The sequence below is a fragment of the Seriola dumerili genome, unplaced genomic scaffold, assembly GCF_002260705.1.
Source record: "Seriola dumerili isolate Sdu_G_001 unplaced genomic scaffold, Sdu_1.0 BDQW01000674.1, whole genome shotgun sequence".
NCBI lineage: Eukaryota > Metazoa > Chordata > Actinopteri > Carangiformes > Carangidae > Seriola > Seriola dumerili.
Genome location: NW_019174929.1, coordinates 340,007 through 484,185, shown reverse-complemented (window position 1 = coordinate 484,185; position 144,179 = coordinate 340,007). Strand labels below are relative to the sequence as shown.

Genomic DNA, 144,179 nt, shown 5'->3' with positions numbered 1-144,179 from the left:
TGCACTTAACACAAAATAGCCTTCCCCTGCCAAACTGCAGTTTAGTTTGGAGGAGTTGCGTGTTTATTTGGAGCAGATTTTTGTGTAGCCTTTTTTTTTTTCCTTTTTTTCTTTTTTTTGATGTGTAACCCAGAGTTTGAGGATACTCCACAGACGCTGCAGTGCATGTGGCTCCTCTTTTTCTTTCCTCCTCTAAGTGCTTTTTGCGTCTGTGAAGTTCGCGAGGCAGCCTTTGACATCACCACGGGATGGGAGATGACAGCAGAGTGCTTTTAACTTGATTGCAAATTATGGATAGGGCCGTGCAACGTTCACTCACTTTCCATCCAAACAGGCCTACTTGCATTACTTATCTATTTCAATGTATTTAGGTTAATGGGTGAGGCAATCTAATTAATTTTAATTTAAATCAAACTCGCCTCTAATGAAGTCCCATTTTGGATTAAACTGATGTTGAGATGTGCCGAGCATTTATCACATTCAGGTCTAAATGGTGCTCAGTGTATATGCATTTAAATACATTTATACAACATTACCATAATACTCAAAGGGAGACTGTACACAGCACTAATCTCTTCATGTGACCTGAAACAAAGTTATTCCCATGTTTCCTCTCTTCTGACACTTCATTGATAGTATTTTGAGGGTTGTTTTGGTGACAATTTAGACCATCCGGTGACATGCACAATGACAACCTCCACTAACCATAAAACCCTTTTTTGTGTGTTACTTCTCAAAGTACTGTATATTCCTTTTGCACATTTGAGTTTATGCAGGGCTCCCCTCTGTCTAAAAGTGATGGATGCATCTGTAAGCCATTATTTATGTTTGAAAATGGATGTTTCATATCTCTTAGCAGAGCATCCTTTCACTTACACATCTAAAAACCAATAAAAGGATTGGGGCAGAGACATAAATTGGTCTGTCTGGCTGAATCCATGTTGTGCTGCTAATGTACCCAAATTAACTCAACTGTAAATTGTCTCCTTTGGATGTCTGTCTAGCTAAAAGTTCCCTATATGATTCATGATTCAGATTGCTTTTAACAGTTATTGGCTAAGCAATATGGTAAATGTACAAGGTGATGCAAATGGCATTAGTGGGAAAGGATGCACAGGAGCATGTAATGCAGTCAATACTACATTAACTACTGATGCCCAATTACAGAACCAGGGAGAGTGGCTTTTAGGAGCATTAGGACTTGCAGAAAAGCTGAGATCACCTGCTGCTCATTGCCTAAAAGCTTCACCCTTTATTTGCTGGGCCCGACCAGCAGCTCCAGCATTTTGGCCAGGTTGTCAACAGAGCTGCTTGAATCCGGTCTCTTTCACTGTGGTGCCTCTTAGCGTTTATTGGCTCTAAAGTTATAGGCTTGTCAATTCAACCTTCTTGTCTAATGTATCCACTTAGTGCCTGCACAAGTAAATGTGTGCGTATGTGGAGAGGGAGGTGTGGGCTGGTGTTTTGGGTGGCCACATGAGTGTATGTGTATGATTACTCTCTGTTTCTCTTGATTGATTCCCTATTATGCCTGTATGTGTTTGTGCGTGCTGCTTAAGTGTTCATATTTCAGTCCTTATGTGTCCTATAAAACATCATCAGTGTGTCTAGTCTTGCGTTCAAAGGCTGCGATGCTAGTTGGCAACAAAGTAATGCTGCTGCTCGTTTGGCAGACTGTTTTTGAACTCTGACTTCTCTTAGAGAAGTCTGAAACAATTTGTGCCACATAAGCAATAACCAGAAATGAATCTTTGTGCCCCCTTATCTTAGTTCCATTGAGAAAATCTGCCAGTTAATAATCATTTCCCACTGAATCAGCCTATTAAGAGTCAAACATTAGTCTTAGTAACTTTCATATTAACTTATTAGGCTCAAACTACAAATAATTCTGTTAGTTTCATGTTGTTTGTAGCTACCTTGTCCGTCAGAAGTTACATATTAATCGTAAGTTATCACCATTTCCTCAGATGATGCAGTCATTAACTCATAATATGCACTATCTGGTGAAGCACTGAGTCTGTTAGCACGGAGGAGGACTGTAAAAGGAATACAGCCACTGCTCTGTGAAATGACCTAATGTGCAGGTCATAGTAAGTAATGAATAGCAACACATGTACCAAAATATTCTGTGTCAACATTTTATTTCATCCTACGATATGAAGGTTCCAATTTGCGTCTAATTTGAGGGGAAAATGCAACTCAGCCATTTTCTCTCCTCCTTCGTACCAACTGCAGGAGAAGAAAGTGGCTCCACACTGAAGGCATATTTTTGCTGAACATTAACACAACTACAGTATACTCTTTAGAGACCCAAGCAGAAGAGAAATCCTCCAGCTACTGATAAATTTCTGGTTACCTTTGCTTGTTAATTTACGACCCTGTTATCATCCTGTCCAGTGAAATTTGTACATTCATAAAGCATGTGATTGAAAGGCAATGCTTCAGATGAAAACAGACTGGTGATCTGTCGGCTGCTGTAATAAAACTTGGGCTTCAGGCTCCGATTTTTATTTTGAAATAATAAGAATTGCTTCATTCTTTACCGGTGTTACCATGGTAATACTGTCTTGTAGCAATGTTATATTGATTTAGAAAGTGGACAGTAATATTTCTTTTCTGTTATTTGGTTTCTGAGGGTTGATTTCTAATTTCCAGTTGGAGATTACTTTTATATGTTCCTTAAGTCTTTTCACTTTTACAAGGGAATGCAATTTGCTCCCCTGTATTTGCTATTTTCTCAGCTTATTGGTTTGCTCTTACTTCAAAATTAAACTTGCCCATTTCAAATATTGAAATTACGTCTGGTTTTTGTGCTCTGGGCCCTGAACAATATTACAAACACATTGCTTCGTTTGATATTTCTTAAGTCACTTATCTTTTTTTTTTATTTTTTTATAAGGCTTTATTTCAGGCACCTGCATTGCCTGAGCTGTACTTTTCCAATTTTGTTTTAAACAATTGTCAGGAGACAGTTGTGTGATTTAAATTGCACCGCACCCAATTAATGCATAAAAAAGGTCCTTTTTCATTAGCATACACATGACAAAATGGTATCAAAACATGCAGCATGCGCCTGCCTGATATAGGTGTGATAATCACATTTATTCTGCGTTGACACATAATGTAATTTGCATCCTCAGTGTTTTGTCCATCCATATTATACCCAAGCTGATTTTTCATCTAAGTGAAAACTCAGGGAAAAAAATTAACACAAAATCACATTTATGCCATTTTCAGTTGAGTGTTTAATTCTGTCTAATCTCTTTCTGATCTTACAAATGCAGAATTCTCATTGGAGACAATTTCGTCTGTCACCACTAAACCTCTAGATCCCTATCAATCCTGATCATTTCACATCCACAAGTGCGGGAGATGTGTATCATTTTCCATAATCTAAGCGGAATTCAAAGGGACTGAACTGAGACTTAAGAGACACGTGTTAGTGAGCGCACCCACCTGCCTTCGATGTAGATGGCTGAACTCAGTGTGGCACACAAACTCAATTATGCACTCTTGAGCTGTAAGAGCATCCCTTTTATTATTGCCAGAGGCCACATGCTTGCCATGTTATCATACATATTTTTCACAACAAGATCCGGCTGCCACATGCATCACAGGGAACGGACGATCCCTGCTTGAACCTGTTGGAAGCAGGCCTCACTGCCACTTGTCACTGCAAAGCTGACTCTCTCAAGCTCCTGTTGACTACACTCTTGTTGATGTGAGGGGAAAAAAAAGTATCCATACACTGATGCTTCGACAAACACACGTGCACACTTCCCGCAACATCTCACCAGTTTTTTTCACACAAAGTTATTTATTCACCTGTTTACCTATTGTGCGCTCTCTGTTCTGACTTGCTTGGCATTCTCATGCACTGTGTAAAGCTTATTCTTTGCTTTTCTCCTTTATTCTGTCATCATAGGCTTAGTAAAGGAAGACAGGAGAGATGGGAAAGAGGAATGATATGCAGTAAAGTTCTTGAGAGGAGCAGATGTTAAAACTACAACGTCACCAACTGTGGTTCTTTAGCAGCCGAGTGAAAGTGCCAACGTGCACAAATGTCCATTTTAGCGAGGAAAAACTGTAATATTGTACCTGCAGGTCACCTGTTGGCAACATAATCACTTTGTCCAGACAATTCTCAGTGGACATCAAAACTAACACTGCCTGGGCTAATGTAATGCTCAAGATATTCAAAATACATGATTTTATGCAAAATAATGTGTATTATGAGAAAAGTGTTTCACAAATTCAGACTATGCTACACAGCACCCTCATGTTTTTCATTCATTTCAGTGGCAGAAGGATTTTATAGTAAACATGAATGTTTATATGTTTATTTGATTAGTATAGATTACTATGCTTTATTCGTGTCAACTGAATCTCAAATCATAATTGCACTAATGTATCTTAATGCATTAGTATCTTAAAAAAAAGAAACATCTACTATTTTTCATTCTGTGTTATAAACATAAAAGGCAATGCTCTATACATGTATGTATGTATGTATGTTTGTGTTATAGCCAGAGAAATACTGGACTTTTAAAGCCAATACCGATATCGATATTTTGGGAGCTTAGAAAAATATGATTTGATATATCGACGGATAGTAATTAAATAAAAAAACATTAACACCTAACATGATACGAATTGCCACGATTTTTTTTTTTTCAGAAATGTGACCAAGATGTACACTGAGTGGGACATTTTACAGTTGAAAAATAAACCTGTCAGCGCTCTCTGGTGGACAAGCTGTGTAACGGTGACAGTGGTTCTAAACAACCTCAAAACTACTTTGGCATGTTTGTACTGAAATTTCTTGTTACCCGTCAGCCGACATATACACCAATACCAGTACAATAATAAGCCATTTACCAGCCTTGTTCAAGTGTGTATGTCTCTGTGTGTGTCACATGCAAGTGTTGTTCTGGTAGTGAGTAGGAAACTGCTGGTAAAACGTGTGTCTTTGGGGGGGGGGGGGGTTGCGGTGTCTTGACTGGGGTAAAAGTACATACAGTAAAAATTACAGGATTTGATCAGCTTCTTGTGGAAATCCCTGTTGAGAGACTGACATGTGGACTGATGTTACTTTTCAAAGTCTGTACTTTTCACACATCTGAGAACAGTAGGTGACAATTTGCACATACATCCATGTGCGTGGAAGTTGTGAAGCAGGTGGTTGGTTTGAGTAGCACCTGCAGAAACACAATACTGTCTTATTGTACTAATATAGTTTTTGGAGAAGTCATTTATTTCTATTCTATTTCAACTGGCCTGTTGTATTCTCTCTATAACGTACACAACACAGCGCCAAAGGAACCCTTGTCGATGCCATGTTTCCCATCTGCCAAAGCCCTGATCATTCTTGGTGTATTTTCATTCGTTTTTGGCCCTGCCTGTGAGAGTGTGAGGCTCTGAGGATGGCAGTGCTGGTTGGTTAGTGAAAGACACTTTGTTCTTGTGGGGTGTAAGGAGAGGCACAGCCTCTAGGGGCTGCTAGTGGGGCTTTTACACATTCAGTCTTGTTTCACTCTATTGTACTCCCATTGCTCTGTTCAATTTTCTGCAGGTTGAGTGTAGCTTTGGCCTTAAGTGAGAACTTACTGATTCTTGTGTAATCTTAGGCCAAGACATGTTATGGGTTTTCTTTCTCACTTTTTGCCTTCCTCTTATCTGCCTTCACAGTAGGATGAAGATGCTCTTCAGTGTAACAACAGAAGTGCTCTTTACAGCAGTTAACCCATAAATTCTTTTGCGCTTACTGCAAAAGTAGTGTTTCATGAGCCTATAAGTTCCAATTTTTCTGTTTTCACACACATTTAAGTACAGTACGTATCTCTAATCCAACTTAAAATGATCTTTACTTTGGTGATTTTTGGCAAAAACAAAATGTCATGCGAATTTATTTAGGTTAAAAACAACTAAATTAAGTTTCCTCAGCTGCTTTTTAGTGCAAGAATCCAGAGAAAAGAAGGATGGAGGCTTCACCCTCTCTTAAGATATTACAGCTATCTTGTTGGTAAATAGAAAGGCCTGGGGTGCCTTCTCTTAAATAAGATCCATCTTGCTGAGAACTAATCTCTTATTGGATGACCTTCTCTAAATCAAATCGTAAATAGCTAATTAAAGTCTGTGATTGAAGGGGGTAGTTCTTTGCTTCTTAAAGCTGGTAGATTAGGTTTTGGATATTGAAGTCGTTGATTTAATCATTGCTTAACTATGATGTTTGCGACTGCAAACAGCCACACACATTCCCAGTGAACTCAGCGCTAACTTCAACTTGTTTCTCAGACCTTAGACCCTCACCCCACTCCACCCCCATTTCCAATCACATCTCTTTTCATTTCATTTTATTTCATGTCATTTGACCTGTCGTCTCTAGTTGAATTGCCATTTCATTTTAGCCAGTAGCAAGAATTACTCCTTGAGGAAATAGGGTCAGTCGTTATATTATGAGGTAACATAAAAGTATTAAAAGGAATTCATTAAAAGGAAAGCCATCTTCCTCATCAAACATCGGCCAGCGTCATCTCCGCTGTTCCTCTCTTGCGCGCTTTGGGATAGGCTATACTACATGAGGCAGCTTAGTTTACCGTCCCACATGACATCACACAATCTTCATGAAGACCTCTTCCCTAACTGTGCACCCATCCAACTTCCCTCATTATTTACCCCATCAGGTGTGGGAGTGGGTGTTTGAATGACATTAGAGGCCTGTGCTGCCAAATAACTGCCCCCTGTGGGGAATTTGCATTATTCAAGATTAAAGAGCCTCACACAGTGCACCGCAGTATGGTGTTCCTTCTTCCCCTCCATTTTTGACACATTGAGGACCCTGAATGGCACACCTGTCTCCTGGCATATCCTTTGAAATAATAAGTGTGCTGTAATTGCTGGGGAGTGGGGAGGATTTTGTACATCACGTCCTGACCTCATGAGTGACACAAACTTTAGAGGGCTACATTTATTCCTCTCCAAATGCATTTTTAATGTGGACTAAAAAGTGTTTGTGCATTATTCTGTTCCGGATGGCGGAAAGTGTCTGCGACAGGTCTAATGGTTTGATTTTTTTTTTTTCCTGCCAGGAATCCTGAAGTGGCAGATAAGATTGTCTCTTCTATCAAAGTTTAAAAGAATATGGTTTGAGAATAGACAGATTTTTCCTTTATTTAATGTCAAATGCAGACTCGAGAAAAAAATCTCTGATCTCATACTGACTGTATGAGCATTGAAGATGAGGATACATTACATAGACGTCAATGAAAAATGGTAAAATGGCAGGTTGCGGGAGCTCCAAACCTCAGACCAACAGACAAAGCCGGACAATACGTCCACATTTCATTGGCCAGTTGCAATACCAAATCCTCTCATTGCTCTGCCAACACTCTGACAGTCCTCCCTCTTAAATAGTCCTCATGGGTTTATTTGGGGTAACCCTGCATGATAAAAACCATGAATATTTGTGTCTTTTTCTCCTCTTCCTCATTCATCTTATTCCCTCACTCTCATTTTCTTGCACCATCTCTCACTCCTTTTCTGCTGTTGACAGTTTACCTAGCAGAGCTCTAATCTCACCCTACTACTGAGCAACCAAGTGTTGGAACAAGTCGCCTTCTGTAATAATTTGGAAACTCTGCCAGTTTCATGTCTTGAAAAAAAAAAGCAGCAATGAATTTAATTAGAAAGCTGTTGCATATCGCTGTGATACATTTCTTTTAATTAACCCCATGTGAATAAATTAAAAATAATAGGGGGCTGAAAAGTGTGGAAAAAACACCCTAATGAAGTTTTCCGTTAATTGGGATGGAGTCTGCAGCCAAACCACAGTGAGTAGTGAGCACCAGGAGTTAACAATGCCTTCTGTAAGCCTCAGAAAAGGGCCCAGGGCCTTCGTGCTGACTTCAAGTGTAAGAAATGCACCTCTGACGTGATGGAAATGACCGTGGGCTGGGAGAAAAGGCAGTCCTGTTCCAGGCTGCTCTGCTGAGACTCCCCATGCCGCGCTTGAAGCTGGGCCAGTGTTATTGCGGCCCTAATGCGGCTGACTCATTTGGAGCGGATCAGGAGTAATTATGGTAGGGAAAGTGGCTGCCGACCGTGGGGGTCAGGACACTTGTAACATGTGAAAAGAGCAATTATTCCAGGAGACAAAACCCTCCCTTATCCCGGGCAGTGCCAGGGTCAATGCAAGGGACGGCTGGGCTCCGTTTCACCGGGGCTTATTAGCCACAGCAAGCTGCAAAGTTTGAGAGAGTGCATCTTGTTAATGAACAGTCCCCTCCTCATTCGCACCACCCCTGTCTGCTCTCCCTCCCAAATACTGTGGGTGTTAATTATGTCATAATCATAGCATGCATACAGTCCCAGAAATCACCTCACAGACCCCAGCATTCATACACAACCATCTGGAAATGTCGTGCATGCCGTACAGTAACATAGAAGCCTCTTACAGCGAACTATAAGAAAAAAACACAGTCAGTATGAAATGTAATATTGACTTGGGCCTTGTAAGAAACTACCTAATTTGAGAAAGAGTGTGTCTGTGTGTTTCTCTCTGAGGGTGTGTTTGTGTCTTCATGCATATCTTTTCTTTCACTCCTTGCATATGCTCCAACGAAGGATAGGAACATGAATCAGTCAGTGAATCAGTGGCCTTTATTGTGCTTATCATTCAGAATACACTCATCAGTCTGCTTTCAACTGGCATGTGTATTCCAGCTGATATTATTACCAGATGTCTTGTATTTTGCCTTGGCAATAGAGAAACGTGTCTATGGGCTCAATTACAGCAATGACGGAAGCTGAATGAAAGGGGCTGATTCATGCACACAATGGCAGGACATCTGCATGAGATCCCTATTAACCCTGGTGGCAGACACCTTGGCCCGGGGTCAAATTTTATTTGGGATTGCCATGGCCACAGCATTTACAGTGCTGGCAAAAACATAAAAGAGTGGAGTTGAAATCAGCCCCTGTAGCTTCTAGAGTTTGTATAATTCAGTAGCAACACAGTCATTTTCAGTTTTTACTATTTTACACTATTTCTACTACTACTTCTTCTCACTGATTTTGTCTCATACCAGAAAGAGGAGGAATAATATAATATAATATAATATAATATAATAACGCAGCAGTTTATGGATTCATCGTAGGCCATTAACGCATTAACGTCTGGTTGATGTCTTGTGCAGGAGTGCTTTGCATAAACAGATGATGGTGGTGGCGATGATGACGATGACAAATGCACTTGTTCCAGCTAAATACAATCGTGTGGTAATGTAGTATCTAATTTCCCTCAGCATCCCAGTCTGTGTATTCACCACGCTGGTGGCTAACACTCTTATTTGTTGCAGCTGGGAGCTGGAATTATAGGGGCCCCTGAGAGGAGGCCCACCCAGGGTCAGCTTCCACCGCCTTGAAAGCCCACCTCCCTCCCCATGTGTCAGGAAGTGATTCTCATCAAGATCCTTTACCTCCCCATCAACCAGCAAAGTCTGCATCACACCATGGTGTCAGTGCTTTTATTGATCAAAATATGTTTGACAAAGCACAGAATCAGATGTAACTGTAAAGTTGAGTGTCTGCTCCATTGAGACCATGTGTGTAGTAGCATAGTGAAGGTTACCAGGAATCTTTGAGTCAATATACTTACAATTCTGTTGCACATGAAACTAGAACTGAAACAGTAAGTTGATAAATCAATTAGTTGATCAACATTAGAATTATTTGGGAACCATCTTGATAATCGATTAATCAGTTCAGTCATTGATAAAGCAAACAATTACTGGTTCCAATTTTGCAAATGTCAGCTTTTGCTTTTGCCGCTTTTTGTTTTACGTCATTGTAAACTGAATATCTTTGGTTGGCTTTTACTGTTGGCCACACACAAGCAATTTGAAGACGACACCTTAGACTCTCACCTTTGTGATGGGTAGAGCTGCAACGATTACTCGACTAATCAATTAGCAATCACCAGAAGAGTAATCAGCAACAATTTTGATAATCTAACAATCATTTTTGTCACTTTTCAACCAAAAGTTTGCTGGTAGAAGTAGACATAGTGTCAAATTTAGAAAAATGATGCCATTATAATTATTAGCATTTTTTCTCCGAAGGCATTAACCAATCGACTTTTTCGTCACCTGAAATGACACATAATGGCCAATGAAGGATTCAGAGGAAACCTGTATACATTACTGTACGCAGCTTAATATCAAAGCACCTGCACACTTGTTTTCATTTTTTCTTGTTAATCAAAGATTTTACTGATAATGGTGGGAAAATTGGGTTTGGTGCAAATCAGCTTTCTTTTCACACACTCCTGTCTGGTCTGCGGAAATGTGATGATTGTATTTTTATACTTTCAAACATTTCCTTGAGTGCCTCCAAACACTGTATTTTCTTTTAAAACCTTAAATATATCAAAAAGGTTAGCAGACTGATGTGATTTTTTTGATAGCTGTAAAACGGAAGTCTAAATGGGGTAACATAGAAATCGGATGCTATCTCTATAATGGAAAATACATGCTCTGACAGACTGCTTGGGCAGAGAAAAACTAACTGTACATATTCTTGAAAGATACAATCTTAAAGAAAGTAGATGGATGGAAGAAGGGAGAGATGACAGGCCTTTACACACAGTACTAATGGCAAATTAAATTCCCTCTCAGGAAGGATATTTGGCAGGGCAAGTGCTGTCTCTCCACTTTGAGGGGTAAAATGCATCCCTTGTTGGAGAATGAATTGTGATGTGGAGAGGCATGCTTTTGGTGACATCAAATGACACTGGAAGGTCAGTGGCACTTGTATCTGTTAAATGGATTGGATTAAGTGGAGGCTGCCTCCTAGTCTGCAGCTTCCTTTCATAATGCAGCTTTTCTTTCTGGGAGGTGGCAAGCATGGGAGGTTCTGTTGTACACCACAGTTTCACAGAGCGCCGGGAGTGGTGACAGGTGCAAGAAAATGTCTCATGGCATTATGGGAATTGAAAAGACATTTACTTTACACACTCATTTTTTTTTCTGTCACTGCTCTTTGTTTAGTAGGTTTGAGCTAGTGTTTGCTACACTACTATTAAAGCTGTTTTCCAGAGGCTGCTTTGGTACATGACATCAAACCCATGTTTGTTCCCTGCAATGGCTTCAAGAAAGAGGCATCAGTTGAATGTGAGTACTGGCAGACATTAGGCATTCCTCCATTGAGACATCTCTCTTACAGTCAGGCCTGAAGGACCAGGGCCTATGCATGAAGACATGAATGTCAGACTAAGTCGCACTAAGACACAGAGAGTGTTGTAGCTTTGATGATGCTGAGCAGGGTTTTTAACCAAACAGTGCAGCCAATAGAGAGGGTGAGCAGCATACAGTAATTCCAGGGTAGGTTAAGCATTGGCCTTCTCAAATGTGATGTAAAACACACACGTGATATGTTGTATGAGTGTGTGGCGGGTGGTGGTCTCAACCAATTAGGAGTAGTTCTCTGGAGGTGGAGGAACGACCTTTTTGTGTAATTAGTTCTCTTATTTAAAGCAAAGATTTTGAGTAGAATAACTAATTAGGTGTCATAAAAGGCAAATTAAAGATTTTTGTGATCCCCAAGGGAATTGCAGCAACTCTTTTCTTTTTCTTTGCACAAGAGCACACACTCACACACGTGTACACAGACACACACACACACACACACACACACACAGACACGCAGGCATTTTCCCTCTCCTCATTAAGACTGTTTTTAGTTCTGTAGAAACCTGTCAGGCGAGAACTGTTGGCATACCTGCAGAGAGCTCCCCTAACAAGCCATGAAATGCAGGTAGAAGAGTCCGCCCTTATCCAGTGTGGCTTGAATTTGAAGCTTTTTGGCTTCATTTACACTGAACATTGGTATTTATAGCAGGTTTTGTGATCCTAATGTGCCAGCTTCAAGGGGCCTGTTTTGAGGAGGGAGGGAGGGGAGGGAGCTGGAGGGCAGGCAGAACACTAATTGATGGCTCCCATCACCAGCACTGGACCAATTAGCCTCTCCTTTCCACTTCTGATAAAGAAATAAGACGGCTCAACACCACCGGAGCACTTACTGACATATAAACCAAAGCCATAAATTTGACTAACAAGCTCTCCTATTTCTTTCACCTCTTTTTTAAAAGGGGAAATGCTAATTATATTACATTCATAGCATTATTGATGTGTGGATGGCCAAAAATTGCAGAGCAAATCTGGATCCAATAAGGTACTTTGTGAGACCATTTATGTGTTAAGATGTGTGCAGATGTGTGTGTGTGTGTATGTGTATGTGTGTGTGTGTGTGTGTGTGTGTGTGTGTGTGTGTGTGTGTGTGTGTGTTCATGTGAGAGAGACAAAAAAAAATATGCTTTTCTATTCCAAAGAAGTCCTTTGAAAAGTGGTATAAGGTTTTTATGAAAGAGAACGAACTTGACAGGCTTAGCCGAGAAAAACAGTGCACAGAGTGAAGCAGTCCTTGTTACCAGCTGAGGTTGTGTTTATCACTGAGAAAACCACAGAAGTTACAGTTAAGCAGCAGATCTGACTACAGAATGACCCCATTCACACTTAACATTACAATTGTGCATACCTCTAAAGAAATGAACATAAAAACTTTCTTTGGTCTAGACAAAATGTACCCGTGCACATCTCTAAAGTACAACAGTAAAACTGTGACATTTCATACATAACTCAGTATACATATGTCAAAAAATGGGCCTTTAGAGATACCCACACATACAAATGCTGGCCTAACCCCCCATGATGCAGTGTCCAGTCTTTTTTTTTTTTTTTTTAAAGAGAGAGAGAGAAATGTGTTTTGAAAGTAGAGTGGCAAGTGGCGTCCACTGTGTGTTCTTTTAGACAGATCAATAGCTCAGTGTGTGAGAGAGTGTCTTAAGAGCTGTTGTCTTGTGCTTTCAGCTGTGGCAGACCTGTTAGTGCTACAGAGGGGAGCTGCACGCCCCTGCCTCTGTACCAGCAGTGGCCTGAGGGGGGCTTTTAGTCCAAACACAAATGTCAACCACACATAGACTATTAGTGTTTAGTGCAGTTATTAAATGGACTTTATTTGTCCTTTAGGAGGCTAAAAGGCGCACTTAAAGGGGACCTGCGTGACAGCAGGGCAATTTGCGAGTTTGGTAACTTAGGCTCGCTCGTTGCAGACACATGAGTACAGATAAGTGTAAAAGGAGGAAAGGCTGTAATGCTCTGAGTAGGGAACACTGGGTGTGTGTTTGTGGTTTGTGTGCGCAAGTGTGTGTGTGTGTGAACCTGTTTCTGTCCCTGTGTGTGTGTGTAGTGTATGTGTGTGTGTGTGTGTGTGTGTGTGTGTGTGTGTGTGTGTGTGTGTGTGTGTGTATGAAACACAGCGAGTGAGTGTATGCTAAAAGGCACTTAGGCCATAACATATCTCACTGGGGTCTGGTAGCAACGTTTTTGTGGTCAGAGGCTTTTTAAAAGGTTAATGTTAATCTATACCAAACAAAGCCCATGAGGAGCTTTTACAGCTGTGGACAGTTGAGTGAAATGGGCTTTGATGAAATGGTAGGTAACTAACATACGACACAGCTCGCTGTAAATACCGCAGAAAGCAAAATAAACATTGTCTTTTATCCTCAGAATATACAAGACATACCCCCTCCTCTGAAGCCTGCTGCAAGTGATCATGTAACTTTTGTATTACAGCATGTTCTTAGTGGAACAAGTAAGTCAGAGCTTTGTAGTCCAATGTGACCTGTGTGCCTATCTACATGGAAGAATGTTTTCTTTAATGCATATGAAGCAGGTAGGCAGTGCGCTGTGGCCGTGCGCAAGGCCAGGCTTAGACGCCTCGAGAAGCAGCCGGCTTATCAAAAAGAGAACATGAAAAGTCACTCGTGTTCCTGGGCCGTAAATCACGCATGGCTGTTTGTCTCCTTATCACTACAGGTGTGCCGATGCTCTCCGTCCAGCCCAAAGGGAAACAGAAGGGGTGTGCTGGCTGCAATCGCAAGATTAAAGACCGCTACCTGCTCAAGGCCCTGGACAAATACTGGCATGAGGACTGTCTCAAATGTGCCTGCTGTGACTGCCGCCTGGGGGAGGTGGGCTCCACCCTCTATACGAAAGCCAACCTCATCCTCTGTCGCAGGGACTACCTGAGGCAAGAAAGACACACAAAATCACCTTTCTCCACTCACAACAAACACAAAAGCCATGCCATTCCAAGAGCTGTGACATGATGGGATCACAAAAGGTGTTTGTATCCTCCTAATAGCGTTTGCTTTGGTTTCTCAGTGTGTGTTTCCTGTGACACAGAAATCTAAATCAATTTAAATCTCAAAGATTCCTCTATGTTGTAATTATATCTCAGCAAAAGCCAATGTGTAGTGGTTTGCTGTCATATTCTTTTTGAGCATGCATCCAGCAGAAGGTAATGTTGTTCTGGGATGCTTGAACGCAAACATTTTGCATAGGCAGAAAAAAAAAAAAAGATATTAGGGGCATTTTTGGAGCAGCACATCTCCTTATTTGTAAAAACAAAATTGATGATCAATACTGTATACTGTATAACTTACAAAAATTCCCACATCACTGCATCCACAAGACAAGATGCATTCAGACTTCAAAAGTAAGCAGTGGGTTACACTTGGTTGTCATCTCCAATAGAAAAAAATCTGTAATAGTAATGTGTTTCTAACTGGTGCTACTAATTGATTTCTACCAATCTTTTATAGAACTATCAATTTTATAGCATTAATAGACACATGCTGTCACAATGAGACAACTTAGAAAAGACTGTAAATTACACCTATAAAGTGGATTAATTTATCTCATCAATAGCATCTACAAAAATAGAAACCCATCATTAGAAACCCAGTCAAACAGCCACCACCACCATAATTGATTCATCTTATTAAATGTTACATGAACCACTATGTTTTTTATGTTTGTCACAGGGCGTAAAGCAAGGAAATCTTCTGTACTTGAAATGTGTTCAGGGGCTAGCTGTAGGCTACAAGCCAGATGGGTGACGGCTGTGGCGAATATCGCGACCTGTTTCAGAAAGACAAGAACACCAAATCTAATCGATTCTGAATGCGAATCCTCACGTTAACTTGAAAAGTCCAAATGGAAGAAAAATGCATTATCTACTCACCCATTCCTCAGTCGGAAACTATAGTCTGGTAATTGTATCCAAGTCCAAGCACAACTTTCAAAGCCATAAAGAATAGACGATCCAATACGCTTATCTTTCAAACTTTTAAACACTCGTTCCTCCGTGGGTCTCTAAACAGCATATGTGGCGTAATACTACTGTTGTCAAACAAATGCCGAATTAGTGCGGTCACGAGCATTATTGAGCTGACACTTCGCTGAGCCAAAGTGAAAAAAAAAAGTTTTTTATTAAAAAAGGCTGTATACTTATATATAAAAATATGCAAGAATATTTTCCATAGACACATAGTTATTTATTTTTTAATCTAAAACGGCCCCAGCCCCGCGCCGGAATTCTGGCACGGCATGTTGTCAATGTAGTATTTCTAGAGTGTAAGATGTTACTTGTTTGGTAGGTTTGTTTATACCGACAAGATGTATGTCCACTGAGCTACGTTAAGTTTAAACTACAACGTGTTTGTTGTTGCAGTGTTCTTTTTACATATTTTCATCCTTTTCTCTGTGTTTACATGAGCACAGGGGAATTCTGTCACGGAAGAGACTGGCTGTCAGTTGTACCAGAGCTGTAGGCTGTGAGAAACCTCCAGGCAGGCTTGTTGCTTCACCAGTGTTCACCAGTGTCTTTGGCTCTGCCGCCCCCTCCCCCCCCCTCCCCTTCAGATGCCCCTGCCATCTGCTTGTTAAATTAAACATGACCATTTCCTAGGCGTTAAGTCACATTCCCAATGAGGTCCTCCCATTTATCTGAGAGGGTATCCCTCTGGGGCCGACTTAGGGATGCCGCTGCCCAAGGCCCCTCCCTCCCAAAACTCCCTGTACTGCACTACCACCCCCCCACCCCTCCTTTCCCTTTCTCCATTCTCCTCCTGCCTACTTGTCTCTCAGCTCCCTCACTGATATCTCCAGCTTACTGCTACCCACTTAGGTTTGGATCAGTTTATTATTCTAATTTGAGATAGGAGATTAAAAGGAGCAGCATACTTTCAAACAAAAAATCTAAAGGAAAGAAAACCTTTACCAACTTGGATTTCATCCTACCTCACTCATGGATCTCCATGACATTTCACTTTCATCTCAGCTCTTCCTGTGACCTGGAAGAAGCCCACAGCCCACTTGAGAGGCGCTTAGGGACGTTACGTAGAGATAGGCCATTACCATCCATCAGTTCCCACCTACAGTTAATGCTTTTAAGATGCAGTGAGAGGTCCACTAAGACCTGATGTTGCCCCCAGAAGGGGCAGATGGTGCAGATGAGGTAATAATAAATGGGCAAATGACCAAGAGAAGGCAAAAATGATGAAGCTGAGAGTTTCACTTGGTAAAATACATCTGCTGAAAGGACAGCAACCCCAACCCCCAAGCCATAAGTGCCTAACTGGCACAGTGAAGGGAGAAGGAAAAGCTTTCTCGCACATTAGACCAGTAAGATGTAGAGGTCAAAAAAGGGATGAAAAATGGAGAATGACATATGAAATCAAGAGTTAGGAATACAAAAATAAGAATAAAAAGGAAAGAGGAGGAGAGAGCTTTCTGTGCTCCTCTGTTGCCCCGGATTGCCTAATGAAATCCATCCCACTCGCCTGCTCTTCAGCCTGCGACAAATGCAGAACACTTAATGGCTAGAGATGCTTGAGATGAATTCTATTATGGAACAAATTAAAAACCTTGCCTTGCTTATAGAGAAGAGGCAGTTTGAGAGACCAGAGTATTTGAAAGTAGGTGATGCAGTCTCCATCCGGTGCCAGTTTCCTTTTCATTCCTTCTTTTCTGTGTACTAAGACGAAGGCTCCTCTCACCTGCAGTAATGAAGTTAAATCTGTGCACTGAATTAGCCTCCTGCACTTCATTAAAGACAAGCGGGTGGATCAAACACACTTTGGTTATTTCCCAGGGTTTGGAACCCTGCCATGCTCATATTAATTATTATAGGAGCTCCATCTGTGATTGTCCTTCAGTGGCATTAGCAACTTATTGAATGCACTCACGCTTTCCTGAATCTTACACTTCAACACACACAAACACTAAAATGCACACACACCTCAGCCAATGTCCTCCCCTGCCCTCCAAAGCATTGCACCAACAAAAAGTTCAGTTTCTAATCTCTCTGACGTTCAGTTCACTGTATCAAGAGTGTTTTTTTTTTTTTTTTTAGCAACGTGGCCACACTTTCATTATAAACGGGAATAATAGATTAATTAGGCATTTCCTTTATGTCCAAGGCCCAGGATCATACGACTTCACCAGAGGGTTGACAATCTAGTCATGGTGTGATCATCAGGACTTGAAGCCTGAAATCATTTAATCTTCTATTTCATATATTAGAGAGGACATAATAGTCATCCACTTATCAAAATGGGGTATAATTAACTGTAAGAGGAAAACGTTTTAAAGATAATGAACATTATAAGTTATCCACAAACCGGCGAAATAGCAGGGGGAAGATGATAGCTCCATCTGGATGTGACTGTTTTTCAAATCTGTCTTCTCCTTACGACTTTAGTAAGTAAAACAACTGCTCTCCTCCCGTAACAGTTGCTCTTCCTCTCTGGGCAAGATAGATCTGAACAGAAAGGTTTACACTCTCAAAAAGACACAACTTTTGGGGAAGGTCAGAACATGCAATGCATGCATTAACAGCTTTCCCTTTTATGAAATCTGACAAACCCTGTGCAGGAAGGGATGTCTCAAAGAGCTCAGGGAACAGGTAGAAAAACTTCAAGAGCCACAGCCCAATCTGAGGGAAGCAATACAGAAAGGCAGATGATGCAGAGTAGGAGCTTTAAAGGTTTGAAGTTAGCAAAGCAGCAAGTTGAAAGAACTAAAGAAGGCCCTCTTTTCTCTAAAGACCCATTGTAATAACTCAATAACACAGGAAGGAGAGCTGAGCTTCTTTACACTCCTGCCATCCAACTCTGCTCCCAACAACCCGCATCAGCACACAAAGTTTTTAGCTACCAAATAAGAGCTCTTTTAAGGAGACCAGAGTACTGTGTGGGAGACTGTCGGAAAGAGAAAAAAGATACACGTTGTAAATATTATTTCTAGACTTCAGAATGAGCTACCACAAATTAATGATTGAAAACTGGAAAGGAAAGAAGTTGAACAAAAATAAAATGCAACTATTAACTGTTAACTGACTGTTGGTTGGATAAAATAAAAACATTACAAGTTGTCACCTTATACTCTGGGAAATTATTGGCTGACATTTTTTACTGTACCACTATGGTTCTATTATAGCTGCAGCCCTACTAACTATTATGTAGAATAAAAGGGGTCATATAATATCTGAACACAGATGATGAAATTTGAAAGTTCCTGAACACACATACTCATCCAGTAAATATCAAGCCTGCTTTCACTTTATACGACATTATCCCGTTCAGAAATCCATGCCAGAATGTCTTACAGGTTGTGGGGAGCAATCCAAATCAGCACTTCTAACCCTCTAATCCATTTAAATGAACCACAGAAGCGTCTATTCTAAAATAAGACTTTTTGTGTTTCGAACCTCGCTACAGTGCTGATGATTGATCGACAAACCCTGATGGACTGAAGCTATGAAGAATATTCTCATATTTTCCAGAAACTCACCATTCACACTCTATTTAAATAGAAATGCTGAAAAAAAAAACTGTGTTAGTGTTGAATTTTTTTTTTTCACTTTCCTTTTGAGAATATTGATTTATTTAATCCAAATGACCAGGGAAATTGAAGTGCATGAGCCACTGCACTCCTACAATACAGGACATGTGTCAGAACAATACGTGGAAATTCTGCAGAAAATAGTCTATTCAAACAAAAAAAAAAAATCTATTGTAAATGAAATGAATTCATGTTTTCAAAGGTAATCCTTTGAAGGCACTGTTTCAGTGCTATGAAGCGTGTCGAGTTTAAAGGGAAAAAAATTACTGCAGCAGCTCAGTTAACATAGTTTTCTCCTCTTTACATAAACTACGTACTGTACTGTATGCGTTTTGTTTTTTGTAGAATCTTTGTTTACAGTCAGGTAAACCAAAATCTTCCTCGGCTACTTGGCCGTCCCGATGCTTCTGCTTGAGAAGATGATGTCAGCTCTACTGATGTTCTAATCAGAGCGTTGTCAGTCCATTCATGTGCTGGCTCCTGCTTCGCTTTCAAAAGCTTGACTGGACAGAAATGTGCCAAATCTATTTCACTTTGCGTCGCATACGTCTTCATTTTTGTGGTATTATGTTGCATCCTCTCAGCTGACATCTAATCCCTTTTAATATGCTTCTTGATCATGTTTTGGTGTGAAACATTCGTTGCTTACTATATGCAGCGCCCTTCAGCTGTTACTCATGAGACTGCTGCAGCGGTGGTTCAACTCTGGTTGCTTTTAGCTTTGTAGGAGCAGGAAGAGAAGAGTGTAATGTGTTTGAACAGTTCTCTCAGGCTGTAATCTCCTCTTAGCACGAGGAGCTCAATTAAGCCGTATGTTGATGCCACGTTATAACCCAGACACATCAATTGATGGCTAAAGAACTGTGCGAGTGGAACATAGCCATATCCAATGCACTTTCTTACATTTCAGCTCTTCATGTTACGGTGAAGATAGAACTTTTCTTTTGATGTAGAAGTGGATCCTTTCATGATTTGAAGACTATCAGCATGATTTAGAGGGACCAGTGTCAGTTAACATGCAACAGTATGGTAGCTTCATTCAACTTACTGTACTTCCACCTAGAAGGAGCCTAGCTTATTCGTGCTATTAGCAGGACACTTCCATCGGTTGTTTGGGTAGGTAATCCAAAGTACTATCAAGTATCTCAAGATACTAAAACCTCAGCAAACATTAAGTGTTTTACCTCGGCCCTTGAGATAGATTTTACTCAGTTTGCGAGTAAAACTAGTATAGTGCCCCTTTACCAATTTTACTCAAAAACAAAGTAAAATTAATTTTCCCCAAAACAAGTCAGAAATTTTATGTAGGAAAATTTTGATCTGTTTTTAATTTTTTTTTTTTTTCTCAATTTATTTATTTGTATCCCCATTAGCCACTACCAAGGTAGAAACTACTCTTCCTGGGGCCCACTCAACTCAGCAACCGTAGAAAATATAGCAAAGCCTTTGGTATATTTTCTTTCTTTATTTAGTAGTACTGTGTTTATTCTCCCGGCTTTATAAAATAAATCTTTTAAGTCAATCAAAATACCCTGTACTCAAAATGCCCTGTATTTCTGCTGGGCTAGTAAAGTTAAAATGCTGCATACCTAGAGTAGTTGGGGCTGCATATGTAAACAGCTCTGCAGAGGTGAGACTCTCAAAAAAAAAAAAAAGTCTTTGTGTGTCACAGTAAGGCAGAGAAGAGGATATACCCACAATATCTGGATTGCCGGTTTGTAGAGAACATACATAGAGCTGAAAGGTAAAAAACTAGGCAGAGATGTCACACCTCTTTGAATGAAGGTAGAACTTAGTGTCGATAGCAAGCTGGGCTTCCCCACCAGGCGTTTTCACAACCTGTATGTATCAAGTGAGCACCATGTCCACAGCCCAGCAGGGTGTAATGGAGATGGGTTAGAATAATCCTACAAGCTGTTACAGGTCTGGGCATGTCAGTCTCTTTAAGTGACCAGGTCTCTGTATGCTTCTTTAAAGCCTCGGTTCCCTGAGGGAGAGAAAAAGACATCACCGTGTGACCCCTCGGTACAGGACAGCTCAGGTGTGTTGAAACCTGGAGCAGTCCCTGCCACTTGACTGTCATGATGACACATGAGGTGTGAGGCTGTGGGTTGTGTCCAATAGGAGAGAAGTTTTTGGTGAATAGTACACAAAAGGGAAGAGAATTAACTTTCATTTCATATAAACTTGCTTCCTAGAAACCCTGTGCTTTGTACACAGAAACTGAGCTCTTACAAATGAGAATGGTAACAGGGTCAGTTTGTGTAGCACTGATATTTGGTCCATTTTTGGATCAATACTGAGTGTGTGAGAAATGTTTAGATTTTTGGATAAGCAAAAAACAAACAAAAAACAACTTCTTTGTGTTACAGAGCTCTCTGTGGGTGGCAGATGTCTACTGTATGAGAACATGCAGTTTTCTTTTTTTTTTTTTTTTTTTTTTTTAACACTGAAACAGTAACCAGTTGTAACAATGTCTCTGTTTAACACCCTGTGAATCCCTCTCATGGAACATAACAGCCTTTCTCCCTCTGTTTCTGTCTCTCCTGCTCCTCTGGGGCAGTGGCCCCTAATTAGAAGCAGTGCTGCTGGATAGACGTTTTCTTTAACAAGGTGAAAGCAACTGAATGGGACTAGCATAAACGAGGCAGAATATCAACACGGTGATTCCTCTGTCTGAGCCCTACAAGTTTGGGGAAAAGTGTTTAACATACTGTTGGAATGGCAATCTGCTGTTGCTTTATCCCCTCTTGCAAAGCTGTGAAACGGTCCTTTTCCTGCTGCAGAATATATAAATCTATCTGTGCTTCAGAATCTCCAAATTAAACATAGGGGCAGGCGCTTGGAAAATGAAAATGTAAATCTGACTGGGAAAAGCATTTGAGTTTCCTTTGCTTTGAGGAGAGAGGAGATCTACACCAGTGCCTTCGTGCTCTGTTTGTGACCTTTATCATTTGGCTCTTATCTAATAAGCCTAAACAAGCAGCAGCGAGGTTTGAGCAGTGAATATGTTCAGCGTAAAACATTTAGTTAACTTTTCAAGGTTACATCTCCCATCATTGTCTCAGGCTCCTATTTGAATGAAAAAGGAAGATGGAGAAAGAGAGAGAAGGGATTGGAGCCTGAATCCATGTAACAGAAATCTTTTTGAACTCATGACTACATCATAGGATGTAGCCTCTTGTGTAAAAATCCAGCTGGCTTAGGTTGGAGATACAGTAGACTCATTAAGTATTTTAGTTTTGAAAGAAGAAAACTTTCAACTGCTCAAATGCTTTGCCTCAGACCTGTTTTCATTGCTTTTGCAATGGGCAAGGGAGAAATTCTTTGAAGAAGGAGATTAAAACCATGTGATCATTTTAATTAGATCATTAGTCAAGAATTAAGATCTATGTTTGTAACTCGCATTAACAAAAAATACCAAGTGGGTGCCAAGAAAGATTTGTGCACTGAATTCAACGTATTTCCATTTTGTCCTGTTTCCCTTTCCAATGCAGCATTTTTTTTTTTTTTACCATTGTTCTTGCTGTCAGTACATTTTTGTTTGCTCTTTTATTATATCAAGGTAAAGGGAAGGTGGGTTAATCTCTGTCTGTGCTCTCTGTCTTTCAGGCTCTTTGGTACAACGGGGAACTGTGCAGCCTGCAGTAAACTGATCCCAGCCTTTGAAATGGTGATGAGAGCCAGAGATAATGTTTACCATTTGGACTGTTTTGCCTGTCAGCTTTGTAACCAGAGGTAAGAATTGGGATCATAACTACACAACAACATTGCCTTTTAAAAAAATGTATGAATGGAGTGTTAAAATGGACAATGGCTTAAATATTAGGAGGTGTTAAAGAGCTCTCTGGGGCGACAGAATTTTTTGGTCTTATTACACCACTGCAGACCATAGTTTGTAAGACTGAGGAAAAAAAGTGGATTGTGGTTGTCTTCCTGTGGTAAGACTAAAGATTTCTGCACTGCATTTGTAATGCCCTGCTAATTATTTTCTATTGTGACACACTGCCAGCAGCTTGTCCTTGTTTGTGTTGAGATCTGTAAATCTTTTAAGCCAGAGGGGTGTAAAATTAGCTCTTATGAGGTATAGGAGCTACAAAAATAAAGTCCTCCAGGGGTGTGTTGCTGCATAAGGAAGAACGGACCTACACAGGTGTGAAATGGTGTTTCCGTAGTGATATAAACTATTATGAAATTGGGGTGAGCACAAAGCCTATGCTATGATGTGCATAGAATATGACATACCCAAATATTGCTTTTCCCCATTAATATACTGTCAGTAATGGCACCACTCTGGGAGCAGAACGTCCTTTGCATGCTTGTCAGGGGTGCTGTGACCCTGTTCTTCCACACAGCACAAGCCCATTAACCTTCTGCAGGCCAGATTCAGTTACCATAGTGAACACCTGCTGTAAGGGAATTATGACTGCAGTCTCTCTTCTCAGCTGGCAGACATGAAGCCAGGCCTCATCTGGCACAGTATTGCCATGGCCGTGACTGTTTTACCAGTCTGGCACATTACTAAAGCCGAGCTATGCTCGGCTATATTCTTATCTTCACTCCCCTTCAGTCACATTATGAAGCTGTCTGCACTGTGTCACACAAACAAACAGCAGCGTAGAGAAGAACATCAGTAGGGTAGGCTGCTATGTGTTATTTTCCCTCTTCAATTGACTCTGAGACTTTGGAGGAAAAATATTCTCGAGCACTGGAACCAAACTGGTGTGTGAAAAGCTAACCCTGTGGCAGGAGTTTCCTTGGAAACTCTTGTGGTGCCAGCGCTTTTTTGCCAGGCCGAGGAGAGTTGACCTGCCTTTCACTGGGCGCCAGTGCTCGTGTCTGCTTGCTTTGAAATGATAGGATTTTAATCAACATTTACTTGAAGCCACACATTTATGATGACCATCAAAACAGGCTTTGAATCTGACGAGGCACAGTGTCAGAGTGCGTTAGGTAAACCGTCTTGAGCCAAATGTGTGCAATCAAACAAAATCATCATTACCTTCTGATCTTAAATGCTACATTCTCACTGCCAGAGCAGAGTGGAGTCAGCCAGTCAACACAGGCACACACGCACACACGCGCGCACGCACACACACACACACACACACATACACCACTTAGTCCTAATGCCAACAGTGATCGTCTTTGTATTTTTAACAACAGTTTTGCCTTTGTTTGTATTTCTCTGCCAACAGGTTTTGCGTGGGGGACAAGTTTTTCCTTAAAAACAACATGATTTTGTGTCAAATGGACTATGAGGAGGGCCAGCTGAATGGGAGCTTTGAGACACAGGTTCAATAGTTGGAACCTCGTGGCAGCAACAATCGGCTCCACACTTTACACACGAGATGGATGTTCTGCTGCACTTGGAAAAAGACAAGCGTCTGTCTGCTTGCCTGCAATACTTTTTAAGACCCCTTTATCAGTCCCTAAGGACTCTATTGTAAATGTTCAACTTTTTGCCCCTCCCACACCCCAACACTGAGCAGTTACAAATTTTGATGTACAGTTGTGCCTGCTTAGCTGAGCACTGTATTGCTTGTATGTTTTGTGAAGTTTATTTCAGGTTTGTTTTCTTTTCCTTTTAGAAATGGTTCATTGGAGGGTATGTACAGTCTGTTTTCTCTGTATATATAAACTGGAACATTTATTTTATGAAATGTAATGCAATTTTATTACTAGTGTGAATTAAAGATTCTTAAATGTTCATAGTGAGTTTTTTCTCTTGTACCAAAACCAAAGTTGTTGGAGGAGGTTGGCCCATGTGTTGATATGTAATCATGTCTCCAAAAACTGCAATGCTATAAAAAGCCTTGCTGGAGAAACATATATTTGAACTCCTTCTTTAAAACATGATGCAACAAAACAAGTTTTATTACATTTTGCAGAGTTCTGATGGAATTAGAAATGCTGTTTAAAATGAACTAAATAAGATTTTATTTGGAATAAAAGAATGCTTCTCCAAACTGTGTTGTTGTGAACGTGCAGGTGTCATGAAAGGGAGTGAGTAGAGCTGAGCTGCTCTCTGTGATTCATGCTTCACTAATTGCCATCTGATTATGAGGGATTGAGAGGGTGAATTGGCCTGGAAATGAAATGCAACAGCAAATAAATTAGAGAGAAAATAAATGCTCATTGAGTTTGAACTCATTCAGACTCATCAGCGACAGAGGTGCAGAGCTGTATTAAAAAGTACTTTTCCCAGAAGACTCTGTTAATGGAGTTGTGTGACACTGTCTGTTTATCTGATGAGGTCCTAATCTGATACACACAGCAATAGCCAACAATATACCAAGTCTGGTGCTGTCAAATATTCAGCTGATTCTTCAAGTGATAATTCCTGTCAATGACTTTGCTTATTACATTTAGTTGTTTGAATTAATCAAGTAATCACTTTACTTTGACACTGGCTACTATTAATATATATATATATATATATATATACATAGATATATATTACTAAAACTATTAAAAAAAATAATACTGGGTAAAAATACTGTGAAGATTATTTGCTGCAAATAACATGATGTAGGTGATAAACAGCTATATGTGTACCTGTGATTTCTTGCTGAAACATTAAAATATTCAAAAGATCTGATTGATTTTTATAGACTAAGAAATGCAAGAAAGGTTTATGACTGCAGGGTGACACACCAATGCTGCAATCTTAACGACCAGTTTTGATTTTAATAATTCTGCTGGCAATTTATAGGTTTTTGGACGTAGGTCACGCAAACCTGAGCCATTTATACAATTAGCTTATTACATGGCTGAAACTAACAATCATTTTCATTATAGATTAATCTGCTGTTAATATCCTCAATTAACTGTTAAGTGTACAAAATGTCAAATTTTGTACATTGTCATATTGCTTCTCTTGTCTTACCAGTAGTCCAAAACCCAAAGAGATTCACGTTCAAAATATTTAAAAAGAAGAAAACATTAATCAATTAATCAATTCTAGTTTATCATATTAAGCATTTTAGATCCACTTTGGGTCAATTTAAATTAACAACACTGCTGTCGTTACTATTAGCAAAACTTTAAACAGTCATGTTTTTTGCAAGGTGAAACAACAGAACTAATTAGAGAGAACAAACATCATTCTTTGAGATAATTTTGTTTTTTTTGCAAGAACATAAGCAGAATGTAAATGGGTACAGCTTAGAAAAATTAAGAGCTCTTAGATCATATCATCCATTTTATTCAAGTTCGAGTCCAGTAGCAGGGTAATAGGCCATACATCAGTCTGGACAGGGGCCTGCAGCCTTTAATTTCACTCTGGTAGAATGACATCACATCTTACCAGACCTCTTATGTGACATGTTAGACCCTGAAAACCAAAAAGACATGTAGTTGGTCATCTTACATCACTACCTTTGATTTAGTGGGATGTTATAAAGCGCCTGGAAAACTGTATGATACCCTTACAATCTCCAGTGCACAGTGTACGTAATGCAGGCCTCAAAGATAGCATCACTGTGTTAAAAACAGGTTGCACGTCATGTCCACCTGTGTAAATGCTCAACACATCTGCCATACCTTACAGTTAGTGTATGATGTAAGGGCTCCAAATATAGCAGTACAATCGTAATAAGAGAGGCAAGGTAGGGGAGTTTATCCCAGGTGCACACAGTCATACAGCATGCTAAATGTGGCTCAGCTGATGTATGAATGTGCTGTCAGGGGCATTGAAAAGGGCCTACAACTATTACAGAATAATTATAAACATTTCATTTGTCCAACCTCCACTGCTGTATTATAAATTATTAGTCAGTATCCTTTCTTTTTGAAGGAAGCAAGCAAACTTCAGATTTCAACCCAGGTGTGACATTCTGTAGGCACTTTCCTACCAGCAGGACACAGAGCAGCAATATAATTTGCTAACACATAAATCAAGTGTGCAAAGAGCATTAATTAGAAATTCATTAAAAATTCAGACTCACCGGCAGGTGTGCAAATAAAGGATTAGGTAGACATCAATTATACCACATAAGAGAACATTTTAATTGCAATTCCTGGATTGATTTACAGAGGGAAACAATCAGGCTCCATGCAATATGGCTGATTGCTCATTTTCTGGAAAAATAATGAGGAAAACACCTCACCAGGTAACACTGTCCCCAGCTATAAATTCATACACACATACAGATTCAGAGTTGTGTGTGCTCTATCATGCGCACACAGACGCATTCTGGCTTTTACACATGTAGGCCCTATATATATATATATATATATATATAGACATTCATATTGAAAGTAGGAACAGCCTGTCAGCAGAGCATGGTCATAAAGGGTGCACATAAAATATATATATATAATATATATATATATATATAATATATTAAAAGTGACGAGCCATAATGCACATTTTAATACTAATATCATAAAAACACATGTACATGAGAAAACATGGCATGCACACACAGACACACTCACCCAGAATTACAACAAATGACACACACACGGGCATGCTCCCACACATAAATACACATGCACTGCAGCTTGGCATTCCCATCTGCTTGTACTGGTGGAGAAGTTCTTAAGCACCAAATGTTGCGCTGTTATGACTCAAGTTTGTGAATTCTCCAACCTCCTCTGTGTTCCTGATTACTGCATTATGGCATCTGCTTAATTAGCTTGGCTTGCGTCATATGTTGCACACACGGGGGTGTTAAAAAGTGCCCTTCCCTATTGCTCATTATCTGCCTCGATTCATGTGATGTATAATCTCTCTTGACAGACATTCATATTGACATAGGGACAGCTGTCTGCAGAGCATGGTCATAAAGGGTGCACATAGAATAGAAACCACAAGGAGGGCAGATATGTGGAAAGGCTGCCAAAATTCTAAGTGAAACTAGTGATTCTGTGTTTCATTTTGCATCTATCAACACTGCAACAGCTCTAATTATACTGAATTTAATTTTATGGATGAGAGTTTTTTGGGAAGGAAGTGATACTAGGTTATGCATTTTGATTACCACAGGTAATATTCAAAGTAACCTCCTGCCAGTGTATTTTCTAAATCGGTGTGGTGTCCAACTCTTGGCGAGGAATCAACCTCATTATTGCCATGTGGGAAATTGTAATTGTTATCTGCATAACAGTTCTGGACAATCATTTCCATCCCACAATACGCTACTTTCTTGACAGCACAGAGAGTCTGTAGATTGGAAATGTCTCTTCTTTACTAGTCAAAAGATCATATTCTGTCAAGTCCAAAAAGCATGATAATCATTCTGCAGTATTACAATAATGAAAGCACCCCAACAGGGCTGTTATGGGACCTTATCATCAAATACAACATTGATTCAATGATTCTACAAAACCCTGGATTATGTACAAGTTTTGTAACAATGCATTTTTATGTGTGTGCAACTACAGGATGGTTAAGGTAAGTAAAATATGGTTATGGCCTTTGCACTATGGTTAATATATGGTTAAGATTAGGTGACTAAAATACTTGTCTGACATTACAGAAAGATTGCTGTTACAATAAAAACAAACGTTAAATGCAGGTCTGCGATGGAACAAAAACTCTACCCAACACCCGCTCACTACACCAACCTCTACACTCTTCACTTTTCGCTTTGCTACAGTACATAAAGGACACACTGCTTCCTACACTGGCACTGAATGTTGGCAAAGAACAGAAATCGCAACCTGCACGAACATGATTCATAGGATACTGGGCTGCATGACAAGATGACCAAATGTCAAACTCATGGTTGCACTAGAGGAAAAGTCAGGGTTCACCAAAATCAGCAGGATTCACAATCTGCAGAAATTGACTGTGAAAAATTTCATAGCAGTCCATTTAATAGTTTGTCGTGATATTTCAGTGTGGCCCAAAGAGTTGATGGTCCATTGACCATTGCCAACCCTAGCCATGCCACTTGCAAAACTACACAGATGTTGAGTTAGAAAACAACTTCAACAGAAAAACAAACAAACAAACACAGACAGAGTTAAGAACAGAGTGGCAGTGTGCGAAAAGTTGAAAAAGTGCTCAAACATGCATGGATTAGAGGAATAGTAAGTCCTTGTTTATCATGTTAGTGGAAGCTGGAATTGATGACCTTTTAAATATATTGAATGCATATTTCCACTGAATAGAAAATAACTAGGTGGGGATTTCATTGTTTGGAATTATTCAGGACAATTTTGGATATGTCCATCATTAAGTAAACATAAGTAGAATCTGGCCTGTAACTGTTAATAAATAAACTGTTATTAAAAAAGACAACTGCTCATCTAAAAATAAGTGATTTATTTTTGTGTCTGCATGTGTAATGTTTAATGTAACAATCAGAATGGTTAATCTATATTCTCTACTCATGAACCATTTATGCTGTCCTTCAAACAGACAGCTGCGGCCTTACAGCCTCAGAGATAAAGATACAGCATTTGTTTTAAAATGTGGTGAATACACTTCAAAAAATAAGAACAGAGATGCTAACTGTAGTGAAGAGACCATTATTCCCCTTAAAAATAAACTGATTTTCACACCCAATCAAAAACCAACCAACATATGTTCCACTGATGCCTAATGGGCCTGCTTGTGCTATGTGCAAGAGACTGGAGAGGGCAATTAGCTGCATGTGGCTTTGATTAGCACTGATTCCACAACAGTGCTGGAAGGAATATAGAAAACAAAACACTAAATTACTGTTGAAGCTCTTTTTGACAGAATGCAATAAAATGCAAGAAACTATTTAACTTCATGGTAATAACAGGTAAATGTGAACACGTTAACTATAGCATGGTGCCCATGGCTAAGATTATGCATATTCTACCTACAAACAGCCTGTGCCAAGCAATGCATATAAAACTGAAATAAATGGCTACAGATGCATGAACTTGCCCTGAAAGAGGTTTGCTTACTCTGTGATCTCATTCTTAAATGAAACCAATTTGCCTAGAAATTGGTTCTAAGGCCTAATGCTGAACTCTGTACATCAGCTCCACCACACACACACGCACACACGCGAACACACACACACACACACACACACACACACACACACACACACACACACACACACAGAGTTGCCTTTTACAAACGCACTTTCACAGTCACACTGCTTCCACCCCTTCCCTCGCTGCAAATCATGTTTGACTTTGAAGTGCTAATTTTGGAAGTTTAGCCAATTTTTATTTGCTGCTTTGAAATGTATCCCCTAAGCTGCTGCACCAGCAATGAAATATACAGACCTTTACAATGAGGGATAAGTGACCAAAATGAGAAGCGCCTGGTTTTCTTCCTAACATTATATAACTGTGAATAATCCCCACATAGCATTTTCTCCTGTGCCATCACTGCCTCAATTTATATTCAAAAATATTATGCAGACTTTTTACTTTTTGCTCATTCCTCAATCCCGACCTAATGTTGGAGCTAATTTAAGATATCTACAATACAATGCTGCAGACAAAAACCCTTAAATATTTTTCACATGACTGCTGTGTTTCATCATTGTTTGTGAACAAAAACTCCATAGTAATAGTAATCTGAGTATATGGTTTTACTTTGGTAATGTATTTGGATTTCTTTCTTAGTACATTTCTCCGCAGGTGAAGACAGAGTGTAGGCCTTTATATACTGCAGTGATCCAATTTACTAAACCCTGACCACAGTTTTAACAAGGACCACGTGGCCCAATGGACAGGTGTGCTTGGTCATGAATAAAACATGCATAATTCAGATACATCAGCTCTATGGAAAGGTTAAAATGACAATACACTTGTGTCTGTTGAGTTTTGTTCCTCTGTTGTACCAAATACTCACACACTGACAAAAAGACCTTGGTAATATACGTAGCAGTGTTTGCCACCATGATGGATGCAAGGATGACCTCAATCACAATCCTTTTTTAACTGCTTTCAGCGGGAGCGAGAGCATTATATAGTAAAATAAGTTGATCAGATTGGCTCCTCACCAAGCAGCTCAGCTAATAACATGGCAAGCAAAGAGCTTGAGGGAGAGAAGATTTGGAATGTGGGCCCCTTCACTTTCCAGCGCTGCTCTGCTTTAACACAGTCCTGGACTTGGCAATAAATTGCTTTGGTAATCAGCTTTTTGAAAAGCTTATTTACTGCTTGTTTTGTGTTTATTGTAGTTCTCAGAATGAAATATAAAATTGGATTTTATTACATGTGCAATTTTCTCCTCTCGTAAAGAATAGAGAGAGAAAGAGAAGCGTGCATCACCTTGTTGAGTATGGATGATCCAGAGAGGATGTATACTGTATATTATTTTTGATGATGTCTTTGTTTTGTTGCAGTCTCCTTATGCTCCTAAGGATAGACACTATGGTATTATGTGGAAACATTTCATGTATGACATTTCCCCGCAAAAAAACTTAAAATCAGAAAAAAACTGAAATCAAAATTTAACATCTACACTTATGAACGAGTGTGAATGAGTGAAAAGGCAAGTGTGGAGTAGTTTGCACTGTATGTAAGCATTGAATGTATCGGTTTTGTATTCTGTATTCTGCAAGTAACTGCTCATTCACTGTGGAATATAATTAATTAATCAATTTATCCACAGCTCCACTTCACAAATGCACAAACCATGCATTCATGCTTGGAGAATCGTAGCCCCTCTGGTCCTTTTCACAGTTCCATCATTATGTCTACATCATTTGTAGATCATGTAACACTAGCATGATATAGACCTGCCTTCACCCCAGCGGTTCTTTCAATCTTTGTTGTCAGCACTCTGGTTTTGTGAATGCATTTAACTCCATATATGATAAAAAAACACAACAGTTTTAAATTTAACCAATCCATGCATCATTCATGAGAGATTGCAATTTTTTCCAATCCTCACAATATTGGCACAAAACGTCAAATTTCAAAGAAATCTTTTCAATATTTCATTAAACACCATCATTTTAATCATAAAATAATATAAATCCTGCCTTGAATAACATAGTATCTGGTAGCTAGTTATTGTACCATGACCATAATGCGTTATAGATATTTTGTAATTTTGTATTTTAACTAAATGTGTAGTAACTTTATTCAATTGTAGAGCGACAGATTCCATTATAATCAAATTTTTTGCAGGGATATATACCAAGTCATTTACTTTCCAGTCAAATTAAGACCCAATGCCACATTCTGGGCTTATTACTCTTTAGTCAGTGCATGATTCTTTTATTAGTCATTATCTGTTTTCACCGATGATCAACACCGGTTATGCAGGTGACACCCAAGTGTTTAAAACTATTTCACATCACACTTAAACTTTCACTGTTTAACCCAAGAGCAAACACAAACGGATCCATAGTTAATGAAACAGCTGTGACTCCAGGATAGAGTGAGTGGCAGCAAATTGTATTGAGTTTTCCTTCATTTAAAACATGCATATTGCCTAAAACTAAATATAACAAAATATGTCTAGTTGGTAAGGTGCTTAAATCATGTGTCTTTACTTAGTTATAAGAATAAATTACAATTATGTGAGGATGCTGTTGTGTCAGTTGGAAAGGTAGCTATTTCTTCAATCTCATTCAGGCTTGTTTTCATTTTTCATGAATTTAGCTAGCTAGCTAGGTATCTATGTAAATCCTCCCCCCAAAACTCAGATTGGTCCATTGTTTCTCTAACATATCATAAAACATGTCAATGACATCCATTTTGTATTATATGCTATACTTTAAATAAGTCAAAGCAGCATCACGGACAACAGAGAGTTAGTAATAACTGACATTTGCCCTGCTACAATAAAGTAAAAGTAAAAGATACAAAAGGAGAACAGTCGTTCAAATTCAGTACATTATGTCCAGCATAACTTCCAAAGCTAGTCCTATTCATATTCAGCAATTATTCTGGTGGCACATAGTTACAATGAAATCCAAATGAGATCTCTATAGCACTGACATACTTTCTGCTAGCAGGTACAGGATGCCTCATATATGATTAATTAATTGCGGCAGCCTGCCATCTGTGTTTTAACTGATTAAATAGCTCACAAAGTGGGATGCACCTTTTGATGTGAGCCTTTGGGGAACCGGCTCTGTCTTTGTATTTCTACCTTGATTAAGCACAATACTCCGGCACTTCCTCCAGCCCTCTATTTCAAAGTCTCTTTAATTTGGGAGGAAAGGACACAAAGGCATTTGGGGTGCTTTAAAATGTTGCCCATTTCCAGTAGTCAAGGGGCTGTCTCTCCCTTTCTCTCTTTTTGTTTTTTTATAAAGTGAATGTTTCACACAGGGCTGGGCCAGTGAGCAAGCATCGAGCTTTCAGATAAAAATTGATTCCAGTAAATTCTCACCTGAGATCCATCACGGTGAAAGGCTTTAAAAGGTCACACATGTAATAAGTTCCTATGGTCTCAGTCCCTCCAATAATAGGCCTTTAGTCTGCCATGGAAGGCTGGTATATAGAAATAATTGAGTAATCTGTGGACCATTCAATTCAATTGTGGGACTCAGTGACAGTGCAAGGCCTGCTGGGCTGCGAAGAGGTTGTCCTGGAGAGTCTTTCTGCTGGCAGGGAAATGGTTTGTCCCCTAAAGCCGTGCACCTCCATATTTGCAACGGCACAGTGGATCACTGACATTTTAGAGGCTCTTCCAGGCCTAACTTGTATAAGATCCTGTCAGCATTTCAACCCAGAAAGAGGAAAGAATATGACACGACAGAAATGTATGCCCGAGAGCACGAATTAAATTAAAAGCTCTCCTGGTATCCTAAATTACCATGTATCCCCTGCATAGATTTAAGTGCATCTGATGGAAAGAGTAACATTACTGAATGAGTTTGTGTCTGGACACATTTGAAGGAACAAAATCAAAACTATTTCAACCAGGGCTCTGTAGGATTTTTATGTTTTTCAAATACACTCCAAAAGCACACAGCATCAAACACTGATAACTGACCATTTGCTAAAAACCAAACCCATTGCTGTTGCTACACCTGTCAATCTTTCTGTTGTCACATGGCACAAATGCAGTCTACAGTGACGGTGAATGGCGGCAGATTTACCTCTGCAATTCTGTAGTCATTTTAGAAACACTCGGTCCTTGAATCCAGACAGAAGTCAACAAAAGCCTCATTTCTAGTGAACATCCAATGATTTTGCCACCTGAATTGACAATTATAGCAAATAGATTTTCTTGGCAGTACCTAGCTAATTAAGCTAGGTATATTTAGCCAACATCAACTCAAATAGTTTGTTGAAAACTCCTTTTTTGATTCGAGCTGCGTGACTAAAATAAAAGACTTGATGGAAACAAGCATGATATAGTTCTAACAAACTGAGAGCAAAGCTGCAAGTCCAAAGCAAAAAGTCAACTTTATTACCAGGACACAGAAAAACAGATAGGACAAGATATAGGTCTAGTTAGTTCTAGTGTTGCATGAATAATTGAGAAAAATCATGCTCATATTTGATTGTAAAATAACCCAGACAGGGATTAGATTTATGCTTTGTTGTTTGTATTTTCGAACAATCACTTTGAAGCTTACAAGAGAAAAAGCTTTTAGGATAAGGAATCAGACTGTTTACCGAATGCAGCCCTCTCTTGATAAAGGCAGGGGCTGCTCAAGTCTAAACTTCTTCAAATTTAACACAGTCACTAATGCTAACCTATATTCTGTATCAACTTCCATAACACATTCTATATTTAATTCCAAACTAATGCAGTATGAAATGCTACATTACTTACATTGGAAGTGACAGTTGGTTAGGTTATTACTGTAATTAGTATGCTATTTATATGGACATACTAACGTTAGCAGCTCACATTGAAGCAGACAAACACACAGTTTAATCATTTCCTTACGCTTTTACTCTTGTCTATTTTGGGTTTTGGGAGGGCTAAAATTAGGGCAGCACAATTAATCAAAATATTATCCAAATTGCAGGAGCTGTCACAACATACCTTTATAAATGTAATATATAAATGCATAGTGGTGCTACAGATATGCCCCGGCCTACAAATCATATCCTACAGATGTAAACGAACAATGACCATTCCAACCAAAATCATGGCTAATGTCGCAATCGCCATATCTGTCAAAATGACATTTTTTTGCATATTGTTCCGCCCTGGTTGAAATAAAATACCACACGCCAAGCTTTTAACACACAGCGAATCCTCCTCACTAGCACCTTATTCATCACCTCAACATGTTGAGAACTCCAAAGCTTGACAGGCCTGCTCTGACTCATTAGAGCTGTTAAGCTACGATTGGACAATCTGTGTTAGAGGGAGGGGTTTAGTGAACAGTTAGTTGCGTGCTAGCATGTTAACAGTATGTGTAGTGAGAACGCTGAAAGGCTTAATTAAAAATACGAAGTAATCCTCATAAATTGAGAAAATAAGTCATTGACTATGATGCAGATCTCTCAGCTCATTCTGACACCGTCTGGCCTTTGAATAATCTTTTCATATTGCAATTCAATATGAAGCTTCTTACACTACGGCCTTTGAGTGAACCACATCAGTCAGCACTCCATCTCTTTATCACAGTGCAGTCTCTTTCTTTCTTTCCTTCTTTATACAGTCTCTATGCCTCTGTATCCTTCATAATCTGAAAGAAAAAGGGGATAAACCTTCTTGTGTCTTGTGTTACATTGTGAAGTTCATTTAATGTGATGGGTGTCCTGTAATTAACTTTCTTCAGAGGGATCATTTGTTGACTACACGTAGTTGTCAATACAGCCATGTTACTATGCAGCTAATGGCAGACACTGTTAGACGGACCTCTGTCTTGTAAAGTCTGTAAACTGCGACAGCATTTCCATGCAAGTCACAGATGTCACAATAGTCTTTACACATAATTTTATTTTCAGCAAAAAACTGTTCCCACCCATCAAAGACGCGTCCTCCACACATACACACACACACGCACACACAACATGACAGATTTAGAAATATGACTTAAACCAGAACAGATGGCCCTTAAAAGTAAAACACAGTAATTCAATCTGGCTAATGGGAGGAAAGCCACAAACGGCTCCATTCTCATTTCTTTGACTGAGAAACTCAGCTGAATTGCTTCTCCAGCTTTGATGCTCAACCCCTCTATCATAGTGTGTTTCTGTGTTCCCCATGCATATTATAAGACATTTAAAAGGAAAACAGTGTATATTTACTAGACATGCCTCACCATGTGCACAGACAGGAGCTATTAGTGCCTAGACAGAGGGGGAAATGTATTGTAATTGATTGTTACAAAAGATTACCCTCTCAAGAAGCATCGAGCTATTTCAGAACTGCATTTGATGCCTTAAAGCGCTGTGCAAAGAAAGCTCTTTCAGCACCACACATCCAGGCTGACATGCAGTTTGCAAAACAATTACCATGCGCTGTTGTTTGATCTTTGTCCCCACTTTGGTTCTTTCTAAGTGTGAGTACAACTCACTTGCCAGCCACACAGGGAATGATGGCTTCTATCAAGGGATGTCAGTTGTAGGCAAACAGAATGCATATTCCTTACACATGTCTAAAAACCGTGGTAAGGAGTTGCTTTCACCACTAAAATGATGTCGTTAAAATGATGATGAATTGCTGTTGGAAAGTTGTTTCTGCATACGTAGCATCCAACTGCACGATACAAAGTCTGTGATGCTGAGTGAACTGTGGTCTTAACCTTATGACGACAAAACATTACACTGTGTCTTGAACTGATTTAATTTTACTCACCGTCACTCACTCTGAATGTTTATGAAAAAATCTCCAGTTACAGAGGGTTGTATTCCCACATGAGTTTTACCAAATTGCCCAGTGAATCTGAATGTAGATTTCAACTTTACAAATAGATCAACTTCACATTCTGTACAGAAATTATGACAGACTAAAATAGCCGATTTGATGGGAAACAAATCTGTGTCGATTAAGGATAAGTAATGTGTGTGAAGGGGGGATGGGTATTGAATCTAGAATTCCCAACAAGCAGCAAATTGGTTTCTGTATAGCAGCAATATAGCCTGGACACTTCTAGTCAGTGTTTGGAGGAAATATATTAACCTGCTGGGCCATGTGCACAAACTTTCCAACCTTATTGTTGACAGGTTTTATGAGCCTAATGCACTTTGTGATGTATAGCATAATAACCCAGTCTATGTCTGTAGGGCCTTACTCTTAATATCGGCTGCCGAGTGGATCAGGCAAAATTATTGTAATGAGACAAAATTTCCATACAACAGCAAAATGAGTTCATTACTCTAAGTTATATTGGTGAAGTAACCAAAAGAAATTGATGGTTTTATTAAGCTGGAATTGAATTTCAGTCATAAACAGAATTAGGCAAACATGCAGACAGCAAAATGTAATAATAATTACATTAGTGTTATCTAAAAGGTTATCAGAATGGCCCCTACTGCTTCTCATTTGCCATTTTCAAACAGGGGTACTGTTTTCAGCCCAAGGATAGCTGTAATTTCCTGGCCGTAGCAGGCCGATTGCCTGTACACAGCTGTAAAAGTGCAGGTGGAAATCTAAGACGTGCAGCTGGTTAATTCCTGTCTGCTGTTTTAAGCTTAACAAGAGAGGCATGACCACACAGCATGTGGGTGAGGGTAGCAGGAACCAGAGCACCTCAGCCCTGCTATTGCTCCACCTGGAGGATCCCAATGTATTTCAAAGATAGCTGGGAGATGTAGTCCATGCAGGACATTCTGGGTCTGTCCTAGGGTCACAATCATTTCCTGTACACATCCACAGTGATGAGCTTATATACATGCACTCCTCTCAAGATTTGGGATTATTTAATACTAAAAACATTCAAGATAACTTTGTGTGGAAATGGTGGGGTATAAAAAAAATACTAAACTGACCTTCTATAAAATGAATAAAATTTTTTTCATAAAACATCAAGTAGAATGGGTACACATTTTAAATACAATTACACAATTAAGAGCACCATCTCCTTTAAGTGGATCCTGAAGCTGCTGAAGTCCATATCTTATGTACCCATTAAACAAAGTATCAGTAGTCATTCCTCCCAAGGTTACTATCCCTCTCAGTAGCTGCCTGTACTCTCCAGCTGTCCACTGAGGACCGCTTCAGTGCATCCTCTACATCAACTGATTATGCTATCTATCAAGCTCAGCTGTCACTGCCCATTTAAACCTTTGTCAAGTCCTCCATGCAATGCACCCTGCAGTAAACCAAGTAATTGCACTTTTGTAATCCAACACCTGAACATCGCTTGCCCTGTATATTTCTAAAACAGATAAGAAAGATGGTGTGTTTAAAGAGTAATATTTTGGGGCTCGAGTTGATGGAGGTATGAGGAATAGTCCTGATGACAAATAGACTGGGATCGAAAAGAACATTGTTTTGTTTTTTGTTGTAGTTACAGCAAGCTGAAAGAAGGGAAAACAGATGCCAGACGTTTTTTTCTTGTTGCCAAGGCACAAACAGGATGCTGGCAGCTACAAAGATTCAATTATAAAAAGTACAGAAAATAATTAGAAAAAATAATAGCACTTGAAAAAAATTGCCCCTCCAGAAATTGCGCATAACAATAAATCCGTTAATTAGCTCATTAATATTCAATTGGGGTCAGTGGACTTAATGGAACCTTTTTCATGGGCCAAGGAAATGTTTAACACTCAGTTTTTCCTCTGCCTGTTCTCATTATCAACTATGCACAGGCAGGCCTTATCAGTCCTCCAGATGGTGAGGAACAATGCAGCACCATTATCGTCTTACAGCAGCATGTGTGCCTTGTAACCGGTGTGTGCCTGGGACAGTGAAGTATAGATACTGAGGCATTTAGTGTAATTGATATGTGGTATATATCGTATTGTTTAGGCCTGTTTGTTTGCTCTGCTGGTATTCAAGGCGAGAGGAGAGGCGAAGATTGATTTTCACTGCAGCCATTCCCGCTCTCACCACAGGTCACAGATAACTTGTCAACGCAGGTTTTTGGGCTGGTGTAAAATGCATCAAGGCTAAACTCTCTCGGGCATAGTGGAGGATAGAGAGTTTCATCTCTGCAAACACAAGCCCTCTCATTGCCACTACCTTGTGCACGAGACAGATGTTTTATTCAACAAGTACATAGGATGGAGAGATGTCCGAGCAAAGCCTTTTTGCATCTCTGCTCTGTTCGGTTCCCTTTGTAGACCATATTTCAGCGTTGCAAATACAAATAAACGTATTTTTCAACTGTAAAATATCTTGCGTAGTATTTTTATTCCAAATGTTTTACGGACCAAATTTAAGGGACTTTAGGCAAAAATATCAACCAATATATTGTTATCAGATTTTCTAACCTGTCAAAAATTACTAATACTCTATCAACCTCAAAAATCCAGACTATAGTAAAGACTACTCTTTCAAGTTCATGTACTACATGACAGTGCATGTATATGCAAATCCTAATATATTGTCTTTGTGATTGCTCTTATGTTTCATTTGATGAATACAGAAAAGCACTCCCTCTAAAGCAAACTTCATCATTCGTTTTATCAGTGCATCTTGTAGCCAGTCAATCTGATGCTCCTTACTTCATTATCACACCACGTCTGGTGGCACAGAGGATCCGTAAACTTGCTAGGTCCCTGCCTCTGCACTCTCCCTTTATAAGCTTCTCAGAGATTCAGATTACTTCAAGCTCTTTTCACCAACATTCAGCATCAGCCTATCATCAGAAAGCAGACCAGGACAAAACCACTCATGCATACACAATTGGCCTGAAAATGACTGTGTCAAAGTCTATATGGTAAAGCCAAGTTTAATTAATGTAGGTATGATGAAAGCTAAATTGTCACTATGGGGCATTTCAAACCTATGACATTTACATTGCCTTTGTTAAGATCTTTCCCAGAAATCAAGAACACCAAGAAATATGCTAGCAAGGATTTTACAGCTCTGTGATTTTCTAAGCAGAGTAAATAATGCAATCTGCTAAGAAATCTTCATTCACTGACAGTCAAAGGGGAAATTGATGCCACTTGTTACAAATATTCAGTGCATTTATTTTTTATCAGCATTTTCCATAACACTGTGGATTAATGTGCCTCAATTCGGAAGATGAACCGTGACATCGCCATTTTCCATTAACGTGCTCCATCTCTTGTATCCATCATTATATCTACAGTAGTTAAATGTCAACCTTTTGAAAGCCAACATTTTCAGTCTCATCTAGGGTTATCCCCTTTTAAAAAATAAGACAAAACATGAAAGCACACAGTTTGTTTTTGTCTCTGTCTGAAGCAAAGGCTGTGGATTTTTGCAGAGATAAAGGCTGTTCCATTTGTTCTTAACATGTCAGTTTATTGACACCATTCTCAAAGCAAAGTGAGATTATTAGAAATGATATATTATCGCTTGAAAAAAACATTTTTGTATCAATTCAGTGGTGCAGAAAAATACAGGGATGGACTGAATGACTTAGGAGATTTTCCCACGTCTTCTTGACAACTAAGTGAAACTAAAGAAGGTACACAATAAAATTGAATTTGCCTGGCTGAAACAATGTAGGTAGAAGGACTTAACAATGAAAGCATTTCTAAACAAATAACTGACAATGACTTTCAGCTGTGAGAGCTAACAGAGCACAATGGCTGGGACTGAATGTGCTGAATGTGCTATGGCTATCCCACAAATAGAGGTGATCCTAAATCATGTACTTAAAGGTTGCAGCTTGAGAGCCCAGGTGTCATGGATAATTCCTACTCAGATATCTATAGCCCTCACTATCTCACCCCATTCTCTCTCTCCTAGCTTAACTTCACCTCTGTCAAACAGGCAAGCTGCCATCCTATTGATCCCCCCCTCCAACCTCCAAACGCCCACCCTCCTCTCCGGGCCCAGGAGTTAAGGGCAGTCACTAAACCTGTGGGCAAAGGGAAAGAGGACACTCCCCACTGAGTGCAATTGGGATTTGAGAAAGTTAAACACTTCTCAAGCACAAAATTCCAGCCTGGGCAGCAGAGAGGGGATTCTGTCCTCAGGCCTCCTCACGCTCCCCTGATCAGGAGGTCAGGCCCATCATCATCGTCCTTCTTGCCCATCTTGCACTCTCGCCGCCTTTCAGAAGATCTGGAAGGGCTCAGCTCTCTCATTTACTTCAAACACTGCTGTCAACAGTTTTTGTTGCTGTCCTTGAGTCTAAAATGATGGAAGGTTCATATTTTGAGAATGACACACTGCGGGGGTGAAGGGCAAAAGTGCAGATGGCAAAACAAAGTCCAAAACTGGTCATTAAAGCAGCCCCCTCCGGCCATTAGGTTTTAAGAAAGGTAGCAGGCATAACATCTAAGCATTCAAATATATAAACAGAACTCAACCGAATTAGTCAATGCAGATATTGAACATGGAAGGTAGGACCTGTGTATATTCACTGCTGTTAACCACAGCATTTATAGTGATCTTCTCACTAGTACTATTTCACACTACTACACTACAATATGGAAACCATGCGGCCAGACCAGAATGCAAACATGACTCAGGGCTGAAGCTACATATGGCAATGCAGCCAAAATTGGGCCTTAATCTGAATTCATTTACTCCTTACATCTTTTGTCTTCAATTGTTTTGAGGCAATGATGGCACACTGGTCAAAATATAAATGAACATTGAACATTTTATCATTATATATAACTAATGATAGATAAAGGCTATAGTACGGTATACCTATTAAAATACCTAAGATAAGTAAATAGTGAAATACTACTGTCAAATATGTTCTAGTACAAACATACATGCAAAACTGAGGACAAAATAAAAACATCCACCTCCAGACGCCTCGGGCTTTGAAAAGATCATAGGAGGCACAGGAGGCACGCATTTATAGATAAACTGTTGTGTAAGTAGATTAGATAGTTCAACGTCTATAAAATATGAAATATACCAAATATAACATTTACATTTTTGCACATAAAATGATATGAAATCATGAGAGAGATTTCAATGGACTGTATTAATGTATAATCCCATTCATAAATTAAGATTAAATTAAGATAAAACAGATGTTGTATCGTTTCAAAACAATGTACCAACAACAATAAACATTACCTTTAGATAGCTTTGTTTACAGCCTTAGACGATTGTTACAAATGTGAGTTTGATTTATTTTGCACACATTGTTTTTCTGAATGTGTAAATAATGTCATGATTGTGAAAAAACTTTAATGGAGAGATGTGTACTGAAAACACTAAGAAATAATTAATAACGGATGGTGCCTCTCAAGTTACAGAGAATTGAGCAGGACCAGACACAGAGAACAGAGGACAGGAGAGGACACAGTAGCCATTCAATACTACAAAGCCGCCATTATACAGAATAAGAAACTAAAATACCCAGGACAAAGTACAGGACAGGGGACAAATTGGTCTAACCATCTGCTGACCAAAGAGTCTACCCAAATATACTTTCCCCTGTTCTTGGACTCAGTGGTTGTTTGTAACAAAACTGTTAAACAGATGAGACTAGACAGGTCAACAACAGGCTCCATGGATGTATACTCTAACCGACTACAAGTGATTTGTTGGTCCCCACAAACACTCCTGAACCTACAGATGAAAGGTTCCCGCTGGCCTTTGTCTTTTTTTCTTTTTCCTTTTTTTTTAGCGGACACCCATGTTACCCCCAGTGCTCCTTATCTATTCAGACCTGTGGGTCTCCTGTAACACAACCTGCGAGAGTGAAGGAGGGGTATTTAAGGCCGTATCACCACTACAAAAAGAGCTGCATGTTTACAAGAACAAGACAAGCACATTACGTTCAAACAATGCAGCACTGCCTCCAATCCTGTGCTCTCTTTCACTCACTACATCCCACCCCCTCGGGGTTAGCAGACCTTCCTTCATGTTCAAAGATTATCTGTTAATCCAAAATGTGCAGGAGCATGAGACGACAGGAAAGGGACCAATACTCTGGGGGGAGCGAGGGATGCATGGCTTTATTTGTTTGTTGGCTTTCATATTAATCCATTGGAACACAGTGCCTTTCCCCCTCTTTTCTGGGCATGTGTAAATGTTTTAGAGCCATTAAATGGAAGATGAAATTTTCAATGGATAGCATGTAAAAGTATTAATTGTAAAGACCATTATTTGGTGTCCATGAGGCTGAATCAGCTTAGCCACTCCATTCCCACATTTGCATACAAAATGCTTTATTTTGGCAATCAATGAAAGTGCTCCACTGTATGTGTGGCTTATCACATGCTTGCAGGAAATGGATTCCTTAGCCATCTCGTTAAATTCTGTTGATGCAGAACAATTTGAAACATGGCACAGGCAGCAATGACATTTAAAGATGCCTCGGCTTAATTATATTTTGCAAACATTTGGGCTGTTTGTCCTCGGGGATAAAGTGCCTCCACTACAAAGTTAACTTGTTAATAATTCAAAATGAATCTCTCTTTTTGTTGAGCACCAATCATTATCTCCTATTAGTGCTGGTTAAGGGCATTCAAGGTGCCTCCAACACACAGGGGAGACATGCTGCTATTTAATTCTTAAAATGAGGCACACACATGTAGCACAATGAACTTTGTAAAATTCAGCAGAAAAATCCAACCACTAAAATTCCTGGAAATTTTTCAATGTACCAACAGAGTAGAGATGCTGATGTGTACAAAAAATAACAAACTGAACAAATAATTCAAATAAATACGTACATATACCCACATAAAAAAATACAACCAGGAAACAGGAAAAGGGTGTTTTAGCAGAGCTTATGCATCTTTGGTGCTTGAAACGGACTAGTTTGTACAATGCGTCGCCAGAGGAGAAGCAAAAAGCGTGCCTTTATATCGAGAGGTAAGTATTGTTGAATTACGCAAATGCAGATAACAAACAATTTTTTGACTAATTAGTCAATCAAGAGAAAAAGAATTGGCAACTATTTTGATTGATTTTTCGATTTTTTTTCCTAGCAAAAATTCATCACCTTGTGAGCATCTGCTGCCTTTCTTTGACTTATGCTAACTGAATGTCTTTGGGTTTTATAGTTAAACAAAACATTTGAAAATGGCACCTTGGGTTTTAAGAAAGTGTGATGGGCATTTTTCACTATTTTATGTCTATTCTACACAATGTCTGTACTACTACTAATTCATTGATTCATTGAGAATATAATCTGAAGATTAATCAATGATGAAAATAATTGATACAGCTAACAGTCGACTATGTTTTTTTTCAGGGTCAATTCCAATACCGATTATTAGTAATCAAGGAGATCGATAACCGATATTTGGAACTGACATACCAACACAAAACTACTGCTACATAAAGCCAATGGAGACCTGCCATGGTGTTTCTATTATTTTGCTCACCGCAAATGAAGGTAGGCTAAATAATAGACACACCTCTCTGTATAATGTAATACAGCTCAACAGCACCACACACTACAACCTCCAAAACGATCAAACAATTGAATCAACACTGTAAGACTGTATTACTGTAAGACTGTTGTATTAGACTGCATTGGTTTTAGCTTGGGGTACCTACTAAACTGCCAACTGAGTGTGGATTTGTAATCATCAGTTATATGCACAGGCCACAAAGTGCCTGACTGGAATTTGCTGGTTACTCTCAGTGCAGTTCTCACTTGGGAACACTGTACATGCCTTGTATTCTAAAATGTTCTTTGATTCAATAGTTTTATCTTATATTATTATCTCCATAATATTTTTGCCCTTCCCCTTCCCCTTTTAAAAATGTAATGTAGTAATACGTTTACTCAGAGAACAATTTAACTGACTCACGTTGTGCTTTTATCTGAGTACATTTATACTCAAGTAATTTTACTTCTTCATGAGTAAAATTTCTTTAAGTAACAGTAGTGAGTGGCCATACAGGTGCTGTGGTAAGCGAACTGTTTTAATTCTGACTGCTGGTGTTACTGTGTTATTGGTAGCATTTTTTGCAGCTCTATCTCAACCCAGTTAATGTTGCTGTTTTCTTCATTACAGCGACTAACTAGATGTAGCCACTATACATTTAAACTATAACGCTAGTTCTGCACAAGCACTCATACCTTTCTCCTTCATTTAGCAACTTTCTCGCTAATTCCACACATGTTTACATGCTGTTTAGATCTGCTAGTAATGCTAGCTTAGCAGTTAGCGATGGTGTCTCTCTCTCTCCCTCTCCCTCTCCTGTTGGATCAACAAATGAACTTGATCATAAGATTGTGATGCTTGTTGGAACTTCTGGACTATCTGCTGCTTTACCTTCAACACAAAGCTCCTGTCTGTGCCCGTCTGTGCACACAGTAGCCTTAAACGTTAATAGGCTATTACTCGTGATGTTCAACCAATCATATTGTGCTGGGGGCGGGACATTGCTCCAGACCACAGACGCAGAGGCCCTGTATAAGAGCCAAGTAGCACATTTTTAAAAGAATGTATTTTATCGTCAATCAATTAAAAAAAAATAGTGATACAGATAATACAGATAATCGTAAACATGCTAAATATCGGATCCAATAATCGGACAGGTCGGTAATCGGTCGACCCCTACATCATACTGTGTATGCTTCGACTAAGACAGATAACAAATATTATAATACATATGTTGAGCAGTAATGTACACTTGTAAATGAATGCCTGTTTTTGCATATACAGTACATGCTGTATATGTGCATTCATGAGGAAGGGATCACATTCAAGCTTCCTACAGCAAGATGTCTGCATGTTTCGTTCATGATAGTCCATAAAGGCAACACAAATTCAAATTGCATCCCTTGGTGATAGTGTCTGTCCTTCTGATACTAATAAATTAAAGTGTGCAGACCAACAACCATACAACTAAAAGACAGTCAAGGTCTAGCCTATATTGTAAAGCCTGTTTCAACTCCATTAATCCACCTCAATCACTTTTCACAACTGTCTTTCTTCTATGAATATACAGGATTCCAATTTGTGACAGTGTGTCCTTCATGACACTCAAAGCCAGGTGCATCCCCATCAATATCAGCAAAAAGAGGAAAAAAATTAAACCTTCTCAAAATATATACTGTAGGAGTGCATTGATTTAATATACTGCCATAAGCCCTTGCTCCTACACTCGACATGCAATTTGGAAATAAATTGACTGATTTAGATAGAGGCACAGGGAGGAGTGGAAAAAAACCTGGCGTAAACCTGGCCCGCTACTATTGAGTAAGGTGACATTGCGCAACAAATCACTTGCATGAATAGAGAAAGAAAACGATTTCTATTTCTAAAAAGTAATTTTGTTTGGGGAAGGTGCGTTGATTGCCATGTATGTGAATCTATTCCTCACTCGACTCTAGGAGCATGAACATTTTATAAAAGTCAATGTTATATTTTGCTGTTAGCATAATAATCAGAAAGGCCAGACTTTCATCCAAAGAAAAACAGAATCTCATTTATTCCAAGTACATAATAGAGGGCCAACTGCAACAGCCTATCTCTCCCATGCTTTGTGTACTGCTGTGCAGGAGCAAAAATAGTTGACTTTTGCAGCAGCAGAGTCCATTGTGTTTTAATTGAGCCCAATGAAGAATAATTAAGTAATTAAAGGCTTGATAAGAGAGAGGCACAGTAAACAGATAAAAGACAAGTGCTGGTATTAACAATATGGTATACTGCAGAGAAAATTGGACATACCACCAGTATGGCATCACTAAAAGAAGACAAAGCATCAAAAGCACCACCCAAAATGGGCCTTCAGTCTGAATGTCATTTCTTAAAAGAGCTTGTGGCTGTGAATATTCACGTGGTCAGATTTAAAATTTAATACTTCCCAGCTGGATTTTAGGAATGGGAGTGCACTGTGATATTTTCACCACTCTGACATTAGCGGGTTTTATTTTTTGAGTAATTGCACAGCTTGATGTGTACTCAGGGGTTTCCATGAGAACGATGAAAGTCTTATTTCAACAATGCTGCAATTATGGGGAAATATGGAAATACATTTTGAGCCAGTTCACAGTTGAGTTGACTGGAATAATAGGAATAGAAAACAGAAACAGGGAGCAAGGGGTGAAAATGGCAATTCGAAACTCAACTGTCTTTAAAATACCAGCCTATTATGAAAAAGAATCCTTACAACAAAAATCTCTAATACCCTCTATGTGTCAAATACTGCAGCACATCCTTATTACTTTAAAGTAGTTCACGGTGCCAAAATTTCCCAAATAGTGGTATCAGCTTTATTCAACATACAGCAGTCATAATCTGTGTTGGCATCATATGCTGGCTGGCAGTGATAATCTATAATCCATTCATCCAAAGAGGGTACACAAATGCATATTTGTTTCCTAGGATTAAAAGCTTATAGAGGGAGTATGGCATGGCCAATAATGTTCATCCATGCCAGCTATGACAGAATTTTCAGCTGTATTGTGGATACATGTTTTTTTGTTTTTTTTTAAGTCACAAGGCAGTATCCCAAGTACTTGAACAGAACAAAGTACAGACTTTATTGTTACAATACGTTTTGATTGGAAAACCAAAATTAATTGATCACTATAAGTCTTTTAATGATAATTTTACTATTCAGCAGATTTGCTGAGTGATAAAAATTTTGAAATAGTCACTTAATACCCCAGCCTACCAACCAACCTTGTGCTCAGCAAACGAAGTTGTCACATGAAGGTCACCAGTTCATAGTGCAAGATTGAAAAGGTCGACAACCATTGTTTGACTGAAATGAAACCCTACATTGCTGCAGAAATAGGATGCCAGTCAGAACACTGAAGAAATCCTTCTTTAACCAAAATGCCAAATATCATTGTACTAAGTCCTCTTATTGTTTGAGCAATTCAATATCATGCATTGTTGCTGTCATACACATCAATTTAGTACTAGTAATTTAATTTGTCAGAAAAGTCTGACAAGTATAACAAGGTAAGAGACTTGCCAATTTCATTGTAGACAACTGCACACATTCATATAAAAAAGTGTTTCATTGAAAATATCCACCCTGGCACAATGACTTGATATGCTTTGACATTATTCACTCAGCTTAAATCTCCTTGGTGTCTGTCTATAAGCACTACTTAGACTAAGATTTTTGATGCACTTGAGAGGGATAAAATAAGACTTTGTCCCTGTGATGGCCGGCAGGTTACTATTGAGAAGGCCTTGATGGTCTGGCTTTGTCTACCTCATAATTTCTTGTCCTTCTGTCAGTAGAGTGGTCCTTACAGACTGTAAAGACACATCTTCCTCTGTAGTACATTTTGGCCTCTTTCAGTTTCCCTGCATTCAAGAAACCCAATGTTCATGGTAATGCTTTAATTAACTCATACTACCAGCATATCACATGTTAAAAAAAACTTAATTGTCAACAATATTTAATCAGGCCAATGCCCAATGTTATAAGAACAGTTTTATTGTCATCCTTTATGAGAAAAATGAAACTCTTTTATAGATCATTAGACCATGCTTGATTGTTGCTTTGTATAGTTAATCACAGTAAGTCCATGAAGGGTTGTTCACTCCCTTAACAAGGGTCACAATGTCTTTTGAACTGCTCAATGAGCAAAAGTAGCAGACTAGAATAGAATAGTAGTAAACCCACCTTGGGTGTAATTTGAGTTCTGTTTCACTATTAGTTTGTCCCCCGAGGCTCTGTTTCAGCTTCAATTTGTTGTGCCCACCACCCAATCAGATGGTGGTTTGTCCTACGTAAGAGCTCTACTTGACTTGTTGAATATGAAGAGAAAGAGACCAGTTGTGAATGCTGTTAAAAGGGCTACATGTGTACTCAGTTTGGAGTTACAGAGAAGAAACTACTATTCTATGTGGGTGCAGACCAAAGGCTGTTAGGAAATGAGTGTAAAACAGCCTCAAGACGCAACCACAAATTCCAGAGAAAATTATGTTTTGGTAGTACAGGACCAACCAACAGGGATTCACAACCCACAACATCTTAAAATAAAATCGACAGAGGTGCCCTGGGTACCCTTCCTCTGACCTTGCAGCGCATGCCAGCTACAGGCCAGTCAAGGCTCCCCGCTCTACAGCCTTAACTACTGGAAAAACAAAAGATCTGGAGGTCATAATCGTTTGATAGGACTGCACAAAAGTCATATTCAGACAGGTTATCCGGGGCAGCCTACTCTAGAGGTTCAGAGGTGCAGATTCCACTGGGGTACCAAGCGATAGACAGCAGGCTGCAGCCTCCAAAGCACCTCTTAATAACCATTTAATTAGCACATGGCTCCTCACTGTGAAGCGTTCATAGCCTTTGTGGCTGCAACTGCAATTGCTGCCACAAATACATCTAACATGGGGAAACAAAACCTTTCTAAAACACTTCCTCCAGATGCATGCTGGCTGTTTGGACTCTATAATGCTCTAAGAGCTTAAAATCAGTTACTCAAGATTTAACTGATGAATTTGCAAATCTGTTTTATTTGCATCTAACTGCAGAAAATATTCAACCACCCACTTCTGAATGCCTCAGAGATGATTATGATGACAGTGAAATCCCTGTGGGTTTTGAGAATTGCATAATGGGTGTAGCTGCATATCATCTGCATAATAGAGAACACTGATGGTATGTCTATGAGACGGCCTTACAAAGACATAACAGAACTGGACATAGCTACGACTCCTGGGAAACTCTACAGAGCATCCTAGATGTGAAGGACCTCAACAACATTTAAGTGTTACTCTCAACCCTTTTCAAAGTAATTGGCATGTACACCCAGTGCTTAAGAGGGATTGCATGCATTAGCAGTGCCAAATACAGTACTGAAGTCAACAAATCTGATTAAATGCTGCATCATAACCTATAAGTAATTAATTATTTTGAGTAAGTTAAGTTAGCCCTAAAGCCTGACTGAATTTAATGAAAGAATCATTTTTATTCATAGAAGCAATCTGCAATAAACATTCTCCAGAAATGTGACAAGAAAAGAGAGACTGGTCTATGACTGTTCAAGACATTTGCATCTCAGAGATGTTACAAGTGATGTCGGACATTGGCATTTTATTTATCACTGCCCAAAAGGGTAGCACTGGCACAAGCTAGTTTAAATTACCTTTTTGCAATTAATCAGTCATAAAACCCAGAAGGTAAGACCGATAAGACAGACAAAACAGCAAATACACATTATAATTTTGCAGTATCATAGGTCATAACTGTGTAGGACCAAAGATGGAAATTATGGCTGCTATGAATGGGGAGAGATGTGATACTATATATATATATATAGTATAAATACAAATAAACAAACATAGTACACATCAAAAACCAGTGACAATCCAAACAACTGGCAGTGATATGTACTTGAAAGTCAGTGTTCAGTGGATGTTGCATGAAACATTATGCATATCTGGGTCAACCCTACACTGTTATCAACAAAGCTAAAAACATATAGACGTATAGTTGAATTTTAAAGCAGAATTTATCAATCTAATCTAATTGCAAGGACTTCAAACAGACTTTCTGACAGGTTTGTAAAAATATTCTGACATGTCTCGTTCAGAAAACTTTTGGTGAGTTTCCCTTCATGTTGCTCCACTTCTCTTTGGCCTTCAGCAGTCTCTAGAAACATATCTAAATTCTCTCTGAATCTGTTTGTACAATAGGTTGTAGAACAAGCTCTTCACCATTTTAGCAGGGTTTTCAATGCTTTTTTTTGCCTTGTGAATGCACAATGGCAGATACCAATCGGTGCCTGCTTGCCATTCGCAGGGAGTGACCATGCTGACATCTGTGTGCGTAGATGAACACAGATGGATATGTAAGTTGAATTATACTCTTCTATTGAGGCAAAAGCCATTAAACCTAAATAACCTTTGATTACATGTAAATCATCAATTATTTATGTGACCCCTGCAGGGTTTAACACACTGATTACTGTTTCAAAAACCTTGAGTCTCATAACAAGTATTCTGTCAAAGATGTATGTGGGAGTTATCATCCCTGCTATGGTCTTTGCTAATAAGTCTCCTATGTCCCACCTACATGACCTTTGTGAGAAACAAAAACACAAACAAAAAAAAATCCTCCTTAGTTACTAGAGTCTAAAATTATTAGGACAAATGCATTCAACACCATAAACCATAAATTACACTGTAAGTTACTTGACTTGTTGGAGCTGAGAAGGTAATTTCCTGTGTTCCAAGTGCCTGCAGACTTCTGTACCTGAGCCTGCACTGCCATCTGCTGCTCCTTGATATGAAACACACACCAGGGAGCCAACAGAGCGGGTGGGTTGAGGGGTCATGTGCTGCATTCAAGTACTCATCGTGAATACCTAACTTTCAAATGCAAGTTGTGTATTCAAAGCCTTTCCTTGGAAATAATTAACAGATCCTGGCTTTTGTCTGTTTTTGAAATCAAACAAAACAAAGTTAGCTTGTCCCATGGCAAATTAATGTACAGAAAGACTTGCACATCAGGGGTGTAATGTCTCACTCTCATGGCACACCACAATATGACACTATGACAACTCGAATGAGAAATATTGGCTAGTAACAACAACAATACAGCCCAGATAATGTAACAAATCAATATCAAATCACCACACACACCTGTGAAACAACTCCAACCTTATGTCTGCTTTTGTCCTCTTTTTTTTTCTCTCTGACAAATCACAATGTGATGCACTTTCCATCCAAAGCCATCAATCTGCCACTTCTAACAAACCTATTACAACTGACTGGATGTGAGCTGTCATGAAGTCGCACACTGGAATCCTGCAGTACCTCACAGGTCAATCAGCAAAGCATTGATTAGCCTGACAAACACCTCTCACTGAATCAATCATAACACACAGTAACACAATGAGCTGCCTTACCTTAAACCGGTGTCTGTGTAATTTGGACCTCGACTCATTTTCCAGCTTGAGCTTGTTGTGCCATTGACCCTAGATCATGGTAAAACAACAAAAAAAGGTCAATCAATTTTGAGAGATAAACATTTTGATTTTCCCATAGAGGTAAAAACCACCCTCTGATTTTGCCAGGTCTGTGTGTGTAAACATGTGCACCATATTTGGGCACAATAACACAAAGCCAAACCACTTGGTCAATTATGTCATTAGACACATTTTAGGAAGATTGAATAAAAATTTAAGTCTGTTGTTATAATTTGTTTTTGGGACAAAATAAATAATGATGGAGAACCTTGTAAGATTCACTGAAATATACATCTTGACCAAAGGAATCCAGGGGAAAAGTAATATGAATGTTTGGCTCCCTTGTACAAAAAGTAAAGGTGGCAAGTTGATGCTGATTTGTTGTGCCTGAGTACTTGAGTACTTGAGTAGAAGGCAACCCCATCTATGTGCTACACTTGGTTGTTTGAGGTGTTCCCATCTCTGAAATCCAGACACTTTTGGGGAATAATGATAATAACTGTGCCAGTTGGGGATTTGTAGTTAATATTTCAGACAGCACTTGAATGCAGCTGGTCTAATCTGGTCTAATCTGGGCTTGAACGTCACCAGATGAGAGATGACATCTGTGGATACTGGCTTTAGTGTTCAAGTGAAATAAACGCATGGCTGTCATTTTCTGAGACAAAATGTCTATAACAACTTGCCAGAAGGTTACTCTTATATCATGCTCTGTTCTCTGTGTTTCTCTTTTCTTGCCCAGAATGCTTTTACCCAGAGGAAAAAAGGAGATGGAGCAGCCTGAGGGTAAGGCGGCTTATCAGATCATCATCCATCCATCTCCATCCTGCTCCATCTCCATGTCTTTTTTTTCTTCCTGATGTTGTTGCTATTGTTGTTGTTTCCAGCTGTTCCTCTAACTATGCAGAGTGCACCAGGCCTAGGGCCTCATCATAATGTTACACAATGGAAAAACATGCATTTCACACGTACTGAAGAGTACTGTATTTATATTATTGTATATACATGTTTGGGCATATTTATTTATCATTTCTAATGTCCACACTTAATTTTTTAGCTTACATAATAAACACTGTGAAACTGAAGTTATTGTAGGGTTGTGTGTTATTGTTGTTATTTGATACTTTTACAAATCATGTCCAGCATGGAAGTACCTCTTGATGTTTCCCTATACCTGATGAGAGGGTTTTATTTCTTCCTTGGGATTTAACCTGATAACATTTTAACATGGTTATCAGTCACCACTATAGGGACACCTCTTGTCACATATAAACTTGGACAGATTTGTCATTTAACCAAAGAATAAATAAACTGATATCTGAAGTCTCACAAAGAGTTGTCCTTTAGCTTGTAGGTAAAAATTACTCTGTAAAAACTTTGTTTTTAATTATACACCAAAGCGTTTCATGGAAAATGGTAATTCATATAATATTGTGAAAAACTATTTACTTCCTATGTAACACCACTGTGGTCTAATGTAAACAAACAAAACAACAATACTGCAGTCAAAAGATATTTTAGTTTTAAAGATATGGTCCTGAGGTGAAGCTTGCCATTTGCAGAGCAGTATAGTGTTATTTTGGAAATTATTATTTAGTTTTGATAAGATTTATTTCATCAAACATGTGCTGTTCATTGTGTGAAGGCTGACTCAGTTAAAAGGAACAAGATGGCTGTCACGCAAATCAAGCTAATTATCAATCATCAAACAAACCAAGACAAAATGTTACAAATGTCACATGCACCTAGAAAGTATTTCCCTCTGAAATTTAGTTCCTTCACAGATAATGTCAGTGTATGCTTTGTTTTTATGGTTTGCCCACAGGGAGTGTAAAAGTGAACAACTATCCTGACAGATGTCAAAATAAAGTGATAAATTGGTATTCATTGCAGTTTCCTACCTCGTGAACCACGCGTCTCTTCGGCTACGTCTTGTTGGTCCAAAGTAAAGGAGACTGTGGCTTTCCCTGTGCTTTTGGTTGCTCCTCAATAGTTGTGTATGTTGGTAGGTTTACATCCATTCTGGTAGCGGTAGTATGCTAACATCCTCTCAATGCGCCTGGCTACGAACAAATGTCGCATTTTGATTTACAATTTTGGAGTTATGAGCGATTGTTTGAGGCGTGTCTCCTCCTAGTGTAAGTAATAACGATGGCTGTGCTTTGATAATGGGACGTTTCAAACTTATAATCACCACATCATGCTCTTTTGCCAGCTGACCTCAGTGTGTACCGCCAGGTAACTTCCACTCTACACTTCCACTTGACCGCAGCGGCCTCCTGCTGCCGATTGTGCAGCTGTGTCTGCCTGTTTGGGCGGGCTCGATTGTGATTGGTGGAACAGGCTGTAGATCATCAACAACAGCGTATGAATGGTGCACAGAGGCGCTAAGGGCGGCGACGATGACTTTCCAGGAAATAATGTATCCAAGTATCCATGAGTATTATTTGTTTATGTAAATAATTCTTGAAATCTAGCATTACAAAAAATATTAAATTTCAAGGAAAAGTCCTGTATTAAAAATTCAACTTATGTAAAAGTGCAAAAGTATCATCAGCAAAATGCAATTAAAGTATCTGAAATAAAAGTACTAGTTTTGCAGTAAAATTACCCTCAAATTATATAATAATCTGACATAATCTTTGATATATGTTTTGCAGCATATTGGATAATTCAAGTTTAAAGATGAAATGTCTCTTTAGTGGAACTGATAACAACTCATAGACATGTGAAATGCACATGGAAAGGGCCCCCAGTTGCTTTTTTGTGAGTGGTCAAATATCAAAAAGGTTGGAACAATGAATTTTATAAGCTTATCATATTTGTTTTGTGTTTAAAATCTTATCTGAAAAGTATTTCGTTGGCTTAACTTGCTCTTAAAATAAATGTGGTGAAACTCTGAAATGTGATGTAATAAAAATGTAAAGTATCAGAAAATTGAAATAGTCAAGCAAAGTACTTACTTAGTTCTATTTGCATGGTTAACTTCTAAAAATGAGAAGCTATAGCATAGATGAACCAGATGAAGAGATAACTGTGAAATATTTGCAGGGAAGTTTTGCTCTAATTAGTGATATTGACTGACTGATTGTTTTTTGTCTCTACCAGTTGGACCCGGGTTCTACCCCTCTGTGATGCATCAGCTGTCAGTGCCAGAGGACTCAGAACGGTGGGGCGTGGACCCTTCATACACCATGACACACAGTGCAGAGGCCATGGCCAAAGTAAAAGTCATCGGGCGAGGCAAGAAATACAACCTGATGGCTCAAGTGATACCCATATATGGCTTCGGGATCCTTCTTTACATCCTCTATATCATCTACAAGGTGATTACTATTGCTGGCCTGCGTGATAGGCAGGGTGTATGATTATAAAATACTGTATATGAATATAAAGTGTTATGATATAGTTTTACACTATACTATATAATGTTGTGTCTACAGTATACTGCACTGTATAATGTTGTGTAAATACAGCAAATGAGAAATACCATTATGATCTCTGTGAAGGTAAGGATTATGAATTTACTTCCCATTTAAGTATTTTAATGTACGTTTGATAATAATTTGTTCACAGCTGACATGTAAGGGGAAGACTACTAAATCAGGAAACTACACTCCGGTAACCATGGCTAATATGGAGGATGAGATTAGTAAGTACCTTTAGCAATTTCAAGTATTTGTGACATAATTCCAAAAATTATCTGTATTAGTTCAAAGATTTTAACGGCCCTAGGTTTCTTATATAGTTGAATTTGATCTGATCATAGACAATATGGTAACATTTGGCTTTTCACTATATAGTGACATTAAGTTTTTCAGTGAAATAGGGTCAAAGCCAAAATACTTTTGTTATTGTAAAAAGAATGCAGTGTGTAAATTACATTTTTGCCAACAGTATTTGTTGGTACAAAGTAACCACACATCCCTTAACATATGCAGGTGTGTCAATGTACATATGAATTTACACACCAATATATAATTTGTACATATACTGTTTACAGAAAAGCGCATTATGTTTTGATATTAAAAAAATGATCTCTCTTGTAAATCTTGTAGCAACAGATAATGAGCTTGCCAGGCTTCAGGAGAGACTAGTGCAGACAGAAAGGATGATGGAGAGGATTGTCTCAGCAAAAGGCCGTGGTTCTGGGAGGTAGAAGATTTTTTTTCTCTCTCTCTTAACACACTACTATTAACTGCCCATAGGACATGAGAACCAGAGAGATTGCTTCATATTAGGATAAATCAGGGTAGACCTGGTATGGAAATTAAAACTCAAAATTAAAGAGAAAATTATTCAAAGGCGGAAAGGCCATTGGCACATTTTACTTAACAGCTACTGCTACTGCTTTATTCAAAATTCCTTAGGTCATACAATAGCATAAATTGTTTATGAAGTGAATTCATGTCTATGAAAATGGAAATAAGTTTTTTATAAAGCAAATAAAAACAGATCCTCACAGACTCAATAATGTAGTCGAAGTGTTTTTAATTGATATAAAAAACACCTCTAATCTGGCCCTCGTCTCACTCAATTCGGGCTTCAAAAAAAAAATCAAGAAACCAAGACCAATGAGAAAGTATGCAATTTAACTGAACTGGCATAGGGTTGTGTACCATTGCGCAGCCATCTTGCCTGACTTCCAAATCTGTGCTGCTCTCTAGTGGCAGAAGGAGGAAGAGTAAAACGTCGACATCAAAGAAGGAGGAAAAATTACTCAGGCAACTTCGACAGATCACACAATTGATGCAAGAGGGCCGGCTGGAGGCAGCCTCCCCAGAGATGGAGGCCGAGGAGGTCCCCTATGGTGCAGACTGGGAAGGTATATGCCTGAATCAGAATCCCCAAGCTCCTAACAAAATGTTATAAAATGTCATATCTGTTGCACTTATGGCAGAAGATTTTGGCCTCAGAGTAATCTTACACATATTTAATGATAAGAAGCTGTTTTATGCAACTAAACTGTCATACTGTATTTCAAATGATGTTTGTTTTTAAACACCAATGCAGGCTACCCAGAAGAGACCTACCCAGAATATGATGTTCCCTATGACAGCCGAGGATTTGACACCATTATGCTGGAGGAACACAGCAGCCAGCCCACTGCTGAGGCCCTGGCAGAGAGGATGTTGCAAGAGGAGGAAGAGATCATGGCAAGAAAGCTGTCTGTAGTGCAAGAGGAAGATGAGGATGAAGAGGAAGAGGAAGAGGAGGAGGATGGAGAGGAAGAGGAGGAGGAAGATGAGGACGAAGAGGAAGAAGTGGTGGAAGCAGGGCAAGACATAGAAGTGATGGAGGAGGAGGAGGAGGAGGAAGAAGAAGAGGAAGCAGAGAAAAAGCAGTTGCTCAGTCCTCGTTTTTCCCGGCTTGCGGCAGAGAGGGAGCAGGAGAGACTTGGACTGGAGGTGAGCAAAGAGCTACAGTGTCAGAATGGAGGGAAGAAGCAAATAAGCTTCAGTGACCGCAAAGATGTGTTCCACTACCCAAAAGAGGAAACTTACGAGGAGGAGGAGGGAGAGGAGAGGGAAGACGAGGTGGAGGAAGAGGACGAGGGGACAGAGGTAGAGGAAGAGGAGGAAGCTGATGAAGATGACCCAGTGATGGAGGCAGAGAGCCTGCTGTTCAGCTGCGAAGGTGGCTCAAACCCGGAGGAAGAAGCAGAGGAGGATAAGGGAGAATATTTGTTAATGTCAGCGATGGTGGAGGATGACGGTCGTCTGAACGCTGACATGCCTAAAGAAGTCGGGGTGAGTGGGCTGAGGATGCGGAACAGAAGGGAGACTTAAAGGACTTTTCCTTTACATAAAATGAGTTGTTAAACATACAGTGAACTCAATGTCCCTCACCTCGTACATTCTTAATTACTCCCTTATGTGTGAAAAATATTGAACACAAGCTAAATAGAGACACACCGTAGTAAGAACTTCTTCCAGGAGGGTTTTGATACAGTGTCCACAAACAGACAAACAGTGAAAAAGTTTCAGTTTCAGTTTCCAGAAACTCAGGCCTAAGGAGCTTTAAGCAGTTAAAATTCAGAGGACTCCCCACATGTCCTTTTTCTACCAAAACAGATTTGGAACATCAATTGTTATTTTACTTCACAGTCAGTGACATAGACTGTTCGGACTGTTCTTAGTTTAAAAGGTCCTGCACATAGACGCCCCGTTCCCCCACTTGTTCTCCTAAGACAAGTTAGAATGTAAGAAATGTCTATTGTAATTATTGTTTCTGACATTTGTAAGGAACATAACATTGCCGTTTCAAAATTATTTTTATTATACATACCTGTATATCCGATTACAAGTACACTGTAAATAGCACTTTAAATTTTAAGTTTACCGTGACAGCTGTTACAACATCCTTAACATCTGTCTTTTAACATGAGCTGGGTTTTGTGAATGTGTATTAGTGTGTGTTAGTGTTAAACACAATAAAATGTTTAAGGCTAGCACCTTTTCTGGTTGTGACTCACAAAGCAACAACTGAGTCTGAAGCTGAATCTCAGAGGAATAGAGATATTGATGAGTGGATATAATGGTCAGATCAAGCAGCAGCAATCCCCACGGTCAGAGCTCTCTCTCTGATCATACAAAAATGCAAAGCAGAAAACGGCACCAGCAAAAGACAGACAGGAAAGAAAAAAAGACAATCGATCATGAGAAACACAGCTTTAGTCAGTCACAACAGGTTTCAGTATCTGTCTCTATCCAAAGCTTGATTGTCCCAAATATCCCTGTAATGTTGGAACTGTTATTTAGGAAGGCTACTATAGCATTAAATAATGGCACCACTCCTTAACAGTTAGCTTGTATACACGGTTGTAGGCAAACCAGCAACTCCATAGTATTGTACTGTTATAGCCATGCAAACATTTTTGTTCATTGTTGTAAAAAAAAAAAAAAAAAATACCAGTTGGCATTGCTCCTCAACCTCTAATAAAGCATTACCATGTTCATCTTATGTTCTTCTACTTCTTTCATGCATCATTTAGGCGTTGACTCACCCCTGTAAAGACTATCAATACATCTTGCCAGTAGATTTCAGCTTTGCTGTAAATGTTGCATTTACTGGCCCAATAGGAAGCACAAGTACAGCATGGCTCAGAACAAGGCGACTAATAACAATTTTCTGGGACTGGAAGAGATGGTATCTTTACTGTTGCCTTGATTTAAAATAGGACTGCATTAAAGTCATAAACATGAGAATACAGGAGCTTTGGATTTGATTGTTTTTCTTTTGTTTTGTTTTTCTGAGAGTACAGGACACATGTTTTGACTTACTGAAGTTTTATTTTTTTTCCCATGATCAAAGGACTGTGTCTATACCACCACAGTAAATTGTACACCATTAACTGTACATTACAACGAGAGCACTAAAAACAGAAAGTGAGAAGACGTTTGGTGCCTGGACACATGTATGAAAAGCAGACTTTACAGCAAGAGTATCAACAATTTTAAAATAGAAATTTAAAATAGTTAGAACACAACTGAGTACAAGAATAGCACATTTGATAAAGATTTCCTCATAACCCACAGTAACAATAGCGGTATCAGAGATTGTTCTTTGCCTTCATTCAGCATTTTTTCAATGGTCATAAAATACAAAATACTATCATATATTTGAGAAAGGATACTGCCCCATAAAGAGCAAGAGGAATAATAGTTTTGAGTAAAAATGTGAACAGCAATAAACCATGTGACATAGAAACTTACTGCCAGTCAGATGAGGAATGTACCAAACTCCACATCAGTGGGGCGTAAAATTAATCAAACACGTAAAGAGCAAGAGATGAAATATGTGTTAGCTGTGGCAGATTCACACTTTCACTGTGTGTTTGTTGGCAGTAAGTCAATCTGTGTTGAGTTTGTTTCTTCCAGGTAAGAAAACGTCATAAGATATGAGCACAACAATAAGCCTGAGTGCCTTGGATATTATATCTGCTGCCTGATTTACAGTACAATGTAAATAATTATTCCCCTCTGTAGTGTAATGTGTGGAGGACCCTAAAGTTACTTAAATGTTCATGGACAATCACTAAAATGATGTCCAGTGATGTGCACTTTGGATTATTATCTTCTGGAGGTGTTGCAACCCCAGTTATTTAATCAATCTAAATTAACTTGCAATAGACAACTTAATTCAAAGTAGCTACAGAGAAATATTTCCAGTGCATGTGAGAACAGCAAGAACAGCAAAGACCAGTTCAAGCTCAGCTCATTTGACAGCCAAAGCGTAGCACTGGAATTAGTCTTCAAAGGCACAATAAAGTATGTACAGCTATATCTCATCCACTAACAGACTTCAAAGTAAAGTGCACCATCATCCTGTACATTCACATACATGACACTGTGACACAATATTGTATATGGTACACAGCACAGTGTAACATGCCTTTGCCCTGTTCGTGTCCAAGTCGCTAATTGTTTCGTGTGGATACAAGAGATTTTCCTTCTTGTGATGCTAATTTATGTGCTTGCAGCTCAATGGAGCCAGTACTGCTGAAACTGATGCAAATGATAACAGAAAACAAAATGAGCATGTAATAAATACATAAATAACAAAATAAATATATTGTGACGTGCATGTTATTAATTCAGTTACTATATAAGCAGTGCTCATGCTTGAGGAAGTGTGTGGTGTTGTGTTTTTTTTTTTTTTTATGTGGCAGACTACATAAAATCCAGTCAACTTTTAAAACTTACTGATGTGTAACTGTTAGTTATAATTTACAGATAAAGAAATGTTAAATTTCTCTAACTACTACATAAAGGAAAAAGTGTTTGTTTTTATAATGTCATTACGGTACAAAATGACTATAGTTATCAAAAACAAATGAATTTGATTTTGAAAGTGGATTACGCTTTGTGCTTGTTTTCTTCCACTGACCAAGACCATCCTGAGGTCCCACCCCCCAACACACACACATACACACACAAAACTTGAGGCCCATAGAGCATTTTGGGAAATGCAGGACTTCCAAGGTACTGGGGTGGTTTGAAGATCTCTAACCAGCCCCAGGGACACATTAACAGCCCTTTTTTAGAGGACAGATGGATCAGTTCTCTGCTGAACTTCAAGCTGGGATCTATTCACAGGCTAACTTGCTGTCAAAGCTGGAGAGGGCAATGGCAAAGGCTTGCAGGGCACACATTGGGTAGTTATAGTCCATGGTGAAGACATCTTCTGCCACACGGCCAAACTGCATCACAATATAGTCGGCTACAGGAGAGAAGAACCAAGGACACAAATGTTAGATATGCTTCTTTGAAACAATGTTTTCCCCTCCCTTTATATTAATTTATTTTATTAACTAGTTAGACCCAAAGTATTCATTATTAAATAAAAAAGAAGTCATTAAGAAACAATCAAATGAATATATGAACAACCTGAAACCTGAAGAAGTGTTTAGGACTTGAAATAAAAGATTCCATCTGAGTCATGGATGTATGGTTTCCCCCTTCTTGATTAAAATGCAGTATTTTATTCACCTTCAGTGTTTTCAGCTATCTTGTCATAACATTTGGTGAGTAAAGAATCGCACACATAATGTATATAATGTAACCATGACGTTGTTCAGAAATCAAATAAAAGCGCCGTCCGGGGAGCCAAACAGTCATATAACCAGAATGTCAAAGGTTTGATTCCAGCCAGACACCACCTTGTTGTGTATTATCACTTGTGTCATTTATTTCTTTATTACCTTCTCTCATTGTTTGCACTTTTAGTTACTACTCCAACCTCCGATGTATAATGGAAAGGACTGTATATTTCACAGGGGGGTGCTATACTAAAACCTACCACTGTGTGAGTCTTTTGCTCAGCACAATATGACTATAACATGGCAAGTGCACAAAACATGGATGTGTTCATTGTATTTAATATTAAACCCTTTAATAGATTATAGGTATGGAACTCACGGTCATTGTCGTGAATGATTTGGAAATTCTTGACGGACGCCTGAGTGACTCTGCCATGGAAGTTGAGTACATAGGATTGTGTGTCATCGTTCCACACAGGCGTCTTGTTGTGGAGTTCAATCACACTCTCTGTGTTCTTGTTCTGCCACCTGGCCAGCAGTGACTCATGGTCCTGTAATGGAGACAAAAACAACAGCTCTGGACATAGACATCACAGATATTCATTCCATCAACTAAGAAAATAGGAGAGGCTGAATTTATCAGCACAGATACGACTATTGAGAAATTAGGTAGCACATACATTTCGCGGGCGAATAGACACTCTCTCGTGATCCATGTTCATTCCAGGAATGATGACACTCATTTTGCGAGGTCCTTTGAATCCTAAGACATTGGTTTCCTAGATGGAAGAGATGATAAATGGTACTGTAAGCATGTTCATCCAACAAACTTACGAAGCTTTAATAACATATGATGACATAATATGACATTACGTATTTAATGTAATATGTCATATTAAACATATGTCACATTTCATCACAAAAAATACACAAGACAAATTAACATGTATTAATCTGAAGAATTATACATTTTACCTACTGCACCTGGTGCAACTTCTGAAAAACATTTGTGAAAATAATGCATGTTCTTTATTGAACTAATAGCCACAACCTAAATGTTAATGTTAATGTTTTCAGGCTACTGACAGTTATCTGTGAAAGTTAATGTCATTCTCCTTTATAGATAATTCGTTGGATTTATACTTGGATAGAGGATAACTTGATTTCAACCTGATAATGGCAATGCCCTGACTCCTGAGTTTGTTGCATGACTGACTTTATCTGATTATCTGAGTCAGAATCTCTAAATGAAACTGTGCATTTTAAAGGTCACCAGACACATTAACCTGGATGTTGTATTTTCAAAGCAAATACAATGACATGACGTGATATATAGCAGTTTTTTTTTTGTTGCTTAATAGACTGGTTACTTCAAACCAAGTAAGCAATAATTAAAATGCTGTTGTAAATCATACATATCTCTGTATATGTAATCACTTTGTATTGTAACGTATTGCAATCCCATGCCTCAACATTTGTCTTCAACAACACGAAAAACAGTGCAGCTTTGGGATAAGAAGCACTTTGACCAACTCACATAGCAAATGGCTGCTAGTTCTTGACGCAGATTGCTAGCTTCGAGGCTGGTGGTGCTCTTCATAGGGTTTAGACCACTGTCATACACCGTGAACTTGGTTCCCATGAGGTTAGACCTGCAAATAAGTGAGAACATACTTGAGACATCTGATTGTTGGTCCATGTCTGTGTGTGTGTGTGTGTGTGTGTGTGTGTGTGTGTGTGTGTGTGTGTGTGTGTGTGTGTGTGTGTGTGTGTGTGTGCGACTGTTGGCATGAGTGAGAGAAAAATTAACATGAGGAGCATAAGGAGCATTTCCCGGTTGGTCACTGAATAATGTGTGTTCAGATTTTGTAATGTGTTGGGAATGTACGCTGCAATATCATGTTCCAGGAAACATAAACAGCTATGTTGCAACTACAAATAAACAGTAATGGTACCAAACTTGTGATTAACTTGTGCGATGCCTGTTTTATTGAGAGCAGTACATTTTGCCAGCTAACTAATCGACTGATACAGTGGAGTAAACTGCTACAACTTGCCTTACTTCATGTAAGTGTGACATTTACAAAATAACAAAATATGCCTTCTCAGACTGATGAGAGCGTGTACATGTACAGCAAGCTGCATCTTCTCATAAAGCCTTTCGTTTTGCTACCAATTTATAATTTATAAAAAGGAAGAGCAGCCGTTTTAAATATTACATTTCAGGTCACTCTGACTGTTGAACATTAATGCAGTTTTTGTGCTTTGATGGCAGAGACTGTAGGCTCTGGCTTCCCAGCAACATCATGGTCAGATCCAGATCCTGACCACAGAGGGAGGAAAGTGGCCAGTGGCTAGTGCTTTCCCTTTGAATGACCTCTTACCCTAGATGAGGCTCAAAACAGCTTTCTGGTGAGAGCTTACTGTGTAAACTGGAAGTGTACCTGTGATGTGAAATGGCATTTGAGTATCTTCTGTATATAAAACAAATGTTATTCTGATCATGTAACCTGAAATCCCTGACTTAAGATTCCTAATACTGCCTCTAGTGGGGAAAACACTGCGCTGTAGCTCTGCAGCTCTACGCACACATGCTGCATTCATATCATCGCTATAAAATGGTGATTCCTAATTCTACCAAATATGGCAGTATCCATTTGCTTTATGCACAGGTGCCATTATCAATGTTTTGTATCTGTGTTATATTCTTATTAAGGCAGTGCCTATGCGAACTCCAACACTGTAGCTTTCATTCTCTAACATCCCAACACTGTCATAAAAACACACTCAGGAGTTGACTGCAGCAGTTTACATGTATGTGCGCATCATAGGTAGGTAGTATGGTCCCACAATGGTTTTTCAAAGACACAGCTTTGAGCTGCTGACTCTGTGTACCTCTTAAAGACCATACCTCTTTTAAGCCAGCCCCCTCAGGAACTTGAGAAGCACTAGATGAAAGGTCACTGTTGATTTAAATTTAGATCTCCATCATTCAAGTGGGATTGTGATTGCAAAGGTTTGAGCAGCGCATCGACCAATAGTCAGGCCAGCTCTGAAGATTAAAGGCTGCACAGAGCCATATTTGATTAAACTCCTGAGGAGTTTCCATGGAGCCACTAACGCAGCCTTAAAGCTGTCTCTACGGATTATGTCACTACTCACTTCCCACCGATCTTACCGTGGCCTTAAACATTAAATGAAATTACAGCTAATGTATATTTATGAGGAAGGCAGGAAAATACAGGGTTCATACAATAATGTAACAAATATGTTTTTATTTAAATGAAAAGTTTTCATTCGCGAAGCTCAGAGAGTACAAAACATTACATATGTGAGTATTAATATAAAGGCGCTGTTCAAGTACACACCGTTTTGTGAACCTTACTGTAAAGTCTTAATCATACAATTCTTTCACTGGGCTCGTGTAGCAAAGCCACTTAGGACTTACCTCAGTTTACCAATGAAGCTCTCTCCACCTCTGGACAGATCAGTGGGATCAATGGAGATGAGGTAATTAGATGTCTTACTCTTTTTCCTCTTCCTGCCAGCCAACAGAAACACCTGTGACGAGCCAAGTCAGAAAACAAATTAGAAAAACACAAGCTTCACCAATATGCTTACAGGCAATCTCTTTATTTGGACGCACACAGCTTGAAACTAGAAAACAATCTCTTTTCAATAACACTGTGTTCAGCAGATGGAAAACAGATATGTCTAATGAAACACTTTGCACCCTTTGCATTCAAATATATTGGCAGATATCCTACATGAATGTATATGCAGCTTGTAGAAACTGTGCCACTTATTGAAGGAAAATACTTGAATGTGCAGAGTTTGCAGAATGTTTAATACTCCACACTGTACAGCTATTTCAATTGTTAAATTCTGATGTTAACGGTAACAGTGCTTCCGCTCCCTGGACCCTTCTCACCTTCTTGCCATCTTCTCTCTCCAGATGAAGATAGTAGGTGGGATACATGCCTCTGTCCATGCCCTTCTTGTCTCTGGTGATTCTGCACTTCACTCTCACTCCCTGGGGTGCAGGTCGCAGAGAAAACTCTTCAAGGTCGTCTACATCGATGGCAGGTTCACTGACTGGCGGAGTGGGTGCTGAGGCCACCTCCTGTAGGAGAGAACAGCCCACACAGGCCAGGACCCCTGGTGAGATGGTGGACTGGTGAGTGATGCATTAGAGTTGACTTTCATTAGAACAGAATAATGAGTCTGAAGATCAAATTGTCCACTGGGACTGAGAATTAGCACACAGTGTCTAAAATAAGGACCCGGTGTAAAGATGGAAGATGGAGTTGAGTGGAGTGGAACGAGGGGCAAAGAGAAAGGATGGTTTCAGTACAATTTCATTCTGAACTGAGTGTAGAGGCTGGCTTTTTAAGGAGGGTTATCTGACCTGAGTCCTAATCATCACACCTGAAATGGATGAAAACAAAACCTACAGTACGTTAACTCTCTGTAACCTCAAACACTAGACCGGGCAATTCCACAGCTTACCGACTTCAGGTAAATCAGAAGTATGCAAAAATAACGGAACTTAAAAATAAACAGCAAGTTAAATAATAAAAATACTTAGTAGTATGTTTGATTTCATAAACTGCACATTAATGTTTACAATGGTTCACCTGAGCCTTTATGATTCAGGTGTGTATCTTCCAACCAAATCACATCTTTTCTTCCTTTCAGACTCTTAAAGGCAAATTCAGTGTCTGAACCAGATTATTGTTCCACCACCTGCATACAGTACCATCCGCACTGTAACATACCCAGCAAAATTACTATGAGACATCTGTGTGGCAAAAAAATAAATGACAGGTCTGGAGTAATTCCTGTATCATTTGCAGAAGATGAAAAAAAAAGGCAAAGGGCAACTGCACTTCATTTGTATCAGATTAAGGCGTAATGGTCTGTTACTGTACTTTCAGCCATGAAACTGTTTTAAATGCAGTCCAGCTGAGCAGCAAGACTGAATCTACAATTATTTTCCTGCTTGTTATTTAGAGGTAAAAGGCACTGGACAGAATAATGACACATCATGCATGTGTGAGTACAGATGTGTGAACTTCATTTGACCTTGCATGACTTCTTGCTAGTGGCGGAACCTGGTCTCGTGTTGCTGTTGAGCTGTGAGGAACTGGAGCTTATTTCATCTTCATCGTCCTCTTCTTCATCAAAATTCATACTGCTGGATATACCTTCATAGACAAAAAAAGAACATACAGAAAGAAAGAAAGAAAGAAAGAAAGAAAGAAAGAAAGAAAGAAAGAAAGAAAGAAAGAAAGAAAGATGTCACTGATTTTTCCCCTGCTGTTAACCGGTTACATGAAATGTTGCACATTATTTGTCTACTATTACATCTCATTGCTTTTAGCTGCTTTACACCTCTGTAAAAAAAAAGCATAAACATCTTCACAGTCTGAAGCTTAAATACAATAACTTGTGCACCATGTTTGTGTGTGCAACTAGGTCATGTGTCCATTAAATGAAACCAGGCGTCTGAACTGAGTGGAGACCCACTGGAATTTCTAATAGATTTGAGCTTAGCGGTCACTGTTATCTCTGATGTTACAGCAGGACTGTCTATTGTTTCCTGTTGTCGTCTAGAGTACGACTGATACTCAGCAGCATTTCATTGCATGAAGTCTACTGCCATTTAGTGTCTGACTTTCCATGCATACTGATATCCAGGTAAATGTAGGTGATAAAATATTAAATGTGAGTGCTAGCAGCTTTAGTAAATTAGTAAAGGCAACTGTTTCCAGAGGTGAGTGAGTCCAGTCATCCATACCATGCAGGTAAATGTTAACTATAGTGACTGAACAACAAATTTCTAGCTGGTACACATGAGGCTGTGTTTCAACCCCTTTGGAAATGTGGAAATAAAAAAAGCTTATCTGGTTTTAGAATTGCTAATTACAGTTGTGCATACTAAGGATTACAGTTGTTACAATGTAGTTATTTTAGCAAATAAATTATCACAAAATAAATTTTAACCATACTATGTAATGACGTGAAAGAGTAAACAATAGTGACAATTTGGCCATGTTAAAATCAGTCACTGTACCCGTCAGTAAAGTCACAAAAAATATGATTTGTAAGTGTCCAAAATCTCAATTTACTGCTATTGCAATAGAGTAAACTATAGAGTTTTTATTTTATAAGGAACATATAATGGGTATACTAGGAATCAGTGTTCACAGTGACTCTCAAATTTCTCAAAATTCAACTAAAATTATGTTACTAAAAAAAAATATGTCAGGATCATACATTAGTTGTCTGAACCATATCATTCAGACATTGTCTGTGGCATTTCTGTTTTGCAGTGTAAACTACTATCATGAGTCGGTGTGTTTGACCATCCTGTCAAACAGAAAGCTGGTTGTGCTGTTGCAGACGTAGTGACACTGACAGTACCTTTCTTGAGCATGGTGACGCGCAGATCCTGTTTACTCTGTGACTGGGTGCAGCTCATGACAGGCTCGCCCTCGCCCTCCTCTGTGGTGGGGTGACCCACTGTCAGGATCTGGATCTGACCATCATCCTGCTGGGAAGCCAGGCCATCGATTGCTGCTGCGCCACAATACCACAAGACTCCATCAGAACACAACTGCACTAATGTTCGACAACCGGTGCCTCATGTTAACATACAGTAAAAATAAACAACAACAACATAATCAGGTATGTCGTCAGCACTTTCCTCTGTACATGAGATAACAGTTCCGCTTAGCTGAATGTGTGGATGTTTTGTAAAGTATTTTTTTTTGTCTGTCTTTCTTTTTCAGTAAGCCACTAATGTATAAGAGGAAAGAATATTATGTCCTTGCTGCTACAGAGACCCCCCCCCCCCCCCACTCACAGTAGAAGTGCAAAAAATTGAATAAAGGTGATGGGAGAGTGAAATACTGCAAATTGACATTCTACAGTACTGTTTTAAATGGTTAATTTGTTTGTTTGTTTTTCTCTGCTCGTGTATTTTATTCCATGATTAAAAGAGCTGGAAGAGGAGGTGTGCATGTAAGAGGCCATACTGTATTTGTTTTTTGTTTTATTTGGATTTGGGTTTTGATTTGAATCCAATTTAATAGTATTTAACCAGTCTTTTGTTGGATATTTAATTTCAGATGGAGCAGCTTGAATTAATCCTTCTGAGTAAATTCACTATTTGAATCTATTCTGTTGCCTTGATATAGCTGATTTTTTTTTTGAGAGAGAGTATAGTATCTTAGTAAAATCACTCTCCTGAAACTGTGTTTCCTCGTGATTTAGAGAATCAGAGAGTGAGACAGACAGATGGGGAGACAGGTCCATCAGTGGTGAGTTCGGCACTACTGGCCTGATTAATCTTTTACCCCAGTGGAATCCCATTAACTCTTTTCCTTTTTTTTTTTCTGGGACAAAGTCATTCCAAAGATGAGCATCTACTCTACCACGACAGATAATCTCTAATGTCAGAAATGTGTGAGCAAACTATGGATTACAAAGATTAGTCAAATATGCTGTAATAAACCTTAGGTTGTTATAATATGACTGGGTGCTTTGTGTATCGCTTCATTATTGTTCTTTAATGATTCTTTTGTGTTTAAATTCCATGGCGAATATTATATCTGTTACACAGCGCAGTGTCAAGTCTGGAATAACACGCTGAATGTTGAAAAGCATAGAAGCAAAGAGGAACAATCACAGACTTGCAGACATAGTTGGAATTCACCAGTTCAACACTTTTTTCCTCTTCCATATTAAGATTAACTCATGTGTCCACTTACGGTGTGTGTCAGCAGGCTCACAGCACCCGTTAAAGACAGTTGAGCTCTGGCAAGCATGACACCACAGCGGCGGTTAAGAGGGCAGTTTCACTGGCTGTGTTTGTTTCCAGATGTGGCTTGAAAAATCAGCAGGCCAACCATTAACTGAGGATAGACAGCTGCAGCTGCTGGATAATGGATTGCGCCTCTTCTCTTTTTAAAACTGTGGACTGCTTCTAATGACTCAAATCTGCTTATCTGCTCTTTAATCAGAAATACATAAAAACCAATACCAATATGCTTAAAAACAATATTCTAATTAAGCAAGCAACACATACAAAAATGCATCTGGTGTGTTTATACCGTAGATATAGATTTAGCCAATAGATTAATGGCTCAAATATCTTCTGACTGCTGTGCCTTTTTTTGTTGTGTTTTACCTTTTCTGACCTCCTCCTCTCTAATTCACTCTGTCAGTCTTTCTTGTAGCGTGCCTGTCCATTCATCTCAGGTCTATCTATTCTTCACTCTGTCTGACTACCTGCTTGTCTTAATACTGGCAGGCTGACCTTTGTGCTTCCCCTTCCTCTCCCTCTTGTCGCTGCCTGTCTGCGGAGTGGAGCTGGCCGATGCCTTGCCCTTTTTGGCTGAGCGAGGCGGCTGCGTGTCCGCTGTCACCTTCACCTCCTCCTGTTCAGCTTCTTGCACTAAACACAGGGATGCAGGTGACCAGCAGCACATGCAGGATTAGCAGGGAGGATGGAGAGAAAAGGTGGGGAGAAAATGGAAAAGACGGTTCAGATCAATTGAATATACACTGACAAAGGAAAAAAATTAGGAATATTATGTGGAGCAGATAAGAAAATGAAATGTCAGTGTATCATGGTTTAAACTGGACAAAGCTGTTATTTTTCTTTCTGATAGGTCAGGCAATTTATAATGTCTTTTATCAAGTCTCTGGACTGGAATAATAAAAATTTCAATATAAATCTATAAATGTTAAGACCAAAAATTGTCAAAAAGTCAATAAAATAATCCCTCTCTCTAAAACGCAATCAAATGTTACAGTATGTATTCCTAGTGTAGTATTACACTGCAGATACGGTTTTCAAAATGTATTTTTATCACAAAAAAAATTTAATTAAGTATAACAGATACATTTTTATTTAAAACATACTGTGCATACGAGTAATATTAAACTGCTATTCAGCGCCATGACAACATTCACGCTGGTTCAGATTGACTAAAAATAAAAAGAGCAACCACTTCCTGCTTGTGAATAGAGCGATATAGTGCTAACCAGTGAATAGAGCTCAGAAGATTTATTTCTGAATGACAAGGTTTTTATTTCCCTTCTTTCCATCTGAATATTAGCCTAGTGCCGCGTAACACTATGTCAATATATTTTCTCTTCTCTCTGTAGAAATGTAACAGTTCAGGGCCCAGAAAGGGGCCCTCAGAAATAGGGATTAGATGCTCTGGTCTCGGGTCTCTGAGTGCAAATAAGAAGATCTCATCGATCCCAGTCCTAACACATAACACTGAGCGCCTGCAATAGAATAGTTTTGTAATTCTTTTTTTTTTTATCTTATTCTACAACGTGTAGTTGTTTAAGCTTTATGTGTTTGGTAATTGTGCCACTTGTAGTAAACAGTTAAACTGCATAAGAGTAAAATCTCTTTGGGCCCAAGAACAAATACCTCCTCTAAATCAGAGAAACTAATCAAACAAAGCAGTCTGACATCTTTATTTGTTCAATCCATACTGTTTCATAAATCATCTGTTTGAGCCTTCTGAATCAACAGAGCAGTGTCAGTCGTATGTACCATGGTAGATGGTGCTGCTGTTGCTGCTGAGGTAGGATTCCACCAGCGGAGCCTGCTCCTCGCTCTGTCTGGTGCGGCGAGTGCGAGATCTCCCGTCCACATTAGACTGGACCATCAGGGGCTCCTGCCTCTTCTTCTTCTGCTTCTGTTCGAGGAGCACTCGCTGTTGTGGAGGTTTTATATGTGTGTGTGTGAGTGTGTGTACATGCACACAAACATTCCCACAAAGAAAGATAATAACAGCACAGTTTCAGCAAATGAAAGAAGTTAGACCCTCTTATTATACATTATAATAAGGAACGAATTAAGTTAAACCATGATGTGATTGCCTCACTGAGTGATTATGTGATAATTTAGCTGCTAATTGTTTAAGATCACCTCAGTAATGTTTAGTAAACCATGTAAGAGCTTCAAGAGGCAACGCTTTACAGCTTTATTCTCCTCTTCTTGTGAAAAAGATAACTCCTTAAATATAATTGTTACAGGAAACTTGTGTGTGATAATCTCTGATGTGGTTTTCTTGTAAGATATCTTCTCACTGTAGAGTGTTGGGTTTAAAAACAAGTGGTAATGGCACAGTCTCAGATAATTCTGTTATGCAAGGAGAACAATCTGAGGATGTGCTGTCCAAACCACTTTGACCTGAGGCTAGATATAGCTATTCATTTGGACTAACTGTCAGCTATATGCAAGTCTTCAAACCAGAGCTCATCAAATATTGAAGGTTTCTATTAGTGGAGAATTCAGACTGCAGAGCAGTGGAGCTCTACAGCATCTCTGCCAATACAGCGATGGCTAAAGGTACATTCACACAGTGCCGGGATTTGAAGATTGAGGCTTTGACCTCTGTGTAAAGCACTTAACATAAACTTTGTTATAAAAGGTTTGAAGTGCATAGCTAAGACCAAGCTTCTCTCCCCTTTTCTAACTGGTTCCTTACACACAATGAGATTACATCACACTGTACTGCTACTTTAAACTCCCCTGTGAGTCTCCAAGTGTTGTAAAGCTAGTTTAAGTGAATAACTGGGTTAAGAATGGTATTCTTCATCCATTTAAGCATGGACGACAAGCTGTTAAACTGTATGTGAGACAGACCACTTGAAAAGACTTCACATTGACTAATTAGGAGAAAGCTGCAGGAGCATTTGATGCAGCTCTGACTACAGAAGAGAACATGTGTTTTGAGTGTGGTACTCCATTCACATTATTCAGGTTAAAAGAAATAGCCAGGCAGCAGAAACAGCAGTTTTCACTATGCACAGAAAATAATTGAAAATGGTTGACCTGCAGCCTGGGCGTGTTTGTTTTGTCTGTTGTTTACAACAAACAATGACAACAGTAGTGTCAGTGAGCAGAGTGTGCACCCACGCGGAAATGTAAGGGAGAGAGCTTAATGTTTGATCAAAATAAACACAGTGAGATGCCTGTCAGGGAGAGGAGGGCGAGGATGATGATGCTGTTATCTGTTTTTAACAAAACACTTGGTATAACTTGGATACCATTTTATATTACAGCCCACAATCTACAGTGTCATTTTGTTGTATGAACCAGGTACCAAAACAGTTACCGGTTCCTGCAGGTACAGAGAAAGAAAACAAGGAAGTAATTATGGTAAAAAGGAGAGACCACAGAATGATGAAAAAGTAATATAATAACATATGGATGAAGGTGGATCAAACTAAGCTAATATTTAATGAGGGATCTAGTAATTATTATTTTATTTCTTTTGATGACATGGTTAGAATAAGGTATTTTGCCTGCAATATTGTGTATGGCTGTTTTTTCTTGTGAACACCATCACTACCCTGACAAATACCCAGCATTTACACAATATAAAACTATTTCCGCTTTCCTCTAAAATGCCCAGTTGATATTTATTTGTTCTCCATCATCTGGTTTTCTTCCTCCACATTTACACATTTACATTTAAATACCAGGAGCAATTTGATTTTATTAGTACCTTATTATATATTATATATATTGTACCTTATACACTGTAAATAGCAATAGACAGGAGCCGTAGATAGCAATCAATTTTAGTTTTCATCCATTGGACCAATCACAATATATGGTACCAATATAGTAATCTCCTTAATTCAGGTTATTACAATGTCTAATAATTTGAAAAACAGGTTAATTTAAAACAGCACTGCTAATCATTAGGGTTAAAAAAATATTTATAATGTTGTGGTTAATGCTGCTTTTATTTACCTTTTGTGCATGTGCACTGATTTACTGAGCTTAAGTCTTGCAGAGCGTTATACACGTCCTCTCATCACAACACTGCAAAGATATAGCAAGTCCTACCTGTCCATTCCTGGAGCCATGATGGCGCAGTGGAAGTTTATGTCATGATAAAACTGCCCTGTCATAATTGATTTAGCCTGTGAGCGACTCTGCTGTTCTTCCTGCAGTTCTGATAACAAAGACCTACCTGTCTGTCCAGCTTCTGCTGTCGGAGGTTGGTCCCCTCGTCATCTAAAGTGCTTCAAAGAGAAGAGCAGAGAAAGGGGAGATAATGGTGTTAAAGCTATTTAAGATGTTCATTGTACAATACTGACATTTTCCAAACTGTTTTCATTAATTCACTTACTACTGCAACAGCAGGTTAAACACTGTATTTCAACTTCATTGCCATAATATGTATGATAATGAAGCTTGTGGACTCCAGGAAACAGTGCATTTGTTTCTGCTGCAAGACATTTTGTTTTCACATTGAGACCTAACTACTCCACACTGAAAATGGATGGGGTCATAATTCCCTGGAAAACAAAAACTAAATCTAATAATTCAATAAAAACAACCGGCAAGAAGGCATTACAAGCCTAGAGTGACTGGAGGCGCATGTGCAGAGCTCCTCGCCTGTTTCAACAGAGATTAAGTTAAACTGCAGAGAACAACAGTGTCACTGTTATTCTTTGAATCCATGGCTCACACTTAAGGACTCTTAAGTAACTGTATGAGCGAACATATGGACAGCAGCGTCTGTCACAAGCGAGGTAGAGACAAAGGTTCTAAGGATAGTGGGTGTCATATGCTCTACAGACTCTAACGTCCTATGAGGCACATTTATGATTTTGGGCTAGATAAATAAAATTCACAACTCCACTTGACCTGACCTGACATTCCTTCTCATAGAGGATCGAATGTTCACCCACTGTTGCCAGAAAGATAGCTGTTAGATTTCATACTTCCTTCCTTTGCTAAGAACAGCACTTCGTCTTCTCAGCTTCACAATGGCCTCAGTTTTTTTTACAGTGGAAAAGATATCAAAATACAGCTGTTCTTCACCTACACACTTCACCCTTAAAGAGAGAGGACTAGATAGATGAAAGAGACTTTGTGTGTTGTGTATCACAACAAACTACATGAAGCAACTTCATTGTTAGCGACAGTATTTAGCCTCTGAGTCCTACTAGTATAAGTGCTTTCCACCAGGTTATCCCGTCAGTGTTGACAGATGCAACTATCCATATGTACAATGATATTTTTTTTATATCTCCCAAAACCATTCTTGTGTCCTCTGCAGCAAACTTAACATCTGATGCAAAGCAAAGACAATACAAGGATAAAATGAGGATTCATTGCAGGAATACCACTGCGGGCAGCACAGTACACAACGGACTGCACAATATCAAGCACACATCCGATCTCAGCCTGTAAAAAGATTCTCTGAGCAGATTGTTCTAATGCAACTGGGTAATATCTTCCTCTACAAGAACACCAGTATTGACTTGAACATTATTTGATTTGGTGGTGCCCTGCACCCAGACATAATGTCACTGGCCTAAGCAAATGCCTAGTGGTCACTGTAGCACAAGCAATGTTGGTACAATGAATAAATGATTTCAGCTAGTTGGCCACCATTTCTCTCTCCACCACAAAATACTAAGTGCCTAAGTGCCTCTTAAAGCACCCATACAAACACACATCAACATATGTATTTTTTTCAGTGCAGCCTTCTGGATGTGATCATTTATAAACAAACAAATATAAATGGTTGTATAGTGACTAAATGCACAAGAGCAGAATCAAAGCACAAGCTACAGTATAATAACCACTTTCAGAACATGTAGTCACATCACATTGTTTGCAGTGGAAAGAGCATTAAGCAAATGTTGTGCCATATAAAGGCAGGGATGCAGCTATTTATTCATTTGTTATTTTCACTCATTAACTAATTAACTGTTTGCACTGTTTGCAGTACAACTAGTGGAAAATGCCCATCACATTAAAACTTTGCTTTGTCTGACCAACAATCATAAAATCTAAACAGATTTTGAGATAAAACGGGTAAAATCTTACATTTAAAAGTATTTGATATTTTAAAATCATGTATTACATAAAGGAGTAATCAAAAATAAAGACACTGATTAATTTTCTTTTTTAGTGAACTAATCAGTATACTGACAAATTGTTCCACAGGTATATGAAATTTCTGCTCAGGTGCTGCTCGATGTATGATGAAAGGATCGTTAAACCAGAATAATTAGGTTATTTCCCACTTCCTGACTTTCAGAAAGGACTTTCAGCTATTCTCATTTTTAGCAGGTACTTGAAATTACACTCATGTTGATTTAAAGTAGAAAATTAGCACTAAGGTGGCCATTGACTGTACCCTCCCTCTTTCAGTTTCCACTGATTGAACAGATTAATTTACAGTGACCATTAATATACCTGTGGTGTGATGGTGTGGGAGTTTGTTCATCTGTCTGTTTCTTTAGTTGTGCATAAGTGAAACTCATCTAGTGTGAATGACAATAGATCAAGCACAGCAAAATGACAACAAATCAAATTATGAATGTATTTGTAATAACCTCTCTTCCACAAACGAAGTTATAATTTGATAGATGCCACAGTTAAATGTCGTCTCCATGCCGACAACAGCACTTCATTTCCACATTTGACTTTTTCTTGTATTTGTGTTATTATGCAACGTTATTATTTTTCTAAGTGATAGAACCAAACCAGATTTTTGCATCATAGCTTTTTGATATTAAACACATTTCATGTAGCATAAGCATCAGGCATTGGTGAACCTGCTGCTGCTAGCAGAATTTTCCTGAAGCCCCCACTGCACTGCCTTTTGCTCTTCTCTGCAACAAACTGCATTTACTAAAAGGTGAATAGATTAATCACTCATTCACAAAAGAACAGTGTATTTATCCACCACCAGGGATTGGCTGGTTGCTCTCTTGTTTCCACTTTGCATCCAGTCCTCCGTTTTCACCGCCAGAGCTTTTAATCACTAGCGACAGACTCACTGATTGTTCCTTCAGCCCCTGTGGCCGAGCATCTCAGAGACCCCTGAGAAACCTCAATGGTTCCTAATTAGAGGGCAATGAGAGATTTCCTCCAGAAGAGTTGGAGAAAATGAGCCAAAGCAGAAGAGAGAAGGAGGAAAGATGGATGGTACGAGTTGTCTGCTGATGTATGAGAAGTGCAGCACTTTTAAATATGACTGAAATTGCTTTGTTTGATAAAAATTTAGATTTTTTTTAACATGTAAATGCAGATTGTTTTTCCTTACACTGCTTATTCCATTTCATTCATTCTGCCGTCTAAAGGATATTGTTTCACTATGTGCAGCCTATGATGCAAGCACCTTCTGCATATTCTTAATAAATGTACAAGTTTCTTATTTTAAAAGCCAAGTTTTACTCTCAACAATTAAAAAAACCTGTCATGCATAAAGATGTAAAATGAATGTTACATCCAAGGGATAAAAGCCCATACCGGTGTCTGTATGTATTTGCATTATTAGTTTTGTTGATTGTATGCTATTTATTTTATATATTAATTGCAGGGCTGACAATTAAAACATAATTAAAAGTAGAATGCATAATGTTATAATATAATATAATGTTACATTCTGTTACTTGTCAATTTGTTATGTGTCAGCTTCTGTAATGGCGATTATGGCAAATCTCTTTTCATTTACCATTATTTCTCAGTGGTGCATGATAAATAAACCAGGTGCTTTGTCAACATGCTTGATGAGCATTTTTATTCTCCTCTGTCAAAAGCCAGAAAGTAACAGTGACAGTCAGTCCAGCATGTAAAATTAGTTAATGAATAATCAGTCTACCTGTATCTCTGCACTACTGACTCTAGTTTGATGACAAGAGCCCATACAGATGCAATAAAAAAGTATTTACCTCCCACTCTCTATCAGACGTACAGACAAACAAAGCACTCCATGCCTGCAATCAGAGTAATCAAGTGTGCGAATACGCATCAGACAGGAATATAATGCCACAAACAGAGCTGTTCCAATGGAGGTCAAACAGCTCATTATCGTGGAGAGTCTCTGGTCACTCTTGTCCTGCAACACACTGATGGTGACGTTTGCAGGAAGCCTTAATTTCTGTTAAAGGAACATAGTTATTTACTGTAACACAGTGCAGCTGAAAACTTTATATAATGACCAGGTATAAGACTAACAAACTGAATTCCATCAACCATGACACACGAAACTTTCCAAATGAAGCCTGCTAATCTCTAAAACTTCTAAAGTTCTCAACACTCATGAAACAACACGGTGCAAGATGATCAAAAACATCAAATGTGAAAGTTAAAGTCTCTGCACTGAGGTCAAACACAAACATGAGCAACCATACGTCATTTGTCCCTAACCATGGATACGACCCATGGAGTGCGCCAGAGGCAGGTGTACCGGACCTTATAATAATAAATAATAAATAATAATAAACATACATTTAAGGTTGGGTAAAGGTCACGGTTTGGTAAGGTTAAGACAAGATTATGGTTTGGGCTAAAATAAGTGCTTTCCTTAGGTTAGAGGACCTTTGTTGTCATGGTTACAACACTAAACATGCAGTTAGGGTTGCGAAATGGTAAGGGTAAAAGAAAATTGCTGACAGTCAGTTTCACATAGGAAATGAACAGCAGTCTCCTGTGTGAAAATCCTGTGTTTTTTCAGCCTCCAACCTAACGAACGCTGTTGCTCTTTATCGGTCACCTGAATTGTAAAATTGAAAATGTATGTGTAAAGTACTATTTCTAACATTATGAAAGCAGAAAATAAACCATTTGTAAAGATCAAATTTTGACGTAAAAGTTAGTTGTGCTGTCACATAGCCACTATATTTAGAGTAAAATGTACTCTGGAGAATGTCAGGTTCAAGACAGCACTACTTACAATGATGCTGCAAAATTTTCCTATAAGAAATTGTAAATTGCAAATTTCATCTTGTTCATTATTTAAAAAAAAAACTTGAAACATTTAAAATGTTGATCTGTTATACAAAAACAGCAGATTTCCCATTAACTCAGTGAGCCACAAGTAACTTTGGCACAGCTGGGTGGAGGAGAGGGATTTGACAATTATCAGTCACTGAAACTCTGCTTCACACCTTTAAAATAAAATTTATATGCATCACCAGGTTTTATATGTGTGACAGTCTTTGGCTGATGATTTTGCAGCAGCACCTGGCAACACTGGAGGACAATCCAATACACACACAGAGACACATTCAATTTTCATTTGCATGGTGAATTTGCATGTCCCAGAGACGTGGAGAAGAACTACTGTGCAAGTACAACTGCTGTTTCTTAGTGGATTTCTGTGTTTGTGAGATGTCTCCTTCATTTTGTTCATTTCTGTGAATGCATGCACTGTATATCTCTAATGAGATAAGAGAGCTACACAGTGCAGCTGTCTCCTCGAACTCTACACAGAGGACCCTGCATTTTTCATGGCAGATTCACGGGATGAGAAAAACTGCTCATTGAGAAACCAGCAATCTCTCTGCCCCCGCCCTCTCACTGACACTCAAATGGCATACTTCAAGAGATAACTTTTGCGTTTTCCAGAAGTTTAAACTAAAATCAACACAGATCACTTACTGCTGTCGTCCTGATGCAGTCTCATTCTGAAATTCATGAACTGCCACTGTAACTTATAGCAACCATGAGCGAGCCAATGGCATCAAAGTAAGCAGGGAAACCATGGCAATGGGGGTGTTCAATCAGAGGAAAGAGCCAGCAGCATCAGTACTGCACTTGGTATACAACAAGAGACTAAAAGCTCATTAACGCGCCAATTGTTTCTTTATTTACAAAAACAGTCAGTTGCCACAGATGGTGGGAGTACATTCTCAACATGAAGCAATAAAGATCATTTTGCAGCATGCATGCAGACGTGCATATAAAATACACAGATTCACCCACAGAGGCAGGAACTTCCACTGTGACTTTAAAGAGAAACAAATGGAAATATGTACTGATATGAGTGTTTTCCTACAGCCTTCATTCATAACGACATCTCAAAGAAACTATTTTGAATCCAATCAAACAGTACTGAATCAAATTATGGTCAGTTTCAAACACTAACAGTTTAATAATGATGAGGAAAGATAATCTTTTTCTCGGTGTGAACCGAATTGAGATCCTAAGTAGTTTATGCAGCTGAAATTCTGGGATTCACTTTTGCATTATTTAATTTTTTCTCGTAATACTCCTTAAAAAAAAAAGACCCTCAGTCTAAAATATAGATCTGTATGAGCTGAATTTTTCCATATTCATAGTAACAAAAACCAAATTGCCAATATTCATGATTACATATTGTTTGCTTTTATTGTGCCAATTCAGTGTTGGCGTTATCAGTCTGATCTCCTTGTCAGACACTCAGACAACTGAACACTCGCTCAGATATACACACACACACACACACACACACACACACACACACACACACACACACACACACACACAGATGCACACACTGCTTCAAAAGATGAACACTGTGCCCTTTCCTGTGTTCTCAGGAATGTGGTACAGTACCTGTAGGGAATCCAGTCGGAGGAGTGCTTGGAGCTCATTCTGTATCAATCACTCTGCCTGCTGCTGCCTAACTGCGAGGCTAATGGCCTGCAACAGCACCAGTGCAAGTGGCTACGGGGTCTGAGGACAGCGATCACAGCCAGAGAGCCCACATCGCCTGTTCATCCTCTGCACACAGCCCTTATATCCCCAGCCTGCCTGTGTTTCTTCGTAATGTCCTCTGGCTGTGGGGCAGCGGATGACTAACAATCCAGACAGATAGTCGCACTCCTCAGTCATGCACACTGAGCACATGAAATAGCCGTTTTCTTCTCTTCCATGTGTACGCTTCCAGTCAATGCCTCTCCTCTTCTCTTCTCCCCATCCACCGTCTCTGCTCCTGCTCTGCGCTGGCTCTGTAGGCTCTATCTAAATCTCCCTCCGTTTCTTGCCCTTTAAATCCCCCCTCCCTTCCTTCTTCTCTGTCAAAATCTCGCTCTCTACCTCTTAGCTCAATCTATCTCTCATTATCTCTCGTGCAGCATCACCTACAGCAGCACTGAGTGCAAAGCCTTAAGCAAAAAAAAAAAGGAAAAAAGGTTATAGAGAATCCCCTTTGTCTTGCCTCTTTGATATTCCTTCTATGCTATTTCTGTTTAGTGCCACCCCCTTTCTCTGCTGCAATCATACACACATGCTCTCTCTCTCTCTCTCTCTCTCTCCCTCTCGCTTTTTGACACTTTCTGCATCCTTCGCGCACGCTGTCTGTGCTGCATGAGGCATGTAAAGCAGGGACTCAGATGTGTTTTCTCGACCATAATTTATTATTCTCTCAAAGTGAGAGGCATTAGCATATGACTGTGCAGAGTAGTGTTAACAGCCTTTAATTCAACACTCTCTACAGCCAGACAAAGGCACCCTGTGATAGTGCCACAGCTCTGAACCTCTCTCACACACATCTGCTTCCGCCCTCCTTCTGCCGCCCCTCACTGTCACCACACAAACACACATCACTCACTGTGTTCCCGGGGTTATTCAGGAGTCCATCTTTAGACAGTTATACCAAGCGGCTTCCATGTAAAACTGCTGAGTTTACAAGCAATTTGATTCATGTCAACTCTATCAACATGCAAGTATCTATAGCTGTAAGCGTGTGATCCACGCATGTACTGATTTTAAGAAAGTGAAATCATCTGAAACAATTCTGAAAATCATTTGAGGCGGAAAATCTATTACTTATGGGTACAGATGAAAGTGTCTTGCCATCTACCGCCTCCCTGCAAAACAGCCTCAGGCAAAAGCTTGTATTTGCTGGATTTCATCATCTATGTGTGTTGCACCAATTCCTGAGTAATAGTCACATGGATTTAGGACATTCAATGCACCAAACCATTCTGAGATACACAAATGCAATCAAGTGTGAGCACACACACACACACACACACACACACACACGCACACGATTGCTAAGGTGTTTGTTATGTGTTGAAGTTTACGGTGTCAAGTTCATCCTCCCAAGGTCAGAACTCATATGATGTACTGATCAGATTAGACACACTGTGTTACATGATCAAGATGTAAACATAGCATTCAGCATTGTGCAGAAAATTTAAGCAAAGACGACTCACAACAGTGGAGTTGCTATTAAGGGCATTCAAGCATCCTCTATCCATTATTTATTGAACGCCTAAAAACAAGCGTCTCTATGATAGAGTTCAGTGGGAGACTGCCAAAGTAAACTAGGAAGAAAAGCCAACAGAGAAATAAAGACATTTCTGTCTCAGTAACATGAAGTCCATGACAAAAATATTTATTGTAAGTTAGAGATTTATGTGTTAAAAAACAAAAAAAAACAACAAGCCAAAGCTAACAGAATGTGCCTGCATGATAAATAACAATTAATGACTTACATTTAATATCTACAGTGCTGGGCTTGTTCCTAAAATATAAATTCTGATCACACACACTCACTACTAGTTCTAAAGATGTATCGCTTTAATTTCTTACCTTATATTATAATATGTTGTATTTTACACAAGGCAAAAAGGTGATATCAATCAAGAGAGATTTTGAGGGGTTTTCAAAATATGTCACTTTAAAATTGTTTTGCACAAAACCTCCTGTTAAGGGACGCTGACAATTAGATTGAAATGAAAAGCAACTCTTTTCCTCAGGTAAACTGCTAAATATACTGTATAGTCCATCCATTAATATATGTAAGCAGTACCAGAAGTTGATTTTACCCTCCTCCGGAACTGACAGCATCAGCGCCGACTGCAACTGCTTTACTGAAAACATAATGAAACATCGATTGCATTCTCTAATGGTATGGCCTTTCAAAAATGTCAGGCCACAAAGGTGCTTTGTTTTCACTCAAACAGACAGAAAGTGTTGACGGAGCGAACGACAGTAAAATAAATCGGCTTTCATAAAATTTCCAAAACAGATCGATCCCTCATACAGTGCCTCACCCACCATGTCGCAGACCACCATTGATGTTTCAACAAAATAAAGACCTGGGCAGTCGAGTTTTTTTTAAGACGATTGAGAATATACCGGTAATGGGCATTTGTTTTTTTTAATCTGGGTACTGCACTGGTAAGTTATTTAATAAAAGACGTTTTGTTAGTCTGCTCTGTAAAAAGAAGAGTTAAATCCGACTGTGTTAAATTACTGAGAAACATGTTGACAACTGTTTGTATTTTACTGAAGTGGGCAGTAAAGTCAGATGTCCCTCCTACACAGCGCTGCTGCTGTTTCTTCTGCAAAGTATAGAACCGTAATTCATCCACTACACAAGAAAAATCCTGGTCTTCCCCCATCAAAATCAGAAGCACTAAAAGAGAGACTGCAGTTTTTATAACACAACTCAGGTGACTGGATCTTTTTTTTATTTCTATTTTTTTTTTTATCTTTCCTATAAGGCAACTTCCATTGTGATGAGCAAAGAGAATCTGCTAAAGAAAAACAACCTGCATCATCAATCCTCCTCGCTGCAATTTGGGAAACAGCATGGCACAGTAATAAGGGGGACATCTTGTTAAACTAAAGTCCCCTTGTCAACAAGCATCAACTCTGCCTATGCCCTTGAGCAAGGCACTGACTCCCTATCCCCTCTGACTGCCATATGAAGTAGCAAAAGATAACATAATTCTAGGCAGAGAGTACGAGTGTACGACTGTGACAAATGGAAGTTACTAAGGATTGGTTGTAAGACAAATGTAGATGTGGCTTCTAAATCACTCTGTGCTCCTCATCAGCTGCTGTGATGAAAGTGGAGGTAAATGGAACAAGCCATTCAACTGAGGAACAGGTGTAAGCACAGCACCGTGTTAAATATTTGATGCTGAAGGGAGGACTTTGAAGTTTGGTTTTGGACATGAGAGAGTTAGAAGTGAGAGGCAGACTGACTTTCATATAATTTTGTTAAGACAGAAGTGTATTCTCTGTCCTACTAGACATAGCAAACAAAGTGTTGTCCTTCTTTTTTCCCCCCTGGCTTTGTAGCCATTACAACATTAAACAGCAAATGATAAGATCTTCTTGACAAATTCAATTTTTCCAGTCCAGAATTTGCACAGTTTTCCCAGAGGCATTTTATTGTTGGTAACAGGAGGCAGTATTAGTAATTATAATAATGGTTCTGGCACAGAGGGCACACACTGATGTGAAAATGGATCTCTGGCTTGTGTCTGCCTGTCTTAGTCAGACTGGCTGAAACGCAGCTGCAGAGCACAAGGCCTTAATAATAAAGCAGCCTGATCAGTCATGCAGGGCATGTGCCAACTGATGAGTGACATTTACCTCTGTATTAGTCTGTGTGTTGAATATTTGTATGTTTCTTTTTTTCTTTTTAATCACATAAATTAACCAAAGTCCATGTTGTTACATGGACGCCTCCATCTCACAAGCCTCGCCTCCAAATCTTACGCCAGTAAGGAGGCCATTTTCAACATATGTTTTTCTGTCGATATTACTTGTACTTTGGCACTATATATAATAAGTTTAGCTCATTTTGTTTCGTAACTAGTAACTATACAGTAACTATTACTTGTCATGTCTGAGGCAGCCTGTAATAAAGTTGTAGCTTTCTGTGAATTGAGGAAAGGTTGGTCTTCCTCCTAAAAATAGGTTGTTCATCATTGCAATTTGCACCCCCAGCTTCACAGACGTCAGAAATATTAATAGTGCATGAGCAGCTCTACTCATCTTGTAAAGTTCAAAATGTACAAGTTTGCTCCTAAGAATTTGCCACATAAGAACTAACAAGGTGGTGAATACAAGTGGGGTTACAGTGATGCACTCACCAGTTTCTTTTTCTTTTTTAACCACCTTATCACCAAAACTGTGCTGCGATCATGTGACAATACCCAACTTTATGAGCCTGAACAATGCACCATAAACAACAAGCACTATGTGAATTTGTGAAGGAAGTTGTGGCAAATAAACTGGTTGTATCCTTCAGATTCAGGCAAGGGAAAGCTACATCTGGAGAAACCTTGAAATGGGAACTCTTATGACGTATTCAGCCTTGAAATGCGGACTTTGAAAGAGGCAATTAGGACGCAGCTAAGGAGTGAGTCACTGAGTTGATCCACATTATGCCACTTCACACACGGGAGTGTGCTGCACTTCAGAGAGACTGGAGGCGAGCCAAGGGATCCTGTCAGCAATACGTTGGTGTAAGCCAGAAGGGCGCTGTCTGCATCAGGATTAAGATGGATAGTGTTTAATAACGCTCACCTGTTTAAGTATGCATATACAAAACAGATGAGTATTAGAGGAATGAAAGGGTGACAACTGATATCAGATGGTGCAACTTGTGCGTCAGTGCAACTTGACTTTGGAAGCAAATAAAGGTTCTTGGAAGCTCAGATGTTCTTAGCTGCACAGACGTCTTGATTACTTCAAAGCCTGTCAAGTGCTGTGAGTAATGGGCAACTGCCACAGCACTACACAAACTGATTTTTAGAAGTGCATATATTGGAAATAAAAATTCGAATAGATAACAAAAACATGCACTTGAAAACGCAAAGCAAGTCATTGTTTCTTCTTATCAGTCAGGAAAGTGGCCAGAAACACAAATTAAACAGTAGACGGCAGCTACAAATGCTTTCAAGCCTTTTCAAAACTGTGATTACATACATATTCAAACTACTTCTGACAGGCTACTTGAGAAATCTTAGTCATAATCTGATAACATTTGATTGTTCAATTCATACTGGAGTGTCATGCTAGCGCGCTGCTTCATTATTTTACAATAAAACCACAATGAATTGACCTGTAAAATACAAGTTAACGAAAGCTTATGACACATATGAACCGCTGAGCGAAAATCCCACTTTCAGCCAGAAACAGCCCGCTGAGGCCTTCAGTGAATCAGCAGCTCTGACGTTCAGCTACAGTCCAATGGATGATATCACCATTTATTGATTTATTGATTGACAGCATGTCTTTATACAGATCTTCAATCTATTTGGGAGCAATGGTAGCTGGCGGAAACCAAAAAGCCAGTCTTCGCAGGTTGCTGTGAGGGTTTTTGTTTAAACAGTGGCATCTTTATTTTAAGGGGAGTTGTAAATCTTAGAGGGAGAGAGAGAGAGAGAGAAACAGAGAGACTATGTGTGTTAGTGAGTGTGAGTGAAAAGTAAATCTCACAGCTTCAGAGGCAGAGTGAGAGACTGTGTGTGAGCTTATGCATGAAAAGAATGAAAAGTGAATGAGCACATTGGATTGTGTCCAGTATTGGTTGAATCTAATGTGTGCCTTCTATTGATTCCCCCTAATGTGGGCAACGTGATCTTTGCTGGTAACGACAAATTGTGGAGAATTTAAATCCCTAATTCAGCTACATTTTCAAGGGCCACCTCTTTTGCAGCAGCATCACGTCAGGCTATTTAAAGACCACGTGCACCTGAGACTGTTTATGTTCCTCTCCTGTCTTCAAGACTACAGCACAGCATGAGACTATGCTAAAGAATCGGCAGGTGGGTGAGTGACACACACACAAATACACATACACACTCCTTGTATCAACATAAATCCCTGTATCTTGTCTCTCTGTGCCCAACAGAGGGCATGCATAAAACATGATTTGGATTAGAAAATGTCACATTGGATGAAACAGTGTCCCAGTGTCCCAGTGAGGCAACTAGATGGACTGCTTCAATACACAGAAGTTCCTTTGCGTCCTTCTTTCCATAGCACATCTTTATCTGTGTCTGTATGTACAGTATGCTACTGCTAACTGTAACTGTTTCTGTGTGTTACCACCAGTCTGTTTCATTCTGATGAAAACAAAAATGAATTGAATCACACAGCAGCTTAATCTGATCCAAACATAACACTCAAATGTCATTCAGAACTAATACTGTATATCTGCTCTTAAACAGCTTCAAAGATATACTCCTTGTTTGAACACTGACTAACCAAGTATTTTACTATCTATTAAATAAACAAGTAAATCAAACAGTATATAAATAAGTTGCAGCTGGATGATATCATCAAGTCCAGTAACACTCCATAGAACAAGCAAAAATGACTTGAACTCTGTGACAGCAAATGCTAAAAACTACACTGACAACAAAAAAGAGGGTTTTCAACCTGAAGCTCTGAACAGACAAAGACACACATTTAATAAGATGTTGGCTAAACATGACATAAAGACTGCCAGCCGCAACAACAGCCACAGAACCCTCACTGTGACAACCCTTCAGCTTTGCTAAGTTGGTGTTTATGACAGGGTTTCCTTTTGGAAACCACTTGTAGCCATGGGCAACAGACAAAGATGCACAGCTTAGTATAATAAGAGGCACAAAACCCAATATGGACTGATGAGTCATCTACCATGTCCCTCTGTATATACAGATGTTTAGATTCATCATACACAGCCACACTATGCCTTACATTCGCAATGTCATTTCCCAGCTGTTAAAATTGTAGTGATATGATTTTTTTTGTCAGTTAAAAGCTGCATTTATGTTTTTTTTCCAGCTGTTAAAAGTGTATTTCCTGGTTTTGTTATAGGCACCTTTTCATCAATCCATCCTCAGTTGTGAACTTTGAAACGTAGGATTTTCCTATACCTGAGTTCATCTTTGCAATCACCTAATCTGCATTGTTTCTACCATTATCTGGTGTGTATACTGTGTTATACACATATTCATCTAAATTATTCATCAAAGAATTCATGGTTTTCCTCCCTCTACAACACTGGAAGCTCACAACAGGTAGGACTGACGCTTTTCTACAGCAAACAAAGATGTTTGATATTCGCATACATTTAATGTGTCCATCATTTTATATGTCCCCAGACAGCTGTATATTGAAGGTCTTGGGCTTTCATGCTATTTTATATCTGCACTCAACACACGGTTGTAAAATTCCTATAACAATATTTAACACTCCTTGGTTTGTGATACATACAGGTATATTTATGATATATTGCAAAACTGTCACAGTCCTTTCTTACACAATGAATGTTCATCACATAGTGTGGGCATTAACAGACCATAAAAAGTAAAACATCAAAAGCATAATTTGTCCTTTCAGAGGTTAATGACCTGTCTTTGATTTGAACAGGGGATAGGAACTACATCCCACGCAGACTGACGCACACACATACCTCACACCCTGCTGACAGAAAGACGGGAGAGAGGCAGAGATGTTAAATCAGAGTGTCGTCTTGTCAGATGCTGTACAGTGTGTGAGTCCTGTATCTATCTTTAGAGGATTATGTGCAAGTGACTCACTGTTTCTAAGCTTTGTCTGCTTGTACTTATCTCTCTTCTTTTTCTTTTATCTTCAACTCTCAAATTAGTTTTTGCAGTGCCACACACTCTCGGTCATCATCTCTTGTTTGGAAACCTCCCTGTAATTACATGCTATGAATCAGATGAGCAAATTACAGTAGAGAAAAGCAGGCAATAGCGAGGCATAGGACACTGATAATCAAATGAAAATGGACTGTAGCCTTAAATGACACTTCTTTTTTTTTTCCTCTTCTGGGCCTCATTCCTCCCTTCACAGCACATCAGCAGTGAGCCAGCTTGTTCACTATTAAGTCATTGCTCAAGTGAAAAAACCTCTCCGCGAAAAATGAAGCCGACCATGTCGTTCTGACTCTCGGATAATTTCATGGATGGGGGAGCAGTGCTAATGAATGTTTTTAATTCTCTGGACATAAGCAGAGAGGTGGAGGGAGCGCTGCGGTGTGAATGTGTGCAACACTTCCACCATAACTCAGCATCTTTGGGTAGGAGGCAGCAGCTGATGTCTTTCCGTGTATGTCACGCTGCCTCCTCTGACACATGCGTCTCTGCTGGTTCGCCCCCGTCACCATGGCAACAGTGGAAACTAATTATAATTTAAAAAGCTCACGGCTACCCTATTTAATCATGATATCTGCTTCAAGAAAAGACACACATGCATTAACACACATGTACTATCACCCTCAACAACAATAGTTGCCGTTGGTGTGAAGAATTCGCATCTGGCAGTGGCTGCAGTGTGCAGTAACATCACTGTGTTGCTGCAGTGAGTGGCTGTGTTGACATCTCTTCACCAACAGGGGGACTCGTTGAACAGCAACAGAATTGTGTAGTGATGACTCATGAACACATGGAGGTGCTGTCAAGCTTTGCATTTCCAGCTTGTCACTTTCTGTGTGAGGGAGGGTTATTCACAGTTACTGCATGTTCTACAACAGCCACCAGCACCTAACTTTTATGGAAATTAAGTTGTTGAACACTGTATCCATGTATTTTTGACAGGTTAGTGTTTTAGATTGAGTATTTTAAATCACATGCATTTAGAGTGCTGAGCCAGTGAAAAGCTTATGTAATGATAACATAATCTGGCACACAAAAAATGAAAGACAATAAAAGGAAAATAACAACTTGCTTCACATTTCTCTGCTGTGTGGGGGATTAAAGTTATCCTAACAGGCTTTCCACCATCATGTATTTTTATTTGTCTCCTTAGCAATTATTGTCTCTGCACGCTTCAGCTGCAAGTACATTTGCATGTTTGCAGCACAAACATGCAAATGTACTTGCAGCTGGCATTGATATCATCATCATAAAAAGCAGATTTGATAAACTGAATATCAGGAAATATATTGTTAGGCCTACATGTTTCTGTTTGTCAGTGACAGACAAAAATCTCTGATTCACTAAGTCATTTCAGGACAATCTGTTCTGTAATATTGGACAATGGTTTTCAGTTTATACTGTGAGAAGGCAACAGTCAACAAACTGTTGGAAGGAAAATGAAAGTGAAACAGTGACAGAACAGAAATACTCTCCACCCTTGCTCTGCACATCACACTGTGTCCATCACGTGTACGTCACTGCTATTAGTTAAGACACCTTTTTTAGTATTAAGGTTATTTTCCTTCCCAGGGAGGGAAGAAACAAACAGAGGCTGCTTACTGTATTTTTGTCTCCAAAGAAAGAGGCAATATTTCAGTCTCATATCAGTCTTCAGAAGGCCTTGACAGGTAAACAATTCCGGGCATCCTGATAAAACATAACACAGCTGGGACAATGGGTGCACACAAATGAATATGTAATTAAGGATTGTACAACAGAGCAAAGTTATATGGCTGGATGCCAAACTGCTCGTCACAGTGTCCCAGTAGCTGCTCAGCACCTGTTCAAGAATTTAAGACGGCCAGCTGCGCTCGTGTTCAACAGATCGAAGTAATCCTCCAACTATCCATTAATCACACAGCAATATGCTTTATGCTCCCACCAGTTCAACAGTATTATGACTGAGAGGCAGCCCAATGTGAATTATGACACCTTTCAAATCTTATGCTAAATCAGGGTTATTGAAGGTTAGGGAAAATGGCAAATTATACAAGTGATAATAGCAATATTAGTATATATCGCCAGTTTTTCCAAATAAAATGATTCTTGACAAACTGTATGTTAGGTCATATACACAAGGAAAACATCACCTGATGATAATATTGTGTATATTAACAAATTGCTTCTGAGGCCAGTGTCCAGTGATACAGTATGAATATGTGACAATATATATTCAAAATCAATAATCTCATCATGTATGGAGACAAAGTGTTCAATAGTAAATAATTGATTAAATAAAACATTATAAATCATCAAGAGAAACAGGTGAGAGCCAGTTATGCGATTGGCTGTTGCTTTATTCTAACGCAAGGGTCACGCCTGTCACATAACTTTAACAGTCTCTCATGGTTTGTCTTGATTGACGGAGAAAAACCTTTTGATGAGAATGGCATGATGACAGAAAACATAATAAAGGACATTTTGAAATAAAAACCTGCTGGAATGAATTTTAAAAAATGAGCTACATGCAATAAACCTACTCTTATTGTGAAAAGGAGGCATGATAAAATAACATTTTATGATACTAAGATGAGTTTTTAAAAACATTGGATTATTTTACAATGTGTATATTTTTTCTGTTTTTATTCATATGATTATTTATTGCATAATGTATTATCTAGCAGCAGAAACCATTAAAATCATACAGTACTATCTTTCAGACCCAGTAAGACAAGAGTAATAATGAAGGGACAGAGGGAAATAAGACTGCACGTTTTCACCATTACAGTCTCCCTCACACACATTCTTATTTCTCAAAAAACTTAATGCCACTTCTTAATTTCATGCCATGTTTCACCCCTAGCAACCAGCTCCAGAGGCATATCCCACACACATCCACCAGTGGTACAGAGCTATGGAGGAGAGGATGGAGAAAGAATAAAAGAATAGCAAGAAGCAACAAAATTAACATACTTTATATTTATGGATCTTTGCAAAACAGTGTTCACAAAATCCATTTGAATCTAATAAAAAAAATTTAACTCATAAATTAAAAAAGAGTAAAAAGATTAAAGGCATTTTACCTAATTTGACAGAAGAGTAGTATCCAAATCTCCTCCAGGCCCAAGATTTTAAAGATTTCATCCGACAAACAGAGGCTTTGTACTTCCTTATATGGGGTAATATAAAGATCCGTTGCATGTAATGTATAGGTTTGTGGAATACTAAATCATGGTAGTCAACAGGTAATGCAGGCTGAAAGAGGAATCTGCTATGCTGACTGCATAGGGTTAGAGAATTAAATTGAAGTAATTAAGAATAATGGCTTTGAACAAAACAGGAGAAGAGTTCATGAGAGAGTAAGATGAGCAAATCAATACCAAATGAGGAAAGGAGAGGTCCCAGTATAATCGGTTTTCTGTGTGTTAGACCTCTCTCCTGGTGGTGTTAGATCATGTTTCAGAATCTGCTCATTTATAGTGTTTGTTTAATGTAGGCCATGTACTATAATTACTGTAATGCATTTTGAGTGCAGTTAATGAAGTGGCCAAATGTACAGGGGCCTAAATGCCGGCCAGAATCTAATTAAATCATGAAATGTTTGTAAAATGAGTAATGATTTTTTTTCATATATCCAGTAGACATGGAGTAATATTAGTATTAACAAAGAAATGAATTTCACTAACTTCGTCTGTCTGCCTTTTGGTGCTGGGCATGTATTACTGAGTTGGTTAGAGAACCTTTTCACTGCAGCAAGGAACATTTTCTATGGGTTCATCATATAATTGTTTGTTAATATAAAAAATAATCAATTACAGGACCTTCAATTTTTTGTGTTGGCTAATACAAATTTAGCATTTACATATAGCATGTACATATATTTGCATCAGAAATTCAAAATTACTGTGTTTACATATGATGCCACTGAGCAGGAAAATGTAAGGAATAAACATTTGTGGTGCAAATATTTTGATAATAAATGAATGCAAATGTCTAAGTACGAAAATAATAGAAATGAATGCATATGAATGCTGATGGAGCACCACACATACACAAAGAAAATGAACATTTACTTGCACGTATATGGAATTAAATCTGGCTAGCTTTGTTCAGCTTGGTAAATGTAGGGGGAACAGCAAAATGCTCTCATTTACTCAAGGTACTACTCATATAAAGAGTTATCATTCTGAAATATTTGCCATCACTTCTTAATGTTTTTTTTTCTTGGAGTAGCCATCTATACGGGCCAAGGGCACATCTGGGTTGTCATGCTGCTCCAGACTCCTGCTCCAAAGGCACACCTGCTGCTAAAAGGGTAATTTGACACAAATCCACTTTGATGTGAAGGAGAACCAACAACCTCTCCTGTCTTAATAAAACAGCAAAGGCATCAAAGTGAGGAGGCTACAAACACCGTCATGCCACTCGTACAGTGATTATGATTTATGAACCGAGGCGATGCTATTCCTTTGATGAAAGTGCCTTTACAAGTCTAAAAATAGAGGACTTGCTTTGGTTACAAATGCCAAACTGACAAAGAGATTACCTTTAGTGATGGCATTTGGTGGTATGAACAAAACTCTTTTTTAACTCAACCAATGCAGATTTGAAAATGAAAAACTTTAAATATTAGTGCATTCATTTCCACTGATTGTGACTGGCATTTAATTTACAATTTTCACAGTGGACTTTAAATTAAAAAGTATTTTGAGTCACAAGAGAATGAGATTATTGTGTGCAGACATTTCTGTTTACCTTTAAAACCTCAAGCTCAGAGCCAAAATCGATTCAAAAATTCAAGGCTGCTCAGCACTGTACTGCCTAACAAAATGGGAACCAATGCAATGTTTAGTAATCGAGAATAAGGCACCATTATTGTTTCACATTAAATATACATCACTGAGAAATTCATGAGTTCTTGGAAAATTGTCCTACACAAACACCTCCACGCCTTTCAGCAGCATCTTCAGCCCACTCTCACACTTCACATATCATCTTTTCAAACACTTCAGAGCAAAGAAAATCATCAAGTGTCTGTGGAGGATATCTAAGAGGCTCTATCCTGGACTGTGTAGCTGATTGTCCTTTGTCATCTGCATCTAAATCGTACGTATAAACCAAACCCACATTTGTGGCGGGTTCATGTGTATTTGACGGGTGAAAATGTTTGCAATGTTTTCGTAACCAAGAAACATCTGACATTTGGTTTTTGCATGCACTTCCACAATACCCTAATAGAAGACAGTGTTAATTATTAGTAAATTGTTCAAGTTTAATATCACAAAATGTTGTTTCACATAGGTTTTCAACAGCTAGCAAGCAAAAACAAGAGGTGTAGCAGCAAAGACAAGAGCCTGAAAGCTTTGTTTGCTACCCTGCTTTTTCTATCTGTGGTTACTACAGAAACAGGTGGACAGTGACTAAGCTATGAACTGCATAATAACAGCAGTGCAGCAGAGGGCTCGTTGAGCTGGAGAGTCAGGAGGTCTGATGAATAAGACATGACAGGCAGCATCAACAGAAAAAAAACAGAGGCAGGAAACTGGATTTTTCGTCCAGTTAAACAGTTTGCAGTGGTAAAATTTTCCAAAAGCATGGTATAAAACAACAATACAACTACAGTATAGTAATGCCATTAAGATACTATAGCAGAGCTGAAGCTGAATGCTCAGGACAAGAGTGGACGTTCTGACACTCAATGGAAAACACCTGTCACTTCAGCTGCTTCAGCCTCCTGCACAGTGCCATAGCAGGCATAGAGAACTGTATCAAGCCTGCTCATGCTGACACCATGCTATACATTGTAAAAAAAAAAATCTGGAGAAAGTTCTGTACTTTTACTATCAAATGCTCCCTGTACAACTCATGTTAAGGGTGGCTATGTTTGTTGCTCCATTCATCTGTCAGTTTGTCTAACTAATACCTTGGTTCAGAGCAAAACAACTCTGATCAGACTGTCATGACAACCACATTCTTTTTCTCTCTACTCTGCCTCTGACCCACTCTCTGTTTTCATTTTTTCACTAGTAAAATTTTGTTTCTTTTATAATGGAAGAAAAAGGATTATTGGATGGAGACCGATGAATCAATCTTAAACATTTTGTTTGGTGGTCTGCAATTTCTACATAACAAACATGATTTCTTTTGTGACTCATTTTTAAAGCCACCCACAACGGCCCAAAATGCACAATAGATTCCCACTTCAGGAGCTCACAGCACTTAGTGTATGACTTGGTATGTAGCTGATAGCCAGTGGAGGAGGCTCTCCTGCAAATCAGGTCCATGGGACTGGGTTCAATTTTTAAATAGCACAATGAATTATTTTGCATATAGTACAAATTAATGACAACATGCTTTCAAGCAGGTTACAGCTTAGCACACACACAGAGACAGTGCCGATTGTCAACAGCTCCTGCATCGGCCAGTTCACACCTGCATCACAAGCTGAACAGACATGAGCACAACTCGGATAATCTCATCAGATCTGATCTGAAATTCATGTATAGTAGTTATTCAGAAGCATAAATCAAGTCAATATCGTATGAAAACACCTCACAAGCATTATAAATTGAAAATTGTTGCTTTATACATTATTTTCAGGAGATAATTGAAGTCTCCTTAGTCGGCTGAAATTCAAGGACGATAATGCAGGCTTAACAATATGGCCACTGAGCAAACAATGCAAAGCCTCCCAACAAACACAGACTGCGACCACACATGCACACATTGAGCAATGTGCGTCCTCACCTAGTTAGTAACGACGCACAGGCCTTTGTCATAAAGATCTCCATCAATACTAAAATGTAGGGGCAGTGCAATGGTTATGTTTCTTTGTTGTGTTCTTGCAGTGTGCAAAAGACAAAAGTATGCATCACAGCCAACATCTGGTAAGGAATAGCTCAGTCAACAAAACATAACATAAGTACAGGTTAAAAACACCTGACCCTCTTCACTTCACTTCTACAATGCCCTCATCAGAGTTTCTATTGTCCTATTCCATTGTCCTTAATAAAACATAAGACCCGTGTAAAGCTCTGTTTTTGGGTGTCAAAGATGCCGGCTTAGTGTGTATGGAGGGCCAAAGCAGAATGACACGTATACTCTGACAAAAGATGTTGCCCCACCTGTATACAGACAAAATAGGCCACTGTGTCTGCTCTCTGCTCTTTGTCAGATAAATCACTTGCCAGATTGGTATCAACACTAGTCCTAAGCGTTTGTGCTAGTGAGCTAGTGAGGAGATTTGCTATTTCTTTCTCCATTTGACACTGCTGCATAAGATCTAATATGAAAAAAATATTTACAAAATATATAAGGTTCTTCAGGAAATTAAAATTGTGCACACTTATTGTCAAGTTCCAATCATTACCAAAGCAAATCCTTTGATTAGGCAGGAAAGAAAAAAAGATTGAGCCATGATGGAGTTTGATTTCATTTCATTTTCCACCTCTAATATCAATGGAAGCTGAATAAAGATGTTTTAATTAATGAATGTTAGTTAATTATCACTTTTTGCAGTCCCCATAGTTATTGCTTTCAGCAGGGGACAGGTCTCTGTTCAACAAATCATCAGGTCCCATAATGAAGGATGAGAAATTAAGCAGAAAATTACTATGTATAAGTCTCACACACAAGGAAATTCAAACTAACCCTTGTCTTTGATGATAATAAAAAAAAAACATGCTCATGCTGTACCGAGCTCTGTAGACTCTGAATTGTATCTCATCAGCCCACCTTGCCCCTCTATCTCTAGGATACAGTGTTTACTGAGTGGGTGCCAGGACACAGTGTGATTGTACGTACTGTAGGTCCAAGTAAGAACAGGCTCCACCGTGAATTAAAATGCCAGCAAAAACACATAGTTATAATATGGCCATACTCAAAACTATTATAAATAAGCCAAGCCATGTTACATTTATCTGCAAATAATCCAGTATCAAAAGAAAACACTAATAAATAAGTTTTTGTTTTTTTTTTTGGTATTTTTAATACTTAGTGATGAATAGTTTTGTTTTGGCATGGTCGGACTTGAGTAATCAATAGGAAAAATGTCTCATCGGTAGTTTTGCTAATGTAAAACACCATTCTGAACACTAATCTGACACTGTAAATTAAATTAAATCAGAGATACTTAAAATCAAAGTCACAGGTGACCTACAGTTTAAAAGTTTCTAATTTTTAAGTGGCAACTAGCAGCTGAAAAAACAGTATCTCTGACTGAGCAGCTGCCAGGCTTAATCAGCTGTTGCCAGTTAATGTTAATTCCATGAGTTGGCAAAACTACTGAATAAAACATGGCTAATAAACTTGCTATGCGAGGCAGTGCCCACATTACGCTGAGTAATCAGGCAGCCCCTGTTTGGGACAGTTTTGGGGCTGTCTTGTCTGCTGTATAACAGCTCTAATGGGACAACTAGCTATAGCCATGGCTGAAATCTACTAATTTAACCTTTGACTAGGGAACTTTTTCATTTGTTTGTCAAGGACAAAGATACAAAGAAGAGAGACATACTGGATTTTACCAAATTTTGCTACGATTTCATCCCTGGGCAGGTGGAGACTAATATAGCTCATGCAACTGATACAAATACAAGTTCAAAGGCATCACTTCAATATTTTAAGGTTAGAACTGAAAATATTGTGGACTTTTTTACATCATAGAGCTGTTCACTGATACTGTATCAACTTGTAAATTAATGTCAACAGGATCATTCAGAGGTCTTTTTTTTTCCTTTATTTCTAGAATAATTACTGCTAAGTGCACAACTAATGACCGCTAGTGTCTCAGTTAGAAAGCCCTGCAGTCCAACGCATGTGTTCTCACTTACTCTGGCTAATGAGACCTCTGCTCAGGTTGAGGTTGGGCAGATCTATGCAAACTTGATGAAGAAATAAAAAAGATAACAGTGCGACCTCTTCTCTCCTACACTAACAGGTGCTACACAATTAACAGGCGGTGCAAGAGATGTCAATCAAGCACAGTCTACACCCACCCACTCAGTCCTTAGAGAAGGGTTAATCAAACAAAATATGAAGCACCTGTGTAGGTGCAGCATTGGTGAGTACAGCCTTAAAGGGGAGGGGTAACTGTTGTCATGGATACTGCTTTGGGGCCCTGTAAGAGGAAAAACAGACATGTGCATGTCTATATTTTGGCATGTAGGCCTATCTACTCACCCACCTCAACTCAAAGGGCCCCATGCTACATACTGAAAATATGCCATTTTTTCAACCCCACCCTTTGACAAGAGAACGTTTACGTTCCAACATATTACAAATTGGCTGCCAAAGGTTAGAGACAAGAGAAAAACAACAACCAGCAACATCTACACAGATCTCACAGAAGTGGCCATCAAGTTTACTGAGCTTCTTTATCTTATCAAATTTTCAATTAGACATGTCTGTCTTGTAACACAACAGTTTTGTATTCTCTGTCTGTTTTAGCAAAGAATTGTAATTATTCTTCCAATAAGATGAAAATATATACTAGTGACCTAAATTTCACCCCTGATGCTATAATGTCTTGTGCCTGTCAAAGAGGGTCACATTAACATCACAGTGTAATCTTGGTTCAAATGAGTTTGACCACAAGAAAGAGTGAGAAGTCTATTCAAATAGTCAGTTCTTACTTGATCTTCTCAAGGAAAAAATAATATATGACATTGCTGCAAAAGAAAATAATACTCTTGCACAGACTCTGGCACCTCTCTCAGCTTATAACTGGCTGCACATGGCAAATATTACTTCACAGCACTGTGAGAAATCTTAGAAAGCTAAGACACCACTGGCTCTGGCAGCTGTCTCTTGGGATGTCCATGCACAGATTCAGAATACCAATCAAACTGTCTGAGCCAACATATACAGTATTATCAAGGCAAAACTTGCTCTATTATGCCTCTGGTGATCAGTGATCCAGCTACAGTATCTCCAAACTCACTGTATTCCAAATTGTTGGATGAGTATGACTAAAGAGGAATTTGTAAGCTAATGAGGAGCAGTATGGTTTGATGTGTGTTAGTTAGAACGCATTCATTGATATATTTGTAATAATCGTGCTGTTAGTCAGTGTGTGAGTGTATCAAGGTTACTACATGTATACTGTGACTGTATTTACACTGATTTTGTATAGGCTACTTGAGCACACTTCCATTATGCTTCCTCCATGTTAGAGCCATTTTCACTAGTCCTGAACATACACTGACTGACTCATTCACACTTATATATGTATGTTGATGACATCTCTCTCTCTCTCACACACACACACAAACACACACACACACACACACAATGTACGATTTGTTGAAATTGTTTCTGAAATGCACACTTATCATAAATCACACCCCGGTAAACAATCCTTCACCTGCTCAAAATCTTAATTCCTTCCAAGAATTTGTTTTCAAAAGCATAGCTATTTTCAAGCTGAGCCTCCAGGGCTCTGCAGGGTGCTTTTATCATCCATGCTCTCTGTGTTCATACATGCCTGTTTAAATGTGTAGAGAGAGGTGAGGTCTTGATCACAGACACACCTACTCAGACATAGCCTGCCAACTTCCTGCCTAATGAGTCCAGCTCTGTGACTGAAGCACTTTAGCTTTCATACAGATATTCTCACCACTGTGCCAATGATGTCTATACAGTACATAAAACTTTTAGTATAAAATGTTAAGTCATAGATAGATAGATAGATAGATAGATAGATAGATAGATAGATAGATAGATAGATAGATAGATAGATAGATAGACATATTGATTATTATGAAAATGCAGTAACAGACTAAAAATAGCCTAAAGTAAGTACCATGAGTAACGTAAACTCTCCGTTCCTATGGGAATGTTTTTGTGATGGTAGGCTGTCTATGACGAATACACCATGTACATACATACGGAGTGAGGCGAACATACCGTGTATCTGCCCGCGGACACAGGATGATGCTCCGGCTACTTAACACACTCCCATCGCATCTCTTATTTCTAAATCCGTTGCACCTGTCAACTAATGGCGCAGGGGGAGGGGGTTCCCACCAAGCTGTAGCCTCAACCTTTAGCCTAGCGTTTTAAACGTGCACCTGTCGTTATGGGAAAGCTCGCTTACCTGTCATAACTCCATCTACTGTAAGACATGCTCCTGTTGCTGCTGACTCCCTCCATGTCTCCGGCGATTCTGGATGGACTGGACTGGATGGTGAGATGGCAAAAAAATAAATAAAATAAATAAAAACAGAGAGTAAACGCTCCTCTCTCCCTCCTCTCCTCACTAATGCAAACACGAACTAAAGGAATCGCCGTTATGTGAATGAGCAGAGAGGCTGTACGGAGCCAGACGCTCTTCCATAGCCTATATACCACTCCAGCGACGGGAGCGCGAGCTGTCGGCTGTCACGGTGCACGCGCAGATGCTGATTTATTTCATTCAGGCGGACCCACACTGTTGATTAATTTTACTGACCAAATCCCTCCTGACAGTGTCCTGAGTATCGATAGCCTCAAACTTTAGACACTGGCCTAATTAAACAGGCCGAATGAATGGATGAAACTGCTATTTCTTTATTCTGATTATTGGCATCTCATGACTGCTTAATGGCCAGTAGCAAACACTGAACCTTCTCAATCATTTGCTGATCAATGCAACAAGCCAGATAGTAGCTATTGCCTACTACACAATTCTGTTCTTTTATTTATTTTTTGAAAGGCTGAATCAAAGTGTATCTGGATATGTGCACTCTCAAGAGGTAATTTGCCATGGATGTCATTTAATGCAAATTAAACAGGCAGGATCAAGTTCACACACATCTTACTGGTTATTGCCTGCAGGTTAAGGTTGCTGCTTCTCTAAGATCATTAATTGAATGTCTGCACAACCTAATTTTATGAAAAAAAATGGACACACTTTACAACAACCTATCATTAGGTGAACCAATCCAGAGTAGAAATGAGAGCAAAGGGAATGCAAAAAAATCTGCCACGTTAATACCCCAGAATCTAATATCTGTCATTTAAGCCAAAAATTAAAATAAAGGAGTTCTTTCAGCCTGCCCATACTTAACTCATTTCTCCTTGTCAATATTATAGTTTGGCTTTGCCACAGTCAAGGCTAGAGGACACCTGTATTGCAATATATAAAGAAAATGTATTGTCTCGTGTTCACTTTTTTTGAATGATTTTCAATGATTGATGATGAGTATTCTGAGAATAGAATTTGAGGATAAGTCAAATTATAATTCATTATACAGGATCTCAATCTCTGTCACAAAATACACAAACAAAAATTATAGATGTTACAAATCTTACTGATTGAAATGCTGATAATTATGAGCGCAATTGAAATGTCACCACTAGCATTAAACCATAAAAACCTTAAGACCTTAATGGCCTCAAAGAAAGATTCTCTAAACGATCGTCACTAGATGTTGCACTAGACCACCAGCATCTCAGACCAAAACAAAATAAAGGGCGGACCCCTTGCTCCCCCTTTTCCATTCTCAGTCAGCAAGGTGTGACAAAGCCCAGTGAAAGTGGCCACTGAACACACAACAATCACAACTTAAGTTACTGTGTACAGTGTACAGGAGAGCCAACATGAAAACAATCTAGCCACCACAACCATTAGCCCACACTACATTGCCATGATATACTACAGCAACACTGGGAGTAAGCCAGCTATAGCCATAGCAACATTTGCTGAACAAATTCATAATAGTGATAACAGCAAGTTAGCTAACTATCATACCTACTGTAGCCGTTCACTAATGAAAACAGACATGTAACATTATATAGTCATCATGATATTTACATATCAAGGTGACAAAAAGCCAGTTCTGAGTCAAACTGGAGCCCCTTAGCAGCTAGCAGGTATCTCTATCTTGTAAAGCCAGACCAGTATTGGCTCTATGGTCGGACTGGGACAGAAATTCAGCTTTGGACTTATCTGCTGGGACAGGTCTCAGGAATGACACTAGCAACTTTAGAAACTTTAAAAACTGTTTCGATGTTTTGATAGTCCACCAGCCGACTGGGATTTGAGCCAGTAGTCCCTATGGCCAGTGCACCTGTGCTGTGGTCTTATCTCTTTCTTTGTTGGAGACCTTTTTAGACGAAAACTTGGTTCTTTCAGTGGAATAAATTAAGGAGCCACCTGTTCATCTGAACACTGCATACTGCTCCATGCCATCTCTTACGTGGGCGGTTCCTGATTGTTCAGTTGGAGGGGCCAATGGTTTAACAGGATGCACCAACATGCACTGCTGCCAAACAGGATGCTGTGAAATCATAGGACATAGATGGTTTCAATCGGACAGCGCCATAGGTTCTCTAGGTTCCTATCTTTTTGAATGAATATGTATTTAAATGAAATGTATGAATGTGCAAAAGTTGCAAATGCACATGGTCTTCTATGTAAAAGACTTTTTGAGTGCAAAATCAATCACAAAGATTTCAATACATACCACAGCTCTGGAAAACTAATGGACTGTTCTGTCAGAAAAAAATGGGAACATGCAGAGAATACTTATTTTCACAAGTAGAATGGCTGTCCAGATTGCACATATTGTAAGAAAGAACTGGGGCTTCTGTCAAAGTGATGATGCCCTTTGTGATGTTTTGTGAACCCCGGAGAGAGTTTTAGACATTCACCAATAAAAGATATATTAGTCAATCATAAGCTACAGTTAGTTAGATAGCGCTCTCCATCACAAAATTATCAGAACACAAATGAGTGAGTATAATTTGTTGGGTTCATTGTATGTCAACACACCCTGAGGAAGGCAAGTGTGCCGATACAAGCTAAGATTTTATTCTTAGCCATCCACTAGAGAATTGAGAATTAGTCTTTTATGTCATAATGTACTAACTGAGGAAAGTTTTTGTTTTTTGTCTTTATTAGCACTCATAGCAACACGGAGCTGATGTATTGCAATGTACATGTCATGAAAATGCATATTTGGGGGTGTTTAAGTATCAAACTCGTACATTTTCTAGATCCAGTTTTGCCCTCAAAAGGCTCAGATGTAGAAAGGGTAGAAAAAAAGACTTCACGAAGGAAGTTTAAGAGTCTGAACCAGATAGTGTGTTTGTACAAAATTAGCAGAGGAAAATGTGCTATTACATGGCCCCTAAAAAGGTGCATTTCTTCTAATCAGTAGGCCTATGCTGTGGCAGCAAAATTCAACAAAGAAAACAAACTGAACCCAGAGGGAGACATACAGTTTATGTTCAATTTTAACCAGTGTGCATCATTGTGTGTCTGAGCCAACCAAAAGGACTGTAAAGAAACTGTATAAAAACCTCAAATCCAATATTTCAGAAATTCCTTTTTGGATTTCTTTTTTAAAGATGTGAGTTGTCATATGATGATATACCAGTTGGAGTCACACTGTGAATAATGATGGGATAGTGCATGGATTTCCTGAATGCTGTCCATCAAAGGTTGCCTAAAGCATTAAATCTCACTGACACACAGCTCAGTACTGAAGATTCAGATCTGTGCTGCTTTTTGAATCCAAAAGAACGATTCTCTACCCCATCTGGCTCAATGACAGATTTTATTTTAGCACCAAAAGCTAGACACAGGGCAAAAGACACTGATAAGGAAGGGAAAAAAACAGTATGATTTTGATGTACACTAGGATTTGCAATGAGATGGGAAGTGGGTATTTCAAATCTCAGTGATTATAGTAATTCATTTGTGTGGTTTAAAGCTCCTATGTAAAGACCAGAATCAATTCTCAAACTCTCCCCTAGCTGACCTGGCATTTTACACTGTCAACTGGTGGTGAACACCCCAATATAAATATTAATACTCCATTACTAAGCCACGATAAGAAAAAACATTCTTGGTCATCATCTGGGTGAAAAATCCAATTTTGTAAATTTGGGCCAACAGTCATCTTCAGTTTAAAATAAGAGAATTAAATATTCCTCTTTACATATATACACAGCTATGCTGTGAACATGTATTCACTTATAAACATATAAAAATACTTGTCAACTAGTTTGATAAGAAAATAATGTATAAAAGTAGAGTAGAAACATTTAATCAAGTCCATTACTTCCATCATCTGATTTTCTTGTTGTTTATATTACAAGATGATGATATGAAAAACAAACTGCAGTACTTCATTTGTATGCCCGAACAGAAGTACATTAGTGGAAAGGGAAGGCAGAACAGTATTTTGTGTCTGTGGCGATGATAGCTCCACAGGTGGCAGGTCCGGTGAGTTCATGTCCCATTCGAGATGGGTTGTTTTTTACGATGTGCATCTCAGTGCTTCCACTTGTCCTGGTTTTCAGACTGGCACACCATTGGGGGAAAAATTTGTGTAACAGAATAATTCAAGGACACAAAACAAATACATTGCCACTGTGTTACTGGAATGATAGAACAGTAATGTGATCTATATTGTAGACTAAATGTTCGACAGAAATGATGCATTACATTGGAATGATCTGAACTAAACTGAGCTCAGAAATCTTGATTTGCCACAAATGAATTTGTTAACATTACTTGTCAGAAGCTGAATATCGAGCATACAGCGTTCAGTGTTTTGATCTGAAATCGTGTTAGTTTTCAAAGCTACACAATGTGCTACCAATGATTTTGTCACTACTGCTTCTTAGAAATCTGAAACAACATATGAGGTCCAATTTTGACTGAACCGCCACCTTCTAGGAAAAAATTCAGATCAATTTGCTACTTACGGTACACTGAGGAGATGGCATAGGATAAGAACCTTTCAATCTATAAGACTTAAAGAAAATCAGATACAGTAGACACTCCATATTTGGCAATTGAGATGCAAGCAGAAACCACAGACAAAGTAAAGAATCCACTGCAGAATGCCAGAAAGTTCTATCATTGTAGCTTTAAGGGCTGTCTAGGTATTATATTTATATACATACTTATATATTCACTTTCATATATGTAAAACCAAACTCAACCTCACACACTGTACTGTGGTGATTTAATAGGTCATTAGAAATACACTTTGAAAATCACAACAAATGTCACTTATGTACAGTAGCAGATTAGCACATGGGAGTAAGGATGGATATGGCACAACATACACAAAGCTTCATAAGATAATCTCTCTGCTCTGATCAGACACTGGAAACTAAAGAAAGTCATTAACATTCTGGATATATAATTTTCATTCAATCTCGGTAGCAAGTACAAATGTCACTACAAGGCAAGAGAAGTCCTTCAGAGTACAAAACATTAATTTGTCAGGCTGATTTAGAAGGCAATGTTTAGTGTTGGGACTCTCTCGTGTGAATTAGATTACGGCTGAAGGTAGAGTGGTGTTAAAATTTGGCATTGTCAGTTGTCCATAGTGATGTCCTGGGGACAGCAGTTCCTGGTCAGAGTATCTCAGAAAAGGCTGTCTGAAGTCATGCACGTGGAGAAGGCAGCGGTCAGTCATCCACTTCGGATGTGATGTCAGGCAGAGTGGGTGGGGTGGTAGAGAGTAGCTGCATGAGTTACAGTGATAAGGCCGACTCAGACGATCACACAATGGCAGCCGCTCTTGTCTTTCTCTTTTCTTGTAGGTTCTGGCGATGGTGGACATTCCTGTTCTTGGAATTTCCTGGGAGTTGGGAGAGAGCAAAACTATGAAGACACACTGGACTGTGTGACTGTGTGGATCTGTGATCACTCTTTTTAATTTATTTTTACAACCGAAGCAATAAACAGAAAATACCAGTTTTCTTCATTATCATTTTATCTGAGCTCTTCTCTCTGGTTTGCAGTGGGCGGGGTGCAGGTGATACACATAGGTGATACAACAGTGATATCACATACTGAGTTATGTACCAATCAGAATTTAGAAATATTTGAATCAAAATGTGATAACAGTTGTGGGTTTGTTTGCTCATGCTGCCAAGTGACCCTTAATCAAATCTGATCAAACCACATACACGCAGTCCTGATCAAGCAGACTAGCTGAATTTTTGAAAGTCAAATTCTTAATAAATACTACCTAAACATTCAAAACTTTAAGTATGATTGTTGCTTAATTAGTCATGATTTTTTTAAATTAAATTTTAAACATTTCATGGCTTTATTGGACAGTAGAACGATGAGAGCAAAAGGAGAGACAGAAATGGGGAATGACATGCAACAAAGGTCCATAACTAAACATGAACCAAGAGCATTGCGATACGTGATTGGCGACTTAAACCCTCAGGCAGCAAGGCACCGCCAGGGCACTGAGAGTCATGAATATTTAATGTGACAGCGACACGTGTTACATGTGCAAAAGTTTCCCCGTATTCTTCATTTATCATAGTTATCATAGGAATGTCTGAATATTCATCTTTTTAGCCACTGTTATAGCTTTGAAAAATTGCAATTTATAAACCACCTACCTGATTACTCTAACCAGCTCATGGAAAGCTTGGTCTACGTTCATGCGGATTTTGGCTGAAGCCTCCATATATGTGACCTTCAGTTGTCTGGCCAGCTGCTGGCCCTCTTCCTGGGTTACCTGAGGCAAAAGGAAGAGGAGAATAAGGACAGGCTTAAACCTGACTGTCAGCAGGGACCTTGCACATGTAAGAATCTTTTCCACAATCCCTCAAAACAAACCATGTGTTTATGAAACACTGGTATCATGTTCTTACAGGTAGAGATGATGCAGTTAAGTAAGGTTTTTGAGATAGAACACACTCTTTGTGCACATACACATATTTAATGTAATACATACAAACAGAGGCTGAACTGCATCCAGACTACAAAGAGCTACAGTTTTTACTGTAATATTGCTGTCGAACTAAGTGAACCTACATACCATTAGTGCATATGACTTAGAATTCAATATGCGCTGCGTAACACACATGTTCAGACTTTCACATCCAAGTGAAAGTGACCCTTAATAACACTGAAAGAAGAACTTTGTGACTTTGACTTTCCAATTTAGCTCCTTTTCTCAGCTACATGGCAGTATTATAAATCTACATTCATGTTCAAATTCCAACACTGCTACTTCTTTCATTTTAATTTCTGTCCAGTTGTTCAAAAGGTGTGCTCTAACCAGGCTTTCTCCTGAGCCTTCACAATGTCATTCACCATTTTTTTTCCCCAACCGTGGTAAGTGCCATCAGTTCCATCAGCACCAAAAATGAAGTAGTTTTCATCCACATTTTTAATTGAATTTCATTATGTAATTTCTCAAGTGTAAACTTACTACACACTTAAATTAGCATGTAAAATGCATCTGGGACACAGCTGAGATCTGCCTCCACCCTCTCTGTGACACAGCTGCGCATATAATCTGGGACTGAATAATGCAAGAAGGAATTAGGTCCAAAGGCTAGGCTATATATGGTAGCAAAGGATAACAAGGGGTAGAAAAATATAAAATACTGACCAACTTTTGAAAATGTTGGAGACATTGCTCTGCCCCTTTTAGCATGGGGGCAGAACTACTCAGTTATCGTTTATTTACAGCTTCAGTAATTATGTTTAAGCTTCTATTATTGAGCTACAATCTGGCTATTTATCTGTAGCATATGTAGCAAGTTACACTTATTGAAAATGTTGTCCAATGCAATGTCTCTAACATCTACAATCTCATAGGAACTGCTCAATCATGTAGAAAACGGAGAAGGATAAGTAAAGAACCGTCACATGAGGCTAGAAATACTAAAAACTGTATTTCAGTGGATAAAGCCCATTGACAGTAATTAGCTGTATGAGCCTGTAAGGTTCCCTTTCGCCATAAGGGGGTGGTGTAGATCCACTGGAGGAAATGACAAGCAACAACATACCAGCAGCCAGAAAATTCATCATTTCATCACACTCCCTTTTCTCTGCATCCATCCTCCCTTCCTGACACCACCATCACCATCTCTACAGTCTCTCTTTTATTCTTTCACTCACATCCTGTTGTATCTTAGCAGCTAGCTGCAGCTGCAGTGCATGCTTCCACTTTCAAGTATGCAAATATGAATCCTCTAGATTGATTGATATGGGTTCAGATCCTTGCGATTTGTTGGACTTACTTGTCTCTGTAGTTCCAGATCTGCTTTGTTTCCTACAAGGATCATAGGGAATTCATCTCTGTCTTTGACTCGAAGAATTTGTCTTTGGAATTTGTAGATTTCTTCAAAGCTGTAAAACATATTACATTGTGTTATGTATTGTTTTCTTAACAAACAGGTTATCATGTTTTTACTTGTGGATGCATACATTCCTGTAAAAATGTACATGTGTCACACACCCCATCCACACAAACACACCCAGCACCCAGGAATTGGGGTCATCACCACTGTGGATCAGACTGAAGGGTTGAACATGTCAGCAAAGAGGAGAAAGTCAGCCACACTATTACAGAAACACAAAATGTGTTTCTCTGAGGCTGTGCTCAGTGCACTGACCTGGCTGTTGTCCCACTATAATATAAATGCCATGTGCATTTTTTTTTCAACCAAATAGCAAATAAAAAATCTGGGGGGGAAAAAATAGGCAAAATGAGACCACAAGCCCAGGACGGCATTCCAGCAACAGGCTCACAGACAGCTTGGTGAGCACATAGTAAATCTGGAAAGACTTGACTAATATAAATGGAGGAAGGAAAGACTGTTTACAATATAAACATGGGGAGGGGGCTGTGGGTGGGGGCAGGGGAATGCAGCTCACTGCACTGCTGGGCAGGGACACAAAGGCAGGGAGGGTGGGGTGTGACAGACTGACTACAAGAAGAATACAATACAGTGTAATGTGAAAAATATCTTCAAGGTGACTTACGCCCTGAGAAGTAAAGTTACTGAGAATTCTTTAAGCCCCTTGTCATCTAATTTCCACCTTTAATTTCCTTTAAAATATTTTCACGAACTCACGCCCCATTTGTGATACTATTTGTGGTCTATGATAGCCATTCAGTGCATTTACATTAAGTTATCTTTTTAAATAGAAGGATTCATGGGAAAACAATGCATGCAATCCAACATAATTTTATGTCATCGATAACAACCTCACTGTTTATTGTTCAATCTCTTTACTTTATTAAAGCAACGTGAGTCTGCTTAGCTGCACTACAAACAGACAGACCAGTTGCTCTTTTGTTGTATTTATGGCAAAGTAGCAGCTAAAGTAGTGTTTGATGTCATATTAAACCACAGTTGCTGTTACCACGGTTACCACAGGTGTCGGCAAATCAACCAGGACTAAAATCTGAAGGATTACAGTTTATAATCTTTAAGATTTTAGCTTTAAATAAAGTGTATACGTTTTGACAGAATCACATATTTTGTATTGGCTTGTTCCACTTCTTTATGGGTGATGTTTACAAAGAGCGCAATAATCAAACCCAAGACTGTTTTATATGATTGTGCCAATGCATCAGTGGAAATATTCCAGCTAACTGTGAAATTTTTTGAAATTGTGAAAACCTGACATATTTGCTTTCTTTGGGAACTTTGAAATCTCCACTCGAGCTCTGTGAGATTAAAGAATGTTTAGCTGCACGGTTTGAGTCTGACTCACCAGTGGGCTAGCAGGGTTCAATAGCTTAAAGGCTGTTAGGGCCTATACATACTGAAATGAAAAGGTCCATGTCATGAAGAAAGAAAGAAAATTTCTCGTCAAAGCCCTTTTTTATACATAGCTAAAGATATGTCTAGCCCACATACTGTTGTTTCAATAGCATATGGGCTTTATATAGAAAGCTAAGGTACACGGATAAGTGAATGCAAGAGAACAGGATGAGGGAGGAAGTGTTGAGAACAAAAGAAAATGACAACAAGAACAACAGCAAAACGTTCCGGAAGTGCAAGCGGCAACAAGTGAGAGTATCAATGCAAGATTTATGATGAGAGGCAGAGGAGGGGAGAAAGCGAGTGTGTAGTTGTGAACAGTCAACAGAGATGTGCTCACAGAAAGGAAAGAGAAAGACAGAGACGTTGAGTGTGTAGCGGTGAGTTTGCACATGACGAGAGCTGCCACTCACCTTCCTCTGTCAGTGACAGAGAAGACGAGCAGGAAGCCCTCCCCTGTCCTCATGTATTGTTCTCTCATGGCTCCAAACTCTTCCTGTCCAGCCGTGTCGAGGACTAGAGAGCGTGCGCACACACGTTGACACAAGCGCACACACACACACACACACACAAACACACACACCAAGAATAACTTTTCAGCAAAACAGACTTTTGCAATCAGTTCTTCAAGTGCAATATAATGCAATAGAAACATGCGTGTCTTTGTGTGTGAATATTTACTCTGGTCATGTTTGTTCAGCAAAGTGCACTTACTGTCAAGCCTGGCCGCCCTTTCGTCAATCACACACTGCTTGGTGTAGGAGTCTTCAATAGTGGGGTCATAGTCAGTGACAAAGTACGACTGCAGGAGACAAAAAAACAGGACAAAAGAGGGAGAAGAAGCAGTGAGTATGTCTGGAGTCTGTAATTATGTCAGGTTGAGACACAAGCTGTGTCCCAATTTCATATGAACTGTATACTGTATTCACTATATACTGATCTTTACAGTGTGTAAACAAGAAGCCAACATGCTTTATTGTTTTATGATAACAGGAAATGAGGCAATATGTGCAACATACAAAGGCAAACAAACTGTGACTTCAGAGTAACACTTTGTTATTGTTTGTTATTTTTTGTTTTCAGAGGTGTTTCTGGAGCTGCTTCATTACCATCCACTACTCAGTGTTTAGCATCAGTGAGCAGCTTTTCCACTTCCTTTGTGCATTGCATGATGGGAGAACAGCATCCATCCAACAGCACACTCAAAAGTCGGAGTTTATCTAAGTGTCTGGTTGCTCTGAGAAGTCCTGCTTTAAGTGAAACCTATGGATTTGAAACACAGCTTCAAAATGGATGGATAATAGAACAAACAGCCACTCCTTGTATTTTGGGTTAAAACAGCACATACTGACCTCTACCTTTACCCCTGTCCTGCAGACAGGAAGCAAATACACTGCCTGCAGACACTTGCACAAGAAGTGTGAAGTAAATATTCCTTCACACAACAACCACTTTATGAGACGTTTCCTCAGTTGCAACAGTCACACGGCGCACTCCTGAAGGCTTTGATTCTTTCATTCTGGGGCCAATATCTGGTCTCCTAGTAACCTAAACTGGAAGGGTGGGGCCAGGGGATAGGGAGGAGGAGGAATCATGCATTTTTTACATTTTTCCCATGTTTTGTAGTTCTTGCTCTCCTCAGGGACTAGTTAAGTGGTGACAGCTGAGGGGAGTGCTCGGGGAATGTCAAACCAACACCCTAAAACACAGAGCGATCGCGAGAACATAAAATCCAGACAGGATTCCCTGTCGTTCTAACAACAAGCCAAATTAAACTTTTACAGTTATACAGTTGTGTTGTTTCACACAATGACACAAGCTGCGTAGTGTTTTTTTTTTGGTTTTTTTTGCTGTTATTTGGCAGCTGAAGCAGACAAGAGAGAGGCTTCAACTAATAATTATTTTCATTACTGATTAATCCCATTATTCTCCTCATTGTCAAAAATGTCAAAAGTGCAGGTTCTGATTTTCCCACAGTCAAATGTATTCAAATTACTTGTATCTGACCAACGGCCCAAAAATCAAAACTATTCAGTCTACATTGGTAAATGGAAAAAGGAAAAGTTCTTATATCTGAGAAGTTGAAACAAGCTAAAGTTTGGACTTTGTTCTTAAAAATGTATTAAAACAATTAAAAACTAAGTGACTAATCACTGCAGCTCTGTTACCAATACATATTGCCTTGCAAAAGGCACTGGCTATAAAAGAAAAACCTGCTCAGTACAAAGTACATCTTGGTCAAAATAACCGTGTTTATGGAATTCAAATATTTGTCTTAATGTCACCGGCTTATATAGCATCACCAAATTTTTTTTTTACTCTCAAATATCAACATCAGTAACGGCCTCAAAAACCCATTGTTGGTCGAGCTCGACTTCGGATAAGTGAATGCTCGTAAATGTAATTTGTTTTCCCTTACATCCTCTGCATGCTGATTTATTTGTCCCACCTGCAGCTCTCTGTTGTTGCAGGAAATGCAGGTAATCTCTCCCTCTCACTGTTCTGTCGCTCTGCAGCATGCAAGTGTGCTGGCCTATGTCACATCCACTCACCACTGTTCAATAATTCATCAGTATTACTGTGTATCCTAGAACGTGCTTCACTGCACTGCACTGCCAGTGTGCCTTCAGACGGCCAGACAGAGACAGAAAGAGAAAGGGAGAGAGAGAGAAAAAAAAAAAAAAAGCTGCTTGCAGTTCTCGTCCCTCCCACCACCATCACCACCACCACCACTCTCCCAGCCATAGCTTCAGCACGTGACTTTGGCTTCCCGTCAACCTCTTATTCCTATTCTGTCAACCTCGGGCAGCCGCATTGAGCACCTCGCTTCTCTGGCTATTCCTCCCCTCCCTCTACATGCATGGGTAGCGTAGCTGCTGCACTCTGTTCTGGCCAAGCTGATTCTCCCAGAGCCGTCTCCCGTGATAGATGAGGCTGTTTTGCAGTGCCAGCAGCACCAGAGCCAGCACTAACAGGGGCTGTAGTTCGGCCTGGCAGGGCTTCAGCTGGGCAGCAATAGAGCGATGGGCTAGGTGAGGGGGTGGGGGTGGGGGTGGGGGGTGGGGGGGGGTACAACATGACTCAGGAGGACTACCGATAACTATGTGACATAAGCCAGCCTGAGTCATGTCCAGTAATCTGTCCTATAAATCCTAATATTGGTCCATGACTTCATCATATAACAGGCTCCTAAAAACAGAATGAATCAGCCTGTATGAGTCGAGTGGAGCCAGGGTGTTGGGGAGGAGTAGCACTCACAAGTTACTACTACGTCCACCACCTGCAACTCAGGCTGGATATCAAAACCTCAGTACTTACAAGTATAAGAAACAAGTTACAATTAAACACTCTGTCAGGATTTTTTTTTTTACATATTCATTTCATACTATTTAATTTCAGCAAAGTTCGTGTACAGTTCCTTTGTCAGGACAAGATTAAACACTGCTGTGTTTGAGAACTGTGGTTTTTGTTAAATGTAGCATATACCAATAAAAGGTTTAGGGAAACTCTAATTGTATTGAAATACATTTTAGGGCTACAACTAATTTCTTTCGGCTGTCAATGAACCTACCTTTTTATTTTCTTAATTAATCAATTAATTGTTTGGTCTATAAAATGCCCCCCCCCCCCAAAAAAGAGGAAACAGTCAAAGAGGACATCTTCATATGTCTTGTTTTGTTCCAACAAAAAAAGTCCAAAACCCAGAGATATTTAGTTTATAATGCTATCAAAGAGAGAAAAACAGAAAAGTCTCACATTTGAGAACCTGCAACCAGAGAAAGACTGAAACAATTAACTAATTATTAAAACAGTAGCAGATTATTTTTTGTTGGTCAACAAATCTGTCATAATGTTCTATATTGTTATAGTATTAATATCAAAACTCAACTTTGGCACTGACATACTGAAAGCATGGAAAATTTTCAGATGGTACCCGGTCTATTTGCAGCTAAGACAAGCTGTGACATCAGCGTGCTCACTGTCATCTGCCTGACTATTTCACAGGTACGCACTGAGCAGGCAGACGAATTCCTGGACAAATTTCCATGAAAACATTTGACAGCTGTCATGAGGAGACAGCTGACAGTCACAGCGGGGTCAGCAGCTCAGTTCTTAATGTGTGAGTATAGTTTGGACTGCACATACAAACACACACGCACAGATGCTGCACAGTGGCCTGTGTGCACTAAATCTTCAAACATTCACTGCTAACGGCCCTCCACTCAGATGAAATATCCAACTACAGCACAAGCTGCTGAGACATTTACAACATCGGACTTCTGCAGCAACTTCACAAAGCTGAGGAAAATTACTATTTAAACAAAGTCAGCTTGCTGTTTTACAACTTGTACTTTGCATGGAGCAAGGAATGATGCTAAAACAGCCAAGAACAACTCAAGCTTCACTTAGGCAATCATTAGGCTAGTGCTGACATGACCACCATCGTGGGTGTGTATATTTGTGAGCTGTAAAACCAGGATTATTAACATCCTTGTATTTTCGCCTCTGAGCAGCAGCAGTCAAGTTAAAGTTTATTAAAAGTGGATTATCAAATCAAGGTGTCTCAAGTTTACGATATAAAAGAAAATCAGCACGGTGGGTTCTGAAGCAAAACTGACAAATCATTAAAAATACACAACAAGAACAAAACAAAACAAAACAATGAGAGGGGAATCCAAAAGTCTGCAGAACCAAACTGCTGTACAGTTTAGTTGTTGGTGGCAAGGTGGGTCAGGCCACACTCAGCCCCGGTCAGCTCTGCAGGAAGGAAACTCCACCTCTGCAGCAGGCAGCTCGCCCGGCCAAGCCCTGGGGTGGTGGTGATGTCACAGACGCCCTAACCCGCCTACCTAACAAAGTCCAAACCTGTCACTCAGTTCCCCTTCAGCATTCCAGCTATACATCCCAGGCCTCCACCCACACACACACAGCGCATGCAGGCTCCTCACACCAGGAAAACATTAGAGGCCTGTTTTCACCATGAATACACAGACGGTGGATGATTCTCAGCTGCAGCACAGCTTTTTCTGCCGGCCTGAAATTACCACACAAAGACGAAAGCCAATGAAAGAGTCAAGAAGATAGGGCTGCGGCTAATGATTTTTCCATTAGCAAATACTGTCTTGTTATTATTATTTTAGATAAATTAGTTAATCATTTAGTCAATTAAATGTCATAAAATAGCAAAAGAAAATACCCATCACACTTTCCAAGCTGATGTCATCAAAATGGATTATTTTGTCCAGTACACAAACAAATTCAATTTGCAATGATGATAGAGGAAGGCAGCAAATCATCACATTTGAGAGGCTGGAATTGGAGAAATAAATGATAAATGACTGAAATGACTGAATGATTATCAAGTGTGTTGAAAAACTCCTTGTGGGTCAACTGATTGACAAATACTTTAAGCAATATAGCCACATCTTGTACAAAAAACTTGACAAGTCAGACAAATCTTTGCAGATTGAACCACAAAGACAGGATCAAATCCATGCGTTCAAGCGTTGGCGTATATGTTTCCTGAACCACCTCACTCTTCGACATATCAAATGTATCAAGTGTATAGTCGTACGTGGTCCAGTTTGTAGAGTTTGGTGATTTGAATTCATACATAAATGTATTCTTTATTCTTTATTATTATTTTATTATTTATATCGAGCAACTGCTCAGGTTTCTTTTCAGGCGACTGCTCTTCAGTTGAGACATGAAGCAATAAATCTTGTCTCTTACAACTGCTGGTTGCCAGCCTCAAGGAAAGCAAGAAGGGGTGATATGTGTAGGCGTGTAATCAACATCATGCTTGCACTATGCACCCACTTCCTCTCCACACAAACAGCCTTACTAACACTAAATATAGATCCTTTTCCATCTCTGTCAGTTATCCTTCTTGTTTGGTTAGAGCCGCCTCTCTGACTGTTAACCAATCTTACATCATTAACTCCAAAGAGCAAAAAACTACAGATTCAGCACCAACGCAGATAAAACTGAGATTTTCACAAAGAAAAAAAACACAGACCTCAGACGATTAACAAAAACACCCTGCACCTACACAAATGAGGAGAAATGGTGTGTCTGCCTACTACATTGTCATAATGAGAGGGAATGCTGAGCTAAAACGAATAGTCATCAACATAGTTAGGAGTTAATTACCCTCTGCATATGGCCCGGTGCCCGATGAGAATTCACAGACCTTGACTTGGAAAATCATCAGCCATAGCTATTCTTTAATTAAAGAGAAGTGTAGATTGGATGCCATTAAAATTTTGTTATTCTTGGAAAAATTCTGTCAGCATCTGCAGATTTAACATATTCCCCAACCTCCTCATTCTCCGCACCAACACACCGCAGCCTACCACAACATTTTCCTCTGCTGAAAAGCTGATACATACTACAAGAGATTCTGTCATTTGGAATTGTGGGAGACCTCAAATGTAACAAGCGTTTTCACTAATATTATGTCTGAGTATATGCACATTTTGTGGACTAAACAAAGAGAGCACGAGGTGGAGGAATAGGTGTGAAAATTAACACAACAAGCTGAAGGTGAGCAACAACAGTCTGTTATTGTAAAGTTTGATCAGTAAGCTTTGTTAATGAGAAACTGAAGACAAGACTCATTGTGTTTGTCACCACAAGAAACATTATGAACGGTGCGACGTTTTCAATTGCGTCATTGCAGTACAATAGTGGGACTCAGCTCTCACTGGCTTTTTGATGATGTCTGCCTAAGAGGCAATGGGCAACTCTCCCACAGCACAAGACCAATGCCAATTGTATCAAATGTTTCATCCAATTTGGCAGGTATCTGAGAAGCACAACTGAATAATAGGTGTCAAGCATCAAGTCTTCAACCTCACGCTAGAAAAAAAAAATCTAATAAGATTATAATTTACTGAGAGGAAATACATCTTCAAGGGTCAGGAGAAGCTATGACTCTCTTACATTGAGTGTTCAGCTTAAGCTTCCACAAACTGGCGCTTGCTCTTAGTTCTGCTGACAGAGCAATACAAACTGACTGAGACATTAGCACCAAGAAGCTGGATAGGAGTGGCCACCCCGAAGAGGCCGGGGTGAGGTGGGGTGGGGGATTGCCCTCCGGCTGACAGGTGAAACGTGCCATTTGTAAGACTTGTTCAGTGGGCCAGAGCCAAGTGCAGCAATTTCAATTAAGGACACGAACTCCATGCCAGACAGTGTGGAGCCTGCCAAGCTGCACCCTCAGCTAGACAGCAGCAGAATGTGACAGATCATGATGATCCATCCCTCATATTATGGAAGCCTATAGGGACTATATTCAAACGATGATGTAAACTTGATAATGACAACCTAATTCCATAATAACATTATAATTTTCCACATATGTGTGTTATTTGGGTAAAAATGAAAATGAAAATGCAATAATCCTATTTTCAGATCTTAATTAAAATTTGAAAATTAAAATGCAATATAAACAATTTAACCTAATTTTCCATATATGCAAGCAATATTCGGGCCGCACTGAAAATGAAAATGAAATTTTCGAACAACATTTGACATTTCATTTTCAAAGTGTTAACCGCTCTACGGTGGACAATATTCAAATGCAAAAAGCAAATAAGGGCAATAGACTGGGGGTCTATTGCACTTTCATCTACCAGTCACCACGCTATTTTGGGGTCAAAATGAAAATGAAAGGAAAATGCAATCTGTCAGTCCTCTCATCCCGGCGAGTCTTCAGTCAGGACGTCACTACCTTGTCACCTGTTTGTCTGTCACTGGGACAATGGCTGGTCATGCAAAAACAGATAATATGGTTAATCGCAGGTTTAGCCATTTTCTACCGGGTAGTAACATTGAAGCTTGTGGGATGATGCTTCGCTCACTTTTTTTTTTTTTTTTTAGATACTTTGCAGTCCCCTAAGCTTCCATACAAATTTGAGACGTGCACATAATTGTAAACTACACACATACATCACTCTAAATTTTCTTCTTTTTTGTCCTTTATACTTGGAACCTTTCAGGGTAAATCTCAGTCTTCTGAAATCAGTCTCTGGGTCACACTTTTCGTTATTACCTAAGCATTATACACCAGAGCAGTGGAGCATACATTGATCTATGAAAAGAAAAATTTGACTCGAAGCATCTGTGTATCACTTCCTTTCCACAAACCCGCGCAGGTTTAACCTTTGCAGAACCTCTGGGGCTGGACACTGAGCAGCTGTCGGTAATCAAATAGGCACCATAAGGGTTTAATGTTAAACAGATGGAAGTGAGGACCAATTCCCTTACATCTTTACACTGTCTGTGCTCCTCCATCGTCGCCTTTCTTCCCATGCTTCACGGGATTTCACACAAGTGACACAGGAATTTGTATGAGGAGCATTGTTTTGCGGACTACTTAAGAGTGCTTGAAGTGAGAAATAGTGGAAAAAAATAAGACAGAATGAAAGGTTTGAGGGGGAGGGAGACTGTAGGCTACATGGAGAGGGAGAGCAAGAGAAAAAGAGGGGGAGGGAAAGGCATTAACTTCCTGTGGAAACACCCACTTTTCCCATGAGCTCATACAAACCAGAAAGGTCACTTATTCAATACCTAATACACACGGAGAGAAAGAGAGCACACAATGTGTCCACTGCCTTAAAGGGCCACTGGGGAGCATTCTGCTAAAGCTGGGAAAGCTTTAAGACAGTGCACATTGCTGCAGAGTGTTAGCGTTACCTAAAAATAACCTCAAGTTTTGATTATCATTTTCAAAAATCATGAACCATTTATGTAGAGCTTAAAGATCACATTGCACGCTCCACAACCACAGTGACAACACTTCCATTGAATGTTTACAGTTACAGAATGCAGCCTGGGTGTAGCACTGAATCTTGGCTTGATGCCCAATGAAATGAACCCGTGTGCATCACTCCTACAAACTCCTCTCTTCCTAATGTGCAACAGATCAATAGCCTGTCCCTTTAATCACTGTCCTGTCTTTAAATGCTGACAGACCAGTGAAACCCTAAGGGATGATTCACTTTTTATTACAACTTCCATTTATAATGTTTAATATTTACAAACATTTATACATCTTCAAAATTTATATATTTTATGGGTTACATATGACATATATTATATATATATTACATGACATCTGGTAGGCTGTTTCTTACCAATCAATCGATCAATAAATCAATCAATCAATCAATCTCATCATATGCTAACCTCTGACTGTATATTTCTCTCATCACTTAAAAATTTACTGAGCCTACCTGGGTTCTATAGACCTTGAAAAGTATGTCCATTTTGTGACTGTGTCTTTGGACTGTTGGCCATCATTTTATTTGGTTATGACAATATTTTACTCTGTCGCTTCATTTGCTGAAATATGGGGTCGCAGCTGAATCACTCGCAGGACTCCAGCAGGCTGGTAGGATCATCAAACAGGCTGAGAGCAAATAACCAGTTCTGACACTTGTCTAAAGTGAAATCAAATGTGAAAGTAAAACCACAGCCTGAACTCTCTGCTGTAAATGTTGGGACTGCAACTAATATTCATTATATTATTTATTATACAACCCTGATCTCATTATACTAATCTTATTCATATTATTGTTTTCATATTATCATTGAATGGAAAGTGACTGAAAAAATAATTAATAATCAAAATGTTACTGATTAATTTTATGTCAGTAAAATGATTGCTTGACTGACTAAAGATTTCACCTCTTAAATGTCACTGTAAATTACATTACAGTATTTACAGTAGCTTAGCATGCATGCAGTTTTTCAATGCTGGTGCAGTTGGGAGATTGTAATGAACATTTCTGATGTATCAACCATTCATTTTCACTTCCATATATTAAATTCATTTGTTCATAAGTGGTTGTCTCACTTGAGTTGGTTGCCCTATAGGACTCTTTGAAGACGTTTCAATATTCCCTGATCCCTGTGGTTACGCTGCAGAGTAACAGATAGTAGTAACTCAAATTATTTCTATATTCATATATTTATATTTAAGTTAATCAAGCATAATTAAATGTTACTTGGATTTTTTACAACTATGCTGGACATACTTGTATATGACATACAGTATATGCTGAATGGCCCAGGTATAGCACTGAAGGCTGTGGAGTTGGGGACAGCACTCATGCAGAGAATAAAGGCGAGGATAAATGTCCCACCAAGTAGGCCAACTCCTGGTGCAGTCAACCCCCTGCTCTCCTCTAACCTCTCTGGCATTAAGACTTCAATCGCCCTGCTAAATATCAATGTGTGCTGGACTCTGAACACTTTTGAACCTGCTCAAAGGCGCAGAATCAAAGAGGTGCCATTTAAAGGCCCTTTTTCCACCAGACCACTGGGCTCAAAGCCGCCTGTTTGCTCTATAGTGGTCACACTACAAACTATTTCTTTATCTCCATTTCATAAGTACATTTTGTGAATTATAAGTGGAGACCTGCGCAAATACTTCAGAAGCCCACAAACTGATTAAACAGAACAACACAAAGAGGGAGAACTGTATGAACCGCCCTTATTGTTCTAGCTGATCATGTGACATCACTAATGTTCCCCTTCCCTGCATTAAGCCTGCTCTAAGCCCAGCCATTGATGGGTTATCAATGCCGTTTTCTCTACGGCCCTTCCTTGTTTTGCTGGGAGAGACAGGAAATAAAGACTTATTTTGATAAGAGTTATTCTCTAAAAGACGCGGTGATTCCTCCTGACTGCATTTTGCTCTGGTGAGTCTTCATCAATGCCCGCTTTTGTGGAGGTGGGAAAACCTAGACCATGTGACGCCGTATGAAAATCGAGACAATTTAAGTGGGATGAGTGTATAGGATAAATGAAGCAAAGGGCTGACAGTGAGCACTGTAGCTGTGAAGATCATGAAGATTCTAATATAAACCAGATACAGAAGAAGACAAATAGCAAAATCTGCAGCTTCTCAAGTTGACCCAGAAATCTCATTGCCTTGCAAAGATTTAAAACATAAAGCATATTGTGATATATTGCTGTGACCCATCATCGTCAGGTGGCATAGTCTTTGCATATGTTTTTGTTTCATTCTAGGCTCTATTCAGTTCTTCTTCCTCTGCTTGTCTTTGTGCAGAAGTAGGACTGCACACGCTCACATCAACAAAGCATTACTGTGACGGCGGCTCAGTGAGAGGACACCAGCTGCTGCAGTGGCTGTGTGGACAGAGAAACTACTGTGACTTTCAAAAACCCCTACAAAGTCACTCAGCGGAGTGTGGCTCACAGTCTATAGTCTGTGGTTTTCGGGAAAACCGTATGACTGACCAAATAATGGGATGCTGATCAGTGCTGGAGAATGAGAGGATCCAAAGGGTTGGTTTGAAAATTAAGATTAGAGTACAGATAAAAGATGAGAGAATATTATTTATAACTGTAAAAAAAAAAAAAAAAAAAAAAAAAAGCAAAAAAAAAAAGCCCATAATTGATGTATTACCTCATAAGTAATTTTCCACTGCTACTTACTTTAAAATGATCATTTTTTTTTCCTCTAAAAAGATTTAACTGAACACCTGCAGCAACGTATTCATCTTCTCCACAATCTCCTATCTTAACTCTGGCACAACTGCTGAGTGTGTGTTTCTGCACCAGTGTACTCTGCTGCAGACTATAATTCTTAGCACGGGGTGATGTGTCAAAGGAAATGGGGCCACTCACTGGCATCATGTCAGACACACAGCAGCATTACTGTTGTGTGCTTTTAGGCCAGCAGTCCTACAATACAGGCAGCAGAAATGCTATTACTTTAGTAGGCAGCTCCTCATAAATAAGACCTAATGGGAAGATCTTCTCCTCTCTCACTGATGGTCCTCCCTTCCTGTCGACATGAAGTCCTCTCACAGGGGTATAGAAAATGATCACAATCAACAACTGTCTGTGTCACAGTTACAGGGATTTCTCATAAGAATGAAAACAGATGGGGGACAAATTATGAGAAAAACCTGAATAAATGAGTCATATGTGAATGTGAATCATCCTTTGAAGTCATCGGGTCTCAACCAAATGAACTGACATGTTAAAACTCTCCAGTCGTCAAAACACCAAATAAATATCTTTTCGGGGAGTGATGTTAACTTGTATTATCTGTGCAAACGTGCAGTGATGTTTGACCTAACACCTCACTGGTAGAGTGTGACAGTTAAAATCAAACACATCTAGACAGCTTATCAGCAAGGTAAATGCCTTTTGTGTGTGGGAGGGTCTGAGCTCTGCATGCTTCAACTAGCATCTAGAGAGGCCTGGCAGTAAGAGGACAATGTTTTGGTTAGACATACCAAACACACTTTTTAGGCAGCTGTTGACACTGGTGTGTGCCAGTTTAAAATTCTACATCGGGCTTGCCGACAGCAACTGCTGCTGAGAGTCACATGCAGTTGTTGTGTGTGTTAGATCAGTATAACAGTCACACAATAACCGTGCCACTGACTCAACCACACTCAGATATTCCTAAGTGTATCCACACATGTACCTGATGCTTACTGAACAGCCTCTCTGATTACGATCTGTTATCACATCAGTGGGAGAGAGACTCAGAAGCTCATTTGTTGAGGGCACAAGTCACACTTGTCCATTGTCATCAGCGCATTTGGACAGTGAGTCGTGCTGTACTGTCACCTGTTGAGGGGTTGTCTCATTCCATGCCTCACCTCCCCCATGATGGACAGCAGGTGCCCCACAGGCCTCTGGACACTGTCTGCATGAGACGTGCCAAATGTCCACCAGCTGCCTGGCAGGCAGTTCAGAGCTCAGCATCAGCCACAAGCACAGACACATAAAAAGAACCATTAATTGTGTTCTATCAAATTATTTGCATGAAAAATGTCTCCTGTAAATGTGCCACACGACAGTACTACTTTCAATAACAGTGTACGCAACGTTCAAAAAGACAACCAACTGTACATTATGTATAATCAGCTCTAGCGGCAGTAGTATGCTGATTAAATTTAGACTTTCTAATAAAAAGGTGTACATATATTTGGAATGTTAAATATTAGGTGATGGGAATGTGTTGCTAGAATAAGCGGCATGTCAGTTTCCCATAGTCAGAGTTGTTGTTATATGACTCTGAGATGTGAGACCTGATACTGTGGCCAGTTATTCTGAAACAGACAGATGTGTGAACACAGAACAATAGCCAAAAACAACGCAGAGGAACCCGCTGCCCTCTCTGTCTGTCTGACTATCTGACGGGCAGTGACCGGAAAACAAGTGGGGATATCGCAGGTGAATATAGGAGAGAGCGTCTTTTCTTTTTTTAACCTTTCAGAGGGAAATTGTACCATACGCATAAACAATTGCTGTATGCCTCATAGTACTACCGATAAAATGTAAACTCAAAATACAATGTGCGAGTCATATGCATACACTGGCTTTTTACAGTTATGCAATATCATATATAAAATTCAAGAGCAGCATGTGAAAATCTGTTGAGGTCAGATTATGAAATAAAGCTGTTTCCAGAGATCAGCAAGTGAGTCATTCATGTTTTTCTATGATTGACTTTTTGTAGATTTACATATATTTTGATTTATTAAAATAAATCATGAGGATTATGGATCTAAAAAACTAAAAATTGAAGATATAATATAATAACCCATCTCAAAGTAACACCAATAGAATGCAATCTAAAAATAAATAAAATAGAAATACAATCACACGGGGAAAAAAATCATTACATAGATGCTTCTTGTCATCACTCTGATAGAGATATGTTACCTCAGTCCTATACAACTCACTACTGAACAGTTCAGCGGGACTACAGCAGTTGCTACTTTATATGCTCAATTAAGTAGAAATGCTCAACAAGCATTAAAAGACAGATTGTCAGACTACCATCCTTGCTGGTGGTGAATTGCTGCGCGTATAGCGTGCATCCACAAAGCTACCTGCAGGGCCTCTTCCCTTAGGTCTCCCAGTGTTTTCTATGCAAACAACATGAATGTATGCAGAGGAAACTTAGCTTTGAGGTCAAATTTGAGACAGTACAAGGTGACAGAGCGGAAAGCTTCTCCTATCAAACAGCTGAACAACAAACATTACATTACATTGGATCCCACCTAGTCATCAAAACATAACACTATTAGAGTTTTTATACAGATACCTGAAGACTTCTAACATACATTAAATATGAACAATTTTATTTTCATTTATTAATAAAAGAAGCTAAAGCTGTCAAGTAGGAAATGTCATATAAACACAAGCAGCTTTACAAGAACATTAAACTGTTAGACAAATAAGATTATACTGTAAATATGACCAGAAATTCAATGTCAGCTTTTAGTACTTGACAGTTCCTCAAAATTGCAAAGACACACATTGCTATTTATTCTGTTCATTTCTGCAGAATTAAGAACTGCTTATACACAAATAAATGATTTCTGTACACAGGAAATCATTTATTCAACCAACCCATGGCTAATATTCTGTCTGTTCTAACTTTGTCCTCTACTGCAGATGTTTAATCAGATTTTTCAATCTGAATATCATATTAAAATAATTGTGTGGTTTTATATATTTTTCAGTCTTTGAAAATATAAAAACTCTTGTTTGTTTGTTTCTTACTTACAGTATCCATTAGTATTATTCTTCAGAGAGAGAAGATAGAGAGAGTGAGAGATAGCAGTGGATTCAATTATCATCTGATCTCAGATCTGTAACATCTGGTGGGCAACATTCAGGATCACACGTTCGCCCCCAGCTACATACTTTGCTTTCCACAGCAGAGAAGATGCAAACCGTTTTACAGAGCATCTGATCACTGACACCATTCATTTTCGATCTTATCTCCTGAAAATATACAGTAGATTCTTTTGAAGCTTTACAAATGAGAATAGTTCACGAGAGCCTCTATGCAATGGTTCTCATGCAGAGCCTGTCCTACTGTACTGCACTCAAGGCTAGATATAAGGCAGGGTGTGAGTGGATGAGGTGGATAATCTGATCTGATAATCAGTGGTATTTTTCTTGACTTGAAGGGGGCATCATACGCTCACCCCTGCCAGATAATAAACACGGTACAGCCCAGCATCGGGGTTGAAGCTCTTCTTTCGCTGAAGAAGGAAACAATCGTGTAAACAGTAATGTAACGTAACTCTTCAAAAAACCATGTTACAAGTGATGATGGGATGAGAATCATTTTTGGAAAAGCAAAACTCAATAATTAACACACATGACAACAAAAACACAGAAGTATGCAGAATGAAGAAGTACACTTACAAAAGGTAGGTGGGCGATGTGTGTAAAAGTACTATTAGTTCTTCTAATTGACAGTGGATCCTCTTTAGTATTGGACTGACTACAAAACACAGGTAAAACATCTAAAATCATAATGGAGTCAATCACAAAAATTTACAATAATCCAGTTGTGCCTCATGTTGTCATGGTATCATGTCTCTTGAGCTTTCCCAGATGGGCGGGAGTGTCTTTGCAGATCCCGAACTCCCTTTTGCATGAACATTCCTACGGTGTGCTGCACGGGATTTTTCCAGATTTAAGTGAACTACCTCAGCAACGGGAGTGTATTTATTCGTGCATTTGAACAAAACTAAAAAGACACAGCCTCACGAGTGGCCCTTGGTGTCCGTCATGGCCCACACTACCAAATTGTTGGATGGCACAAACAATGTGGTGATTACACATCTAACTATAGCATCTAACTTGTGGTACTAGAGGAAAGGCCATGCGGTTATTATAATCAAAGGGGATTATTTCCTTAGAAGTATGAACATGCTCAGCAAATTTCTCACAAGGCTGCCTGTTATATTATAAGATGTATAAGATTATAATTATAATAGTATATAAGAAGTTGGCCTTTTTGCCTGAGGGTGGCACAAGAGGAAAAAAATGAATTAGTTCATCTTCAGGGAGGTAAGAATGAGCTCTGGTGCCATAATATACCAACTTTCACACACAGAAGCCTGATCATACAACTCGACAACAAAGGAAAAATCATCTTGTGTAGAGATATGTATGCTCTGGACACAAAACACTCTGTGCTACACAGACACAACCACAAAGCCTGCTAAATATTACCTGTCTAGTAACACAAAACCGTATTTACAAATATACTTATGATAGGCTATATCTGGTTAGAGTTTGATGTTCACAGAAGACCCACAAGTAAAGACAAATAATTAAAGTATGTACGTTTGCATGGTGACATGCAAGATGCACATGGAAGAGCTACGGCAGAGAATACAAAATGCCCAGTTAAGGTGATTTAGTTCTGAAAGGTGCTCTTTAAATGTTTTCTTTTCGCAGCAGAGTTAACACAGGGACGCAGGATGAACTTGCATTCGTGGTCGATTTTAACGGGTCAGTGCATGTTATCCGACCCTGCTCATGACGCGGTGTTTTTGGTATAAAAAGAAGATCATATGTTTGTTTCCTTTTTCATAATGTAAATATTAAATTATTTTAGAATTATCAAACAATTTCTACAACTCTTCTAAACAAGAGAGTTCCAGCCCTCTTAAATATATATTCTGCTCTTCTCAGTCTATACTCAGCATAAGCTGGTACATTCATTTTTAATAAGGAGACAGAAGAGATTAATCCTACAAAATTATAGCCCTAACACAGTTGGAACGTGGCATCAATATATAGCGTTTGTATTGGAAAGTGTGTATATGGACTGGGACCAGTGTAGCAGCACAAGAGTCAAATGAGGGTAAAAGGTGGTGGCACACAGTAAAACTGACTTTGTGGAGCTGTGCTCAGTGCATGTAAGCTATTGTTTTAAATATAATTGTTATAATATTCCATTATACTGTATATGCTATTATATGTTATTGGAAGTTAATATTGGAGCACATTAACATGAAACATATTAAGTGTGGAACTGGCACCTAACAGTAAGTTCACTGGATGGATGATTCAGAATCAAAGTAACTGCAAAACCATTCACAAAAACAAGAGGTCTGCAGGAATTGTTTGCTATTACATTTTCATGTGATAATCACTGCACGCAATTTGAAGAGGCACACTTTTTTCTCTAGGTGACACAGTGCTGAAAGGTTTTGTCCTTTATATGTGTTGTTCATGTATTAATATCTGCTTTTTTTTAACTTTATGGTTATAAGTCCTGTTGTGAAAACCAATGAATTGCTTATTTGCTCTCATTGTGGTTACGCTCTGTGAGAAATCAACAGGTGACCCTCCTGCAGAGCTAAATAAACAATGTACTCTCATCACCTGCCCTCACAGGCACACACACACACACACATACACACACACACACTCATACAAGCACGCACCTGCCACAGCTGAAAACCCTACACTAAGAAAGAGCTTACTGTCATGGTTCAGTCTTCCGTTACAAAGAAAAGATACGAACTCCCTTAAAGGAGATGAAGAAAACGCTGGTCAGAAAATAAATGGAATTGTTTGCACTCAGCGGTGTGGCATGTGACATATCACTGAGCCAGACAGAAAGCTACAAAAAAACAGCCTGCCTCCAAAAATGGGCTGAGAGCATGCCATGCTTAGTGTTACATTTAAAAACGCCTCTCAACTTAGTCTCAAACACATATGCACAAAAGTGTCGCTGCAAACACTTTGCCTAACCACCTGTGGCTGTTTCTGAGAAACGCAGATGAAACGGCACCCACCGCAATGAGCTCCAACACTACTATCATTACTATACCTTGCCTCTACATGCCCAAGGTGGGCTGCCCTTATAATCCATGTTGATTCTATTGAATTTCTTCTTATGGCAACATTCTTCCTAAATGACCTCATATCTAAGTAATTACAGCCATGTTAGAAAAAATGTGAGACATGTGGAAAGGGAGTAAGAGTATAAGAAAGACAGAGAGAGGTCACTCATGCACTCTAGCTGTAAATCTATCTGAGGTCTAGAAAAATCCTCAACTAATCCGTCTGGACTCGATCAGTCAGGATGTGCTGCTCTCGTGCATGAACCTCCACTGCCGAGGGCTGCCACCACCCTAATATTAGCAAGCATGTGAGCAAGCAACACCACGCTTTTCAGCCAGCAATCCGACAACACAACATCTCATAATAGAGCCGTCTCATTCCAGCAGCTTCTTTGGTTACTCAGAGTAAATCAGGCATTTTTTTTGATATGTCATTATTTCTGGGATAAAAACAAACCTACAGACACACGCACACCACCCCACATGCAGTCTTCACATGGCCAATGTGAGTCATGTTTTCCCTTACTTGGGACGCTTCCTCCCTCACAGACGTCACATTAAACAACACTCTGTGCTCCACAACTTTTGTCAGATGACTCAATGTTATGTCATCCCAATGCTATTTCAGCTTGAGTCAACTGCTTGGCATTAGGGCGGCCAGCAGCTCCAAGGGACCTGCCACTCTGTTATTACTAGAGGTATCATCTTCTATCCTCTGACTCCCAGAAATCCCTGCTTCAGCACAGTAGTCTGTTTTTGGTCTTAGACTCTGCTCAGCACCCTCGATATCAAACCTCAGTACATTTGAAAAATGAATGAAATGTATTCCTCGCAATCAAGAACCGAAAGGTGCTTTCGAATTTGGCATGAGATGATTCATAGTGTCTACTTACTTAAGTCACATATTTCCTGATAAATCATCTAAACTTTTTTAGTCTTACAGCAGCTTTAAGAGTTTGGTATACTTTGCTGAATTTAAAAAAGATTTTTTTTGTAGTACATGTTTGGATGGTATTCTGATACCAAAACAGCATTGAACATTCGGATGACACAACATTGAAACATGCTTCTTAAAATGGTTAACACGTCGTGGTCACCCACATCCACCCCTAATAAATACACACACACACACACACACACACACACACACACACATTCCTGCACAGAAAATCTAGAAGTAGACTACCTCAAGTAGCCTATTTTAACTGGCCTATTTATAATACTAACTCCTTACCTACTTGATGACAGGATCTCAAATGATAAAATGTCTCACCAGCAGCTTAGCACAGGACCTTAAATCGTTTTTATGGTTGTGAAGTTGATGGAAACTATATCCATAAGAAAAAGACGTAAATACTGTTTGTGGAAAAATTAGGTAGTGAAAATGTTAACCAGCAAATCAACCAAGAGTTTCAAAGAAAGGTTTTTGGGTTATGAAGATAGTTTTGACACTTGCGGTAATACTGTTTTATTTAGATGAGTACTTAAAGGAGGCCTGTACTGTAATAACCATCTCTAATAATAATAAGTAATATTGCAATTCTTGGTGAAAGTTACGTCATGTACTTAAAATTTTTGGCAAAACACATAACACTGAATCTAATTAATACTCTGTCAAGATAACCACTAACACACACACACACACACACACACACACACACACACACACACACACACAGTTCCAGTGATTCAGGAAGCAGGTCATGTTTTTCCATACAAAACTAGGAGGTCCTAAGAGCAGCAGTAGAGGGACTTCCTTTGCTGAAGGGCCAAATTCCACATGGCCCATGACCATTAACCCACCCAGGCTGACTCAGACCCCCCCTGAACCCCAGCCCCACCCCCAATCCTCACAACACTCAACATAATTCTAGGGAAAACCTGGACTTCACAACCAGCTGTTAGGTCTTTTCCCCTGGCAGACGACTTCTAAAAATTTCTGAAGAGGACGCAGGTTCTCCTCCTGCAGTAAACATCTCAGTCTCTCCCACTGTCACGGCACCAGATATGCCAGTCGGCAGTGAGACAAGCGTGAGAGGAAATGAACTGTGGGTCACATTGAATGCAAAATACGTGCAAAGTGGGTTTTCAAGCAAAGTCCCAAAACCACACTGAAGAAAATGGCAGCATATACTGACACTCTTTACTGTTTACTTCCCAAATTAAATTCATGGCAACAGCAGGATGCGGACAGCTTGATAATATCTTCTGAGAGACTGGAGCAGGCAGCGTTGAACTCACTCACCTAGCAGAAATAATACGCTTTCGGTAATTCAAGAATGAGATTTTGATTGATATGGCTGTCTGTTATTCTGGCAGGAGACAGACTCCTTGGTGGAGGCTGCGTCTTTATTGCTAAATCTCTGTTAGCCGGTAAATCCACCTTAATGTGATGATAAAACAATCTTTGCAATATCTATCAAGTGTTCCCTGAAAAGCGGATATCAAGTATCATCTTCTTTCTACAAACATCGACATTTTCTTACCTAATTCTGGTATTATCAGCAGCATGTTGTGATTTTACATTAAATGTGAAGCTTCACAATTACAACATTGGTGTTTTCACAGTGCTGTTACCATTAGCACATTAAATCAAGTGAAATTGTGTCTTATTGTGTGCGTGTGTGTGTGTGTGTCTGTTTCATGTTCAGCTGTAAATGCTCCCCTACTTCAGGTCAGTAGGGTCAGTAGGCTATGGCAAAAATCTGTGCCACAGTTATCTGATCCCTTTTTAGTTAGTATGCAGTTAATGAGCTTTTTGAACCCTCATTAGACAGAACTCCCCCCAACACACACACTAACTCACTCACACGCTTTTCACCCCCACTCTGAAACGTGTGCCAGCCCACTATTGTCTGACAGTGTGGAGACATGCAGCTGCCTGCAGTCTGGTCTCCTGGAAGCCAGAGCCAGCATCAGTAACACACTGACATGGGGGGGAAACACACAAGGCAAAGGCCAAAGTTTGTCATCCCTTTCATACAAAGTGTGTGTGTGTGTGTGTGTGTGTGTGTGTGTGTGTGTGTGTGTGCGTGTGTGTGGGCTTTTCAGAAAGGAGCTCCTTTCCTTAAGTGACTATTACGAAAGCCTGGAAGGTCAAAGCAAGGCAGGCTGTGTCTGCAGTGTGCTGGAATGCAACCAGGGATAGAGGGAGGTAAACTGTTTACATGCCTTTCATATGTGACACAGATGAGTTTTCAAGTAGGCTGCTAAAAAAAAACATGAATTATCTCTCAAGGGGGTGGAAGTAAACTTGTATTTCTAAGGATATGCATATTAGTGTGCTGCCTGCCTCCATTTGCTGGCGGGGCTTTGAATTGGGTTAACCAGCAGCTTGCCTTAGTGAAAGTCTACACCTGAGCACAAAAGTTAATCATCTTTCAATGGACATTTTGTGCTGCTGCTGCTTATTTTACAGTCACTCAACCCTTAACGGATTTTCTCAGTCTAGTTCACATATTTCTAATGAGATTTGCACCACTTTGGTGGCTGAATGTACCCAAAACCCCCCCCCCCCCTCTGAGAGTATCAGTGCTACAATGACATTCTTACAGGGACTAATGTGATTTTTGTGCAATTTTCCCTGCACTGTTCTCTCCTTTTCTATGGCTTTTTACACTCCTCTACTTTAAGTCTTAAGTTTTCTGGTTTGGTCTGCTCTTGCAAACTAAATCTCAGAGTGGCAACAACATTTAACATTTACTCCAAATCTGCTACTTTCCTCTGCATACCAAGTTAATAAAATAGGACAACTCGGGAGCTCCACTTTCCTTTCTCTTTTGACTAGCGGCTATAAACTGCAAAGTGGAAGTGGATCCGTCGGAAATCATCGGGTTAAAGTGACAGCCCTTCTTCCCCGTTGAATTCATAAAATAATCCTTCCCACCTCATCCTAACATCTTCTAACAACCCCTCGGTAAATAGTTGTAGGCCTCGGCAAAGTAGTGTAGAAGAAAACAGACCCCGGTATCCGCTTACGGGGTTCCCGAGTCTGGCCTCCCCCTCTCTTTCGCCGTGTTTTCGGATAAAGCAGGGAAATCAAAGCAGCGGCCGGGAAGGCTGAACGCTACTGACCTGAATAAACTGGATAGTCAGGGCTGATTTCCCGACACCACCGCCGCCGACCACAACCAGCCGATACTTCTCCTGCACCGAGCCGTCCTTCCAGCCAGCCATCGAGGACACTTCGCTGCACTCGCCGCCGCCGCCGCCGCCGAAACACCAGTGAGCAGCAAACACCCACTTTTCTCCTGTAAAACTGACGAGGCCCTGCAGTGGAGACACCGGGGCGCAGAAAAAGAGCCCGGAGAGGTGTCAAAAATGACTCGTCGGTGTAGTCCGTTTTGTGCACGGATAGATAGACGGGGATACCGGAGCTACGGGCGCTTGTCCATACGCCTGACCGTGTTTCAGCCTCCTCGACAACACTGCGATGTTGAAGATGTGGATTCGATAGTAGGAGTAATCAGCCAAGCCAGTACTAAAGTCTGGCGCTAGGGGCTCTTCTACAGGCTGTGTGTGTGTGTGTGTGTGTGACTGCCTCAACACCCCCCTCTATACATACATAGCCCACTCACACACACACACACACACACACACACACACACACACACACACACACACACACACACATACACACACACACAGCCCAAACCCACCCTGCAGCCCTGTCCTGAGACTAATATCAGACACCCCTGCAGTCACATTCCTGTCCTCAAACACAGTCTGCATATACAGAAGCAATGCCTACTTACTGTAATTACAACCAGTAATGTGGTGATAATAAATGTGTCCCTGCAGCTATTATCATAATGCAAACCTCCAGCATTATTAAGCAGCTGTGTCTTCTTTAAATATTAGTCTCTTTTCACAAATCTTAATGGGTCAGTTTCTCACTATGTTGCCATGAATTTGCAAGGTTAAGAGTTGTACTTTGTTAAACTACTCAGTGAAAATGCTGACTTTACCCCTACCCTGATTTACACTCACTGAGCACTTTATTAGGAACACCATACTAATACTGGGTAGGGTCTGCCTGTCCTCTCAAAACCGCCTCAGTTCCTCATGGAATGGATTCCACAAGATGTTGGAAATATTTCTTTGAGATTCTGGTTAATGTAGACATGACATGTTGACATGTTGCATCACATTCTTTTCTTCAGATTTGTCGGCTGCAGATTCATTCGGCCGTTCTTCTAAAGATGTTCTATTGGATTCAGATCTGGTGACTGGTCACTATAACGCTTTCTTTGTGACATGTTGCTTTATCCTGCTGGAAGTAGTCATTAGAAGATGGTAAATTGTGGCCATAAAGGGAAGCACATGGTCAGCAACAACACTCAGACAGGCTGTGGTATTCAAAGTATGATTGTTTGGTATTAAGGGGCCCAAAGTGGCCCAAGAAAACATTCCCCACACCATAACTGCACCACCACCAGCCTGGACTGTTGACACAAGGCAGGTTGGGTCCATGGATTCTTGCTGTTGATGCCAAATTCTAACTCTACCATCTGCTGCCTCAGCAGAAATCCAGATTCATCAGACCAGGCTATGATTTCCCAGTCTTCATCAGTCCAGTTTTTGGTGAGCCTGTGCCCACTGCAGCCTCAGATTTCTGTTCTTGGCTGACAGGAGTTGAACCTGATGTGGATTTCTGCTGTTGTAGCTCAACCACCTCAAGGTTTGACATGTTGTGCTTTCTGAGAAGCTTTTCTGCTCACCACAGTTGTAAACAGTGGTTATCTCTGTTACCGTAGCATTTCTGTCATCTCCGGCCAGTCTGGCCTTTCTCTTCTGACCTGCTGCTCACTGGATGTTTTTTGTTTGTCGCACCGTTCTGAGTAGAAACTCTAGAGACTGTTGTGTGTAAAAATCCCACGAGATCAGCAGTTTCAGAAATACTCCAACCAGCCGGACTGAAACCAACAATCATGCCACAGTCAAAGTCATTTTTTCCACATTCTGATCTTTGAATGAACGTTAACTGAGGCTCCTGACCTGTATCTACATGGTTTTATACCCTGCACTTCTGCCACATGATTGGCTGGTTGGGAAACTGCACAAATAAGCAGGTGCACAAGTGTTCCTAATAAAATGCTCAATGAGTTTATTATACCACAGTATTTCTAATTGTCTGTATTACCCAATGGGCTAAGCATATAATACAGAGAGCAGATTACTGAGCAATAAAGCTATGCTATACAAATAGGTAAATAAAGAAAAAACCATCACAGCTAAATATACGATTTACAATAACATTACACTATATAGACAAACTGATTTTTTTTTTTATTGTCAGCTACATCTTTATTGGAATATTGTTGCTCTAATCATATCATAAAGAGTTCCACGTGGTGATGTTTACCTTGTATTTTGAAGTATGTGATGTCATGATAAGTCATCACTGAGGTGAAAATAAAGAGAAATGAACTCTGATCTTCTGTCACTTTAAATGACTAAGCTGCCATACTGCCTGAAGTGCAGGCTCAAGCCAGTTTATCTAAAATGACAGACTTACTTCAGTGTGTACAAGCACGACTTGTATTATATCATCATATCACTTGTATGTCATGTTATGACAAATCCTGCTGCACTGACTATGCTGAACACCACCACACTGTCTGCTTTGACACCTGTGTCGCCACCTAGTGTCGAAAGAGAAGAATCTGAAACGGTAAACTTGAGTGTTCTTGCAAGCTTCAGTTTCACCCACGTGGGTTTAAAGTACTGAGGACAAGCTTGTTAGCAGCTTAGAAAGCTATGAGAAATAATTTTGCTGGATCAATTCTTGTAATAACATGCAGGCATCTATAAAACATGTTTCTGATGAAAAGCAGAAGTTGTTTTGACATGGGCCTCGATGCAAAATATAATAAAGCCACCATAAATTCACTTTTCGATTGACACAGTACAAATCCCTATACAAATATGAAGCATTAAAGAATGTAACAGAATGTAAAAGAAAGTTGAGGAGAGTACTTTCCCTCTACGTGATGGTGTGCCATAATAGAAAAATCTGCACAAAAACGCAAGGTGCAAAACACTCAGAGCTCAAGTTATGGGGATTCCCTGTCATTGTAACGTTTATGAGTAATATCTACACTAAATCGAGAGGACACAGCAGTTTGGCTGCAACACTCCTGTCAGAAAGTCAACAGTTTACTTTCACAGCTGAAGGTCCGACCTCAAAGTCTCCTTCAGCCTTTATCTAAACCCCAGAGAGAGAGATTTCACAGATAATGTAAATGCATGATCGGGGTTGTGACCTTTTAATCTGGCATATTCCCAGAAATGTCCCTTTAGTTATAAATTATAGGGAGCAGGTGGAATAGGTAGGTCTGTGCCAACACTAATCCATCTCCGTCTCATTATCACAGTGCCAGTAAAAACCGCAGATGGTTTTGAGAGTACCTTTGAAATCAGTATATTACCCTGGGTTAAAGAAATCAGGTCCTTGCCTATGATACGTAAGTATTTTTAAATCCTCATGATGTCATTGTCACTTTAGAGATACTGCCAGAACAAATTCCAATCAGTTTCACACTGTGCAACATATCACTAAAGGCATCTGAAGAATTCTAATTAGAGCCTGGAGCTATGAAGCTGGACACAGCAGGAGCTCCAGCCAGGAGTCCTTTCACTTTGAGATACAACCACCTTTAGGTAACAGTAACATGTTCTTTTGAAATCACTTACTTAAGATCTAATATTATACCACATTTACAGCACAACTTTCAAAGAGAAATCAATCAAATAGGGGCTGATGATAGCATCTAGTATTCGTCCAAACTTCGCCCTTCAAACTGCTATTTAATGATGAGTGGTAGATGGAATATTTTGATTGGTTATATTTCTACTTAGATGTAAAGCATTAGAAACAAATAATCAAGATTAGAAATGAGGCTCTTGCTCACACTTAATTTAGACATAGTAAGTTGGCAAAACATTACTTCTTCACATCAATGTCTTTAATTCAAAACTGAAATCATGTGAACGAATAAAAAATAAGTATAAAGTGGAGAGTATCCAAAATTACAATAAGAGCTCTCAATGAATACAGCATCAGGCATGAAGTTTTCGCCTTCTTTTAATACATATGTTTATTGAAAAGAAGAAGGACAGGGACATTACTGAGATGTAGTTTTTAAACAGAGGTGATGTAAAAAAAAAAAAAAAAAGAAAAGAAAAGAAAGAAACAGCACGGAAGCAACTGACCACATAAAGTTCTTAACTTGCTGTGATGAAAAGGCTGTAAAATGGGTGATACAAGAGAACAGCAGGTGACTTTTAGAAAGTCAGAGGGATCAGCTGGATCAGAGTTGTCTCAGACATTTGTCTTTTTTTGGGAGAGGTTGATCTTGTCACCGAGGCTCAAGGCCATCCCCTATGGAATGAAGGAGACAGAATTTATTGCAACAGATTCTATATATTAACAAACTGGATACATACTGGTAACGTCACATGTAATGGGTTATTTCATATTCACATTCCTTGTCCATTCATCCCAATTCTTTCAATGAGATATCATATTTAAATGTTATTCTTCCAAAAGATGAACTGGTCGCATTGCTTGAGTTGAGGGCAAATAAATTCAACCAAGCCTTTACTTTATGGTGCAGCAGCTGTGACCCACCTGACTTTTGGCTCTAATGCGTATGTGTCCGTTGACAGGTGCCTCAGGCCCCAGGTGGATGGGCTTCTCGATGCTGACATTAGCCAGGGCATCTTCTCCAAAGATAGAACGAGCATAAAGGTTGGCAGCCATGAAGCCACAGAAGCCAGACAGTGCCTGGTTTAAAAAGACAAAAAAAAAATAGTTGAGAATATTGCACAACAACACTGTATTAACACACTTCAGCTGTCATGATGGGCTTGGTGCTGACTGTTCTAATCGGACCACTAAAAAAGCCTACTTGTGATTTTTACCGACATGAACCATCACCGAAAGTCTTAGCTGCTTATTTCATTTATGTTTATGATTCCTGCCAAGCTTGTCTGCTATCATTGCTCTGCTGTATTCAATATCTCATACCAACCTTCTCTGGAGTCAGACACTTCATGTTGGTGGACTTGAGGATGTGCTGGAGGTATTCGTTCAGATCGGTGATATTGGTGTTCACCGTCACCTACGACAAAAAAAGGCCACTTAGCGACCATCCTCAATTTTCACAACTTTATATTTTCTAAATACTGTTATTGATTTGTTCAATGTAAATCAATGTGTTCCCTTAAAACACGTTGGAGTTAAGTTGCCAGACAAAGTCATTTTGGTAAAGCCAGTTGTTTTCATGGAACTGGCCACAAAGTAGAAATGCAAATCTTACCTTGTTTTCCCACTCAAACTCTGCCCACATCTGTCTGAATTCTGCATCAGTGCAGGAAGCAGGCTGGATGTAGTCCATGATGTCAATGTGGATGTCACTGAGGACGACGCAGTTTCTGTCGCTAGCAGCTCCCGACACATCATAGACTGTACAGAAAACAGAAAAAACAAACATCCCCAAAAATGAGAAAAACATGCACTGATTAAACTAGGACTCACCCTGATAGTCAATGAGATGAGCCTTAGTTGACCAAGTTTTGATTAGTTGGTTGGGTGCAAGGGGAAAAAAAAAAAACTCCACAGGAAGTGATGACAGACAGACATTGCTTACATTATTAGCTAGTAATTACATATGTCTGGCAGGAAATCCAAAGTGTGGGATCATTTCGAGAGGAGACCCCAAGAAGGTGACATGCAAACTCTTCGGGCAAACATTCACCTATCATTTGTCGACCTTAAGCATATGCACTATTAGCCTTGTCGGAGTGTTTGTGGGGACTGGGGAAGCTAAATTACTCTGCTCAATGCACGTTTGTGCATTTGTGCAAAATGTGAAAATGTTTCTCTCCATATTGTGTTGGTGTTTTGAGTTCATAAGACATGTGATGTTTTGAAATTCATCAACAAAATGTTCAGTCTCCTTGGAGGCTGTTTGACACATTCAGAATCATTACTGCTTTTGCCGGTGTAATTAACAGGCGGCTCATTATTACGGTTTTGTATTTCTCTGTAATGGCAGTGGTAATCACAGTGTTAACAATGTTACTCATAAGATTCTTTCTCAGCCCTGGAACTCAAACCATTTTCTGATATATAAATATATATTTAAAAAATTAAATTAATATCATAAATGTTTGACAAATAGTTCACTAATTGCTACCATTCGACCAGAAAATCTTTGATCAGGGGTAGCTCTATGTTACACAAAGCAAACATAATATGAGTTGAGTTATGATCTTAAACAGACACAAAATGCGTCTCTTACCTATGTTGCCAAATATAATGCCATTCTCAGTAGAGGCCACCTTGACATTGGCCTTGATGTTAGCAAAATCATGAGGAGCCAGAGTTAGAGGTGAAGGTTTCTCAACCAACTTGAGATCACCTGTGGAAAGATAAAACTCAGTGTAATGAAATGTGTACACGGATGTGACTGCCTTGAGTCAGTGTTCCTTGAGAAAAAAACCTGCACATTTGTCCAGTGCAATGGAAAATAACGTAGACTAACCTAAAGTGGCCAGCTCAAGGGTACAGTTCTGGAGAGTATCACTGGTTTGGTTGACCACCAGCACGTCCAACACAATGTCATACTGGTTGACATGAACATAGGCTTCAGCATACACCGGGTCTGAGAAGCCTGTCAGCTGGGTTACCTAGTTGGACAAAAATCAATTACATTTAATAATCAACTATAATAACCCCAGCAAATGCAAATATTTTTTCATAGTAAGTAATGAAGAGTTTTTTGTCATTCAATTCTTAACAAGGTTTTTATAGCAGTGCACCTGCATGACAAGGATTTACACAACGGTGCAGCAGGATGAAAAGGAAAAAACGACTCAGAGCTGCGTGTCCTTGCATCAACATCAATTATACTCAGAACAACAGCATCATCCTCCGAGGCAAATACGGTATCACCATAAGGTCTTAAAATATTTATGTATTATAATTGCAACAATGAATGGACAACTTATCAAAACAAAAAAACTATCAATCTTATATCTGAGCAGAGATGACATTTACAGCCAAACTTTGTCTCCCACAGTTGTGTTTTTTCCAGCATAATCTCCAGTTGTCTTGCATGCTAAGATTTCTGCAGGCTTGTACCTTGTTGAGTTTTGAAGCCAGGGGATCAGCAGCCTCTTTCCTCTGAGTGTTGCCCATAGCAGCCAGCAGACTGAGCTGGAACTGGTCCTCCTTAGAAGTCATCTCATTTTTGGCTGTGAGCTGCATGAAGGAGATGGGGTCGTCTGCCTGTACTGTTACATTACGTTTCTCAGATTCTTTCTGTGGTCAGAAAACAAAACACATGGTTATTTTAAGGGGGATAATGCAGCCCACAGATAGCCAACAACAGAATCAACACACAGAAAATACCCACAAATATAAATGCATATTTTCAATATATTATTTATATATAAAATGAGAGCTGGGTCCAAAAATGTGAAACCAACACCAATCTTTACTTGTGATAATGCTTCAGCTGTGCCCGACTGTCAGGAGGTTAACCACTGAGTTCAGGCTTCTGTCATTACCTTCTGTGACAGCTTCTCTTCCTCCAGTCTGACAGTCAGCATATGTGACAGTGATTTGCGGCACTCCTTGTTGAAAATGTCATTCATAAGTGGTGAGCACTCTGACAGGACCTTCAGGCACAACGAGATGCGGTCCACATCATCGTCTGTAATTGGCTTCTTGGGCAGAGAAGACTTGCCCAGGTGCAGCACAGTGACCATGATCAGCATGGCCTCTGCAACAAACGACTAAGGGGGGAGAGCACGAGAGCAGGGATTAGAGGAACGTGGGAGTTGGCTGAATGACTTTTTAAAAAGGCGCTGTCTTTTAGTGACTGTGAAGAGAGGACAACGTCTTACATTTTGTTTCTTTTTGTCTTGAACAATAGCAACATAGCGCAAGGCCACTTTGGTTAGTGTGGTGGCCAGGGAAGCTGCCACGTAGAAGTCTCCATCCATCAGGAAGCTTCTGAGTGGAGGTCTGGAAAAACAATATCAGTGTTTATCGAGTGTGCTGGATGGTGAAACCCCATACAACTTGGCTGATACTGATACTCCTCCACAATGAGCAATGTTTACCTATCTTCCTCTTTCTTCGAAGGCCTGGAGGAGCTGAGGGCACTCTGTGTCACATAGGTGCCCATCTCTGTCACCAGCTTCTGGGCTGGAGCTGCACTCACTTCATCCTCTGGCTTCACCTCTCCTGTCTCCTTCTTTATCTCATTTTCTACAATTGGGATCTGTCCAAGTTAAGACGTAGATATCAGATATTTGTGACAATTATTATTGAGTTGGGACTCACTAGTAAGCTTGTGTTACACAACAACAATGGACAAACATACCTCTCCCAAAGACCTGCGTACTTCTGTCATCACACTCTGGATGTCTTCCTTGGTGCTGCAGTATTCTCCTAGGATCCACAGAGCTCCCCTGTAGATCCTGAAATATGAAAATGGAGACAAAGGTCAAACATGACGACCCTCAGCCAATTCTACGAAACAGTTGACAAATGTGACAACAGAAAAAGATTACAACATTCAGATGACCAATATCAGACCATGTTCATTCCTTATGTAAGGTATCCTGCTGCTAAAACCCTGCTTACCCTGTTACCCTGCTTCAATATTTATTACATCAATGTGGCTCATATGAGCTGCTTAAGTTCTATCATTTTGATAAAAACAGGTTCCAACAGACAAGGCAATATGCTCAAATTGGCAAGTCAGCCCCATTTATATATCTAAATCAAATAGGCTGCTTTTTATAACCATTAAGAGAGAAACAAAAAAGTTATTCATGGCTCTGCATAATATACCCCTGAATGTGCTTACTTGACAGTTTTGATGGCGTGAAAGACTTCCAGCATCTTCTCGATGATGAGGGGTCTCAAGTTGTCAAATCTCTGAATGGCCTCCCGTACAAACTCCAGCACATCAGCAGCAGCTGCCTCATTAGTGTCACTTAGAAACTCCATCAGCTGTAAATCATTTCAACACACAGAAAAGTCTTCATGTATTCTTATTGTGTATATATAAACCAACATTTGGGTCTCTCTCAAACACCTATGAAATATAAAACATTTCGAGAGCATCTTTTCAATGTGCATAAATAATAGGAAGCTCACCACAGGTATGACATTGGCCGCCATGTCAGGGAAGCGCACGCTGCAAGAGTGGAGAGTGCGTACCAACAGCTGCCTGTATTTATCAGTGTCTTCATGTTCTGTTACGTTGTTTGTCTTGATCACCTCTTTCTTCAAAACAATCACCAACTGGAAAACAAATAGATGTCACTATATTTGCAGTATATTTTCTTTTTTCCTGTGTCCATGCTAGAAAAACAACAACAAAAGCATGGATATACTGTGCATGCCACTGACCTCTTCTACATTGCGAGAGGAAACAAGGTCCAGTGCCAGCTGCAAGGTCTTCTTTCTGACCTCCAGGTCAGGAGTGCTGAGAACACGCAGGATGTCCATCACAAGGTCCTGTCCCATTAAAAAGCATTAGTGACAATTAACTTCTGTCTGAACAGAAATGATACACTGTAGGTGCAGAAAACTGGTACTGATTCATAACAAATGTTTGCCAGATGTTTTCTGATATATTTGAGTCTATAAAGTGGACTAAATAAAACGTATTCTGCATATTTTCATGTACATTTTGTTGAAGTTTAATGGGTAAGAGTTTTTTTTCATTATTTATTTACTAAATTATAGCAGCAAAACTTAACACAGCCATAATTCAAAGTACCTGGAGTACACGCTCATGAGTGGGATGCTCCTTCAGTTCAATCAGGCGATCAAGAACAATCAGCTTCACATTGTTGTCACTCTCCTTGATAATCAAATCAATGTAGCACTGGGCAGCAGCCTGGAGTCACAAAGAATGCTTAAGAGACTGTACTAGACCAAAGACATCACTGCTATTGGGTCAAATATAGTACAATATTAATGCTGTACAAATGGTATATGACCTACATAAGATCATGGACACACTCTTGCTGATTTACCTTAATGGCTGTGGGAGCACTGGAGAGAGTTACAAGAGTGCCAGCAGCCTCATACTTAACAGCAGGGCTGGAGGACTGCAGCAGGTTGTAGATGCAGCGGATAAACCGGGCGCGCTCGGAGGGGTTAGCATGGCAAACCTAACAAAGAACAAAAACACAAAGAGTTTAGAATTTACACCAGTTCTTCTGGTAGAACACTGTTCTACTATAAAGCTTCAATTAGACTAATAAAGGTCTTGACTCACTTTGTAAATCAGCTCCACAATGACCAACTGAAGAATGTCACCAAAAGTGTGCACTTGGTCAATACATGTGCTGAGGTAATCCAGAGCTCGATCCTGTGTGATGTGAATATGAGAATGATTTCATTTTGGGATAGATATTGTAGGTCTAGTGTCACACCATAGCAGAAACAGTAAGAAAAGGACAATATGATACAGACCTGATCTGCATGAATCAGCATCATGAAAGCATTTCTCTTACAGCTGGCATCTTTCTCATTGACAAGAAAATCATGGATCAACTCTGGAGCATCTGGGATGAGATGTTCAAAGTTCCTAAAACAAAAGAATACCATCATCAGTTGCTTGTCGTTCAACACTGAATGGAGCACAAAATAAGATGGGCAAAAGGGGAACAATCTGTTTGTACCTATAGATGGTGTAGATGGCCAGGACAGCATTACGGCGCACATAGCTGTGACGGTGCTCTAGGCAGGCCCGGATCGCTGGCATGAGGGGCTCAAGCAACTCAGACTCCTTCAGCTTGCACAGAAAACGCAGAGTGGAGCCACGAATGAACTCATTGGGATGCTGCAGGTCCTGAAATAGGAAGAAAGATTTCATATGATGATTGCTGGATAATTTTTTAAAAATATAAGTGAAACTAACATTTTAAAAGCTTTCAGTAGTTAAACTGTAACTACATTATAGAGAAAGTACGCACCAAATTCAGCTTTTGCACCAGAAATTAATAGAGCCTTACTGGAAATTATGTGGATTCAGGAGTCAGACAACCCTGCTAAACTGTTCAGCCATCCATTTAGATATGTGCATTTTACCATCTCATGTGATTCATGTGTCAGTTAGCTAACCTTTCTGTAGGCGTCACAGACCAGGATCATCTCCTGAAGCAGCTTGCCATCTGGAGTTGTTTTGGGGACAATCTCCCAGAAAACCAGCAGTAGCTTCTTGATGGTGTGGTCCTGAAGCGGCAGCACGAAGCGGATGATGGTCATCAGCAGTCCTGGCAACTTCTCACCATTCAGGATCATGATGATGACCTTCTTCAGGGCTTCAGTCTTTGCCTTGATCTCCCCCTTTTCTGTAGAAAGACGATAATTATTATCATTACAACTATGAACGTGACCAACATGGCTTCAAGCATGCATTACAGTTTTTACAGATTATCACCTAAAGCTATTTTTGAGAGAATTTGTCAAATCATTTGTTTTTTTACACTGAGAATATTGAGGGATTTGTATTTTCATTGGCAATTAATCAGTTTAGTAATTTGTCAAGTAAAACCAACATTGGCTACAGAATAGTTACCTAGATCAGCTTTTAAGCTGACTTCAGATGGGGGCTCTGAGTCAGATGGAACATTGATCAGAGTGTAACAAACGTTCTCTGCAGCTGTCATTTTGCAGCTGGGGTTGTATCTGTTTAGAGGAATCCCAATGAATGGCGCTTACTGGATAACACCTATGAGAAACAGAAAGAAAAGTATAATTAAGAAATGGTGGAGAAAACATTTACACAGCTGTATAAATACACAAGTGATCCATATAGACTGAACAAAATCTGCATACACTGAAGAAACAAGATATGTTTACTGTACAGCATCGTGTACATAGAACAGTATAAAGAGCAGTGGCAGCAGCCACAAAAGACATGGCAACCTGTTTTCAAATGGGGCTGGTAAACTCTTGAGCTTTTGAAAACCAAGAGTTGTCATCCAGGGGCCACTCACAGGTGTTAGTTTTACTGGAAAACTGTCTAAAAGAGCTAACCAGGTCTACAAGAAAAGTAATACTTACCAAAGGTAACCACTTCTTATTTACTGGAATTAAACTTCAAACTTTGCAGTGCATTGGCTCATTGTTAAACACTGTCACCTTACAACACAAAGGCCCTAGGTCTATCTGAATTATCATTTCAGAGTCTCCTCAAAGAAATGTCAGATAAATTGGAAACTCTAAATAGTTGACAATGTATTGTTCTGCCTGTGTTTGCCCCTCCATAACAGGTATGTGTTGTTATAACAGCCTAAATATTTGAATAAAATAGCAGCATTTGAACATAAAACCTTGCTAATTTACTGAGCTAACATGAGGCTTCAGCAGTCTGAGTTAGTCAAATCATGTAGAATTTCCTCTTTGTGTTTCTCCTCATGGTGTTTCCAAATTGAGATGCAGTGGAGGAATAATAACATCAAGGGGAAGTTTTGTACTAAATCCTTTAACTCTGGAAGACACTCATTTAATTTGCCAAAAGCTTATAGTAACTTTACGTAAATATGGGAATGTATTTTTGGCACTGAGGACTGTCAACTTTCCCCCATCACTTACACTGGAAGTGCATTAGGAGTGAATTTCTTAGAGTGCAGTATGACCAGGAGGAATTATTACATTCATTTATTACAACTATTACAAATAAACCTATAAAGAACATTTTAAAAGCATAGTAACAAAAAAAACCCCAGTAAAATCTGAGCTTAAATAATTCGCTTAATTAGCTGATTAGTCAATTATCAAAAAATACTGTTTTGATACTGTTTAGTCGCTTAAAATACTTCCACTGTTGATGCTTTAAGAACATTTTCCTGATAATATTTACGTGTTTATACTTAGGTAATATCTTTATTGCAGGACTTTGAGGTGTAATGGGAGTGTTCTACAGTGCCGTATTAGTACTTTTAAGTTAAGGATGGAGGTCATGTTTACAAGAATCGGATATCTTCCTGCTTTTTCTGCTGCATTTGATTGTAAAAACTCGGCTACTGTCAGTAGCGGTCACTGTGACAGCAAAAGTAACAGTTTAAAATAAAAAAAAAGGTTATGTTATTGTTGGAAGTCAAGAAATTGTGACACGCAGCGTTAACACCCCCGGACAACACTGCAGCTACTGTCAACGGTAAAGCCTTGATGGCGTTTCTTACGTTAGCAACAACATCTGTGCTATAAAACTTCAATAAAACTATAACATCAGTCACGTAGACGACTAATCGAAAGGTTATATGAAGTTAGGTTAAGAGATATGATTAATTGCTAACTAGCAAACGGTAGCTAACGCCAACTTAGCTTCTGCCCAGGCTAGCAATGAAATGGAGGACAGTAACCTTAGCTAGCTTTCTTAACAGTTACCACGGCTATACATCGCTCATATTGATTAAAACTAAGCAACATAACCTACCTAGCTGCACGACTCTTATCCTCCGAAGTGGCCTTCGATATCCAGTTTTGGATATTTACATCTGTAAGAAGAAAAGCTCCCTTGGCGAGCTGTCTCTCCACCACTTCCTAATGACGTGGAAGATTACTTTCTGAGCCACATCACTGCTACCGTGCGCCGGAAGGTTCAAAAGCCGGAAAGCGCAAGAAAAAAAATCTACCGAGAAATTCTTCACATAAAAAACACATTATATGTGACACATTAAACTATTCTTTTTATATTGGACATTTTAAATTTATATAAGGGTACAAGTCACACGTGTTTGTGTGCATGCCACCTGGGAACTTAAAGGACCTCTATTCCTTTAGGTGTATATTACCTGTGGTTTTGACTCCCTTTATAATCCTGACTGGCCTGAGTCCCTAGGAGCTGGAAATGTCAATGCGACTCAGCTAGAAAATTGAAGGTTTTTTAAGACTTTTCACAAAACAGCTGATCAGAACAAAATAAATGCTACGTTGCATTGAGCACTACACAGGACTTATGACTTCATGTAAAAAAATGAAGTGAACATTGCAGCAGTTATTGTCGATATTTTAAGAAAAATGCAAAAGGATACATTCAAAAACACTGCAACCAGAAAACACAATGGCTAATCAAATATTACCAAGTATTCAGTATCATTTTCAAGGAATTGAAGCTTTGGAGAGTGTCCAACAATTTCTAACAACTTCCATTTCAAAGTTTATTGGTTGGCCTCACTACTACAATCTCCTTCAGACACACACACACACACACACACACACACACACACACACACACACACACACACACACACACACACACACACACACATAATAGTAAGTAAGTTCCACAAAATAGCACAATGGACTTTAATGGTATGCAGCACCCTCCAGTGGAATCTTGGCCTTAGTGACACAGTAGGTGCGTGGAAACTTGAATGAACCATAGTCTCAAAGTGCATGTAAAATCTGTCAGCCAGTCATTAGGATACAGCAATGCAGCAAAGCTTGGCCCCTAAAGCCCCCTAAACAAACAAAAATAAATATCACTGGAATATTTTATTTTCCTGAATTCTTAACTTCCAGAACTGAAACTGTTTTTTTTTTTTTATGGCCAACCTGATAAAGTTGCATAGAACAATATTTTGACAATTTATCTTTTTTGATATGAATGACTAACAGGATAATGGAGTTCTATGACTCAGACACATACAC

General features: G+C 39.4%; 5 protein-coding genes across 7 annotated transcripts in view; 2 read left to right on the top strand and 3 right to left on the bottom strand.

Annotated features, from left to right (window-relative positions):
• The window catches only part of LOC111236574 (rhombotin-1), a 25,940-nt gene extending 798 nt beyond the window's left edge, over nt 1–25,142 (top strand). Inside the window, exons 2-4 of the mRNA XM_022765363.1 lie at nt 13,932–14,145; nt 22,416–22,541; nt 24,002–25,142. Of these exons, the coding sequence (XP_022621084.1) occupies nt 13,932–14,145; nt 22,416–22,541; nt 24,002–24,107 (446 nt within the window). The 3' untranslated portion in view covers nt 24,108–25,142. The remainder of the gene's footprint in view (nt 1–13,931; nt 14,146–22,415; nt 22,542–24,001) is intronic.
• A 27,100-nt stretch (nt 25,143–52,242) lies between these two features.
• LOC111236569 (protein RIC-3-like) lies at nt 52,243–57,363 on the top strand. The gene is made up of 6 exons (XM_022765356.1): nt 52,243–52,360; nt 54,683–54,900; nt 55,151–55,226; nt 55,633–55,729; nt 56,248–56,399; nt 56,588–57,363. Exons 1-6 carry the CDS (start codon nt 52,243–52,245, stop codon nt 57,361–57,363), a joined length of 1,437 nt encoding a protein of 478 aa, XP_022621077.1.
• A 1,154-nt stretch (nt 57,364–58,517) lies between these two features.
• tub (tubby bipartite transcription factor) lies at nt 58,518–98,558 on the bottom strand. 3 transcript variants are annotated; one of them, XM_022765347.1, is made up of 12 exons: nt 98,386–98,558; nt 73,133–73,184; nt 70,696–70,858; nt 69,439–69,576; nt 67,542–67,697; nt 66,201–66,322; nt 65,047–65,238; nt 64,564–64,676; nt 62,653–62,767; nt 61,796–61,894; nt 61,495–61,666; nt 58,518–60,796 (listed from the first exon to the last, which is right to left on the bottom strand). In XM_022765347.1, the coding sequence occupies exons 1-12, from the start codon at nt 98,439–98,441 to the stop codon at nt 60,663–60,665; spliced, it is 1,512 nt and encodes a 503-aa protein (XP_022621068.1). In that variant the 5' UTR covers nt 98,442–98,558; the 3' UTR covers nt 58,518–60,662. The 3 variants fall into 3 exon arrangements, with proteins under 3 accessions (XP_022621068.1, XP_022621069.1, XP_022621070.1); XM_022765348.1 differs by having other exon boundaries at nt 67,542–67,694; XM_022765349.1 differs by lacking the exon at nt 98,386–98,558 and adding an exon at nt 79,504–79,938.
• Nucleotides 98,559–102,306: 3,748 nt separating this feature from the next.
• Nucleotides 102,307–129,962, bottom strand: rras2 (RAS related 2). The gene is made up of 6 exons (XM_022765344.1): nt 129,557–129,962; nt 108,537–108,624; nt 108,236–108,338; nt 106,290–106,398; nt 104,655–104,773; nt 102,307–103,873 (listed from the first exon to the last, which is right to left on the bottom strand). The coding sequence occupies exons 1-6, from the start codon at nt 129,656–129,658 to the stop codon at nt 103,786–103,788; spliced, it is 609 nt and encodes a 202-aa protein (XP_022621065.1). The 5' UTR covers nt 129,659–129,962; the 3' UTR covers nt 102,307–103,785.
• Nucleotides 129,963–133,563: 3,601 nt separating this feature from the next.
• Nucleotides 133,564–143,071, bottom strand: copb1 (coatomer protein complex subunit beta 1). The gene is made up of 22 exons (XM_022765374.1): nt 142,963–143,071; nt 141,100–141,252; nt 140,643–140,872; nt 140,201–140,370; nt 139,992–140,106; nt 139,795–139,887; nt 139,550–139,687; nt 139,291–139,410; nt 138,918–139,025; nt 138,663–138,809; nt 138,370–138,515; nt 137,881–137,977; nt 137,618–137,778; nt 137,399–137,519; nt 137,060–137,287; nt 136,632–136,811; nt 136,033–136,177; nt 135,790–135,909; nt 134,806–134,951; nt 134,518–134,607; nt 134,115–134,270; nt 133,564–133,865 (listed from the first exon to the last, which is right to left on the bottom strand). Exons 2-22 carry the CDS (start codon nt 141,188–141,190, stop codon nt 133,806–133,808), a joined length of 2,862 nt encoding a protein of 953 aa, XP_022621095.1. The 5' UTR covers nt 141,191–141,252; nt 142,963–143,071; the 3' UTR covers nt 133,564–133,805.
• Nucleotides 143,072–144,179: the final 1,108 nt, after the last annotated feature.

Excerpts from the sequence above, each read along its gene's own strand:
- rras2 (XM_022765344.1), bottom strand. The coding sequence starts at position 129,658 with ATGGCTGGCTGGAAGGACGGCTCGGTGCAGGAGAAGTATCGGCTGGTT. Across the intron at positions 106,399-108,235 it reads TCTGTCACTGACAGAGGAAG|CTTTGAAGAAATCTACAAAT; the intron begins GTGAGTGGCAGC and ends TATGTTTTACAG. Across the intron at positions 104,774-106,289 it reads ATCTGGAACTACAGAGACAA|GTAACCCAGGAAGAGGGCCA; the intron begins GTAAGTCCAACA and ends CTTTTGCCTCAG.
- tub (XM_022765347.1), bottom strand. The coding sequence starts at position 98,441 with ATGGAGGGAGTCAGCAGCAACAGGAGCATGTCTTACAGTAGATGGAGT. Across the intron at positions 70,859-73,132 it reads AGCAGAAGCTGGACAGACAG|CGAGTGCTCCTCGAACAGAA; the intron begins GTAGGTCTTTGT and ends CCTCCACAACAG. Across the intron at positions 69,577-70,695 it reads CAGCAGCACCATCTACCATG|TGCAAGAAGCTGAACAGGAG; the intron begins GTACATACGACT and ends CCCTGTGTTTAG.
- copb1 (XM_022765374.1), bottom strand. The coding sequence starts at position 141,190 with ATGACAGCTGCAGAGAACGTTTGTTACACTCTGATCAATGTTCCATCT. Across the intron at positions 140,107-140,200 it reads GCCATCTACACCATCTATAG|GAACTTTGAACATCTCATCC; the intron begins GTACAAACAGAT and ends CTTTTGTTTTAG. Across the intron at positions 139,411-139,549 it reads GTGCTCCCACAGCCATTAAG|GCTGCTGCCCAGTGCTACAT; the intron begins GTAAATCAGCAA and ends TTGTGACTCCAG.
- LOC111236569 (XM_022765356.1), top strand. The coding sequence starts at position 52,243 with ATGTCTATAACAACTTGCCAGAAGGTTACTCTTATATCATGCTCTGTT. Across the intron at positions 52,361-54,682 it reads GGAGATGGAGCAGCCTGAGG|TTGGACCCGGGTTCTACCCC; the intron begins GTAAGGCGGCTT and ends TGTCTCTACCAG. Across the intron at positions 55,227-55,632 it reads TAATATGGAGGATGAGATTA|CAACAGATAATGAGCTTGCC; the intron begins GTAAGTACCTTT and ends TAAATCTTGTAG.